General features: G+C 41.9%; 8 protein-coding genes across 18 annotated transcripts in view; 5 read left to right on the forward strand and 3 right to left on the reverse strand.

Moving 5' to 3' along the window:
- The first annotated feature begins 10943 nt into the window (after positions 1-10943).
- On the forward strand, positions 10944-18254 carry LOC122780092 (kidney mitochondrial carrier protein 1). The gene is made up of 9 exons (XM_044042880.1): positions 10944-11172; positions 11291-11438; positions 12994-13088; positions 13292-13377; positions 14202-14297; positions 14420-14544; positions 15134-15257; positions 15868-15948; positions 16475-18254. Exons 1-9 carry the CDS (start codon positions 11109-11111, stop codon positions 16514-16516), a joined length of 861 nt encoding a protein of 286 aa, XP_043898815.1. The 5' UTR covers positions 10944-11108; the 3' UTR covers positions 16517-18254.
- Positions 18255-40684: 22430 nt separating this feature from the next.
- Positions 40685-46313, forward strand: ednrba (endothelin receptor Ba). Its single transcript, XM_044046155.1, has 8 exons — positions 40685-40922; positions 41406-41884; positions 42699-42811; positions 43381-43585; positions 44015-44164; positions 44329-44462; positions 44541-44649; positions 45401-46313. The coding sequence occupies exons 2-8, from the start codon at positions 41441-41443 to the stop codon at positions 45533-45535; spliced, it is 1290 nt and encodes a 429-aa protein (XP_043902090.1). The 5' UTR covers positions 40685-40922; positions 41406-41440; the 3' UTR covers positions 45536-46313.
- A 3758-nt stretch (positions 46314-50071) lies between these two features.
- LOC122778068 (ETS-related transcription factor Elf-1-like) lies at positions 50072-64175 on the forward strand. 7 transcript variants are annotated; one of them, XM_044039653.1, is made up of 10 exons: positions 50072-50344; positions 52281-52348; positions 53572-53683; positions 53814-53983; positions 54156-54282; positions 58676-58783; positions 58971-59126; positions 59220-59294; positions 59975-60170; positions 61051-64175. In XM_044039653.1, exons 4-10 carry the CDS (start codon positions 53924-53926, stop codon positions 61676-61678), a joined length of 1350 nt encoding a protein of 449 aa, XP_043895588.1. In that variant the 5' UTR covers positions 50072-50344; positions 52281-52348; positions 53572-53683; positions 53814-53923; the 3' UTR covers positions 61679-64175. The 7 variants fall into 7 exon arrangements, with proteins under 7 accessions (XP_043895588.1, XP_043895603.1, XP_043895593.1 ...); XM_044039668.1 differs by having other exon boundaries at positions 53576-53683; XM_044039658.1 differs by having other exon boundaries at positions 52281-52336.
- A 3588-nt stretch (positions 64176-67763) lies between these two features.
- On the forward strand, positions 67764-88795 carry sugt1 (SGT1 homolog, MIS12 kinetochore complex assembly cochaperone). Of its 3 annotated transcripts, none has more exons than XM_044030976.1 (13): positions 67764-67890; positions 67993-68041; positions 69480-69570; positions 70229-70298; positions 70828-70898; positions 72028-72081; positions 74059-74087; positions 74274-74299; positions 74783-74879; positions 76588-76695; positions 84470-84560; positions 85368-85540; positions 87669-88795. In XM_044030976.1, the coding sequence occupies exons 1-13, from the start codon at positions 67877-67879 to the stop codon at positions 87768-87770; spliced, it is 975 nt and encodes a 324-aa protein (XP_043886911.1). In that variant the 5' UTR covers positions 67764-67876; the 3' UTR covers positions 87771-88795. The 3 variants fall into 3 exon arrangements, with proteins under 3 accessions (XP_043886911.1, XP_043886920.1, XP_043886929.1); XM_044030985.1 differs by having other exon boundaries at positions 74277-74299; XM_044030994.1 differs by having other exon boundaries at positions 67996-68041.
- A 1153-nt stretch (positions 88796-89948) lies between these two features.
- Positions 89949-97995, reverse strand: LOC122772754 (leukocyte cell-derived chemotaxin 1-like). Its single transcript, XM_044031005.1, has 7 exons — positions 97875-97995; positions 97345-97485; positions 96238-96378; positions 94859-94972; positions 92256-92406; positions 91494-91603; positions 89949-90850 (listed from the first exon to the last, which is right to left on the reverse strand). Exons 1-7 carry the CDS (start codon positions 97944-97946, stop codon positions 90626-90628), a joined length of 954 nt encoding a protein of 317 aa, XP_043886940.1. The 5' UTR covers positions 97947-97995; the 3' UTR covers positions 89949-90625.
- A 1173-nt stretch (positions 97996-99168) lies between these two features.
- Positions 99169-103239, reverse strand: LOC122767878 (protocadherin-8-like). The gene is made up of 3 exons (XM_044023462.1): positions 100557-103239; positions 100234-100459; positions 99169-100004 (listed from the first exon to the last, which is right to left on the reverse strand). Exons 1-3 carry the CDS (start codon positions 103017-103019, stop codon positions 99652-99654), a joined length of 3042 nt encoding a protein of 1013 aa, XP_043879397.1. The 5' UTR covers positions 103020-103239; the 3' UTR covers positions 99169-99651.
- Positions 103240-136337: 33098 nt separating this feature from the next.
- LOC122779183 (uncharacterized protein CXorf38 homolog) lies at positions 136338-141690 on the forward strand. Of its 3 annotated transcripts, XM_044041325.1 has the most exons (7): positions 136338-136587; positions 137129-137263; positions 137445-137567; positions 137702-137851; positions 137935-138123; positions 138205-138359; positions 140952-141690. In XM_044041325.1, the coding sequence occupies exons 1-6, from the start codon at positions 136381-136383 to the stop codon at positions 138313-138315; spliced, it is 915 nt and encodes a 304-aa protein (XP_043897260.1). In that variant the 5' UTR covers positions 136338-136380; the 3' UTR covers positions 138316-138359; positions 140952-141690. The 3 variants fall into 3 exon arrangements, with proteins under 3 accessions (XP_043897260.1, XP_043897251.1, XP_043897266.1); XM_044041316.1 differs by lacking the exon at positions 140952-141690 and having other exon boundaries at positions 138205-138943; XM_044041331.1 differs by lacking the exon at positions 140952-141690 and having other exon boundaries at positions 137935-138117; positions 138205-138943.
- A 62-nt stretch (positions 141691-141752) lies between these two features.
- The window catches only part of LOC122779174 (granulocyte-macrophage colony-stimulating factor receptor subunit alpha-like), a 4991-nt gene continuing 3065 nt past the window's right edge, over positions 141753-143678 (reverse strand). Inside the window, exons 8-10 of the mRNA XM_044041306.1 lie at positions 143560-143662; positions 142234-142315; positions 141753-142107 (exon numbers count right to left, since the gene is read on the reverse strand). Coding sequence (XP_043897241.1) covers positions 141988-142107; positions 142234-142315; positions 143560-143662 — 305 coding nt within the window. The 3' untranslated portion in view covers positions 141753-141987. The remainder of the gene's footprint in view (positions 142108-142233; positions 142316-143559; positions 143663-143678) is intronic.

Genomic DNA, 143678 nt, shown 5'->3' on the forward strand with positions numbered 1-143678 from the left:
AACCACTCACAGACACCCACAAACACACACACACACACACACATAATTAGACACATACTGATCATATAGAACACCCATATTGATGTGGAAATCTTATTCTCTGGAGAAACCGGCCGGTAAATACAGAATGAGCTGAACTGACACTAATGTTCTCAGACAGGCTCAGTGAGTCACTCTATTCAATACACAACACACACACACACATACACACAGAGATAGAGTTAATGGTTGACCAATAGTTAACAGTTTATGATGAATTATGTGAAATGTCACTCTTATATGTATCGCCTTGTAATTACTGATGTGCCATTTAAAAGACATAACCTTTGAAACGTTAAATGAAACACTGCTGTTTCTAAAATACACCCCCCAAGTTATCAGCTTCAACAAAAAAGGGGGTTAGTGCTGAGCCATTAAATGCAAGACAGAGGATTACCCACACACACACACACACACACACTACTGCATCTGGTTGAGGCTGATAAGAGGAATATTCTCTCCCTTAGGGAATCAAGTAAAAGGAAAACACAACGAAAGGAGACGTTGGGGGAGAGGGGTCGGCGCGCAGGGGGGAGGAGGCGCAAAGAAACAGTGGCTGTGTGACTGTATTTGAAGTGTGTACGTAAGCAGCGCCCCCGTCACTGCCACTGACATTAGGTCAGGCAGGTTTGTGTGTGTTTGTTACCTCTTACGGAGCTTTTGTGGCATAAACACTGACAGGGAACTGGCTAAAGTTAGAGGTAGGATGTAAATCGTGGGTAGGTTCACTCTGGGAACATTCTGGGAACTTAAGGAACATTCTATAAAGGTTGTTTAAAAGTAACCTTGGGGGAAAGTTCTGGGAACCTTTAGAGAATGTGCTCTAAAGGTTGTATGAATGGTGTAGAAAAGTAACTTTATTGGAACGTTCTAGGAACCTTTAGAGAACGTTCTTTAAAGGTTATATGAAGGTTGTGACAAAGTAACATTCTGGGAACCAAATGTGCCAAATGGGGGGCAACCTTTTGGGTTGCCATTTAGACATTGGGTTTAGAATTTATTATTTAAGACATATATCTTTTTTTTAAAAATGTAATCTCTGTGGTTGTCCTTCATTTGCCCTTCAAAAACAAACACAGCATCACAGCTCATGTCACCAATACATATTTGTGTCTGATTTGTGCACGGCTTCATTACGTAGGTCTGTGACGACTGTCAGCCCAGAGACGTCATCTCACCAAAAGCTATTCTCCTCTGCTTCCTCTCTGCATTCCTGTCAAGCTAATGCAAATTCAGGTCCCCTCTGATTGGGCGTAAAGCCTCAGCCTATCAGACGGCAAACGCTGTGACGGGAATTTACATAAATCTGCATGGCTAATGCATTGTGCAAATTGAGGGAGCGACACTGGGACTTCACTTTTTTTCCTCAGTGATGATATCACGCCGCATGTGACCTTAAACCGAAAATGTAACGGTCGAATAAACCTATGCGTTGGCTGAGTGGAAAACAAACTGCATTTGTTTGTGTAATTGCCCATGAGCAGAAAGAGAGGGATGGAGGAGGAGAGAATGTGTGTGTGTGAATAAACTAGTGAATAAACAGAGGAGATGGATGAGTCTATTAAAGCAGGGTCCTAATCCAGGCTATTAGGAAGCAGAGTAGTGTAGTGTGGGAGAAGTGGATACATACGTTGGGTTAATGGCTCTAAATACAGACCTAAGTGGAGCAAAAGACTGTTACAGATTATGATAATAAATGCACACAAGGGTGTTGCAAGGACTTACGGGCCCTCTGTGCTTGAAATGATTTCTTTTTTCTTTTAATTCAATTATGAATTGTCACGCAGACATCTACTGTAGGGGCAGGGAACGTGTCGGTGACGGAGAAACACAGCTCGACGCTGTCCCTGCTTGTCGCAGACATTGCTGCATTTGCCCTATTTATATTCTTGACATTCAGTTTTATTTGACACCATGAAACAGAACATTGTGTCAACAGTAAAAACTCAATGAGAAAAATGACAAATCCCCATGTTTCTCTTTGTCTTGCCTTCATAGATATTTCTACCGAGAAAAACAACAACAACACAGATCCATCTTTATTGGATTTGACTAACAAATCGATTCGCTTATTTGTACGTAATCATGTGAGGTTTATTGTAATGACTTTGCACAGCCTGGTGAATTCATAGAATGCTTTCAAATGTCTCTCGTGCCTCGAGGCCTTTCTGACTGTTCAGCATTCAGCACAGTGCTTTAAGAAAATGAAACATTTTCCCTGTAATCAACCGTTTTCTAAACTCGTCCGTACCTTGCAACAGAGAAGCACAACGCAAATATTTAGTTTGAACTATAGGACTATGATGGAACGTTACAGCTGCATTGTGAGACACTCACACTTAAAGATCCTCTTATCTTTGAAGATGTATTCATAAAGTCATCTCGCAATTCCACGTCCAAAGTGTTTAAAAAAAAAAAGTTGTATATTGGCTCACAACTGACTTTCAGTCATTGTAACGGAACCATGCACATCAGTGCTAAATTAAAGTTATAATCCTTGATATTTTGCTGAATTTAAACTCAAATTATTATACTATTCATGACTGACTTAATCACACAGTATCAATTTGAACTATTAATAATATTCTGTCTAGTTTTCATTCATTTCAATTAGAATTTGAATTACCTGCGCATGTTTTCAGCCGGGTTTTTATAGACACAGCTGTCAACTTTCATTGTTCATTCATTCATTTATTCAATCCCACCTGACATAGAGAGAAAGGCTGGGTAAACACTGGACAGGTCGCCAGTCCATCACAGGGCCACAAAGAGACAAACAATCATTCACATCCACTCTCACACTCACGGCCATTTTAGAGTGTCCAATTTGCCTATAATCTCCAAATCTGATGTTTTCAGACTGTTGGAGAAACACCCACACACACACACACACACACACACACAGGGAGAACATGCAAACCCCCTTTAATTCCTTTACTTCACTCATTTCATCCTCACACTTTCATGCTTTAAAACTTGGTTTCATTCATTATTGCAGGCTATATTTTTAGATTTCATACATGTCACTATGTGGCTGTGCACTTTGGCAGAGCACGTGAGGATTGAGAGGACGTTCTAATGTCAAGTGCGCGGACTCTGTCGAGGTCGCCGTCAGCAAACCTGCACCTGTGTAGTCAGACATTGGTAGAAGTCATTAGTGGAGGGTTAAAGTCCAACTCAACGGCCTTGGCAGAGTTCGTCTTTCATCTGAGTTTCTTACAGTTTCCCCCCATTTGACCATTTTAAGAGAATCTTCCTCTCACAAAGCAACCTTCCGCCTTCAGCTCTTAGGAGGCCGTGATAAATGGAGTCCTGCTGACAAGGCAGTAACCCTGAGGAGAGTGGACGGCTGGTGGACAACCAATAGTCTCAACCGAAGGTCATCGCACAAACACACAACAGAATCACACATGCAGTGTGACAGCAGGACAATTAACAACTATTGATTGATTGATTGATGGATTGATTGAATTTGCACTGATTTCCTGTGTTAATTCCTTATATGGTTTCAAAATAAGAACCCAAATACGCTTGAGAAAAAATATATATAAAAAAAGAAAAATAGGTCTGGATATTTATGCGTCACCATTATGTGGGTGTTGTGTCACTGAGGCTTGTGCCTCACACACAGCCTGGATCCAGATTGGAGGAGCGGGCAGGCCTCAGCTCACGTCCCGCCAATCAGAACCCAGTGTGTCACATTCATTGTTGAAGTGATGTTACCAGAGCTGGAGGGCGTGAGGAAGAGAGTGAGAGGGCCAAGGCATGGTAAACAACCACGACACACACACACACACACACTAACCATAGTAGACAAGCCTTCGCTTCCCATTAAGTTCAGTCCTGCCCTGAGGATGAGGTAAAAATACTTCACCACAAAAAAGGGGACAAAAACAACACCAGAGTGTGTGTGTGTGTGTGCAATGTATAAGTCTTTATTCTTTAACCTTGCATTAATTATCTTCTGCAAATAAAAAAATTTATAATGAAGCCATGAAAATGATACAAAAACAGTTAACTCTAATTACAGTTGTAATTAGAGTTGTAATCACACTGACAACAACAACAACAACAACAGCAACAACGGATGGGTACGAATACAAATTTCAGCCGACCATGAGTCCTTTTGCTTTCTGAAGGAAAGAGGAGATAGAGGACATGTAGGACATGTGTTGGTGTTTAAATCTCTCAGCATGAAAAGGCAGCGTTTGTCTTACACCCCCTGTAGTTTTCCATTTGCATCGCACCATCAGTATAAACCACTGCCTTCTGAATTAAGAGGAATAGTTTGATGTTTGCCAGAGGAGATAACACTATTAAGCTGTGTGATACATAAGCTAGAGCAGTTCGCTTAGCTTCAACAGGACAGACATATCCCCCCCCTCCCCCCCAAAAAACCCCAAACAAACCCATAAATAACAAGTGGGATATATATGATATATTTTGCAGTGACATCCATGAGACCACTGAAACCCCACTTATATGCAGCTACATCCAAACCACTTATGACCGGTGGGAGGATCAGTGAGCAAAGGTCTCACCTCTCAAAACACAAGGACCTACATGAACCATGTCCTAAACCAGAGGTCTCAAACATGTGGCCTATACTGTTCTTCCTTGATATGGTTCCATATAAAAAACAAATACTTAACACTTTATTTTGAAATTCTGGGAAATATTGTCACAAATATTGTTATATTCCAGTACCAGGCTAGCTTGCCATTATATAATTATAAAGATCATATCTCTCATCCCCACAAAACAGTTGCTTTTTCCAAAAAGAGTTGGACTATTTTTCACTTGACTGCCCCACACTGATCAGAGTATACTCAGTGGCCCCCAGGGCCGTTTGAGTTTGAGACACATGTCCTAGGCTGACCTGCGAGTGACGGTAATGAGTCCCTCGTAAGCACTGATTGTTTAGGGTGCACAGGTAATGAGGGGCCCCCCAGAGTCTAGGATCGCCCCTGTTTATTTTAACATGACAAATAGAGGCAAAAAGAAACAGCTAGCGTAGCTCTGTCTGCTAACACACAATACCAGTTCTAATCCTGGAAAAGTGTAATAGTATTTATTTTTATCCACAGTACAGTGATTTGTGTGTTCACAGTCATTGTGCTAAGCTAAGTAACATTGCTAGTAGCTGTAACGTCACATGAAGCAGCTACGCGAGTGATATTTTATCATGGTATTTAATTTCTACAAGTTAGTTGATATTTTTTTCCCCTTGTATGAGTTGAATATTGTGGTGTTTGTTGCGTGTAGCACAGGGTAGCAGCTACTGTAACTTGCTAACTGCCTCCACATAAATCCTGTGCAGAGTTGTCCTGTGACCATTTTGTCTCCTTCATTTACTGTCATATCTTTGTCTGCACCCACTCGTGTGAAACCCCAGTGGAGTGGAGTGATACGCAGTGACACTGGTTGCGATGTTCCTGCAGTCACTCATGAAGAGTACGACACATGTGCTCCATATTTAGCTGACACAATAACATTCAAGTGCTCCTCATGTCGGAGAGTAAAATACTCAAAGTGTGTGCGTGGTTTCATGTCATTTGTATCATTTTGATTTCTGATGCGGGGCAGATTTCCTCTTCGGAGCCTCAGTTTTAGTCACAGCTTCTTCCACAAAGATCTAACTAATGTTTCCGAAAGATCATCCCTATGTTTCAAGGCCTGTGACTGGAGAGAGCCTGTGCACACATGTGGGCTTCTCTGCTTTCTCATTTCCTTCTTAATAACACAGCTGTATTCTCCTTCCTCATCCAAACACAGATATATCCCCTCCTCTTCTATCCCAGGTTGCTTCTCGGGGCCCTTTTGACAAATCACCACATTAAATGTGGTCATTTCTAGGCGCACCACACTTCCCTCTGTTTATTGGTTTCAGATAAAACTGCAATATTTCCATTAATCTACTTCCGCTCGTCGGGGCTGTGTGTATCATCTGTCCGTGCACACAACACACACACACACCTCCTTTTGCTCCTTGGTCGTTAATAAAGTACTGATGGACACACTGAGATTACTGACCCGTAGCCAACCCATTAATCAAACAATGCAACTAGCATATGATCATAATAAATATCCTCTAGATGAATGTCATGCAGCCAAGAGAATAGTTCCACAACTTCCTATAGACGCGGGGACCAGAAGGACAAATTTGATATAAAGTAGATAAGATAAATCTGAGGTATTTCCAAAAGAAACACGTTCTCTGTGTAGAAATCTCTGTCCTGACGGGCAGAGCCACATACATTCAGAGAAGCATGCCATCCGTGCAGGTCCTGTCGACCGCCCGCAGGCTGATGTACAAGATCACAAATGTCATTCAAGCATATCTCTGTTTCCTAATTAGCTTCATAGACAGATAAAGACTTCCACTCATTGACCAGAGATGGTTTGGTCTAACATGTAAGTGGTGGTGTAACATATAAATGCTCGGGTCATCACCACAGACTGAGCTGTTATCTCAGCAAACTGCTTCTGCCTTGTCCAGGAAAATTAAAGGGTTATGGTCTGACCTCTAGTGGCAGTAAGGGGGAACTACAACAGAACGTGCATTTATCTATATACTTCAGAATTTTAAGTGATTTTCTTATTAATTTCGTATTTTATTTGTATCTAATTGCTGGTGATGGTAATATAAACTTTAATTGGTAGAGTTTCTTTCCTAGTTTGTCTGGTTACTTTTTTTAAATAATGAATTCCTGGCCATGGGTGTAAATAAACAAGCACCACCATTATTGCATGTCTCTTAAATTAACTTGTGCCCAGTTTTCCTTATATCCTTACGTACGTCAGTATATGCTGTCTAATGTGACTGGTGCATTTTAACACCTAATTGAAATATTCTCTATAATTCAAGGCACGTCCGTCTCTGTCCTTCCCTTTAGTTCTCATTGATTCCTTTGATGTAAAATGTGTCATCACATATGATGAAAGAAGCGCTATTATCTCAAGGAACGTATCTGTCTGTCTGTCTGTCGAGGTCAGACTGTCCGAAAATAAAATGTAATTTTATTTAATGCCAGCAGTTAGAGATAAACAGCAGCATTTTGCTGTTATTTGTTTGGAAAAGGGAACATTCATAAAACACTTTGCGGCTCCCTCTGCTGAGAGGCCTCCAGTTTCTTGTTACGTCTATTGCAAATAACAATTGGCTTGGTTCTTTTCTGGGTTACACAGATATTGCTTTTCAGTATTTCACCTATTCATTTCGTATGGCACTCATGTTTGTCTTTGTAGCACTGAAGCTCAGACTTAGCCGAATAAACCACTCAAAATTCAATGAAAGTGTTGATCAGCTTTTTTCTTTGTTCGGGTGCTTTTGTGTGGAGGACATTTTGGGGTAACAAGATGAAAAACACAATATTTATACTTTAGGAAAGTTCAAAAATGGTTTAAATTAGACCAAACACTTGAGGATGTTTAAAATGCTGATAGTTGTTTTGGTGTTGGTGTATTTAAAGATGTGGCATAGTAATGCAGGGAATGGATTCGTACGTCGACATATTCAATAAACAGTGTCTGTTGATGAATGACTATAGGGCTTATATTTGAGGTTAATATGTTGTAAAAGTTTTGTTCTTTCCATGTGAGGTCCTTAGTTTTGTAGACACAGGCAATATTTCCATGACATAACTGAAGTAGAAGCCGATGAGCAGTCACAATCTAATGTCCCTAATGTGTTTGTCATTATCTGTTCCTATCGCTCTACAGATGCAATTTAAACAAAGGGCAAAGCATGTCAGTGTAAACATGTTGCTTATTGATATTTATGCATGAACACACAGTGGCATATTGGCAAAACCATGTGTTCATTTAATGGCGTCACATTATAATAGCTTCTGGACATATTGTCGTTATAAACCGCAGACTTGATAGCTGTATGGTACAAAGTCCAATGTTAACGGGATGTGATATTACACTTGACGTCGCCATTAAGGCAAAATGACATATTGATTCAATGATTAAGTAAAGAGGCACCACACAGTCAGACTAAAAGTATGTGAAGTGTGTTGTTGTTGTTCACTTGTTTAGTCAACACACCACTTTTACATGCATGTTAAAGGTCAGAATTTAGTCAGATTAAGACAATAATTTTGTTTTCTTAATGTCACGTAAACATGTTAGTCCGACTAAAATCGATCTAGACTTACTCGGACTAACAAACCTAGATAATGCGGATAGTCCGGTTACTCCGGTATGTACACACTTAGTCCGACTGGAGTTGGACTTTCTGCGCAATGGATTGCGATCGTTGTCGTATTGTGGCAATAAGGAAACATCAGTTTATTCTCCTCCATGCTGTGGTGGGTAACGTTGGAGATGTTAATCAGCATTTGTCCATAGAATCACACTTACAGACTGGAGTTGAAACCTTCATTAATGATAAAGCTTGGAACTCCCATGGTGCACTGAGGCTTCTCTCTCAGTGCAACACAACAACTACTCTGCAAGTGTTTAATGCACTCATCACCATGTGAGTCTGGTCGTGCCAGAGATTTCTTTCTTTCTTCCTGTTCTCTCTGATGTGGTTGCTCAGTGTGTGAACTGTTGGGTTTCAGTTCTTCTCTCTGCCTTACTATGTAAAATGCCTTGAGGTACAGAATGTGGGTGATATATAAAACGGCCTCCAGTGACTTCAGAAAGAGCCTGGACGCACGCTGTCATACTCTGACCTAACCCTACTGTACCTCTTCAGCAGAGGGCATCACCATCTGACATGACAGCAAGTCACTGACCTCAGCAGTGTGTGTGTGTGTGTGTGTGTGTGTGTGTGTGTGAAGCATGCACAGTGACATCTGCACTACAGCTTTGTGTCCACGAGGCCCTCAGGCAGTTGCACACTGAACAAGGACCTTCCTCCGCATGACTGTGTTGAACATTTACAGACCAGGATCAATGATGTTCAGGGTCAGAACCTTCCTCTCACTCCTCTTGCCCTCTTTGGGTGCTGAGTGAAGATGACTGAAGTAGAATATTATCACTAGCACGCACTGTCACATCTCATCATAAAACAGCCATTCGTCGTGCTGGGGACACCAAAGGTCACAATGACATAGCAATCAGATAGGAAACAAAAAACAACAGTTCATATTAATGCTGTATTATTATTTCTATAGCCACATGATCAAATATTATTTATTATTAATGACACCTCCACCACCGCCTAATAATAATAATAATACTGATATTATCCTTTATCATTCACTTTGCATGTGAAATTATACTTAGTTAAATTTAGCTTACTGTTGATCAGATTTACACTGTTTAAAATAATCAATAGGAGTTGCTCTTGGTGAACTACAACACTGAGTGTATTTTTAGACCGCCACTCCGTTTACAGAGGCTGAAACATGTTTCCTGACCTCTGACCACTCTGAGGGGGGCAAAAATAGGTACAGTGCACTCTATTGCCAGGATTAGAAATCTCAATTACCAGTGAGTAGTAGTTCTTACAGTATATTATTTCATCTGTGAAGGACCATTTGTCTGTTTGTCTGTCTGTGAGCAGAATATAATTAAAAAAGTAAAGGAGGGATTTGATTACATGATCTACTGTTTGTTACAGCTCAAGGGAGAAACAATTTTGTGTCTATTAACACCTTAGTGGGGTCTTGGCAGTTAGTTTTAGTGGAGGTTTGCACTCTTTGTGTTTTTTCCTCATGGTATTTAATTCATTCAGAGCTTCCAGTAACATATTTATGTTCTAATGAAAAATGTGAAAGAAGTTCTATTTATCATGAAACAAAGGCACCACACTTATGTTATGTCTTATGTTTCATGTGTCCACAGAGTGTCTGGTTTATATTATGTATCGACTTGGTTCAAGTCATTTCATATTTACTATAAACACAAGTTTGTGTTGTGATTAATCACAAGCTATGTAGGATTTGTTAATTAACACTAGCCGTGGGGAAATCTCGACACCAAATACCCTACTGTTTATATTTGTATACTTTATAGACACCCAACCTCTTATTACTTAAGAAAATCATAAAATTGAAAAACAGGTCACACAGTGGGGCACGTGGCTACTACTGTTGCCTCACAGCGAGAAGATTGCTGGTTGTCCCTGCGATGGATTGGTGACGTGTCCAGGGTGTACCCCGCCTTTCGCCCTATTTCAGCTGGGATTGGCACCAGCAGCCCCCCGGTGACCCTAATGTGGAGAAAAAGGATGGGTGATGAAAAATTTAGTGGAATTCAGACAAAGGAGAGGCCCACATGGACAGACTTGGCAGTTGGGCTGGGAATGTATTTTAAGTTTTTGCATTCTTTTCATTGTTCACTGTAGAACATTTTTGAGCTGGAAAAAAATACAAATACAGATAAAGCACATTACCTAATAATGAATAATGGTGGAGTTCCATTTAACATCCTCAGTTTCAAGGTGCCTGCTATAGCTCACTGTCCCGATTATTTGACCTGAGCAGAGCCATTGTCAGTCATATCAGTACAGTAGTAGTAGATTTTACAGTTATACACATAAATATGGAAGAGGTTTACAGCCAAATGTAAAAAAAAAAAAAATAGAAAACGAGATTAAAGCGATTAAAGTCAGAATTCTGACTTCTTTCCTCAGAATTCTGGCTTTTTTATTTTTTACATTTTGTTTCCAAATTAAATCATATGCGGCCCTTATGTAAACTCAACTATGTCTATGGTGGAACATTATCATGTTTTTTTTTCTGGTTGCACTCATCTAATAGTTGTTTTTTGTGATACAATTTGCCAATTAAAGAAAAAAATAAAATACTATTCAACTTTCCTTTGAGCACAATGGGGTTCCCCTGTCTGGCTCAGTTGCTTAGCAACAGACAGTGGGTGGAGAGATGGAAGACAGTATGGCCAGGGGAGTGGATGGGGGCGGGGCTTCTTCTAAGAGCCGGCGGCAGGAGGAGGGGCGCGGAGGTGCTGTGCTGCTTCGTGTACTCACCGGTGCTAAACGCAGAAGCAGTAGGTTTGAGTACTATTTTCAGGCTTTGTGTCGACAAACGCTGCCCGCCGGTTTCTCCGGTACTTTCTCCAAACCCGCGACTCGGCACTGACGGCTGTAGGAGATGTCTAACGTCGACTGGAAGCCCTTTGTTTTCGGCGGGCTCGCTTCTATGACGGCCGAATGCGGTGGGTGATGCGTGGAGCGGCGTGGAGGCCACCGCCACCGGCGGCGGTTGAACTAACAGCGTGCGTGTGCATTACAGTCAGACACTAAAGTAGCATCTTGTGTTTCTTTGTGTGGCAGGTACTTTCCCCATCGACCTGGCCAAGACGCGTCTTCAAGTCCAAGGCCAAGTGGGCGACATCAAATACAGAGAGATCCGTTACAGAGGCATGCTGCACGCTATCGTACGGATAGGAAGAGAGGAGGGGCTGCGAGCGCTGTATTCAGGGTCAGTAAACTGGATTTATGTGAGGTTTCACTTAACTCCCTCTCGAATTTCCACTTAATACACATATAGTGTCCCAATATTGGGTTATATTTATTCTGTGCATTGCACGTTTTTTAAAAATAGACGCACTTCCTTGTTTGTTTTTTTCCACTTCCTTTATTGCACCAGCCACAGTCCTACCTCGTTTCACCTCCATCCTTCCTGTATTCTCATCAAGTAGGACTTTGTTTTGTCTCTGTCTCACTTTGGATATAACGACATAGTAATTCATTATCAGACAAGCACGTCTACATATCAATTACACACGTTATCCCCATTAACTTCCATTAAAAATAATGGAAGTTCATTTATATAGCACGTTTCAGATGCAAATCACTAAGTGCTGTGCACTCAAATAAAATACTACAGCAAGGGAAATAAGAATACATACTATGCACAGTTGTCATAAACCATACCCTAACCCAGAGTAAAAGCCTGTCCAAAAAGACAAGTCTTCAGCTTCTTCTTAAATGGGTCAACAGAGTCCATACAGCACAGGGACAAGGGATAAATAGATAGATAGATGCATACATACATACTTAATTGATCCCCCTTGGGGGAATTACACACTGTCCAGCAGCTCTTGACAGGTAAGTATAAAACAAAAAACAGATAAATAAATGTGCTTTCCATAACTGCAGGACTGCTGCCGGGAAAGAATGGTCTCTCCATGTTTTCAAACCTGTATGGGTGGATCATAAAGAGTCTTTGTTATAATTACCTTTTTTTGCAATTTGGAAATATAAGATGGGGCAGCCATGCAAAGCTCTAAAAGTTTTTTGTTTTTTTTCAAAAATATTCTTAAATCGATGCTCAATTCTGAAACAGGGGAAATGTGCCCCATTCACTTTGTCCAAGTTAAAAGCCTTCATGAATATATATGTTTGTATAAGTATATAATCACTTTTAAATAAAAAAAGTGTTAGCTTTGAAAAAAAAAAAAAAAGGTCTTGCTTTGTGAAGGCTGCCATCTTGCAACTAGAGTGTGAATTTTGCATTTTAATTTAATGTTGCTCCTCCATGCAAATGGAAAAAAATACATCTTTCTGGTTTGCAAATGCCACCGTAGTTCCCTAACATGCTTGGGAATGGACTTGGAAAACGTCTGGTGCACAAAATAGTGCTGATCCTAGTAAATCATGGGACCCTGCATCTATGATTTGATGATAACAGTTCATATTTGCTATGATTAAGATCGCAGACAATGTTGTTGTTACGGTAAACCTCCAGGAATCAGCACATACAGATTTATGGAGGTTGTGAAGTGTTTTTTTATTTGATTGTTCAATGTGGTGTTTAGAATAGTGGATCGACTCTTGTATGGTATAATGTTACAGTACTGGGGAATGCTGACAATTACCAAAGTAGAAAATAGCATCATTTGTCTGCTTGCCACAAATTATATAAGACAGTGAAGAAAATTGTTGCCCTGCCTCATCCTCTTGCCAATAAATTATGTGATCTCTCCAACCTGATTGTTCCTGGAAAATAAAGTATGTGTGTGTGTCTTTTGCAGGATCTCTCCTGCCATACTACGCCAGGCCTCCTATGGGACTATCAAAATTGGCACATACCAGAGTCTTAAGAGGTTGCTGGTTGACAGGCCAGAGGGTGAGTCCCTGTTTGCACATGCACACACAAATCAGACAGCTGTTCCTGTCCGCTCATTAGCACATGCACATTCCCCTCTAATGTCGTAGGGGAGACGTGTGTGTGTGTAAGTGAGACCTAGATAAATGTGTCTACTTTGTATTCATTCATACAGTCACTCACTGTTTAGAGCATGACATCAAATGCAGTCTCCCCCCTTTCAGATGAGACATTGCTGACGAATGTGCTGTGCGGCGTTCTCTCTGGTGTTGTCTCCTCTTCCATCGCCAACCCTACAGATGTGCTGAAGGTAGCGTTTTGCACACTGACTGAAGAACTGTGTTAGATGTTGTTGTTGTTGTTGTTGTTGTTTTTTTGTCCTGATGAAGCTGCAGTTGAAAGCAGTAGAGCAGGCCTGAGCGATTCTTGACACTGCGCTGAGGGGTACAAAAATGTCACACCTGCAAAGCATGGCTTGTTCTCTTGTCATATGCACAGCTGTAATGTACTAAGGAATCAAGTTTTTCACTTTCAAGCAGTCTAACTGGTATTTTGGTCAGCTGCCCAGTGGAGCCAAAGGCACCTCTGTTATCATGACCCCAACTTGTGGATTATTTATAGACCTAAGTTTGAAAAGCTTTGCATAGTGTTCTGTAAACGGCACTAGTGTTTGAATTTGTGTGTGCACACATGGTTATTTGCTCTTATTGCGATTTGCTTGACCTTTGATTGACACACCCTGTGAGGCGCACGGTGTGTATAAAACATATCCAGTAAGTAGTTGTGGGTTGACACATGCATTTTGTTTTTAAAATCACAAATGTGTCCTCGCTCTACCTGCCAAGTTACCACTGAGACGGATGACTTATCAAGGCCAATCTGTAAGCGGCAGCCGTTTTAATCGAGAGTAAGTGAAAACTGTGTGGCAGGATTCCTGGAAACAGGGGAATTGAAACTGCTTCAGGACACTGAGTGAGCATGCCGAAAGAATCTGTATTAACTTGTTTTTCTGCTGCAGTCCACACGGGGATTGAGTAAAACATGCCCCTACGTGTAAGTTCTGCACTGGCTTTGCATGCTTTCATATTCTCAAGTTCAAGTTTATGGATATTACGGTTGTCTCGTCTCACCTAGATTCGCATGCAGGCTCAGGGAAGTGTCATCCAAGGCAGTATGATGGGCAACTTTATCAACATCTACCAACAGGAGGGGACACGGGGCCTGTGGAAGGTACTGAGAGCTTGACAAATGGTTTAATAGTTTTGACTCATGGTGTTCAGAGAATTTAGGTATCACACACGCACCTATGTCGTCGTTCTACAGTCTTTCCCCTCTCTCTCTTTCCGCACCAGGGTGTCTCTCTAACAGCCCAGCGAGCAGCCATTGTAGTGGGAGTGGAGCTACCGGTTTATGACATCACTAAAAAGCATCTGATCCTGTCGGGTTACATGGGGGACACTGTGTACACACACTTCGTGTAAGTATGCTCAGTTCTTGTCTCTCTCTCTCTCTCTCTCTCTCGTGTGACCTTGTCAGAGGCAAATAAAGGTTAAAAAGGGCATGTGTGCTCACTGTTTGCAAAGACAATTAAATGTTTAATTTTTCAGGGTTATATTTGGGAATGGGTTTGTTGTAGTCATTCTCTGTTTGTTCAGTGTCTAAATTCAATTAAAGATGTAAGCTTAATGTACTTAGCTAACACAAATGTTTCTCTCTGTTCACAATCAGCATTAGCAGCAGGGAACTGTAAGACATTTGAGCAAATAGCCAGCAGTGAAAACAGCAGCTATATTACATTTGTATTTCAGCCAACAAAGGCGTACTTCCCTGTTTTTCACAGCAAATTTGGTTGATTTTGTGGTATTCCATCTGTGCTTTGAAATCTTTTCTGTCCAGTTTATCGCACAGGGGGTTAACTCATGTTAGCTCTGTGTTTATTAGGTTACTTACTTAGCCTTTTCTGCGTTTTTAACTGCTCCACTTACACGACCATTACATGAAATGTCTGTTAAAACACCGCGGACACAATTCAGCTCTAAAAGGAGTCTGCGCTGTGTTGTCTTCAGGTCCAGTTTCGTGTGCGGTCTGGCCGGAGCTCTGGCCTCAAACCCAGTTGACGTAGTTCGGACACGTATGATGAACCAGAGAGGAGGAGCTCTGTACCAGGGAACAGTGGACTGTTTACTGCAGGTCAGTCGAAAACCCATGACAGCAGAAACTCCCATCTGATTTGATTATGCAATTAAATGTTGTTTTTGAATGTTCACATAAAGTCCGGATGACATTTATCTGTGACTGACTGTTCTGATATTGTACTGCAGCAAAGATGATTCCGATTTCAGTATTAAACTCTGTTGTCATAATCCTAAACGTACGCGGGGCTCTAGAGTGTGACCAGTTTGGTCGGATATGTGACCAAAAATCTTTGGAGTGCGACAAAATATTTTCTTTCTGACAGCTACAAATTGATTCTGCCTTTTTTTTCCCCAACAAAATTTAAAAACAACATTTTGTTCCGATCATTCATCTCCCTGCAGCTCTCTCCTCCACATACACACACATTGTATCAAGTCTATATATTCTTTGTTTGTTATAATGATATTGTAGACAATTATATGGAAATCTTTTTTGTTGTTGAATTACTGCCCCGCCCATGAATGTATTTTGTTTAGATTTTTTTTTATTTTTCTTGCCTTGAGTGTGGATTCATTTTTAATATCACGTAGCAATTTCCAATTAAAAAGCACCCAGTTGGGACAATTATCAGATAAAGTGTTCAACGCATTTGTTTACTTTTCAGACATGGCGCTCTGAAGGCTTCATGGCCCTCTACAAGGGCTTCCTACCCAACTGGCTCCGCCTGGGACCGTGGAACATCATTGTATCCTTTAACCATCGCATTAGTGCACCAGTGTGTTTGCACATGACCCATGTTATGCAATGTACTCTGAGCTGAAGAAATGAGCAGGGAAAAGTAGTCATTTCTGTTATGCTCTCAGCGACGTGCATTTCAAGCCATGCTCGAGTAGTGGAGAGCTTAGTTTAATGCTGGCTAACGGTGTTATGCAACTCTGAGTGACCTGTCTCACTCGCCCTGGTTAGAGAGGAGGTCACTGGGGCCTACTGTGAGGGGAGGAAAGGTGTGGAGCGTGAACTGTATGAAAGGCTTTTCTGCCCCAAGACCCAGATCTCATTAAAGATGATTTTAGAAGGTGGAAAAAAAAGCACATACTCCTCATGATCCACACAGGCCTGAGAAATGTAGTGAGATTATTCACTTATTCCAGTAGGAGAGGCTAACGGGGACACAAGGAGATAGTAACAAGGGAGGCTTTGAGCCGAACTTCAGAAAGGGACAGAATTTCACACATTCTTCCAAAGTCTATGTTCCTTCACTCCGTGCCCAGTTCTTCCTCACTTACGAGCAGCTGAAGAAGATCAGCGTGTGACCGGTGGAACGACGGAGTCGAGCACAGATGAGCACATGCGCCGACACAAGCTCATGAGCTCAGAGGACCAAAATCAGTAATGGCTGGATGTGGATGGTTTCTTTAAGGAACTGCTGACGGGGGGTTCATGCTGACCCATGACTCCTGTGTGGGCCAAGCCAGTGGCAAATGTGGACGGGTCTGTGACACAAATGTTCATTTGCTGTTTTAGCTCATCCAAAAACTACATTAGGCTTCACCACTCATTTAAATTTGATGTCGGCCGCTCATATCTATGTCAGCTAATTGACTGAGATGTGTGAGTGTGCTACGTGAGTCACGGACAGTTGTGGATTTCAGTCACAGCTGTTTTGAAAGTGGCTCTGCTGTCACATTCAGTATTTAACACTGAAAGTGAGCTTTACATTGAGTGCCTTGGTTTGTGGTACAGGCTGTCGTAAAGGACTGAGAATGTCAGACAGCCACTCTAAATGACAGAGGTCATTCCCTTTTTGAAAAATGAACGTGTCCAACCGGGTCTTTGGGATCGTGTGTGGCCATTGTACGTCTCTGCAAACCATGTATGAATCGAAAATGCAATATGCATATACAGATGTGCATATCAAATCTGATCATTCTGCCTCGAATTACACTGGAAATAACCAGTTTCTGATTAGGTTTTGTATACGTTATGTTGGGATTAGACACCAACAGCACCTGGTTTGGCTCTGAAAAGATTTACTTTACACAATGAATGTAATGATTTTGTAATAGGGAAGTTATATTATGGTTATAGCATCTTATTTTCTTTAGTAATTAACAAGTAATCGCTTGGTAATAATGTAAAATGCCAGTGGCATATGAGGGAGAATCCTGTGAAGGTATTACGCATGGTGCACTTCACTAAACTATTACCTGGATGTTACTTTGTAATTTTATCTCCTTATTACCATTGTCATACGGCGGTAGTAGAAGCATATACAAACAAAAAACAACAACTTTATGTTACAAATGTGCACATTTCTCGTGGTTTGCAGAAAAGTAAAATGGCAATATTTGTGGGAGACAAGGGTGAAAATGTCTGCGTGCATGAGTTAACAAACCTGGATGGGGATCTTTTTTTATATATACATATATTTCTAAATTGAGATAAGGGCGGGCATGTGTGCGTGCGTGTGTGTGTGTGTGTAAAAAGTGAAATGACTTATTGTACTTTAACTCATTATGGAGTATTTACAGAGTAAAAAAAAGCCAAGGATACATTACTGTGTACTGAAATAAATCACTGTTACATAAGCAGTCTGAACGCCACTGTGGCTGCTCCGACGGGACGCACACTTCACAGGCCAGAATGTGCCGGAGTGTCCGTCATGCCAGTGGAGTCAAAGCGGTAAATATAACCTCTGGCAACTGAAGGGCGACACGCGGGCGTCTTCTGGGTCTCTTGTGTTATCATATTCTTTGCTGTAAAAAAAAAAACGTCATGTTCACACAGACGCATGACATAAGTCTGCTTCTTGAATCAAGCTTTGTTTATAGGCACTAAAATCACTGCACGTAATCCACAGTTAACTCCGGGCAGATTTTCCATTCACAGTAGTTTCTCGCTGGTTGCGTATATTTGAGCTTTTGTTGTTGAAGAATGTAAATGTTGGCTGGCTGTTACAGAATGTGTGCGCTGCCAATATACCTTTATCATACATTTGTGGTTAATGTAAACGCTGCTGTATTATTTGAAATAAAATGTGAAACACTCCAACCACCCACCCACCCGGTATGTCGGTGATGTGCCTTGTTTTGGCCACAGTGTGGTGCTGTTGAGCTTCTCTTCAAACACTTGTGCTGCTTTTGAATCTTCTCTTTAATTCCCAGTCCTCGACTGGAGGCCATGAATCTAGCACAGTTGTGTTGTTTGTGCCGGGCTTCTTTCAAACGCACACATGTTCATGCAGCAAACAATGGCTCATGAATTATTCACACAGATCTAAGATGTAATTGCTCTTTTATTTCTCTTGTAAATTCCCAGCTTCCCCTGATCAGAGCTGTTCTGGGGCGCTGATGGGAGCTCGAGGGAGAGCAGAGGGAAACACTGAAGTGAACTCTGCAGCTCCTGTTCGTGTTTGTGCCACCTTTTATTTTGGAAGTGTTGTTATGGGACTTGTATGAGAACTGCTATTGTTGTGTCTCTCTAATCTTAAGCCACCATGTTGCACTGCCGTGTTAGTGTTGTGACAAGCGTGTAGTTCCACTGAACCCCTCAGTTATAACTCTGCAGGTACATTACAGTTCAGGAACAACGGTATGGTAATAATATGCCAGTCATTTCACAGGAAGGAGATGATAATATGGTATTATACCATTTTATTTTTGTTTAAATGACCACATATAAGCTTGTTTAATAGTGTTAATAAGATTACAGTGTTTATGGATGTCAAACATGCGGCCCGCGGGCCAGAACTGGCCCACTAAACGGTCCAATCCGGATGAATTTGTGAGAAAGTCGCATTTGTTTCCCTTTTGATAAACGTTGTCATGAACTGACGACCTATAGTGATTCGAATTAACATTAGCTGTTACTTGGATATTATGGAAATAACACGGTATTACTGTAATGTTGTCTTTTCATTGCTGATTACATCCCAAAGAAGATGTTATGGGCCCTTTGCACAGCAGCCTCTTTAAATAACGATGTTACGACGACGTCCATGGCGATGATGGAGACGAGGGATCTGTATGCTGGTCTCAGCAGTGCAGTTACATGTGGACCTGACTTTGCAGCACCAGCTGGCGTCTATGTCAAGTCGGGGCACAAACACATCCCTCACTGTCCATAAGGCGAGAGGAAACCGAAGGGGGAATAAGAATAATGTGTGCCTTGTGCCAGGATTTGGCATCTCGACGCTGGCTTTGTTATAGCCTCCTGCTGCCTGGCATCACGTCCCTGGCACAGTCCTCTGGACCAGTGTGGCCACGGGGGATTCCAGCAGTCACAGACACGCTGCATTATGGGTATTATTTGCTGACTGGCCCAAGGGTGCAAGGAGGCTCGGCCGGCTCTCTTGTGTTCCAGGGATCAGAGTGAGCTTTTTTGTGTGAGGCTCCTCTCCAAACGCCCTCCTTTTTTTTTTTTTTTTTGTTCTTTCAGCCGTTTCAGATGAAAACATTGCAACGCACGGGAGAATTAATGGATAAATGGACGAGCGGATGGAAATGTAGACAAGGAGACAAATCTATCCTGCTCTGTTAGACCGTTTTGTAAATGGGACTTGTGCTGACAAAGAGAAAAAAAGATCACAGGCCTCAGTTGCCATTTCTTGTTGCTTTGTATTGTCATTGAGTTATGGGCTGAGGACAGTTGGGTTTTTTTAATGGTGCTTGCGTGTTTAGTTTGAGTGAAATGAATGTTTTTTTTCTCTCCTGGAAACGTATTGTTTACCAGCCACAGATTCTGCATAACATGAAAATACCTTGCTTAGGAAAGTGTCGTCTCCTGGAGAGAGAACGAAAAATGCAGCCCCTGCAATTTGAAATTGTGCCTGTGGTAAATATTTTTGATGAATCGTACAGCTGGGTCTGGTCTGAGAATAACAAGCTGACAAAGAAAGGGTTTTGAGCAAGGAGAGGTGATAAATCCTGCGCACGCGTTATGATGATGCCATTTAATTCTCAATGGTAAACAAAAAGGGTGTAGGCTTATTTACACACCTGGCCCTCTTACCTAACAAAATCAGAATTTTCACAACAACATGGTTCTGGCATTTTACCTCATTTTAAACTTTTACTCAATTATTCACTATTTTAACTTGAGTTTTGTGTGCGAGATAGAAAATGTGCACACAAACAGGAGCACACAGACGCACGTGATGCTTCCCCACTGCTGTGGTGTAGCACCCTCACACTGGTGGGGTTTTTATGTTGGCTGCCTGTCTGTCTCTCTGTCTATCATCCTTAATGAGAGGCACTGTGAGAAAAGTTGCCTCCAGTTGTTGTCTGTTACACCGCTAAACACGCTCGAGTGCTGGAGCCGACGATACATCACGACTGAAACTCCTCATCCAAACAAACAACCACTAAATCACACCACAGTTGACCTACATTTCTCACCATCGGAAGGAGGACTGGCTCCCGAGGGAGACGGGATCACAAGGATGATCCGCTGGAAATGCTGCGCGGTTGTTCCATTAAAGGGAGACTCTGCTGATTCTGAACCGGCGCGTTTTGATTTATTGCACTGATGTTGTATGAAGAGGAAAGTGGGCACTTTGTGTTTTCAGTCAGTCGCCAACCTGTTAGCAGCCGTCGCGTTCTACTAGCACAGTGTTGCCGTCGCCTGCATCTGTCTTGACATTAAACAATTCACTGTCTTTTGTGCAGCATGAGAACCTCGTCCAAAACGACAAGATCCATACAGAGAACAACATGTTACGAAATTCAAGCCTGACACAGGGCTTTACCGTTCCAAAGCGAACTGTACCATGATGGAAATACGGCTAGAGAAAGTCGTGTGAAGCTGACTTATGGTGCTTTTCCACTATATAGTTCTAGTATGGCTCTACTCGTTTTTTTTTGCTTTTCCATTAGCGACAGCCGATACTAAAATGTGACGTGGACAGACTGCCGGCCACTGATTGGTCGGAGAGTGTCATCACTGGAAGAGTCACGAGGGCAGCGTCCGACACAAGAATCAAACCGTACTGTAGGTCAGTTAAAAAGACGTAAAAATCCCTGAAAGCATGTGTTAATCACCAACATTTAGTAAGGACAATTTTCGAAAATCTCAATATTTAACTGAGGAGTCTGGTGTATTTAGCGACAGCACTGCTGAAAGCAGAATTCAGTACACCAAAGAGAACTGCTTTGCTCGCCACATATAAAATGACATTGCAGCAGTTTCATGCAGCCGTGCTAAGATGACTCCACCCACATCGAGTTGGTATAGTAATGGAAAAACGACCCAAACCAAGCCGTACCGAACCTTGCTAAAACTGTATAGTGGGAAAGTGCCGTCAATCAGCATTGTGTGAATTCGTTTGACGTTCATAGTTTTAAAAATATTACATACCACAGCTTTAAATGGTCATTTTGACGTTCTAATAGAGACTCAACCATGTTCTTGTTGAATGTGTTCACTTTTGTGTAATTCCCGAGTATAAACTCTGGGCAGCGCTCATGTGCTTTCTCTGCTCTACAGTCCTGACAAAGAGAAGTAAACACTCCATTTGCTTGTCCCCAACCGCTGCGCTCTATCTCTCCACAACCCGCTCAGTCTCAGCTCCCCACATTAATATCCTGGCGTCTTGATAAGGAGTAAATATTCAAATATTCAGCTGTATCATTTTCCTTGGATGCTGGATTTAAAATTCCCTGCCCTGAGGGCGAGGCATGCCAGCACGGCACGCACAGTCCATACACATGAACACACGTGCAGGGCCTCTGATGTTTGCTGCTGCTGCTGTCATTGCTCATTGACAACGGAGTTCAGTCCCACATACAAACCACTGTGTTGAGGGATGTGGAGATTGATATGGGAAGTGGTAGGAGAGAGAGGGAGAGGTGTGTATGTGTGTGTGTGTGTGTGTGTGTGGGGCAAACTGATAGAATGATATTTTCGATGAAGTCAGTGGGGGGTGAGAAGAAAACTTCACTGGAACTCGGCTGACGATGAAACTGAAGGTGAGCGCTTGAAGAAAGAGAATAGGAGATGACAAGAAGAGAAGGGATCAGTGGGAAGAGAAGAGAGGATGCAACACATGTCCTGATTCTCTGCTGTGCTCCAATTAGCTTCCATGTGAAAGCTCCAAGACACTGGTTGTCAACTGCTGTGCCAGAGACTCGAGACACAAACGGGCTGTGAGACAAAAGCTTATTGGTCCTGACGTCACATTTGACTTGTCTGAGAACTTGGCAAAAAGGGCGCGCGCGCGTGTGTGTGCGTGTGTGTGTAATGTCAGATGCCATAAAATATTACCCAGAGCAAATCTGCTCTCTGTCCAAATCTGAAAAATACCCTTGAGCCACATTTAAAGGGGTAGTTCAGGGTTTTTTCTTTTCTGATGGGGTTGAATGAAAAACTGACTAGAGTTAGTACAGTGTGAGATTCTGACAGTGCTATAACTTCAAGCAACAATATCAGAGTCTGATTTTGACGCATACTGCACCGAACTGCATCGTAGAGATACTGTATGGGAAAATGTGAAAGGGGAAGTCGCTCAGTTCTACTCATCAAGGTCACTTTGCTCGTCATGTGGAGTGTTATTTAGCTCATGAAAGCAGCTGAAAATGGCTCGGGAGGATTCAACGTCATAGTGATGTCATCGTGGTTATCTCATGTGTGTTTGACGTTCGACAGACACGAGGATTTACCAAGAGAGCAAACATTTCCGGGTATCCGTCATTAGTCATTAAAAACAGCTCGTACCACATAGATACAGTATGACAGAAAACGTGAGTGGTCTTGACACCTTGACTTTAAGAACATGGTTGTTAAGTACTGACACATAGTGCGGCCACATCACATGCAGATCACATGCATACAAACGCGGCAAAGCCTTGTAAAAAAACACACATAAACAGACAAAAATTACCTGATAATGATTCACTGATAAAGAGAAAGTGTCTGTGTTGCCTTTGTCTCAATAGGCATTATGGTTAAAGACGCAGTGTGTGACTTTTAAATATAAACACATTTTCCTTTACATTCAAACCGCTGTCGGATGAGATCAGGCAATGCTGATTTGGGCCACACGAGAGTCTCTCTGTGTTTTCTAGAAGTAGTTTTCTTGTCTGCGGCGACGTTCCCGAGTGATACGTGAAGGCACACGTGTAACAGTTACAGTTACACAAGTCAATTCTACTGCAAAAACAAACAACAGTAGGACTTCTGTTACCGAGTCCTGTTGTCGACAGGTTTTGGCGTGCGTACTTGTCATTACCGTAACTCCTAGACCTTTTGGGACATTCATTCAAAAACTATGGACTGGCGATCTGTCCAGGGTGTGAGATTGTGACAGCACCCCTGCGCGACCCTCATGTGGAGGATAAAGTAGAAGATGGATGGATGTATAGCGGAAAGCAGAAAAATAAACCTTTGCGGCCATATACTTGTCGTCACGCGAGCCTTCAGGACTCCCGCGGAACGACCGTCCAATCACAGACGAGATTCACCAGCGTGTCGCACGTTTGTGACGTCGGCTTCTCTGTACCGTAATTCCTAAACGGTTGAATAACTGCCCGATATTGAGAGTAAAGATAATCTTTGGAAAAAAGGGGCCGCAGCACTCACTCATTGAACACTTTTTGACAATTCTACAGCCACAAAATCCAAATAAATCATCAGTCATAAGAGGGTTAAAGGGTGTTGGAAACATTTTGCCTTGCATAAGATCACGATTCGACAGAATACTTAACCTTTATCTGCTTTCGGGATATTTCAAAGCAAAAATGTGAGCGTTAAATTGTGTATGTTTGGAGGAAGCAGAGGTCTGAATGCTCTGTTTGTGCCACTGTTTATTGCAAGATTGTTCACAGTGTGTGTTTTCAAAGGTTTGACCAGGAGTTCACTTCTCTGTGGAAAATTGGCCCTGCAGGAGAACACAGATCAATGATAACACACACACACACACACACGTTGTCATCTGTAATATTGACAAGCAGTTAAATGGTCTTGTTGCCTACACACACACACACACACACATAGAAGAAAGAGAGAGAGACACCGTGCACCTCTGTCCTATCTTGACTCAATAAGAGTCACATGTTCTCTGAAGGCATGAGGCTTCATATCACACAGTAATGTACCGAGGAAACAATAGCACCACTGTTGCTGTGAACTGTCGGAGGTGAGAGGCCTATCAGAGCTCTCGTCCTCCTTTATGCAACACACACACACACACACACACACTACACTTTGGCCCAATCAGCATCACTGCGGCAGGAAATTCCAAAGAAAATGACAAAATGTGATCACAGTGATCTGCCCTCTGATCGCTAATAACCTTATTCCACAATAGCTGTTATGAAAGACAACGGCGAAGAACTAGCAGCAATCACGCAAAACTAATAAACATTCATGATCATGTGACAACGGATGGAAATATCAGAGCTGCGCGGATTAATACGAAGAATTAAAAACTGATCTTGTCTTGCTTTTGTAAAGAAAAGAAAAGAAATAAAAATGGTGATTTACGACTGCCTCCGACACACACATCCACTCACACACACGCACACATATACATACACATACACATACACACGTACCACAAAGTTTGACCACAATTAAATTAAGTGAAACTGTTTTCCAATAAAAATAACAGCCCTCAAATACAGTCCATGCTGTTTGGCCTCTGCTCCTAGAGAGGAGCCGTTGTACTTTTGGTTCCTTTGGTTCCGTTTGTCCGTTGTTGACACACACACACACACACACACACACACACACACACACACACAGATCAGATACTCCATCACAAACACAGCATGTGATATGTTGATATTTGAGCTGCTGAAGCAAAGTTAAGGCCTATTTTTCTTATTAGGTTCACAGAAGCACCGTTGCATTTCTCTCTGCTGGTTTTCCTTTAATTCTTAGGTTGAGTCATTAAGTAAACCAACTGCGTTTACACCAAACATGAAGCCATTTATTTTTGTGGTCACTGAAGGGTATATTCTCACGTTACCTACACAAATGAAGCCTGGGAAGCTTATTTGGAAAAGTGTCAGACTCCAGGGTTTAAGGTGCTGAAACTGAGCTTTCATAAATAACAGGACAGGCTGCTTGTTACTCCTTTACTATCACTGATGGGCAGTGTCGTCATGTAACAAAGTAGAAATACTTCATTACTGTACTTAAGTACAAAATTCACCTATCTGTACTTTACTTTGTAATTTATGCTTCTAGCAACTTTTACTTTTACTCCACTACATTTCCTCTATGAGTAGGTTTGTTACACATTGGGGCAACGCATGGGCAAGTGGAAAGGGAACTTGACTTGTAACCAGAGGGTCGCTGGTTCAAATCCACCCAGCCAAAAAAAAGGTCTGGGGTACCCCTGAGCAAGGTACCCAACCCCCAAATGCTCCCCGGGTGCTACTCAGTGTGGCAGCCCACTCCTCCTAATTCTAGGATGGGTCAAAATGCAGAGAAATACTTTCCCTAAGGGGATTAATAAAAACTAACTTAACTTAATTACTACCAAATTAAAACAGAGTTGGTTATTTATATAGCACTTTTCTAGTCTGGTTAAGCACTGTATGTGTATGTGTTTTCAACAACATGCATACAAAAAAGGAAGTTGTAAAAATTCTGATATTAGGTGTCACAATGTGCTCCTGTCACGGTTTATACTGTGATTTCGCTCACAATTGCCTGCCTTCTTTAAAAAGTGGCTCCTCGTGTAGAAAGTTTGGGAAACACTGAGAAGCAACGCTGATGGTAGACGTGGGACTAAATCAAAACAGCAAATGTGTAAGCCAAGGAAAAAAAAGGCGTGGGAAAAAGCAGCCCCGCTCATATTTTAGTAATATCTGCTACTGCTACAGTTGCTTATATTATTTATAAAATTCTAAATTTAGAGAATAAAAAGAGACATGAGTTGACGTGCAACTCAGCAGCTGAACTGTTCCTGAAAGAATGAAAACAAACAAGGAAACAGAATAAAGGAAACAGAGGATGGGAGTCTATTAAGTTAAAAGAAAAGTCCCTCAGGGCGTATAACTGTATAGTAAAGGTCAGTGTTTATTTTTGCCCCTCCTTGAACTCCTGATACTATGTCGAGCAGTAAACTGATAATGATGGATACTCCTTCCCTGCATAGCTAAATCTGGTTTTCTCTCAGTTCACACGTAAAACAGGGAACGGATTCTGATGGTGTGGCAGAGCAATTTTAAAAGGAGTTTGATTATTGGCGGAATATATTTATGTATTATTTGTCTGTCGGTGATACTGAAACCCAGTCACCCACATTTTCCAACCCAAATTCCGTTACTTATTTGCCTATCTGCAGATATAACACATGCATATCAACGTGACAGTGTTTTAACAAGTGGTGGCGCTTTTGGATGAGATGAGGGTGATGAGAACCTCAGATTATGAATTACGTTGGGGTGAGGGTTAACACCTGGTTAGGGTTAAGAATAGATCATGGTTTTTCATTTTTTTTGCTCAAAGCGCCAACATTACCTCCGGAAAAAGATAATATCCCATGTCCAGGGTGCAAAAAAAAACACTCTGAGGAACCCTCATACTGTAACACACAACATGTGTAGCAAGTAAAAAAAAACACACTCACACTAATGTTTGTTCTTGACCTTGCTGAAGTCACTTTTTATAATATTGCTTAAGTAAAAGTCTTAAAGTTGAACTCAACAACTGTTTTACTAGCAATGCTGCAGTTTAAAGATTCAAGATTCAAGACTCAAGACTTGTTTATTTGTCACACGAGGTTGTACACGGTACATTTCCTGGAAATCAACATTGCGACACGCCTCCATTGTGCCGAAACAAGATAACAATTTAAATTCAAATAAAAATAGAAATAATAAAACAATAAAAAAAGTGTAGTATATTAGAATATAAAGAAAACTGTGCCTAAGAATAAAAAGAATAAGAATATAATTGTACACAAAACTGTATATTGTTTTATATACAAACCAAACTTGTGTGTCTTTTGACAATTTTTCAGCTTTGATGCTTGTGATGCAACAACCTGCACACAATATCCACACATTATTGGATGTGTAGATATTTATTCGTGTGTATACATACATGCATATGTACACCATGAAAACACACTGGTTTTAATGTTATGGCTGGTTTGTGTGTACTCACTGTTCGATTTTTACAATGTCATCCTGACACACATGCACAAGCACGCACGCACAAAAGCACAGTCAGTCGCACACAGACACACAGTCACTCCCAGAGGGAATGTAATGGGAGGCATGCATCGTCAATCTTTGTGTTAAGACTCCATTCCTGTGTTAACCTACTTACAGTGTGACTCCTCCCTCCATTCGGAGTAAAAACACTTTTTGTTTTTTTTATAGTTATATAATATATATATTATATAATTATATATATTATATATATATAGTTTTATAGGTTTATAGTTATGAACCAGACGAAATTCCTCATATTGTGTGAGCGTTACCTGGCAATAAACCCGATTCTCGTAAGAGAAATAAGTATGTGTTACTTAGTTTGTGCTACCGCGAGTTGATGCAACAATGATTAACCTCCAGTCAGTTCTGACAAAGACTATCTAAACACTGAGTCTCTGGTGGATCAATTTTCCCAGGCTCCTGCACAACATGCCCAAAAAGACCACACGCACACACAGTCCAGTAATTGACAGTAAAAGCAAGTGGTCAACTAAGCCTGAGCAGCGCTGAGGGTATTTAATATTTTTACTGAAGCATTAATGCCTTACATGAGTGTATAAAAAGCACAGAATTGTAACCAAATAACATTATGCAGTCTTGTATGAAGTACCTTAAAGGGATACCTGAGTAAAAGTACAAGTATCTTACAGAAAATGACTTTAGGAGAAGTTGAAGTCACTTTTCTTTATATTATTACTTATTATTATTATTATTATTATTATTATTATTATCATTATTATTATTATTATTATTATTATTATTATTATTATTATTAATAATAATAATAATAATAATAATAAGGAAAAGTCTTAAAGTATAAGACATTTACTGTACTTAAGTATCAAAAGTTATTTTCTGATATAAAATGTACTTATGTTTTAGAAGTAAATGTATTCAAAAAAACTGAGGAGTAAGGATTGAGCCATGGTGGCTCAGTGGTAGGGCGATTTGTCTTTCAGGTGGGTTCAATTCCTGACTCTGCTAAGTCTATGTGTGACCCTGAGCAAGACACTTAACCCCATGTTGCAGCGTGTGAATGGGTGAATGACAAAACTCTAGTGTAAAGCACTTCATCAAGACTAGAAAAGCTCTATATAAATACAGACCATTACCAACTCTTCTTCTTCTTCTTCTGGTTTTATTAGGTAGTAACGCGTAACAGAGATAGTTCGAGGAAATTTAGTGGAGTAATATAATATAAAAAACTAAAGTAAAGTACAGATATGTGAGTTTTGTACAAAGTATTTGTACTTTGTTACATTACAACACTGATTTTATGATTGTTGAATTCCCTCATCGTACATTTAAAGTTAAACAAACGTGGGGTATTATTGAAAAAAGAATTTGGTTGTAAACATGATTATGTTAATTACCTTTATTGCAACCCTTCTTGTCATTTATGTTTCTTTCAATGTTAAGCCTGATTGTTGTTTTCACATATTTTGCTCAACTTCCTCTGAAACACAGAAATGGATTTAAGGTCCAGTGTGTAAGAATTATTGACATCTAATGGTGAGACAGTAGATTGTATCTCCTCCACACACCCCTCCCTTTTCCCAAGCACATCAGAAAAAAACACAGTGGTTTTCCCATACCAAAGTTTCCACTTCAAAGGCTTAAAAAATAAAACACTTTTATTAAAAAAAAAATAATAATAATAATAATAATAATTATATGAACACACGCAAGGGAAGAATGTTCGATGTCTGCCTGTAAACCCTTACAGTTGTTTTTTCTTTTTCGTTTTTTCCCCAGATCACGGGAGGTTAAAACTATTCTCCTGCTCATTTTTATTCCCAATAGAGTGCAGGAGCACTCTCTTTTTTCTTTTATTTAAACAAACAGCTGCAATGCAGCTGTTTTTTCGCCACAGATCAATATCAGTGGCATGTTCCTGACACTTTATTCATTCAGCATGTTAAACGCTCTGAAAAGAAGTGCAGAATAGTTCTACAAAACCTGGTGCACAGCTCTCATGTGCAGATGTACACGTTTGAGTTGTGACTTGAATATGTACCTTTTTTTTTTTATTCTATAGCTCCAAGTTCACATACAGTATCATAGAAACACTTGAAGCAAAGCAAGTAGTAGAAGAAAACAACAATGTAAAAAACAAAACAACAAGTTTAAGGTTTGCTAAAAACATTTATTAATAATGGCTTTGCTGTATTTCAACATTGCATTGGAAATGACACTGAAATTTGCATCTCTGCCCAAAATGAAGAAGAAATCCGAGTGTTGATCTATGTTTTTCGTTCCAGAATCGTTTGACCCAGTGATGAATGCCGATTAAACACATTCCCACTGTTCTAAAACCCATTTCATCCCAGATAAAGACCTGTGAAGTGATGAATGCCGATTAAACACATTCCCAAGGTTCAAGGGTTTCACTGACAGCAGTTATAAGCTGTGAATGTGATTTAAGAGATGTCACCGATCATACGCTCTAGATCAGCGATGGCAGTGGAGGTATTTAACATGTCCTGTACTTTTAACCAAAGGTTCAAGGGTTTCACTGACAGCAGTTATAAGCAATGGATGTGAAGGAACACAAGTCGCTTGGAGTTCAAATTGTACCATGTCATAACAACACGTGCAAGTCAAATGAAGACAACCACCACTCACAAACTTTTAAGAGGCCACAGGCTATGAAAACATAGCTGATATAAGCTAAAATTATAAAAAAATAAATAATAATAATCCATTCACTACTGGAATACTGAGGATGCCCTTGAAAACAAGATGGTGCATCTCAAGGGGTGTATCCTCCATCCTCTAAAAATAAAAACTAGGTTTATTCATCAAACACAGCAAAGCAACATGAAGATGTTGACCTTTTTGCCATTTCATAAACAAATGAAAAAAGAATATGATTGTGAGTAATCCATTTTTAATAATTAATATTGAAACAGAAAGATCGGGAGTCTTTCATGAAAGACATCGTTTTTGTCCTTCCCCTCACACTCATCTTCACGACAGCCGTTCGTGAAGACAAATCATCTGAGAAACAATAAAGAGTTAAAAAAAAAAAAAAATCATGCCCCATATCGTAACATCTGTGATGATTTAGAAGTATTTAACACATGGTCTCAGAGAATTCTGGGAATTCCAGCTTTGAAACTCAGCAAAATCAATATGAAACATGTATGGAGACAGAAAGTCCAGAAAACTCCATAAAATCATAAATAAAAAGAAAAACTCACAATCTGTTTGTATTCATTCTATTGGTGCATGTGCTCACATAAAATGTCTTTCTTTTTTTTCTTCCCCCTCCTTTTTACAACACCATAAATACCATAAAGTGAAGAAAAACACGAGAGTGATGCTTGTGTACAGTGTGTTCAGTTTGTTAAAAGCCTAAAGACAGAAAGTGCAGAAAGTGAAAGTGAGTCCTTTTGTGGCATGTGAAATGCATTACGCTGCTCAGTCACAGCTCACACCATGTGAGAACTGTCATGCATTAAGATCCAGATGAATAATGTAACAATCCACTCAACCGCCACTTTATTGGGTACACCTGTATATACTGTAGATACATATATACATATTGGGGGAAAAAAGCTAATCAGCCAATCACATGGTCAATGGCAAAGTTCAAACCAAGCATCAAAACTTTGGATAGAAAGGTGATTTAAGTGACTTGGAATGTGGCACGGTGGTTAGTGCCAGATGGGCTGGTCTGAATATTTCAGAAACTGCTGATCTACTGGGATTTTCATGCACAGCCATCTCTAGAGTTTTTCGAGAGAAAAAACAAACGTTCTCAGGCAGCGGAGAATGACTGGACTGGTTTGTGATGATAGAAACGCAGCAGTAACTCTGTCGTATCGCCAAGATATGCAGAAAAACATAGTCAAACCTAGCAGATAGGTTACAGATACACAGCAGTCACTTTATTAGGTACAGATAACATCTTGAAAAGGGGCTTTTTCAGCTGTTTTTTTTACTCTGGACAGGAATAAACTGCTGAACTACTGGGGTGTTTGAGCAGTAGAATTCACTTCTGAAACTTTGTGTTTTCACTGTCTCCGACTTGTCTGCTTGTTAGGCGCCTCGCTTCATCAGCACGGCACGAGTCCACTACACTGAGAATCAACTTTGCCTACTTGCCAGATTTAAAAAACACGGTTTGCCCCAGCTTAAACAGTCGGATCCTTGTCGCCGTACAAACGACAACAAACTGCTGTGAGTCTGTTCTGTGACTTCCAAAGGTCATCAAGCAGACGTTCTTTCATGTGAATTATGTGAAACAGACCAGCACAGACAAACTACATTCATCCAACAAAAGCACGACATTTCAGATACACGCCACACTCTTCTCTTTGTCTTTCTGGGAGAAAATAACCACCCTTTCTGCCGATAAGCAGTTTGTGTTCAGTTCTGTTCACTTGAGATATTGAGGAAAGATCTCTAAACAGCAGATGCAAACTAATGAGGCGACAGTACTGATGTGAAGAGGACCATTATCACAGGAGGCCAATGGCAGGGAGCAAGACCAAAATGGCCTAAGGGGGGACTCAGGACACACACACACACACATTATGCAGACTCAATACAATACTGCACACGCACAATCACATGCAGTGCTGTTGCACCTTGATGACAACATAGCCAGAGGGCCGCTGCAGTTTAGTCATCCTCTGCATTTCACTGATGTCATGTTGTCACTGACATATGAACACAACCTCTCTGTTTTCTCTCAGCAGGTGGAAAAAAATTCAACTCTGAAGATGTTTAGAAGAGGCAAAGGACGGAGACCAGGGGCCACACGGCCTGAACAGACGGAGAAGGGGAGAATGAGCCGGAACAAAGGTGATGAGATAAGTACAATAGTGGGAAAAACTCCGTGGTGATGGCTGCACCAGAGTCCTAATGTGAAAGAGCCTTGTAATCACAATGTATAGTGGTCATTCAAGTTCAATCATTAGTCATATAAGCCATTTCAGACGTGCACTGAGCTCCCAAGGGTTCCCAAGATTGTACAGAGGAGCATCAAACTAGTCTTAGTCGGGCTAACATACCTGGATAATATGATTCACAGTCCGATTATTCCTGCATGTGTATCCATAGTCAGACTGGAGTCAGACTGGAGTCAGACTTGGCGTTCTGCGCATGCACAGACATTTCCCCCCCAGTCTTTGACCCGGAAGTAGAAGGAGACGATGTATATCCTGCAGTGCTGTTGCCGAGAATCATGCAGCGTCTTCCTTTGGACAACATGGCAACCACAAGAGCCATGCTCCATCTAATTTGTATCACTGTTAACATTAACAACAGATAGGAAACATAGAGAACCACAGCACAGTCCGTCTCACCGTCCGTCTGAATCGGTGTTCACGATTTCTTTTTCTGTGACGTAAAGGTCAACAGGAAACTGATCAAATACAAACTACCTTATAGAGAGATACAGTGCCACCTAGTGGAGGTGGAGTCCGACGTACACAACAAATACAATTTATTGGCTATACTCGGACTTGGCAAGTTGTCTGATTGCCTGTCTTAGTTGAACTATAGGCTTGGCTTGAATAAACTGTTTATAAACAACAAACTCTTGTGAATGTCCGGACACTATTCTCCAAACATTTACCAGAGTTCACATTTGAGAATGACTTTCTGATTCTGATTCTGATTCTGATTCTGATTCTTCTGATTCTGATTCTGATTCTGATTCTTCAGAGGTTAGTGAAGTACAGCCACGGTCACTGAAGGTGTTTGAATCATGTTGCAGTCGTAACCTAATGCATGTACTGTAGTCAAAGGAGCATTAGAAACATTAGAGTGTATTTTTCAAGCAGCTCATTTTCTTGCATCTTCATGCACAACGGTCTCTAGTGTTTATGCTCAATAGTGTGAAAAATAAATATCCCACAGTGAACAGAAATTGCCAAAGGAGAATGGCCAGACTTGTTGGAGCTAGACTAACTCAATTATTGCTCGAGTGCAGCAAACAGAAAAGAATGAACCTACAGCAGCTGAAGAAGCTAAGCTTCTCACCAACGCAGGACAGTTAACGACTGAAATGGCAGCCTGAACAGTTTTGAGCTGACTGCTGAGTCGGCAGCAAGTGGCTCCAAATTCAGCATCGACTGCATGAAATCCCCCGATCAATCAGCTTTGTGTAACAGACAGGCAATGGTGGTATAATGGTGCAGCCACATCTGAGACTCTCTGCACAAATCAATCATCATGTCAATTCCACAGCCTGTTTGAGTCACCGAGAAGACCACGTGAATCGTTTTACAGCCATCATTGACCATAAGAACAACTGCTAATGCACCAGTAAGTCGTCACAAAGCGATTTCACAAATTAGTGAGTGCAGTGAACTTGACCTCCCAGTTACAACATGTGAATCCGGCTTTAGGACATGGTGGGACAGGAGATCGGCAGCTGATAAATGTGAATTGATGTCACATAGTCATAGGCATGTCAACGTGGAACAGACTCTCAAAGGATGGTTCCCAACGCCATGTGGAATCCATCACTGAACTGAGGCTTTTCGGGAGCAAAGGACGAAAACTATCTACAATTTAAAGTCATTATTACCCACATTACATGGGCCTACCAGTTCAGAATCTCAGGCTGGGGCCAGTGTAAAGGAATTAGTGACACCTAATGGTGAGATTTCAAGTTGCAGCCATTCCTATTCCCATGTGTCGGGTAACTACACAAAGGCTGTTTGTGACGCGTTTGTCCATTTGGGCATTGGGTTGGTGTAGAAACATGGTGGTGCAAGATGGCTAGGGCTTTTGTTTAACACCCATTATATACTTGCACCAACACTATATTTATGATTAATATAATTAATTACTGCCTATAAACCCTCATGGATGTAACACACTGAGCCATTAAATGTGCATCTTCTCAGTTACTGGTGTGTGGGGTGTTTTTTTGTTTTGTTTGTTAGTTTCTTTTAACGCCCATTAACCAATCCGCCTGTTCAACTGCAACTACACACACACACACACACACCAAAATAACACCAGTCTGAGTCACATGCCTCAGTGAGCTGACAAAAGCGCTCTGTGTTGACCATTAAAGTTTCCTGGGTGACCAACCAATTATTATTTGTTTGTATTTTACAAATCATGTCAGAGCAGTTGGCTGAAATTTCACCACAAATGCTCTTGAAAAGGATCGGGGGTTATCCTGAAGTTACATATGATCGTTATGGGTAAATAATCTGCAGAAAGCATTGGTTGGACCTGTGGATTCCAACTTTTAGTCTCACTGAACATCTGGTGACACAGCTGGTGGAAACATGTGCTCCGTCTCTGCCTCGAAGATGGGAAACACACATTTGCTCGCCAACGAAACGCTTCTTTTATGATTATATGAAAGCATAATTATGCATATCGTGTCCTCGATTATTATCTTCCAGACTTTCATGTACCCTTTTTGTTTTTTGCCAGAATGACAAAGTGTCTGATGGGTTGAACAAATTAGGTCAAAAACAATTGATCTCAAACGACATTGAGTGAAACGAGCTGTGACACCCGAGAAACTCACGGAGCAAAAAAGTCTCCGAGAGTTTCCGCTCGTTATATGACCGGACAAAAATTATACTCAGAAAAAAAGAATTTCTGAGTATAATTGTGAGGGAGATCCACTAGAAGTTAAAGTCTTTTAACATTTAATGGATCTAATGAAGTGGCAACAAATTGCTTCCTAATTATCTCACCACTTAAGCCTCTTTCTTACTGGACAACAAGTCTTTAGTGTGAAGGGGAAAAGTCTGTGTTCATTCCTGAGTCAAATGACAGGTCACATTTTTATCAGCTCCAGAAGGCAGTGAAGCAGTTGTTCTGTGCCCCTAAGTGACGTTAAACCACAAAAACAGAGTCAAGTTTCAGCACCTTATCTCGTGCGGCCTATGAGCAGTGTGAACAATGCAAACCATGCAGTTACTACTGTATAGCCTCTGTGCCCTCTCTCTGAGATCGTGCCGCAAGCTGTGACTACGGCCCTGAAAGTAAGTTTTAAAAACATACTTGTACTCTCAGTTCTGAGGAGCGCCGACGTGTACTTTTTACTCATCTGCTCTACACTTAGCAGCCGCTGTTGATGCAAACAGACGATCCCCTACAACCAAGAACCTGTGCATGGGTTGTAGACTCTCGCACCACCACCATACACCCATGTTTTACTGCACAGCAAATATTATAAAACTATAACACCTCATTTGTTTCTAAATTATCTTATTTATCTTATTATAAAATATTGTAATAAAAAAAAAACAGTTACGTTGATTGGACTGACGGCACTGAGAAATGAGTTGCCTGGCAGATTTTTACAGTGTGGCTTCCTGTCTGTTACCTGATGGGATTATATGCTTGATGTAAGACACCAAAGCTCTGTAGCAAGCTTTTCCAGACTTCTCCTATGGCGCCTTTCCACTATACAGATCTAGCGTGACTCGGCACGGCCCGGCTCGACTACGCTGTTTTTGCCGATACTAAAATGTGACGTGGACAGACTGCCGGCCACTGGTTAGTCTGAGAGTGTCGTCACTGGAAGAGTCATGAGCGCAACAGGACTCAAACCGAACAATGCCGATCTGTGGATCAGTTAATAAGACTTTACAAATCCTGAAAACGGGCGACAATCTCCAACATTTAGCAAGGAAATGTCTCAAATCTTGTGTGTCTTTAGTGACAGCACTACTGAAAGCCGGCGATCGTGAGCGGAATTACAACCCGTACTGAACAATGCTTTTTAATCCACTGATTCTAATGTTTCAGTACACTGAAAACAACTGCTTTGCTCGACACTAGTTTGTTTGTGTCGTGTATAAAACGTCACAGCAGTTTTGTGCAGCCGTGCTATGACAAGCCAGGCCACATTGAAGAGCTTCTGTAATGGAAAACAATCAGAATCAGAATCAGAATCAGAAGAGCTTTATTGTCAAGTATGATTTGCACATACAAGGAATTTGTTCTGGTGTCATAGGTGCATAACAAGCATACAAAATTTTTAAAAAAAGTTAAGTGAAATAGTAAGAAGTTAAGTGAAACAGTAAGAAGTTAAGTGAAACAGTAAAAGTTAAGTGAAATAGTAAAACAGTAAAAAGTTAAGAGAAACAGTAACGTATATATACACAATATGTAAATGTTTTTTGTTTGTTTTTTTTGTTTTTTGTTTGTTTTTTTTAAAGATGAAAAAGAAAAAAAAGAGAGAAAAAGAGAAAAAAGATGAAAAAGAAGAAAAAAAAAGAAAAAGAGAAAAAGAAAAAGTACCTGATACCAACAGAATAGAGTACAGCCGTGCCGAGCCGAGTAGTGCTCGAACTGTGTAGTGGAAAAGCTCTTTATTGGTGGCTATCTGGAAGGATTTGCTTCAGACTCCAGCTTTAACTGACACGTTCTTGGTGCCTGCCGTAACTCCTCCCTCCTATGTCTTCATTAGCTGCGTCTCTCTGACCCTCTCTTGGTGCCTTTTATGGCGTATTTCCATCATTAGTCACCACAGCAGCACCGATTAATGTCCAGTTATATGTGAAACAACATTGGCAGGAAATGAAATGAGCTGTTTTTAGATCTTTGATAATATTTGTCAGCGTTAATCTGGATTAAGGAAGCAAACTCTCACTATCGGGTAACGTCAATGTTGATTTAAAGGCCCTTTTGAGACGTGGTATTAACATCCACCTCAGATAATCTGGTGACAATTGTACAGCTTAAAGCACAGGTGTGAATACAGGCAAAACACAAGGACAACAGGGTTTAGTTTCAGGGGTGGTCTGGAAACATTTGGCTGTATTGTTTTAGCAGTGTGTGAATACAGACGCTTCACAGGCCACACTGAAGGACCACCTACTTAGCTTAGTTTCCTAATGACCTGAAAGTAACACCTCTCAGTGTTTACATTTACACATTTGTCTTTGCCCTTCTAAAAAAACCTCATTTTTCCCCAGTTTTTAGTCAGACTGACACACGTTTGTTTGTTTTTCTAAAGTGATGTAAATGTGATCGTACATGATCCCATTTAATTGTCAACCATAGACTTTTTGCATGATCTTTGATTTTCTGAAGTCCTTAATCTTTGCCGCCCATTATTTAATTAATTAAAACACAGCAATGGGCACAATTCAGCTATAAAGCCGGTGTACTCAACCGCTAACGGAGAATGTTGGAAGAGTGTTGACTGAAACAGTGATGGATCCTCTCTTATTCAGGACAAGTCATCTATTTATCCTCGTCAAATCGGCCATATCTGTGGAGAATGTTCTGCTTTTGAATGGTGTGGGGAGGCTCTGCACACATTAACCAGCACTGGCAAATTATTAAGAAAAATAAAAGCAATAACATCAACAATGCTGAAAGGAATAAAGAAGCCTTTCTTTGCTATCAGTTGGATTTCTTGGGACATCAGTCACTGCAAGTAAAGAGCAGTCTTACTAAAGTGGAAGATTTACCATCTTTCAAAAACATGTTTTTTACCCACTGGTGATTCTTTGATGGGAGGCCATGAGTTACAGTATTTATTTCAAAAAAAAGTATTTGTTTTTCATGTCATGTAAGGAGCCTAATGTTAAAGAAATCATCACAAAGACTGACTGTATTCGTCACAGGCCAGTTACTGAGTCATAGAGAGTTTCACTGTTTGCTGCTCGTTGCCACAGGGGCTTGAACATGAGACGGAGCGCCGTCTCCGTCCTCACAAGGCTCACTTTACTGCTCCTCAAAGCTCAGTTGAGACACTGTGCTTGCCTCGCCGTCACATGACATTTCAAATTCGCAGGCATGATCACTGTGTCGCTGCGAGCCGGCATGCAAACAGACATGTCAAAGCGGGGCTAATGGCGCTAGAAGGAAGGCCATGACACATGTGAATCTCAAATATTACAGGGATAAATAAACTGACATTGAATTTTACAAGTGACAGCAACTAGCTGGTGGTAAATGATACTTTTTTTCCACATAAATATAAATGAAATGACGTAAGACAACCAAATATGGGAAATGATGTCGTTCTCCTTTTGGGACACAGTGTGAAACAATGGTCAGAAAAGACCGTGGAGATTTTTGTACGTGGACAGACATTAGTTTTATTTCCACAGGACCTTTAGAAGACTTTTAGAAGAAGTCAAGTTGAGTCCAAGTAAACAATGTAAGTTTGGAGGCCCTGTGTTCGTGATGTGGACAAACACGGGAAAAGGTCATGACAAAGCCCTACTTCAGAGGATGTTCCCACTCAGGCTGTCATTCAGCTCTCTGTGAGAGTTCATCATCCAATCAAGTCCTTTAGGACACTTAATACTGACCTTAGAAAACTGCTGTTTGACTGCCCCCATGACTTTGTTTTCATGAAAGTCAAGTATTGTTTTACTGTTGTAGCTGTTCAACGATAAGGTCATTTTAGCGGCCTCTAAATGTTACGTAATACTTGTATACAATAACTTCTGTGTCTGACTACATGTACATCACACAGTACATCTGGTACAAAGAAAATGTGTGGCGACAGGAAAGGTTTATGCTCCTTATAACGCAAATATTGTTGATATACTTTTTTAAGAAATGTTCCTAACTAACTAACATCTTTCAAAGGTCCAGTGTGTGCAGAAATTGAATCTATTACCCATAACTATGTTTATAACCATGCGATAACATTCATGTAATTGTCATTTTTGAATGTATAAACAAAACAGCAAAGGATTGTACCCCACATTTTGTCAGCTGATGAATGGATGAATCATGAATAATATCTTTCCAATCTCCAACAAATTTTGGAATAATTGCTTTAAGTCTGGGAATTAGGTCAAGAGCGTTGGTACGTGGTAACAACAACGACGTGCATTTCAGATCTGTAAAGCACATCGAGATAAGCATCTCTTTCCTATGAACCGACATATACAGAATATCACTTCAGCTGAACTACAGTATATACCTAATATAAGTTCTCAAGGCTCCACTCCGACGGTAATCTATCAATGCAGAAGCACATCTGGTTTTGATGGTTGCGTGGAATCGGACTTCTCAGAATGTCTGAGCCTCGCTGTGAGACACGGGGCCATCACAGGTGAGTGCTGTGGACACATGGCCAGTCATGTGAACTCATGACCACGTTCAATTTTCATCACGGCTGCTAAAATAAAGACAAAAAAAGACAACACTCACTTTCACGTACACTGCATTTCATTTCACATATGACGTTTCTTCACAGTGCAAAGAAGTGAAGTCGGTTTTTTATAATGTGATGCATTTGTTTATTGACTAATATGTCTGTAGAACCTTCCAGCAGGTGAAACTATTACTCGATATATTATTATATGTGATAGATATTATGATTATTTGCCATTAAAGCACTTTTTGTTATATGTTAACGTTCATTTTCATCTCTGTCGACTAATCATCAGAACCCGTACGGTTTGTCGGTTTACTGAGCTGAAGTGAGCAGTTTAGTAAACGTCTGGACAATGTCAGCACTCTAAAGATCATCAAATACACAAATGGATTACAGACGGTTCAGAGAAAACCCCAGATAACATTGTTACATAGTGATTATCAGGTGGGTCAACGTGGTACCAAACAAAAAACACATTCTGACAAAGTCCAAGTGTTTTGTTGTGTATGTAAATTACGGGAAATAGTGGCAACAGGGTTTGATTTGACCATTTACTTCCCCAAAGATAATCATAGTAGAGTAAAAGTTTTAATCTGACAAATACTGTCAAACGGGAATGCTTGCAGACATATGAATGGAGGCTAAGGAATATGAGAGTCTCGTGTAAAATACTGGAGTTAAAGTAATAGTATCAGAAAGCTGAAGTCACTTTTTATAATATCACTTAAGTAAAAGTCATTAAAGTTGTAAAGTAAAATGTTACTTGGCTCTGCTCGTCTATGTGTGTCCTTGAGCAAGGCTCTTGACCCCATGTTTAAGAAAAGCGAAGGCTTTATTCATATAGCGTATTTCATACACAAAGGCAACTCAATGTGCTTTACATAAAACAACATGCAGTAAGAATTGGAGACATAAAAATCAAAACAGTTGAATAAAAACAATTTAGAAATGAAAATAAAAACAAAAGATGTGTGAATGGCTGATTTTATATAACAAAGATAGTTAGAGGAAATGTGGTGGAGTAAAATTAAAAGTTGCTAGAAATTCAAATAACAAAGTAAAGTACGGATAAGTTGAATTTTACAGTGTTACATTACAATGCTGGAATATACTACATCAAAAAAAACACAATCATTGATTTATTGCACTTGGATTCAGACGACAAATCTTCAGAACATCCTGCCTGCCTGCCTTCCCCTGTCTTCCTCCACCCCCTTCTTTAAAGGGGGAAGGGTTGGAGGACCTGGGATCAACTTAGCAGACTCTTGATTCAGTTTCTCACCAACACTCAGCAGTCACTGCTGGAGAAGACTGGACTACCAGATGAGCCCACTGAGGATTTTGGACTGTAGATGTGGACGGGCTCCTGCTTTGACACCAGTGACAAAGAGGACTGCTGCAGTTTGAGATGACTGGACTGTTACAGCAGCAACAGCATCCTGTCCCCTTGGGAACTTTGACAGTTACCAGGGACATTTGATCAAAGAGGCGGTAAGTAAGAGTTTAAGCTATATTGACAAGGGGGGGTTCATTGATGGATGAGTGAGGGATCACTGAAAGTACAGCACCCTCCCTACAACTGGTGGTCAAATTAATGAAAACGTAACTATTAATAACTACGCCAGCTTCTTCCTAATTGTGCACCTCTGTGCACCGTCGTCCTATAAATCACGGTCAACCACGTAAAAGTTCAAAGAAAGTTGAAATAAAGATTAATAAATAAAAGCAATGACTTCCCCTTCCTGCTAATACATTTGTACAGTGTGTGATTAATGTTTGTAGAGGGAGGGTCTGCAGATATTATTGTGAGTTGATTCATTAGTGTTGAGCAGACAGGACAGCCAGGAGTTAAGACCACCTCATAAATCGTGGAGCTTTGTATAATTTATATGGTTACAGGAAAATTAAATTCCTGTTGTCACAGAACAGATCTGCAGACAGAAAACCTTCTTTGTAAACCTCTTTGTATTCCAGGCGCATTCACGGAGGATCAGCTGCAGCCCCGTTAAATGAAAGCCATATTTCTGACAAAGTCCAGGATGAAGACTCACCTCCTCCGCTGGGAGTTTCTCTTCTTGACAGCTCACATCCTTGTGGCCAGTGGACAACTGGAGCCAAAGAACCAAGTTCCCCAGGAACCACTTATTGTCACCCAGAGACTGGGCCTCGTAGAGAGGGATGTACAGGGTCCAGTGAGGCCCAACATCACGATGCCCCGTCGTCGGCTGCCTCCCATGTGCTCTGGACCCACGGAAATCAGAGACACCTTTAAGTACATCAACACAGTGGTGTCGTGCCTGGTGTTTGTCGTCGGTATCATCGGCAATTCCACTCTTCTGAGGATCATCTACAAGAATAAGTGCATGCGTAACGGGCCAAACATCCTGATCGCCAGCCTGGCCCTGGGAGACCTGCTGCACATCATTATTGGCATTCCCATTAACGTTTACAAGGTGAGTTCAGGTGCAGAAGATACCTGACTGAATACATCACATGCAGTGAAAATAGGTCTTTTTGTTATTTCCACTGTAAATCCTCAGTTTTTTAAAAATTGTTTGCAATACTCGTATTGCCTGGGCTGTCTGTGTAAAGGTGAAACATTCAAAAACATATTGTATTTTAACATTTTAAACACACACACACACTCATGAAAGAGGCTTCCAATCAGTTCTTACATGTTATTACTTTATTAGATCCTGAGCCTTGGTATATCCCCTGATGTCTCGGCTATGTTATTATCTATTAAGTCCAGTGTGGGTGTGTGTGCATATCTGGTTTTCCTTATGTTGTGGGGACCAAAATCTGTTTACACAGTCCCATTATTCACATTATTCTTCCTTATGGGGACAGAAATTAAGTCCCCATAATGTAAATGACTACATTTTAAAGTGAAGACATGTTTTAAAGTGAGGCTGCGGTCAGGGTTAGGTTAAGGTTAAGGGTCAGAGTTAGGATTAGGCCAGTAGTACTGAAGGTTAAGGTTAGAGTAAGTCTACAGGAAATGAATGTAAGTCGATGCAATGTCCTCTGAAGTCATGGACACCAGTGTGTTTATTTTGGTTAGGGGGCAAGTATGTTAAAACAACATACCAGTGGGCCTAAAGCAAACATGCAGTGTCTCATATTGGGCAGGTTAACCAGAGTAAAGTCGTTTGCTCCTGAGCTTTGACTTCAATCGTGAGCCCCGGTGCAAAAGACAAAGCACAACAGCACTCACTCATGATCCTGTGTCTGTCTGTCTGTCTGTCTGTCTGTCTGTCTTTCCAGCTCCTGGCAGAAGATTGGCCATTCGGTGTGACTCTGTGCAAAATGGTGCCGTTTGTCCAGAAAGCATCAGTGGGGATCACAGTGCTGAGTCTGTGCGCTTTGAGTATCGACAGGTAAATCAGTGGACACCCAGCTCACACTGACTTCACCACCGATTTATTCATTACTGACCGCTTTTAACTTGGATTAATGTCACAGAAATATCAGTGAAAGCAGATGCTCATGAAAACAGTCTATTCAAACATGTGAGCCCTGATGGAGACAAATGTGTTGGCTTTTAGATGTCCATCCATTCATAAAGATTTTATTCCTTTTTCTTCGCTGCCACTTATACTTTATGGACTTCCTCTTGAACGCTAAAGACTCAGTCATTATTGGGATTTTTGAATATGCTTAAATGTACATTTCAGCTTTGCAAGTTAGGATAAAAGATGTGTGATGACAGGTCTATTTAACCTTTTCCAGTCTAAAAAATACGTCTCATGTCTGTACTGTACATATGAACCCAAACACTGAACGCAGCAGTGCTATGTTATGGCTAATAATGAGCTTTTGCCTAACAGACATGAGAGATCTACATGACAACAATCTCAGCAGGGAAGGAAAAACATATTCCCCAAATCCACAAACAATCCCCATAACTAATAGTCCCAGGTTTGCAAACTGATTGTTGATCTTTCAGGTATCGCGCCGTGGCCTCGTGGAGCCGCATCAAAGGGATTGGAGTTCCGAAGTGGATGGCGATTGAGATCACACTCATCTGGATATTATCCATCGTCCTGGCTGTGCCAGAGGCAATAGCCTTTGATATGATCACCATGGACTACAAAGGAGAACACTTGAGGATCTGCTTGCTCCACCCCATGCAGAAGAGCGACTTTATGAAGGTGGGGATGAAACACGGACCCTCAGAGGCCCATCACTGTGGAGGGAAAACAGTGCACGTTGACACAGCTGTGCATGCTGAAAAAGTGCATGCACATACAGAGAGCGACTCACACTGACACATACAGGCTGCATACTTTACACCAAAACCACCTGCACAGATCGGGGTTAAATCAGGATTGAGGAAAATAATGCCAAAAAAATCAAATAAAAATAGAAATAAAACACTTTATCACTATATGTCTAACAGAACATACTGCAGCACTTTCAATTCCACTGAGGTACACTGATAAATGTGCTTCTGGATTCTGGAGTGAGACACACCCTTGAGTTTAACACGCTGGTCCATGTCACACAGCCAACATTTTACATAAGACCTACGTACAGATGCTATAGTGCATAACCCAGTGCTGTACTCACTCTCTCTGTAGTTTTACAAGTCAGCAAAGGACTGGTGGCTGTTCAGTGCATATTTCTGCTTACCATTGGTCTGCACTGCTATTTTCTACACCCTGATGACCTGTGAGATGCTGAGGAAGAAGAACGGAGTCCAGATCGCTCTTAGTGATCACCTCAAACAGGTTAATTATTATGTTATGTTTATTATTTATTTTTCTTTCTTTTTTTTTATCCCAGTTCTTCATTGCTGACTAAATACACAGATCGAGCAATAAATCTGAGTTCTCTGCCATTTAAGAGATTTTGTGGCCAGAATATCACTGTTCGTGTGTGTGTGTGTGTTCAGCGGAGGGAGGTGGCTAAGACTGTGTTCTGCCTGGTCCTGGTCTTTGCTCTCTGCTGGCTGCCGCTCCACCTTAGCCGCATTCTGAAGCTGACCATCTATGATGAGAAAGATCCAAACCGCTGCGAGCTGCTCAGGTATGGACGGAAACGCATTTCCCATAGGAGACAGTGAAGGAAATATCGATGACTGGTGTGTCTCTGTCCACCTTTTAGTTTCTTCTTGGTATTGGACTACATCGGGATCAACATGGCATCAGTGAACTCCTGCATCAACCCCATCGCCCTCTACATGGTCAGCAAGCGCTTCAAGAGCTGCTTCAGGGTACGGAAAGTGACATTTTTAAAGGTCCAGTGTGTAACATTTTAGAGCGTTTATTGGTAAATTGAAAATTTGCATATTCTATTTATATCACTTTCAGCAAGGGGCTTGCGTTACATAGGCCGCCATTTTGTTTCTATAGCAGCCAGGCGTGCATTTCTGGTTTTGAAGTGGAAGCTTACAACGCAAAAAGAAAAATTGTGGTTTTGTCAGAGAGAGAGAGAGAGAGAGGGACAGTAGTACAGAGTGTTTATATCCTTTCTTGGTCTGTAAGGCCACCGTAGTTTACGTGCTTTGGGGAGAAGTGAGTGAAAGAGTCCTCGGTTTGTTGCAATCTGCAGTTTTACCATTGTCAATGTTAAGATCATAAATATCAAACAGGCATTTCCACATGTGTGAAAGTACAATATAGAAAGATATAAACAATACGACTATAAAAAGTTAAAATAGAATGTACATTACAGACGGTTACCAGAATATATACACAATAGGCTTGATATTTACAGCATAAACTGGGGTTGAACATGAGATATTGTATATGTGAAGTATATTATATATATATGTGTTGCACGTGGGATGAGTAACCTGTAACGTTTGGTCTACTGAGAGCAGTGCTTGGATGAAACAGCAAGCCGGTGAATGTCACTGAAAAGCAACATTCTGTGCTTTCATGAGGGACTATGTGCCAATTCCTTGGCTCTTGCTTTTCTTTTCACCCCGGCCTGCTCCTCACAGTTTTCCCACTTTTTTCTAGTCCTGTCTTTGCTGCTGGTGCCTCCCGCCTGAGATGCTAATGGATGAGAAACAGTCGTGCATGAAGCTGAAAGTCACCGAACGAGCCTCTGAACAGAGTAATTCGCGCATGACCAACAAATCCACCACAGCCTGAGAAGACTGAAGCCCGGAAGTGAGAAAAGAGGACGACAACAACAACAACAACAACATCATCGAGATTGTAGTGAATGTGGGTGATGCTTGCTTCATCTTCAACATCAAATGACGTCTCCTTGAACTCCAAAGAGACATTCTTTTGGAAATCAGCCCCAATTTTAGCCTTAAACTCTGAACACATTTGATGATGGAGCACAGAAGACAGATGCATCGGTGCTGTTTTCTTGGATATCAAGAATAGTGCTAAGGTAACACCAGATGTTGAGAAAATAAAATAGGAGGTCAAAGGTGAGTGAGGAAAGACAGATCCTCAGACTCACGGCCTGGTAAGTGAATATTACTCTGAAGTTCAGCGTTGCATGGACTGTGTTTGAGTGTGATACTGCCTTATGTATTTCTCCCACACTCTGCAGCAGCTCAGAAAAAAAGCATAAAATCAATGTATAATATTGTTTTGTTTGTATGTTTTGTTTTCATCGTTGTATATACAGAAAAGAAAGTACTGAGCATTTGGCAGACTTTATTAATTGTCACGTTAGTTGCATTTCTACGTATGCCTCTGTGCCATTTTTCCCACTAGTTACTGAACTACTGACGCGGTGTATTTTAGGCTGTGAACATTCAGCTATTGTATTATACTGTTCATTAATGAGCCACTCCAAGAGGCTTTGTGCTATCTTAAGCTGACCTGTACCTCGGCTTATATGACGAGAGGTGGGTTTTCTATTTGCAGTAAAATGACAAATAAATAAATAAATATAACAAATGAGAAACCAGAGAGTCAGTTGTGTATTTTCTTTAACAAAAAAAAAGAAAAAAAAAAAGCTGCCTTTTTAGTCATCATCTGATTACAGTTTTAAGCTTTTGTGTGTGTGTGTGTGTGTGTGTTCATTTGTCTGTGTGGTTTTGATTTAAGTGTGACAGCAGGCAGCATCATGTGATGCTGAATGCTAATACAGAACATTACTGTGATCTCTTTATTTTTCACTCCCCAACACACACACACACACACAAACACAGAGGGCTCTGACCTGGCAACGTTCCTTGGGGCTAAACCAGTGTCACGCATGTCACATTAGACGTCAATGAAGCTCTCTGTCCTGTGATCTCTCACCACCCTGCCTTGCCTTGACTCATGTCTTCATCCATTTTCCTTGCTTTCACTCTGTTCTCAGCCTGTCTTGAGTCTTTACCTCTTCTCCGCACTCTATGCCCGTGTTGCCCCCTGCATTCCTGTCTCCCACTTCATCCCATAACCCCTCTGCCTCTTTTCTTCCAAATATGTTTCCAAACTACTTCAGTGTGGTTTGACATTTAATCAAAACCGGTGGCGTAAGCTGCTCTATCTGCAGAGGAATCACATTCAGTGTGTTCCTGCTTCTTTTTCTACTCCTTACAGTGATTCTACTGATGTATCTGCTCATGTACACTGCAATTAAACGTCTGCCAATATCATGAATGATTAATATTTGAATGTAAACACAGGCAAGATTCACTTTCAGTCATCTGTCCTCGTACAGATGAAACTGTTTCTGCCGAGGCTTCGACAAAATGAATGCAGGGCATCATAGAGCAGTAAAACTCACTCACAACGAACACTAAAAGCAACAGCGCGTTATTATACAGCGCTAATGTCGCTTTTTATTGCTACTAAGAGTGAGAAAATGAAGTTGAAACCCAAATCCTAAGGGGTTAATTAGACTAAGCGCCATGTTAAGTCATTAAAGTTTGGATAAACTCAAAGTGTTAGCTGGGGCTGAGAGCTTCCTTTTCATTTGACAAAACATTGTGGACTGAGGCGTACGTCCTTCTTAGTTCTCAGTTAGTTTGTTTATTTCGGTCACAGCTATTCACAAATAAATGAAGGTAGCACAAAAGAAATAGACTGAAAAGGTGTAGGCTGAAGCTCAAGCTCAAGCTTATTTTATACCTACCCTAGGTGCTAATGTTACCTGTCAGCGTGCGGTTTATAAAACAAAAACCCTTTGTTATCGCCACAAAAGAATCTTCTCATAACATACACACACACATACTGCACATGCACCACACGTGGTCCATTCTTGACTCCTGCCAGTTTTAGAAGTCAACAGAAAGTGCAATAGTGTAGCTGCAGCGGAGGATTGATCGATTTGCTCCGGGTCTCAGGGGTTAGGGTGTGAGCAGGCTTAGTCTGGCTCTCTCTTTCTCCAAATAATCCATCATCTCTTTTCCATCCCTCCGTCTACTCTCGGTTGAATATTTACTCTAAAGGTTCAGCAGGACTGCATCCAAAAGCAGCATTTGTATGAACATTATGTCCCTTACTTTATTTTTTTCTTACTGTAATCCTGAGTTGACCTGCATAGCATCATCTGAATAAACTGTGTGTGAGAGCACATGCGCAAATCATATAGGCGACCTTAGTTTATTGTGGCTTGTTAGCATGGGCAAAAGAGTTAAGTTTCTATTAACATTTGGGAAGAACTAAGAAAATATGCTTTCATTATGAGCACGAACGTGCATGTGTGTCTGCGTTCGGCCAAGGAATTTCTTCAAGGGGGGAAAAAAAATGAACTCAAGTCAAACGGAGACATAAATGCCGCCTGAGAACACACAAAACAAAGGTATGTGAGCTGGATTCTCTCCATCGGTGCATGTGATAGTGTGTCCACTGGCATGCATATGTGCACATGTAAGTTCTTGGTCTAATTTGGTCGCACACAACTGATCTCACACACAAAAGCACAGCTCATCACACCGACGTACAGATGTGCACAACCAAAGGAATCCATCAGACTGACAAACCACAGACTCTGGAACGCGTCTTTCATCTAGTCCTTCACCAGAGGACATTCAGACTTTGTGTCACAGTCCCACTCTTTGACATGCGTTTGGTTTTTTTGGTCACTTTGGCAATGTGAAGACACATCTATGTGGCCATGTAGTACAAGAAGAACTTCCATTTATCTTCCACAAACGCACATATGGTGCACAGGTTGTTTTTTGCTTTTTTTTTTGCTTGACATTGGAATTGATTGTTGAAAAATATAGCCACACAATAGTAATCATAGTTGTCCACAGTCCAAAGTGACATTTTTACCCTTTTCCAAATTCATTGTTCATCAGAAATATATTGACTAGTAAAAAAGCTAAGAAAACCACATACAATCATAACCACTTTATTAGGTACACTTGTTAACTGCGCTCTAACACGAATATGCTAGCAGCCAATCAGATGGCAGACAACTAGACCAAGTTCAAATTGAGCATTAGAATGAGGAAGAAAGGAGATTTAAATATCTTTGAACATGACAATCATCTCTAGTGTTTAGAATGGTCCAAAAAAAACATCTAGTGTATGTAATAAAGTGGCTGGGGAGAATTGTCCTGATATGTTAGTATAAAATACACAAGTACTGTATATGCTTACATTAAATTTAATTTAGTTTCATCCAGAACCATTTTGCTTGCACCACTTTCACGTGTACACTCCCCAATTCTTGCCGCGTCACACAGTATGCATCTGATTTATGTAGTTGTCTGACGGTGATAAAAGAGTAGCTTAGATTAAATAAACTGTACCTGGTTTTAGGCAGGGAATTTACATAAGCACATTTTGTTTATTTGCAGTTCTGGAGGCGTCAGAGCAGTTCAGATTGTTATGGATGATGTCACAACTGGTTGAAACTTGCTCAAACCTCACTCAGAAACTTCAGCGCGGTAGTTTCCCTGCAAAGAGATGCTCACTGTGAACAAAGCGCACTGTAAATAGAATGTATTCAAAACACACTGTGCACACTGTGTCTACATCACTCACAGATCACCGTGTGGTTCTGTGTGGTGTCGAAGACGCCCAGTTATGTACATGCACATTTAGTGTGTGCACATGTGATGGTTGTGCATGATGCGCAATGTGCAGAGAAGATTGTAGTTGTACAAGCCTTAGGCAGGAGGGCGCATGACAACGCTAATGACTTTCATGAAACAGTGGTGACATTGATCACACACAAGGATTCGTGAACAACAGTCTGCATGTACAGTCACATAAGCTCCTGTTCCATTTGTTGTTTATTAAAACAGAGAGAACCATGGAGTGCCAATGAGGGCTCGGATAGACCTGACCAGACCAGACCTTTTGCTGAGGGTGTTGGTGCAAGATTTTTCCACTAGGGTGCATCAGGTACTTGATAAAGCACAAATGTGGTTCACTTTAATTCGTCTGTCTGACAGCATTTTTGTCTTTTTGCCCTTTTGTGTGTCTGCTTTATTGAACCCGGATCTGTACTTACACTCTGCATTAACACATCATATTGAGACTCACAATACAAAGAGTCTTATCAGATTTATGACGATTTTGTTTGTTATTTGATGAGATTATCACATGCAGATACACTGGCCTTTCACCCTCATATAAAACCTGACTGTTAGTAGATAAGGTGCTTGGCTTTCTGCTGCTTTACATTGCAAATACACCCTTGTTTACATTTGCTCCACACTGACAATGGTCTCTATGGGTTACTTTGACTCACAACACAGGTAACCAATCAGATCTCACAGAGGGGGCAGTTCACTGGAAAAAGAAGAGGAAGCAAGAACTGACAAGGACTGAAAGAAAAAAAATCACCACAATCCACACTAATTTTAAGTCAGTGTGGCAATTTACCTGTTGACTGGAAACCTGCCTAAAGGAAGTGATCCCAGGTCAATTCTGACAGCAGCAAAAAGGTTTTGTTTTTACCAAATGGGATGAGAGCTATTTCCGTTTCTCACTGGGATCCTCCAGGCAGTTGTTGCTTTGCCACATGCAGATGCATGCTTTAAATACAAGGTAAGCCCAAAGCTTTATATTTTCTGTTTAATAATAAACCTGCTCTTCTTTCAAGTTAATAAAAAACCACTAAAGACAACAAAAGAAAATGCTGTTAGGTCTTCATGAGGCTTTGTGTTGTAAGACACGTGCTGAAAGGAAAGTGAAAGCATTTGGAAGTGTGGTGTGTGTGTGGGTGTGGGGGGACGACACACACACACACACACACACGCACACACACACACACACACACACACACAAACAACATATTTTAACTGTGTTCATTTAAACAAGTCTTGGTTACCCCAAGCAACAGGAGGAGCTTATCAGCGCCTGCCTCACTTTCCATACTGCTATCAGTAATTGGCCTAGTTCACACACAAACGCATGCACACACACACACACACACACACACACACACACACACAAACACACTCACTGCCCCTTTCTGTCAAACACACTCTTTCTATCTTGGTTTTTGAGTGTCAGTCTTGTACATGTACTCTCTCTCTCTCTCTCTCTCTCTCTCTCTCTCTCTCTCTCTCTCTCTCACACACACACACACACACAAGTGAACCGGGGAGTGGATGTTATGGGGGCTTATCAGTGTCCTCAGGGGCCTGGCAGCCACTTCACAGACTCACATCCCGGTGCCAAGGCCACAGAGACAAACCTATGTGACCAGATTGCTGATGAACAAAGCCTCTATACTCTCGACCGTTAGAGAGTGTTTTATAGAAGAAGCTGCTGGCTGTCGGGCAAACCAACAATGACCGCCAATGAATGTATGCACATGGCACAGTGGCATGCAGCAGCGGTTACCAGTCAAATAAAGAAAGGTGAAAAGAAAATAGTGCTGTTCTTTCAGGCTGGTTTGTGGGTTTTTATACAACATTTGCTGCCTCTAAAGTAAACATGACAGCCGTATAGCCTGATCTTGGGGTTAAGAAGCCATTATTTGAACTAACAGCTTGAGTATACTGTAGGTGACCAAAGAGAATAATGTATGTTCATTTATGATTTGCAGCAAAACATCTGGCAGTAATTTGAATATTTTCCCTGAGCCCAGGGTGATACCTTCAAATTGCTTGTTTTGTCCAACCAACAGCCCATAATTGAAAAGATACTGCCCTTTCATAGAAAGCTAATGTAACCAGTGGCAACTACTGTGGAGGAAAGAACAAGAACCCAGGCCATGGGTATCTTTGAAGGTGGTTTCTGTTTATTTTCAGGGAAGATGGAGTACAGAAGGTTTTCTAATCAATCATGTTGATTGGTTGAGCTCCTAATTGTGTAATTTGTAACTTATTAAATGCTTGCTCTAAAAGTAGCAAGTAAATTAACAAATGTGGTTGCAGAGACTAAAATTATAACAATTATAAAGGGTATAATGTTGTAAATAAAAACAACAATGTAATAATAATAATAATAGGCCTAAATAAATAAAACGGATTACAAGGAGAAACCTGAAAGTGAATGTAGAGGAACAGAAATTCAGTCTCAGATGTTCCTTCCTCATATATACATGACAAATCTATTATAAACATATTACTTATTACGTTTAATTGATGCTGTTACGCTAAGAATCATCACGGCAAATATTTGTCAGATCTATCGACTAATCTCTGAGTATTAAAGCTGGGGTCAGTAAGTCTTGAACAGCTATAGCAGTAGCTGGGTAAAGTAAAACTAAAGAGAGCACAAACCTCCACCAAGTCGTGCTGTGTCACTTCAGAATCAGAATCAGAATCAGAATCAGAAGAGCTTTATTGCCAAGTACGATTTGCACATACAAGGAATTTGTTCTGGTGTCATTGGCGCATAACAAGCATACAAAATTTTCACTCACACATGTGGTGATGTGTGTTTGCCCTCTGCACAAAGGCTCTGTGCCATTCTTTTTCTTTTTTTTTTACACGACTTGCTCACTAACTTCTGGCTTTCATCTCTGCTTCAGCGTCACTTGTGAAGATTCCCGTCACACTCTACGAGAGCAGGGCAGAGCACATGCAGGTGCGCAGAGCGGTGAGTGATGAATTACTGGTCGTGTTTATGGCAATGTTTTATTTTTCGCAGACAACTAAAACGGCCTATTTCTCGTCACTGACTTGAAAATGTTGCACCGCTTTTATTGGCTCACTCGTCTCCGTTTTACTCCGTGTCCTACGAGAGCCACGTGACCGCGCACACATCACAGGAAGTTGAAAATGAGAGGGCCATTGCTGGCAGAGATGTTGGCAGTGGTTTGGCACAGGAACTCAGGAAACGGTGCCTCCTAACTGAGCTGTGTTTCCTGTGTGATAACTGACCCGCAGCCTCGATCAGTCACACGCATATAAAGACAAAGACATGCCCTCACATTCTCCCTCTGTTTGACAGCTGGGGTATAAAAGGAAAAGCTATGAGAAAAACAACATTCTGAGGTTTTTCTCATTACTGAGGACTGATTGATTTAAAATATGGAATGAAAATGAGCTCATTAGAAGCAGCTGGTCCTCGGCGTGTTATTAGTTACACACAACATCTAAATGGGGGCAGATTGCGGCTGAAGATAAATGCAGGTGTGAACACAATGTTAACTATGACACTTTGTGTGGTCACTTTACTTTTCTCACTTCAACGTCAGAGTAACTCGGAGGATAAAAGCGGTGGAGCTGGAAGAAGAGCGGGGAAAGGACTGCAAATGATTAAATGAAATTAACAGTGAGGAGATGGTGGCCACAGGGCAGGAGAGGAGGAGGAGGAGGAAGAGGGAAACAAATGAGATGGAGAGACTGCGGGGGAGTAATGGAGAGGAGTTTGTTTTGTACTTCTGTTCTGAATGACCACTTCACTGTCATGTTGTAAGGAATGTGCACACAGTGGCCTTAAAAACCTTAAACATTGTGCAAAAACATAATGTTTCAGGCACAACACCAGCTGCCTCCCCCCACTCATACCACACACACACACACACACACACACAGAGAGAGGGGGAGACAGCAGAGCTCAGGCACACATTGCAGTGCAAACGCTTCCTTCCTGTTGCTGGTTTAGCCTCTTTTAGAAGCCAGATAAGAGCAAAAGAATGAGATCTATGAAAGAGGGAAGCAAACAGGGCTGTTCTCTCCGCTCTTCCGAACACGGTGACCACATTTCTCTGTTTAGATATCACACTATTTAATCACAAAGTTTCCCTTGCAGCAGGTGTGATGTGTGTGTGTTTTTCTGCCTCATGTCACACTCCTTTACTCTTGTTTCTCGTCCAGGCAGGTTCAACCAGACCACAGGTCTGACGGTTTAGCAGCAGACCCACTTCCTCATTGAGAGTTGAGGCAGAGCGAGCCAACATGAGTTTCCTGTGACGCATCTGTGTCTCTGGTCAGTTAGTTTACTCACATCACTCTGTTGCATTACCCTGTATGGAAACACACTGGCCTTGTCGTATCCTGGTGGAGGTTCTCTGGTAGATGCACACTAACGGTACATTCTCTACAAACACTGGACACAGGAACTACAACAGGCCTGCTCAGGTGTTGACTGTCTTCAGAGGAAAGCTGTGATGCCGTTTGTGTCCATATAGACTTGTGCCTCATCAGTGTGTGTCTGGAATATTCAGCCATGCTACAGCAGTCAGAGCTCATCTTTGACTTTGCCAGTGACCATGTCAACATGTCACAGGTGAGTCATTTATGTCTTTGTGTGGAGAATAAATTGTAATTTAATCTATTCTGATTACACGTTTGTGTTAAAACGCAGAAAGGTACATTTCTGACGAAACTGATTTAAAAAAAAAAAATAGTGTAATTAGGTGTAATCTCATCTAACCTCTCTGTGTGTGTGTGTGTTGTAGTTAGGGGTCTACTCAGATTACCCTGCAGTGATTGTGGAGCAGGTTCCCGATCCACACCTGCTCTCATATGCCGGTCTGGCATGTGAACAGTCACTGACCGAGGAGGATCACCAGCAGATGCTCAAAGGTTAGTACATCCATACATGCGCACACACATGCACACACACACACACACACACACACACTCATCTAACCTTTCTTCACCTGTCACATTCACATTTCATTACTGTAGCTCACCTGCTGGTGCTTCTTCAACTTCAGTTTGACCTCTGTTCTCTCTCTCTTCTCTATATATCTCTATTTAAAAAAAACTTTATATAAGTGTACACATACAGTATATACATATTACAGAACAATTATTTCAATTAGCAATGTGAGAACACTCGCTAGACAAGCATTATGGCAAACATTCAACACATGTGGTGCTTACTGTATAAGGGATATAATTTGTAATAATGAATTAATAAGGAATAATTGAATGGTTCAAGAAGAGGTTTAAAAAAAGAAACATGGTAAGTTCAAGTTCTTCAGTGTATAACATGAAAGTGAAAACCGCCCACCCGTTCTTTTCGTCAGAAAAATTACGGTGGCTTTCATGTATCATAAATATTATAGTTTTTTTTCATTTGTGTATCAAGTTAATCAAATCACACACTGTTCTGTCTGTTTGGGCTGCTGTAGAAACATGGTAACCTCCGTAAAGCAAGGCCTTTGCCTTAAGTATATTCACAAGGCTTATTGTAAGGCTACAAAAATTAACCTGTTTTTATTTTACAAACTATACACTAAAAGTAATAAATTAAATTTCTTCAAATAAACTCTCATAAATGTGTCCAGTTTGGACACTTATTGCAGAGTTCACCAAACAGAGGACTCTTCTCTTACCCCGTCCTTTCCCACATGTGTGTCAGGGAGGCCTTCACATAAACACACTTTTCACAACTCTTCTCCTTTCTTCCACTTTGTTACTCCATGCATCTGTTGTATGTGGACAAAGCCATTCTTTGTCTGCTTCGTAAGCTGCTGCTTCAAAACTCCAGTCGCATGTCTGTTTGGGCTGCTGTAGAAACATTCTCGGTGCAAGATGGAGCCTTCTGTAAAGCCAGACCCTTGCCTATTACGGTTGCCAACCGTTTTTGAAAGACAATATTGAACAGATAAGGGACACACTTTGCTCTTTATTTTTGATAATCAAGTCAGTGCAAAAAACCATGACAGAAAAATTACAGATCATTCCACTCATGAAGATTTGTATGAGAGATAAATGAAAAGAAAAGAAAGTCCTGCTGTCAATTCCTCTCCATCTGTCTGTCATTCAATTACTATCCAAAATTGAATTGGGTGAGATGTAAAGGTGAAATGGTAGATAAAAATCATATTTGTTTAATAGAAAGTTACAAACATAGAAATATTATTGAAAAATAACTAAACTATTTTTATTTTTCAATAATTGTACATTTGTGCAAACATACCTATGGGTAGTTAGTTCAATATATGCCAGAAATGCTGCTGAATTTTACTCACTGGACCTTTACGGTGAAAGGTGTCACAGCATTATTCTACATTTATGTGTGATTATTATAATGACAGTTCCTTGTGGAATATGTGGCTGGTCTATGAGTGGGATATGATTTTTTAGGAGTAATTTGCGTGATAACATTTTTTCCAATAATACTAATATACCAGTTATACCACTATAAAGGCAGCCTGGATCTGCGCATGCGCAGGCCGCTACTCTCGCACATGGACCACCCTCAGCAAAAATTCAGGAAGTGAACCAAAACATACCTACTAGTTTGTGCCTGGGAGTGAGACAGCCAGTGAGACTTATCACGATGTAGGCGAGGTCATTTGAGACTACAGAGTTCATGCTGTAACGTGTTCCTCGCCTGTTCTGGAGTTAAAAGTAAGTTCTGTAGCTTCATCACATTGTTGTGTTTTCCTCGATGTTGCTGTGGTTGTAAGGAGCAGCTGAATGTTGGGCATGGCGAGGCTCGGCGAGCTAACAGCAGCAGCAGTAGTGCAGCAGTAGCACTTGCGTACAGAGAGACTATTTACTCTTTCAAACAAACGCTTTGAGAGTGTAAACCACCTGCCGTTCCTCAGTAAATGTCGTTTTGACATGTTTCTACTTGTGTCTACATGTTTCCTCAGCGACGCTGAAGTGTCACAGTGCTAACAGCTGTTAGCTAGCATGTTTATTAGCTTGTCGCTCCACAGTCTGCACACACAACCAATACACTCACATTATGCTTCGCACCAATATGTGTGTGTTATAAAAAGGACCTTATAGCTGCCAGTGTTGCTTCTTATGGAGGATAAAACCAAGACAGAAATCAGCACTGACTCTCCCAAAGTGCACTTATTAGCTTATTAGGTGAAATAATATTAAAGTTTGTTTTGTGTAATGGAGAAATAGGTACGATTTTTGCTCGATCATATATTTGGGTCATTAAAGAGACACTTCAGCGAGGGGCGTTGCAACAGGGTAGCCAAACTGTCAGGGGCCCCACTTTAAAGCTGGGGACACACTACTCAACTTTCACAGTCGTTACCGATTTTGAAAAGACTTGGAGTTCACACCAACTGATTGATTACTGCAGATCATTTTATGACGACTGATAGACTGCGCATGATGAGCTATCACAGACTACAGGATTTGTCAAACCAACTGAACACATCACTCTCACGAGAGCGACCATGTCTATGAGAGCGACAGGGTAAAAACAAACATCGCCATAGTTGTTTTTATATTCCTTCTACTACCTGTCTTCTGATGCTATTTCCTGTGTCCCACCTACTCTTTTTCATTGGCTGTTGGCAACATGTGTTTGCAGTTGGGTCGGTAGTCGGTACTGTTTGACAATGGCTGAGGTTGGGTTAGTGGGTTTGGGTTTCTGACCCTCACACACTTAAGAGTGATTTCAACTGTTTCTTGTGTTCGAAGCTACGCATGTAACTATAACAAGTGTTCTCATCAGCCTTATATGAACATCTGTGGCCGGGAGGCTGCACCAAGGACACCATTAGCAGCAGCAGAAATGTTAGCTTTGCTAAATCAATCAAATCTGCTATCTCACATTTATAGACAAGTTGTATTTGAAAGTGCCCCATTGGGTTGCTAGTGTTACCCTTTTTACGCACAACCAGATTTTTAAAACTGCAAAAGAAGTTTAATTCCGTTTTTGCAAAATGTAGGAATGTGAGCCCACACATTTGAGTGTTTGTCTGCCATGCTGTAAAAATGAATAATGTCTGAGCTGGCTCAGTATCCCCTGACGTCAGCAGTTTGGTCGTCATTACAGCTGAATCACACGTTCAAGATGGAGACAATAAATGAAACACTTGATATCCACTCATAGACACTTGAACTAGTGATGCATGATGTTACTATATTGGTATCGGCAGATATTGGCTTTTTAAATGTATTATCGGATATCGACAAACACACCAAGATCTGCCGATATAACTGACTACAACAGTAGGCTAAATAGGCCGCTACTATCTTGACCTCCATGCTAGCACCCTCTACAACTATTATGTATTTACGTTTCTTTACTTTGCTCAATAAAGTAAATGTATAGCTACATCTGCTGCAACATGAGCAGGCAAACTATTATATTAATTTCACTACAGAAAAGACTATGAACTAAGCAGTTTGGCACAGGGAGAAACGTAACCCTGTTGTTATTATTAGCAGGTATTTGAACATGTATAGCACTGTAGGACCACTTGTAACATTAACATGAAGTTCCGGTGAGCAGGCCTGAAACTGAAGCACCTTAAAGGAATTCTGCCATTATCATATTGTCATTTTTTTTTGTGTTTTCCTTGCTGTTACTGTGTTCTCTTCATCCACAGTAGTGGGATATATTTTTTATGTACCATTAAGTTTCCATTGAATGAAGCCTCAGTCTGACACTCTGCATCTCCTCTTGTAACAATCTACAAAAATAATCCACAGGACTATTGGCAAACTTTAACTGCTTACTAAGTCCAACACAAACAATTTATAAAAATATCAGAATTAGAAGAGGAGCAAAAGAGAAGAAACTGAAAAAGAGAGAGTGAGGCCAAAAGCACTGTGTCGCTCTGCTCCTTCACTTGCCTGAGTAATAAGGAAGACGTGCACCCCAAGGTCCTTTTAGTTTCTAGTGACTATTAACAGACTCCGAAATTACAATTAAATTGACTTTTTTACTGGTGGTGGTTCACAACAAACACAAAACGATTCGACAAAATTATTCTGTGTTAATTACTATACCCAACAAAAATTGCAAATTAGATTCTACAATATTCTTTTACTTTTAGCACCACTAATTAGATTCCTTTTTTTCCATTTGTTTTTTCCCTTTCTTCATCTTGTTATGGATGTCAGCTAAACAAAAACTGTCAGTATTACCAATTAGAGACAATAACAGGCTTCATAACTCGAACTTAATATCAGGCCTCGTCTTCAGTGTTGAATAATTTAATTTAATAATTCTGCTCACTGAAGTGTTTTTGTCTGTGATCTGTAGTGGAGCTGTGTGAAAGTGGAGAAGAAGAGACCATGGAGACGCTCGTTGCTGCAGACTCGCTTCTTAACATGGACTGCCCTGACGGCCTCTCGATAGAGCAACATTACTGTAAGTGCGCACACACACACACACACACACACACACCTGTGTTCACACTGCACACTAACAGAGAGAAGATGTCTCATCGCCCCCTCCTCTTTTTGATAAGGACATGTTTGACTATAGGTTGTTATTTTTAGACATGTTGCTTACAGTGCTGCTCTCTCTCATTAAATCTGTTCACTCCCCCCTGCAGCCCAGACCTTCCTACCATCACTGGGTGATGTCATCACTGCTCCCGTTACCCAGGTGACTGTGTCAGCAGACGGGATTGTGGGACCTGTTGATCAGTCACAATGGCACTTGTTGCACACAAAGAAGCCTGCCTCACAGCTGCAATCCAAAAAGAGAAGTCAGTCCCTTTTTGTTAATGTATTCACTGGCTTTAGCTTGTGTGATCATGTTAAACAATTTAAAAAATCAAATGTATTCTTTGTCTATTTAGGTCGAAAACCTCGACTTCGAAGGGCAGAGTCTCCCACACCAGAAATTAAAGTGAAAAAAGACAAATACAACAAAGGTATAGTCACAAATTTTACACATGCACTTTATACTTAAATGTAACTGTTACATGTTGACATTACATGCCAAACAGGCTGCAGTGATACTTTAGGCACAGAGAAAAAACATCACTGCAAGTCTTATTCAGTGTCTCAAGCAAAAGGAGGCTGGTATTCATTTAGATCACTTATGCACTTAAAAATGAAGGAGAATAATACCAGAATATGTATGAACTACAAGTCACCATGAATGAGCACAATTTAAGATAACATGGCAAAGTGGCAAAGATGAATATTTAATTTAAAGAAAAGTTGGTCATCGAGTAATCCTTTATGTAAGTTATCAAGAAATAATACATAATATTCAAATGTTTCAGCCTCTGAAATGACAGGATTGTATGCATACTTTTACATTTCTTCAAATTTAGTCGGCAAAATGATTATTTGAATAATATAGTTAATATTTATTTGATTAATTTGGAAACAATAGTTGCATCTGTGTGAATGTGCTGTCGTTTCTAAATTATGATACAAGAACCATTAATATAAAAGTCACTAAATGTCTGCACAACAACACTGTAAAATAATATGGATCACAGGGGACTGAGCAGTCATCTTTACAACACCGCTTTCATAAAAGTAACTTTCCGTGTGGTTTCTTTGTCTTTGCGTTTCTGTGTTTCCTGTGTTTGTGTTTTAGGGGGAAACACACTGTACCTGTGGCAGTTCCTCATGGAGTTGCTGCAGGATCGGCAGGTCTGCCCCCGCTACATCAAGTGGACGAATCCCGATGCAGGCATCTTCAAGCTGGTCAACTCGAAAGCAGTGGCGAGACTCTGGGGCAAACACAAAAACAAGCCAGATATGAATTATGAGACAATGGGCAGAGCACTCAGGTGCATAACACTGAATATTCTTAGCCTTAATTGATGGTGATGATGATGAAAACAGACCCATTCCATTATGATCAGTTTAGATGTTAAACTGTGGACGACAGCGTTACACCTCTCAGTGCACAGCCTGCTGGAAACTATTAGAAGAAGAAGAAAGAGCATTTTATATGAGCATTTCTATGTGTGTATTATGTGAGTTTCACAAAGCAGCTCTTACAGTTTTATTTTTTGTGGAGAGCAACAAAAGAAAGTTTTACAGCTTTAAAAGATGCTTGCAACTACACCGTATACTACTTTTTCTGAAAACTAAAGTGTGCCGCTTTTAAATAAGCAAATGTTGATTACATTCAGGCTGTTGTCAAAAGGTTACACAATGCTGATTAACCTTATCAGCTCCACACAACTCTGTCTCTCAGAATAGCAGTTTGCATCATTCTATGACATTACCATACAGCGCAGAGGAAGTGATCGGTTTAATGTCAAGACAAATGGAGGCAACAGCAGCAGTACCTCAAACAAGTTTAAGTATGACTACAAACAAATAAGTACCTACAAAAGGTTCCAGAAGTGAATTCTGCTGCTCAAAAAATGCCACTGTGCTGCCACAGTATACACGAATGCTCCCTCAGTCAGGTCTGATAGTATTGCTCGACAGTCTGTTTTCAGATAGATGACTCAACATACCAATACTGTTGCATTGTTTCTGTTCTCAAAGACCAAACAGAAGCAGCATAATATCATCAACAGAAATCACCAGGTTACTCACTGCAGTTTTAAAATTTCACAATCTCAAATTTGGAAACAGGGCCTGAATAATTTGGTTATGTAATTCTAGTTATTTAAATATGATGTATGTTAATGTGGGATATTTGTTTCCATGTAGGTACTACTACCAGAGGGGGATCCTGAATAAGGTGGAAGGCCAGCGTCTCGTCTACCAGTTCACCTCTCTGCCTAAAGACATGGTTTATATCACAGATGGGGATGGCACCAAAGAAGAAGAAGATGAAGATGACCACACCAACAACAGCGGCAATGAAGACGCTGTGAGTGATGACTCGGACGACTGCACAATATCTTCGAGTGACCAATCAGTGGAGGAGGAAATCTCCCACCCACCACAAAAGAAGATGTCATCCATTAGTGCCGTCCAAACCCCAGTCAACCAGCGGACCAGGCTGGCCACCAGGCCTCCAGGCCAGCGTGACACTGTCCTGCGATCTGCCAGTGCCAGCCTCATTCAGGAGAAGCACTTACCAATTGTGTCCGCTGAGATGCTGCGGACCCTCCAGAACCTGGAGAAAGTCCAGTCCCTGCAGCCTGCGGGTCACGCTTCAGTCTTTAAAACAGCTCAGTTGCTGGGGAGCCTGTATGAGCAGCAGGCCGCTGCTGTGATGATTCAAGACAGAGAGAGTTCACCCAAGGCTCACGATAAAGATTCACACCAAGGTCATAAATCCTCTCAAGGAGAGACTCCTCAGCTGGTTCCTCTCACCACCTCTGACCAGTAGAACAGAGCTGTTCATCACCAAACACACACACACACACACACACACACATACACTCCACTCACTCAGGACCAGTCACAGAGCTGCACTTTGCTGTGGCATTGACTCCACACAAGGGCCTACATTTCAAAAGTGTCTAAAAGAGAAGTTATTTATTCAGGATATATATTTTTTTTTTTTTTTAAATACAGCGCTAACAAAGGTAATTCTAAATCCTTCCTTACTGACATTTGAGTTGAGAGGAAATTGGCATGAGCCACAATCTCACAACATTCAGCAGTTTGGTTAAGGCTACATCCAGGCTACTCCGTTTCCATTTTAAAACACGTCAATTCTGCTACACACTTATCTTAATTATCCCGTTGTTTCAGTGCCCCAAAAATGGAGAAGTATAAAAACACTGCAAACTAAGGGTTGCATTTTAGTATAAATGGGCAAAAACTTAACTTATCAGCTAAAAAAGAAAAGCGCCATACTGTCAGTTTTAGTTTCATCTCATCATCAGTCATTTTTATTACCTTTTACTTGATTTTTTGTTGATTTTCATTAGTAATACTTTCTGAAGCAAACAACTGCAGAGGCTGACTTCCTGTTTACACTGGCATACGCATGCCCAGTGAACCTGGATGGTCATCAGTATAGATGCAGATTTCTTCTTTAAATAAAAACACAATAGTATGGATGTAGCCTTAGCCCATATTCACTGTGGATACATGTGCAGCACATTATGGCTGCAGCAAGTCTCTCATTTCATTTAGCCACACATTTATAAGATTTCACAATACCCTTGGTTTGGAGTGAGCAGTGTGGCTCGTTTTGGGAGTAGACCTCTCATTTATTTTTTAAAGGAAGCTGCGTTCATGTCACAACAAGAACACAGTGAAAATATTTTTTCTTCAGTTTCAGCATCTATATTTGTTGCATATGTCACAAATACAGCATGTCCTGTTCTTATTTCATAGTACAGCAAAAGCACTCTAGTATTTCATTCCCCTGATTTGCTTTATTGTGAAATATTTGCAGCACCAATGGATGTGCAGCCTCTTATGAAGAGTCCTGGTATTTACTTAAGGAGTATTTAGAGTATTTAAAGGTTGTTTATGATTTTTTTTTTTCTTCAAAGGCAAACTCTGTATAATTGTATAACATAGCAGGAGCTCCACAGCAGCTCTGTGGCAGGTGAGCAGGAGAAACGCGACTGACAAATGCAGAACAGACTCGCACGAGAAGTAGCAAATCGGCATCGCTGTGGCCACACAATGCACACGCATCCACTGCGAAACCAGCCTTAATTTCCTGTTTATCTCGGCCTTCTATAATTCTCTTTATGTGTTAACTGTGCACAACACCAAAGACGGACATGCACTGGAATCCACCGCCTCCCCACACCTTCTGCAGATACACCTGCTGCTTGCACGTGGGCTCCATCACCCTGGAGCTAATTACCTAATCAGCACACTGTGTCCTGTTATGCCTTAATCTTTCGCTATTCTTACTTACTTTTTTTTTTAAACTATCACATGCTCAGTCATTCTTCTTCCTCGATGCACTAAAGTTTACCCCTGCTGTATGTTTCTTCTCTTAAGTGCCTGAAGATCTTAGACCCTCCTGCCCCTGCTTCCACTTTTCCTGGTAATCATGAGGTTGTTGAGGGAAAAACATTCCATATTATTGTATATCAATATTGTTTTGTTTTTTTAAAAAAAAAAAAAGATTACTGAATTGTGTTTGTATTGTTGAAAAAACAAGGGATCACTGTGATATGTCTAGAATAGGAATTTTAGCACTGCTGCTGTTTATAGTGGACCTGCCTTCTGTTGACAATCTATGACTTTTACTTCGCTACAGTGCCTCCTGTAGTGTGTATATTCTGTTTAGTAACAGCACATACAGTACAACATATAAGCGCTCATGTGGACTTCTAAGGCATATTTTTGTGTATCGTGTGTTAGATACTGTATCTTTGTGAATATGCTTGATTTTGTGCCTTATTGCCATTTTCTCTCTCAGGTTTGCATGCGTTTGTTTTGCTGCACAGATCCTGTACGCTATGCAAATTAGTTTAACAGCTATTCTTTTATAAAGAGGAAATGCAAAGTTTAGCATTTTTGGCTTCAGTTGATCTTATTTAGCCTCACAAATCCAGATTTGAAAGTTTAACTTGAAATGAAAACGACATGTGAGATGTAAGCTGTGTTCTGTGAGGCTAAACTTTGGTAGAGAATGTTTAGAATTGTGCCTTTTTTCCAAAGGAAATTCCGCTATGCAAAACTGTTTTCAATTCATTCCTTAGTAAAGCTTTTATTTTGAAATCCCTCTCACTTTGCTTTATCTGGAGGTGCCTTCATATTTTAAGTTTTACTGATATGAGTTTGTGAACTTGTAGAGGGAGAGGTGGCGTTTCTGTTGTTTTTCTTTTCTTTTCGTGTTTGCTTTCATGCAATCCTGAGGTGTTGAATAAGATAATGATCTATTATATGAAATAAACCTAATTCCATCACTCTCTGTGGAATTTATTATTCAACCACTATTCTCCCAGCATCAGAGTACTTTAGAGTCAGTTTATTGCTATTTTTTGATTCCATTGCAATGCATGTCAGAAATAGTTTGTATGACAACTGTAGTCAGTTGTGACCCTGAATATTGATATTTGTTCTGTAATGGGGGAAATGTTTCGCAGCAGGAAAATTGTAAAGGTGTGGAGCATAAGGAGAAAAAATTAAGGCAATATAAAATTGAGGATACTCTAAAGAGTAATTTCAATAACCATTATTATATTATTTTTTTTATTATAGGCTTAATCGACATTGTGGGAACTCATTTGACAAGGATTCAAATGTAACATACATTCATTTTTATTTACTTTTTAATAATTTCAACATATTAACAGTTCCAATAAGAGACTTTTTTGCTGACAACTGAAAGAGTGATAATAATGAAAGAAGTCAAGTATTTTCAATCATTCATTTTCTACCGCTTTATCCTCCATATGATGGTCATGGGGGGTGCTGGTGCCAATCCCAGCTGACAGGGCAATGGTTTGAAAAGAAAAATTCTTAACTATTGGAATGCAACAGGAGAAAATACCAGAGGCAAGAAGAACTGCAACTGGTTTATTCCTCTTTTGTTTGAAAGTGCCTCAATCACCTTCTTTTCAGACGTGCTGTACTTTCACTGTTTTCTTTTTTGAAAGTAATTTGATCCCAATAGAACAAGTGGTCACATTTCTGTTTTTGAATAAGATCAAAGAGTTCAAGCATTTCGGGCATCGCGTGAATGAAACATTGCCTTGTGTTTCCTCTCCATTGGCTCGACTGTCTTTAGGCAGGTGGAAGTCACTAGTTGCATGCACAATGGCATGGAAGTCAGGTGTGGCGAAAATGCAATATTGTCATAGTGCCCCAAGGCGAAACGTGGATTGTGCGAGCCAAAATTAAGTTGCACCAAATGTCTCCAAACTTGGTGGGAACTTTTTATAGCCTAAGACGAACAAAAAAGTTAATTGGGACCATGGCCTCAACTCAACAAGAAGTCGGCCATTTTGAATTTGGTGTCCATCTAGGCGATTTGCATGTTTCGTAAATGAGCAAACTGGTTTGAGCGTGATTATCGTAGGACATATGAATTAACAGAGGGAAAAATGTCACAGGCTTGAGATTTGTATGGTATATATCAAAAAATACAAAGGCACAACAATATAATTCAAAAGCCTTGTCATTGCAGATGATACAGGTAAGGTTCTAAAGTTGCAGAGGGTCTATCATCAGATCCTTCCCCCAGAGCCTTCCTCCTAATCCTCTTTCTCTTTTTCCCGTAATTGTCTCTGGTTGACCACTCAGGGAACTGCTGCTCATGGAAACGCTTCATTTCCTCAGCTGCATCAAAGTATCTGTCTTTTTCTAACTGTGACATTGACCTCCACCAAAGTCCAAGCTCAGTGTTGATCTCCGCGTTGTTTGTGATTCTCAGCTCGGCGACAACTTTTGGCCTTTGCTCCTTTAAGAAGAGCATGAAGGCATTTGGTGGCTTTTTAATGTAAGGCTGCTTATTGACCTGCTGCCTTTGACGTTTCTTTCTGGGGCGTTTCAGCGGAGGAGCCGCAGAGAAGACAGTGGGGAAGGCCAGTGGTGGAAGGCCATACACCACCTCTTCATTCACCACTCCCACTGGAACCATGTTCTCCCATATGTTGTCAGGCATCGACACCGTTTGCACATTCAGAGGACAAACCTGAGGCTCAAGCATGACAGAGGGTGGAGAAGACACAGGGTGGAGGAAACTACATGGCTCAGGTAGGGCAGTGGGAGGAGGAGGTGTGGGGTGGGGACAACGCCATGGTTTAGGTAGGACAGTGGGATGCGGAGGTTTGGGTTGGGGATAATTCCATCGCTCGGGTAGGACAGTGGGAAGAGGAGGTGTGGGGTAGGGATAACTCCATGGCTCAGGTAGGACAGTGGGTGGAAAAAGGGAAGGCAGAGGGTGCGGTTCAAACCACGCACTATTGGGAGGGGAAAATGAGGCTGGAGGCTGGAAATAATACCAATGCTCTGGCAGAGTGAGAGGAGATGAAGGCTGAGGGTTGAATGTGTCTTCCAGCAAGGCCTCCACAAACGTCTGGAGATCGTCAGGCTTGTCACTCCTCTCTATGCCATTTATGGTTGACTCGAGCTCTCCAATGAGGTCCATCGTTGTGATTAAGTGATTATGATTAATTGTTTTTACTAATTGTTGCTCTCTTCTCTTTGCCTTTCCTTATTATCCTTGGTGTGCTATATCCTCTATATCCTAAAATACCAATACTATTGAACGTATATTGCAGTAACAGATATTAAACATTCTAACGCATATGCATCTCACATACTTAGTACTAATCGAAATAATCACAATAATTGTCATAATCATCGTAATATCTTAAGTCCTGAAGTCCTTTTAAGTCCTTTTAAGTGATGATGCACTTTTATCTTGATGTGATGTCATCCAAATGGCTGAGACAGATTTTCTTTACGGAACCAAAGATTTGGAAGGACCTCAAGGACAGTATTACACCGCTCTGTGAACAGCCTGTTGGAAATTGTTAAAAGAAGAAACAAGTGTGCTTATAATAATGTCACCGAACAACCTAATAAAAATGTGGTGTCCCTGGGATGCGACCAGAAACCCCAAGCTGTGGAGGGCATCCAGGCAGCCCTGAGGGGTTGAAAAGATAATGCTCAATTATATTAAATAAACTTAATTCTATCATCGTCTGTGTGAAATTAATGTGTTTATTCAGCCACACTTGGTGTAAACAGAAGAGGACACAAGGGATAGGACAAGATGGAGGTAGATGAGCGCTGTGGCGACCCCTGAAGGCAGAAGCTGAAAGAAGTTAGTTTATTAGCGTCAGAGTACTTATACCTTAGAGTGCTCTTCTTAAGATTTTTGTGACGACCTGACATGGCTGTGTATGGTTTTTCCACATGCTACTGAGGCCCCTGTAATTAATTAATTAATTAACTGTTACATTGGCAATATCAATAGCAGAACATTGGCAGAGAAGATTTGGAAAGTCTTTTGTGGGCATAACTCTGCTGCTCATCCCATAAATGGCCATTTAAAAGGGAAATACATAGGCTTTCCAATGATTTTTGGAAAATGATGATTGCCAAGATGATTGCCAAGAAGGATTGTTACAACAAAGAAATAACAAATTTCCTTACTTTCTCTAAGTTTATATATATGTATATGTATGTATAAACTATATGTATATACATATATGTACGTATATATAGTAACCCCCAGCTGTCCTTTGTTGTAACTGTTGTATTTTTGTGATCTCTTACGTCCCCATGTTTTTGCTTGTCTGATTGCATTTTCGTTTTTTTATTCCTCGTGACATCATGGCTACAACCTGGTATGTTTTGAAATGTTATGAATAAAAAATGAATATGTTTATTAATATGCATGTCCCTTTATTTATACTTCAGGAATCACACAAAGATCAAAGGGCATCATCACTTAAAAGGACAAAGCTTGGCGTCCATAATGATATGCTTTCGCTGACACCTCCAGGCCGGTAGGCAGCGCTGTTGCAGTCGGCTGACTCAGTGTGACGCAGTCGGATGTTGACAGGGCCGCTGTTGCTCCTCTTTAGCTATCACGTTTCCACCTGTCTTCTTTTCTAGAACTTTCTCGTGACGGTCAACATCCACAGCAAACCTCATGGCAACTGAACGGCAAGTGAAACGAAACAACCAAACTAAGTAGTTTTAATATTTTGAATCAGTACATTTCTTTCCATTGTGGTACTTAATGGCTGCTCTCTTCTTTGGCTTTAGCAGTTTTCCGGATAGCTTCATTGACGAAGATCCTCAGAAAGCTCTAGAGGTAAACACAGCAACAACTACCACAAGTTATATTAGCACATGTGTGTGGACTCTTTGTGGTTGTCGCATTAATCTAAACTTCGTTTAATGAGTTGTTTTATTATGAAGGGAGTTGGTTTTGTTGTTTGTGGTGTGTCACGGGAGGTAGCACTTGTTTTAGAATTGTGTCTTGCCAGCAAAGTTAGCCACCGTTTCCTGATAGCGTGATTTAGGATATGATTAGCAAGATATTTTAATGTCAGTCACATTTTAAACAAAGCTTTGCTTTTGCTTGTTCCTTATTAAAGTGAAAAGACAGCGTTTCTATGACACAAGTAGTTACTACATTAGATGTCGATTTTTACCAGGTACAATGTCATATGGAAATGAGCAGTTACGCCGTTTTCTGACTGTATGTAAAGTTATGATTTTGAAGGGTCTCATTTAAAGTTAATTTACTAGAAATATGTGCAGTGTTCATATAGGTAGTAAGTTTGCAGTTAATTATTTAATATATTAATTCTTATTGATTATGTTTATTCACTTAGTGCCTACATAGTCACAAGGTGAAATGTATACATGTGAGTTACAATACAGTTAGAGTAACCTTGAAAGTAAGCTGCTGTTGATCTGAGTTTAGATCCTCCCTGCCTGTTATTGGTTAGTTTTAGCTGAAGACACACTACACCTTTCACAACTTTCACATTCGCTACAGATAGTGCAAAAACTTGGAGTTCACACTAACCGACGGGGTTCAGCAAATTTTTTCATGACGACTGAAAGACTTGGGATCATGCAAACTCTCGCGAGAGCAACCATGTCTACGAGAGTGACAGTTTCATCGCCAACATTGTTTTGATATTCCTGCTAGCTACTTCCTGTCTTCTTCGTCTTCTGACGCTATTTCCTGTATCCCACCCACTCTCTTTCATTGGCTGTTGGTAACATGTTTGCAGTTGGGTCGATTATCAGTACACACTAATTGATTGCGTCCAGAGTCGCCCCTCACACACTAACATATTTCTGTGCCAACTAGCCATGCTGACTGTCCCCAACTAGTGCTGACTGGTGCAGACTCTCCCAACTGTGAATTGTGGGTAAAATCAGCCAAAAAATCTTATAGTGTGCCCCCAGCTTTAGTGGCATGTGACAGGGAGCAAATTATGGTTGAGAATGAAGTAAAGGTTGTTCAAAAGTTAAGCTGTCTTTGTCTAGCTGTTACTTTTATTCAGAAGAGATCCACACCACCACATATTGAACCCTCACGTTACACTTGTTACACTTGTAACACTTGACTTCTTGCTCGGCTTCTCCCTTTAGGGGTTGCAACAATATATCCAAAACCACGCTTTCTTTTGAATGACTCATTACAAATTACTAATGACAACTACTACACTACACTCACAGGATTTCCTGAATAATACTTAACATTATTTTTCACTGTTTCTCTTTTCTTATAGGCACTTAATGAAGCTTTGCAACCAGACACAGACAATGCTGAGTGGTTATGCCAGCGTGCTTATGCCCACATCCTTCTGAAAAACTACATTTGTAAGTTGACATATTACTTATAAATGTATTTATTTTCTTGATTTCTCAAAATGTGAGTAAAGTTGTGTAGTGTCTTCACATAGTTCATATACAGTTTATTAACCTTAAAATTCTAGATTCCAGTTCTGAATAATGTTCAAATTAGTAAAATCCATTCAATCCATTGTTAGTTTGTATCCACTAGCGTTGCTTCATCATGGAAACCGATCACTTGTATGGATCGTGACAACATCATAACACTTCAAAACATCATTATCATTATTCAAAACTTGCCAAAGTCACTCGATTGGATGTCAGAACAAGCTAAAAGTAAAACCTGATTCAATCCATAAGTCTTAAATATGAGGTAAATTCACCACTGGATACAGGCATTATACTGAAAAGAGAGATCTTTAATTTTACAGAGACGTGAGTTTGAGCTGCAAATGTCTTGTCACTCAACTGGACTACTATGTTTTATGGCTGGTTAAGGCTAGGTGGTAAATGCATTAGCACAGGTGTCTTAACAGCCAAATTGTTTTAAATAAGATATATGGGTAATAGAATATATTCGAGTGGAGCAGGCCACGCAAAAGTGGTATTGAGACTCCTATTACAAAGCTTAGAGGAATATACAGCATATATACTGCATTAATAAAGTGTTTTCTTCTCTTAACAGGTGCGGTTGATGATGCCACAAAAGCACAACAGCTAAAACCCAGCCTTCCACTTGCTTTCATGCGAACAGGGTATGTATTTCAATGTTTTAATGAAAGTGGAGGCCAATTCCGTATACGCACTGTATATACTATAATGGCTCAGGTAAAGCTAGAGTAATGGTGTGTGATAGTTTCACACATTTACTCATACAATGGTAGCAGGCCTTTATTGACATTTGAAATCAAGTGGTGTCTGCTTTTCCTGTTAAGTAATTTTAGATTCTGTTCTTTATTCTATTTAGATTAATGTTATCTTGCAAACTGAAAGGAATTATTTAATGTTTTACTTTTGTTACACTTAACATTACAATTGTTACACATGTCTCAAAGTTGAATAAAGGAGGGAAGATCACACATGAGACTTAACTAAAATCTTATATTTCTTAATTTTATTTTAAGAAATGTAAAGATAATCAAAGTATCCACAAGCATGTGTCATGATGATGTGGTATGTAATGTGATGAAAATGATGATACAAAATGAATGTGAAAATAATTCACTTTTATATAGAATTGTCTGGTGCAAGTGTATGTAGCATGTTTTTCTGTCCCACTTGCAGAATAGCAGAGTACTATCTGAACCACTATAAATCAGCACATACAGCCTTCTCTCAGGGACACCAACTGGATGGTAAGTACAGCCTGTTGTGGCTTTGAGCACAAACCCTTTCAATTCATTAACAACCTCTGTTTCCAGCTGAAGCAGATGTTCATGATTCACACAGCATGTGTCCTTTGGCTTTAGCAGTAAAATACATATTGATTTGTTAACAATGAAACTTTATTTATTGCTTATACAATGGCTTTACAATTCTTTTTGTGGTAGGTACATTTTGTGTGTATTACAGGAGGTCTTACACATTTTAATGAGCAATTAAAACACTGCTAAATCGGTGCATACTATGCTGAATGTTAAGTTCTTGTAACATGGCATACCTCAATTCAGTGATAACATAACTGGCTCATACTGTACAGTATCCACTAGAACACTGGACAGTATACCGACTAGAACTTAGTTGACTTTGTTGTGTTATAAGTTACATTTTTGTTTCAGTGTTGATGTATTTTGTTATATTCTCTTCAAATAGAGCTGCAGTAAATCTTCAGAATTAGGACCGAGTTAGGACAAACTGCCACTTTTGTTTTTGATATCTGTTAGACAATTTTAACTTAATGTTCTCTGTGAACTTTAGCAAAAGTCAATTGAATTACTTGTCTCAACTTTGCAAACCTAATATGCCAATTTTGTAGGTAGAGTATTTTTTTTTAATTCTAAGATTTCTACAACATTTTTCAGTTATTTCCTTGTGTATTTAAGTGTTTTTCTCACATGTGTCACATGTTATTTATGCACATAAATAAAACAATAAAATAAAACATATCTAATGCTAACAAGAAAACTGTCAATGAAAAACATTACAGATGCCAACTGCTGTAAAATATCCAGAACAAATCAACATGCAGGCAGTGGACTGTGTTGTGCAATCAAATTAATGTTGAAGAAGAAAAGAAGAGGGCAAACAAAAGAATGCAGTCATGCGACATTAAAGATGCCTGCTTGTTTTACTTTTCCCACATAGTTGTGAACCATCCATTTCCTTCCAAATATGCTTTTGAAAAATTGAATTAAATTGGAAACTCCTGCTTTCTGAGCCATTTTATGACTTGATTAGCTTCACCAATGCTCTTAAATATTTTCACTGTGTTCTCTAGCAGTACACATTTCAATATTTTTATTAATTTATTTTCAATTTTCACAGTTTCTGACAAAACATTTGAGATTTGGATCAAGCGGTGTGAGGAGAAAATGGGTGGTAAGTTAAACATCTATATCTATGTTTTATAAGAAACCATGATGGGGCGTTGACCCACAATACTTTATTTTATTTATCTTTTTGGATGTTTCATATTAGTCCCGATGGTGGTTTTGCTGAAAAATATTTTATACTTTGAAGTCCACTTTCCAAGTTGCACAGTAACCTCAATTTTCATTTTAGTTCCCCATTAGTAAAACATTGTGCTAAGCAGCAGTCTTTTATCATACATGTATACAAGCACACATCCATGAACCTTGATGCAGTTTGTGCACACATTGGTAGGGTGTAGAGACAGAGCTGCCTTGTCCAATAAAAGATGAATGCTATGCCTAGATGGGGTGTTTCTGTTTGCTGTCTGGGCGCCCTGGATCATCTCAAGTGAACAAGAGCATGAGTTTTGACAAACACACTTCACACCTGCATGCACAAGTACTCCCAGGAGCTTTATGATTCTTCAGAGTCAACTTTACTGATGTTTAAAAGCCCCGGGTATGACCCAACCCCTTCATGAGCCAGCTCAAAGTCAGCACACACTCATGGCTGTACATTCTCTCTCTCTCTCTCTCTGTCTCTCTCTCTCTCTCTCTCTCTGTCTGTCTGTCTGTCTCTGTGTGTAATGAAGTCAGTGAATAATACATGATAGCATGTGAAAAACAGTGATCAGGCTTGCTTGGCCTCACAGGGCTTATAATGTGCGTGGATGGACAAGTAAACAATCTGGTGATAATCTGTTTTTGTCTGGAAAAATTTTGGCTTAAAACCATTGTGACAGGCTATTTTACAGTTAAGACTTAGTATCAGCATTTAGTTGAGATGTTACAGGGAAGGGGATAGGAATGTGTTATGGCCATGAGTACTATAGAAAGATGTGTTAGCATGGAAGCTAGAGATGTACCGAAAATTCGGCGACCGAAGCATATCGGCCGAAAATGGCCAAAAAAGGCATGTTCGGTTTTCTGTCCAAAGACCATTTTCACCTAAACAAAACGACCAAAAAACAACATGTTGTGATGACGCACTATTAAATGCTGGAAAGTCTCTTTTTGCGCAAAAGCGAAATTTGGCTGTAACAGCGCAGAGAAGTATGTGTGGGTGGTGCAGGGCATGTCTAAGTACAGTGAGACAGTGGTGAGGTGTGCAGTTGGAGTGACAGATGGGTTCAAGGTGAAGGTGGGATTACATCAAAGATGATCAGCTCTGAGCCCCTTCTTTGCAAATTGTGGTGGACAGGTTGACGGATGAGGTCAGGCAGGAGTCTCTGTGTACGATGATGTTTGCAGATGATATTGTAATCTGTAGTGAGAGTAGGGGACAGGTGGAAGAGAGCCTGGTGGGGTGGGGGTATGCACTGGCAAGAAGAGGAATAGAGGTTAGTAGGAGCAAGACTGAATACCTGGAGTAAACCATCCAAAGCAATGCACAGTGCGGGCAGAGTGGAGTGGGTGGAGACGAGTGTCAGGGGTGATGTGTGACAGAAGGATTACAGCAAAAGTGAAAGAGAAGGTCTACAAGACAGCAGTGAGTCCTGCTTTGATGTATAGCTTGGTCACAGTGGCTCTGTCTAAAAGACAGGAGTCAGAGCTGAAGGTGCTGATTTTCGTTGGGGGTGACCAGGATGGACAGGATTAGAAATAAGCCTATCTGAGGGACAACTCAGGTTGAATAGTTTGGAAATAAAATAAGAGAGGCAAGGTTGAGATGGTCACGTGCAGAGGAGGGAAGGTGATTATATTGGACAAAGAATGTTAAAGATGGAGCTACCAGGCAGGAGAGAAAAAGACTACAGAGAAGGTTCATGAATGTTGCGAAGGAGGACATAAGGACAGTTAATTTAAAATAGACACAGAGGATGAGGCGATATTGGGGGCAGATGATCAGCTGTGGCGATCCCTTAAGGGAGAAGCCGATAGAACAAGATGGGCAGGTATTGAATTCATACATTCAGTTTTTGTTCACTCTCTTTTTCCCCTCTAGATCAGACACAAGACAACAGCGTCAACAAGGTGAGTTTCTCTCTCTGGCCTCTGGGGGGCAATATTGCTCTCAGCATCAGCTGTGTGTATGCTTCTGCTTCAAAGAAGGAAGCCTTACTTAGCTTCTTTTGTCATGTTTTTACTAACCATTTTTCCATTCCTCTCACTTTACCTTCCTCTCTAATTGTCATCCCATCTTGATGTTGAATGACCCAGCAGACACCAGCAGTTCCAGCTGTCAAGTAAGTGTCTATAGTAAACATAAATATGTCTTATTTAAGCATCAGGGTTTTGTGTGTATGTTTATGTTGACAGCTACATATTTAACAAAGCACCAGTGCATCAAAACAGCCTCATTAGGTGTGAACATGTAAGAACAATGTGAATAGACAATACCTCTCAACAGTGGTTATTAGATTTTCTCTGGTTGTATGAAGTTGGCATCCATAATGTTTGTAATAATTGTAATAATACATCATAATAATGCACTTTAATAGTAATGAGTAAATAACAATAATAATAATAATAAAATCCAAATGTCATTGAATCAGTAGCACAAGGAATAGATTTTTCTTCACTCGAGAGGTGAAGTCCACTTGCTACTGATTTGTGGGCATATATGTGGATGAATGACGATCTAAAAAGACATCACGATGGAATGTTTTTTATATATATAGTTTTTTTACATGTTTAATCACTTCTGTGTGTGTGTGTCTTTCTCCCAGACATGACTGGTATCAAACTGAATCTCAAGTCATTGTCACGGTGATGGCCAAAAATGTACCCAAGGATGGTGTGTGTGTCAACTTCATGGAAAAAGAGGTACAAAAACACACTTGAAAACAGTATTGAAGTGGAGAGTTATTGTACTTCCACTCTTTCAGTATGTGTGTGTGTATGAGTGTGAGGGAGAGAGTGAGAGAGATGGGTTAGCTCTTGGGTGTTTCCTCAGGAGGGCCTATTAGATAGGTCTCATACACACACACACATACAGAACATACACACTCCCCATGGACCCAAATCTGCCTCCAGTGGTGCCTTGTTAACATTGCCCCCAAAGTACAGATCTTAGAACAATTTACCCTCCCCAGCTTTTCCAACCTCCTAATTGTCTGTAGATAAAAGACAGCTGATCTAGGATCAGCCATAGAGCCCTCCAGGGACAACCCTTCTTTCTTTTTCTCTTTTCCTTTCCGTCTTTCCATTTTCTTCGCCTCTCTGAGGGGTAACTGCAGGGCACCTCAGGGAAAAGCTTTGTCTCTCCTAATAGAATAACAAACGGAGTTTACCCCATTTCAGAAGAAATAGTTTGCTCACTCTGATTCACCCAGTCACTCGTTAAGCTGCTGCTGTGCTGCAAAGTACATATAAGTTCATATATTCTTCACAAGGTCAGTATATACAAAAGAAACTAAAGATGAAAGGCAGTGGTTCTACATATTTTTCTTGGTGACTGAGTATGCAGCAGCTGTATATTTAGAGACAGTGCAGAAATTCAATATTATTAATATATTATAATAATTGTATTATTATATATAACTAATAATATTAAGGCTTTGCCAAAAAAGCTGCTTCAGGTGACTTTCCAATCTTTTGAACTTGATGAACTCATTCTTGCATTAATTTAGTCCAAGGGTCCATTCAGACCTGGTATTAAGATCCTTCCTCAGTTTTGAGATCACGTGTGGTCATCTTTAAGTATAACACCATTCATACCTGGTATTAAAATGTGTCCTCGATGGATCTCCTGTGACCACCTAATCGGATCTAGCTTCCCTGCCCTTTATTGAAATACACACTGGTATAAACCGACTGTTTGCAAGAACGAAATGACATGTGCGCACGAGTGACAAAGAGAGGAAAATGGATAATAGAGGCTTGAAACGTACAAAGTTCTACTTGTTTGAAATGTGTTTTAACCATTAGAATAAAAAAAATATTACGGCAATCAGTGTTAATATTGTGGTGATCAGATCTGAGGACGCACTCAGATTAGGACAGATTAGGAGCGCTCAGACTTAAATTTACAGTCATCTACCTGTGATTTGATCACTCAGGGTGGCTGTTTAAGGTGATATATACAGTAGCAAACAGTGAAGATCACCTAAATATGTCAGTGCACTAATGCCCTGCACAACATACAGTGCGTGTTTACATTAGTACAGTGAGTACCAAGTGACGGTGTGAGGGTTTGGTCCACGTCCAAGCCCATGTCAAACGACACCCACCTCCCTCACACACACCCAGACACAGTGAGTGACAGGCTGTTAGAAACCCCCCCACCACCACCCCAATTCACCACACTGCTGCCGCCACTGATCACTGCGGCTGAAGGGGACAGGGCAAGGATATGGCTGGCTGTCACTCAACAATCATGTCAGATGATTATTCTCACAGACATGCTGATACATGCATCCCCTCCTCCCTCAATTGTCTGTTTTCAATTTTCAATTTATGGACTTTGAGAAGTTGAATTTATAGAAGGTAGTGAAGGATAATGACTAATAACTGGTGTCTTTGGTGTCCTTAGCTCAATGCCAGTATTCAGATATCATCAGGTGAGAACTACAACCTTCACCTGCACCTGCTGCACCCCATCATTCCGGAACAGAGCAACTTCAGGATCCTCACCACCAAGGTACCACACCCATCTCATTCAGACATCTTTATTAGAGCTCCACAGTTTAATGTGCCTTAGACATGTAAATATCAGTGGGGCCTCTACATTTCAGGAACAAGTTTTTTTTTATAGCCGCTAGTATAGGCTGTGAATCTCTGTTATTTTCTGTTCTTGGTTGGAGTAGCTGTAATTAAAGCAATTTCCTCCCCAAGATCAATAACTCTTATTCTGATTTTAGATTAAGGAATTACCCCTGGTTCACAAGTTAAAGTTCAAAAGTTCCGCGCTGCCGCTTTAATGGATGTTAATGGGTTGATAAAGCATTGCAATGCATGTTCTCTGATGTTGGGAGATTCGTAAATGCTCGACACTGTCCTCTCAACGGTCAAGGTAGCTATGAGTGTGTTCGTAGGTGACATGGGCACCAGCATCGTCATGAACACATACAAGGTTTTGGTGATTTGGGTGTGAAACCATATTATGTTCCTGACAGGAGAAAATCAGAACTCATGATTTTTTTTACCTACCAGTTTCTGACATACGTGATATATTAATGTTTACCCTTCAAATTGTGCATCTAAACAACATGAACAAAATGCAGGCAACAGTTATCTTCACGCAAGTTTTTGAAAGTAGCCATTAACTCGTAGAATCTTATTGTGAATCTGTGCAGCACTGTGTAGCCTTAACTATTAATCATGTCAGGAACTTTTTGTCACTATTAAACATATTAGTGGAGAAATGCAAGCACATATCTATTTCCCTGAGCTGCAGAGTATCAGATATCAAATAACAAAAGAAAGGCAAGGACAAAAGCATGCTGATGTGAGTTTAAGCAGCTCCCTGAAATTGTAACTGTTCGTTATTGGGGTTTACCACTCTGAGATTAACATCTTAATCTCAGTATTTCAAAGCTGTATGAAATAGGCTGCCACCACCTGTAATTCGCTAATGCTGTTAAAGTTTACTGGAGCCGGAGTAAAAGCGAGAAAATCCACTCTCGCTGTCTAAAGACCAGCTCCTGTTGGCTCAGTTCATCTGATCTACACATATGCGCAAATCCTCACTCCTACACACACACACACACACACTTTTATTATGGTTGTAGTTGCTTAAGTTCCTCAGCACTGTTTTAAATGATTATGTGCCTAATTAGTAGGTAGGGCACTTTTTACTAAAGACTAATTAGTGCATTAGAGAATGATGGCTAATGAGTGAGCTGGCTGAATGTGTGCAGGGTATTCAGGGTTTAGACCACTATCAGGTTTTTTGCCTGTTACTCAAGAGGCAGATTTATGTGTGAGTTGTGTTTTGTTTTTTAACCCTTTTAAGACCATCATGATAATCAGACCACTTGGATTTATTTTGATTTTATGGCTATAGAATTGTCAAAAAATTTTATATTAGTGAGTGCTTCTGCCCCTTTTCCAAGATAACTTTCACTTTCGATATCTGGCAGTTATTCAACCTTTCAGGAATACGGTACTGAGAAGCTAACGTCACAAACGTGTGGCGCTTGTCAATCTTGTCCATGATTGAACGGTCATTTCACCGACATATATGGGCGCAAATCTCTATTTATCTACTTTCTGGTATCCATCCATCCATCTTCTACAGCGTTATAAAGGCGGGCAACACGCCATAGTTTTTGAATTTTCTAGATATCACAAATGTTCTGTGGGTTGCGGTAATGAGAAGTATGCATACAAACTCCTTTTTGGTAACAGAAGGGTTAAAAAGACGGATTTGGGTTTTTTAGGCCACTGATGAGTACAACTTAAATCTCGGTTTCCTTCTTTGGGATCCTGTTTAACCTCAGAAATGTGTGTTCAGAGAGTGGTGCTTGATCTTGACAGTGTTTTGGGCAGAATATTTTCAGAAGCATCTGTAGATGTAACCCTTTTTCAAAAAAAATTATTAATTAGATGGTATTTTCCGTTAAAAATTGAACAAATCAATTTTGTCATTTTACACAGAGGGGGTTTAACCTGTTATTCATATTTAAATGAAGGGCAGTGTATTGATATTGTTTTGTTCCTGTGTAAAAGCTTCACTGCATTACATAGTCTGGTGAGATTTCTACAGAGGTTACACTCTGAATGAAAATATCGATTTAAAGAGTTTATGAATCAATATCAGATCTGTTAAATGAAGCGATCAGAAAATCTATTTTGTGTACCCAGCTCTGTTATTCAGTGTGGTGGGAATGTGGACAAGTTAACAGATTTTAGCACATGTCCAGATACCATGTGCTCTTTGAGGGCAGGGTAACTCCACTGGTTTCTCGAATTTTTTGATTAACATTCACAAGGAATAATATTGATTTCTTGGATATGACAGAGATTTTCTGAGAACTACTGCTATAGATTGTTCAAGAAACCTCTATCCTGGTACCTTATTAAAGACATTAACAGTGATGTTGATAGGTTTTCAATATAGTGAGTCCTGGGACCCACAGTTGTTGATTTATATGAGTCCCATCAGAGTGCATCAAGACTGAGAGGAGAGGCATCATTATACAATATTGGCTCTGACGCGACACCTCACCAGTTAGTCCACCTTGTGTCGTGTTCAACGGGCCCCCATGATGAAACTCTGCACATTGTATTGTTAAAATTAGGTAAATGGGCAGTTGTGTCAGACGTAGCACACGTAACTATCAACATCCCTTCATTAAGGTTTACATTAATAAATTGAGCTTAGGGCAGGTATATTAATATTCTATGCGGCAAGACTTTATTGACTATATCTAGATTGATTTTATGTGTTAAGATCGGACCACTTAAATGTAGACTGAATTTAATCAATAAATTAATAATTTAAATGCAGCCCTTCTCTTTTTATGTCATATTGAAACAAATGTATGATGTAAATGTGTCATATTTAGCCCAGAGGCAAATTTCCAAGAGTATTTATCGCAACTTTGAAAATCCCCAAACAAGCCAACACACAGCCTCACTGCCTGATTGCAGTAATAGTTATTTTAGTGTATTTTTCATTTTTGGCCCACGTTGTTCCAGAGCTATGAAAGAGAAATATAAGCCTGTATTGTGTGTATTTTATCTATTGGCTTCACTGTGCTGAGTAGAGACTGACCTGCACAGACACTGCCCCTTCTCTAAAAACACTCCGTCACTTTTCCATGGCAACAGCAGACACTGCATACCAGAGGTGCACGTGGGTTGCAGCTTAAACAAGGGCTCACTCTTAGAGAGACCACAGCTGAGGATGAAGTCTGAGACTCCCTCACATCTCTGCACACTCGCATGTTTTTCCTCTTCCTACCTCATTTACCTTCTTTGTATTTGTTTTATCATTTCTCTTCATACCCCCCACACAAACATACACACCCCCTCTGTCTTTTGTCTGTCTTGTGCTCAAACAAATACACACAGCTCTAGGATAACGAGAGAGAGAGAGAGAGCCCTCAGCCGCCCTCCACTTCCACAAAGACCTGACTGTTCCCTGGTCCACTAGGTTCCTTGGGTACGCATGGAGCACACATAACACGAAGCTCATAACTCGTTATTGGTAATTACTGCACTGAGAGGTTCAGAGCACAATAGCTCATATTTGTTAATAAACCAGCAAAATATTGGCACACACATACACACAAAGTAAAAAGCTACAACAAACTGAACAGCTCTTTCAGTGTGTGCCTCATTTATCTGGAGCTTTTTCATTTTTCTGAAGCCAAGGTCCCAGTGGGGAGAAAAAAAATATTCAAATGTACAACGGCATCAGCAAATCGAGTTTCTCCAGATTGGCATACATCCCTAATTAATGTGTTGGAGAAAAAAAAATGCATTGCCCTCGGAGCTGTTGATTCCTGACCAATGTCAGTCTGTCTGTCTCTGTAATAGCCTGCCCTGCACTCCCCGCTCTACAATGTTTACGCTTCATCTCCTCGCTGTCTTTAAAGACAACTTAGCAGAGGAAGGCTAAGCCGGGCATGAGCATGCACGCGCGTATACACCCATAGTAGCTAATCAGTAATCTTTCAACAACACACTTGTGCCATTTAGCCAAAGTATTTGCCGTGTATGTGTGTGCGTGAGAAGCACATTATCTTCACTGCGACCTCCTCCTGTCCTCCACCATGACAGACATTCCAACCGCAGGGGTCAATGGAACAACGGGGAGCCAATTACACACCAGTGTGTTTGATCAGAACAGACGGCTGACACACACACACTCAGAGCAATTTTTGAATCCGTGCTCATTCACTTCTGAACTCATCTCTTTTGGCAAATGGCTTTAATTTCCATGGCTGTCAACGTCTAAGAATGTTTATATTTATTTCATTTGAGCGTCTTTTTTCGACGAGTTTGTTTTGAAATCCACGGGGATCTAGAAAAGAGAGAGAAGATGCTGGGTGAGGAGTCGTGGCAGAGAGGTGGGGGGTGGTTGTTACAAACACACGTGACAAGCCACACAGGGACCTTTTTCCCCTCTGTAAATAGTGTGTGTGTGTGTGTGTGCGCACGCATGCATGAATGTGTGTGTTTCTGTGTTTGTTGTGCATATTTCAGACCCTGGGGTCCTGTGGGTGGTGGCCCCTGTGTGTGGCTCTTCTGTCACATCCCTTTACGAGCCATCGCTTCGCCTGTCATACACACAGAAACGCACAGAGAGAGAGAGAGACACACACACACACACACACACTGCGCCCGGTCTGCCATGTCTCTTAAAAGCCAGGAAACACAGATGTGGCAGCAGATTAATGTTGTATGGTCCAGGAGCATGCATCGAAGCACACACATACACTGTGACTCACACACAGGACCTTGGTTGAGTTCTGCTGCACTTTGCACTACAAAAACATTGGCAACAATTAATGGAACCTGCATCACTGAATGTTAATATTAACATGATAACAGTTAATTGTCCTGGTGTGCAGCTGTTGAGTCACTGGTCTTTACCATTATCCTTTTTAAGATGAGGAACAAAACCAATAGCAGAACAAGCGCATTGTTTGCTGTCTTGTCACATTTTATTTTAGAATTAGTAGTATTATGTGAAACTGTGTCAACATGGGCAACCAAACAACCAAATCATGTTGTATAAAAAATACTTTAGATCAATAGAAATTTCAGGCAGCTTAATTAGTATTGATGTAAAAGCCACATTAAGCTAAACTGCAATAAGCAGTATCTTTCAGGCATGTGTGGCAAAACAACCCTTTCATACCTGCTGAAGTTTTCACAGCATGAAAAACTGAAAATGGCTTAATTAGCCAACACTTTTAAAACATGCTACTTACATTTACTCTGTTTACTCTCTGTACTGTTTGCCAAGGTATTCATTTTTTCATACTTTTTCCCATGAGTGTGTGACTTCAGATAATGATGATGGCCATGGAGAAAAAACAATTAGATGTAGCAAACCCAAAACCTAAGACTTTACATCTTATTTCTATATGACCAAAAAAGCATTGCATTCTCACATTAAGAAGCTGAAACCAGGCAATGTTTGCTGCTCTTGCTTGAACTACAACCAACATGAAATCAGACATGGATGGACTAATCTACAGCTCTTCACTGTTTGTCACTGCTGTACGTGAAATGGAAGCTGCCAAATGTATCTGTAGCTGACTCTGAAATGTGAAATGATTTTAATCTATAATCAGTATAATCTTTTTATACCCAGTACACGCATCAAAGTTTTACACCCCAAAACACACTCTGGATTTTTACATAGTTAAAAAGCATAGGCTTTGTCTCCTTTTATAACATTGATTAAAGAACAAAATAGTTTGTAACACTGCACTGTTTCATTTCATTTCATGTGATGATTCAGCCTGCAGTGTTTCATACAAATCCTTCTGAAGTGCGTCTAGTCAGAAAATGAGCAGGAGGTAAAGGTTACCTGCTAGCTCAAAATAACTCCTCCACCTCATCTCCACAGGAGTGGACTTATGCGTTCCACCTCTGTAGCAGTGTTTGCACTGGTGGGTTAATTACCTCAAATCTAAACTGCTTTTCAATTCCTACCCTGTATGTACCTAATGCTCACAGCAGTGCACTGTAGATGTGTATGATACATTTTAAACACTATTTTATTGTGATATTTTCATGGCACGCTGTATTAATTCTTTGGAGTGTTGTATCGATATGGAAATATTCTTGACAGTGTTTTTCTGACAGTGGTTTTGTGTTGTGTTTAAGCCTCCAACCACTAGATGGCAGCAGGCTTTTGACCAGTTGACTCTCGTCCACTCTCCTTCCACTCCTCATACTATATAAAGAAAATGTTAATACTGTTTATTGAGAGATCCACTTAAAATACACCTTTTTGTCACAGTATATTCAGTGCAGCTTGCATCCATGACATTGCATTACTGCAATTTTCACTGTCACTATCACTGTCAAAGCTCCGCCCCCTACACTATACACTGTGGAACTCTGAATTGTGGTGTCACCTACTCTTGAGTTTTTTTCCTGACGTGCTCGCTAATCCCTCACTTTTGTCTCTTAAACGGTGAAAGGCTCTTCAACTTGTTGTAAAGACAGTAAGGGCTTTGAGGCAACATGAAAAAAAAGTCACTCAATCTAAATCAAATGAATAGTTTGTTTATTACAGTATTGCAGTGTCTACAGAAATCATTTGTTTTCTTCCTTTTTTTGTGATGGCTATTTGCATGGAAAGAGGCTTTCAGAAACAATTTATGGACTCCGGCTTTAACAAAGTAAGATTTTATTACGGCGCAGTCTCATTTGGTGCAAATAAAGAGACTTAAATGAAACACTCTTTTGAAGGATTTGGGCAGTAACCTGTATTCTCAGCAGAGATCTTCTATTTTTAGCACCTCGGTCCTTTGCAGATGAGCCAGAAAGTTAATTTCGGACACTGCACAGATGCCTCGCCACGCACAAGGACCTTTGTGGGGCAGAAAGCGCTGACACATACCAAAGTGATCTATCAGTGCACTGCCACTCGCACTAGCTCATCACCTCGCTTGGGAAGGTAGCAGCCAGTGATCATACTGTCTTATTCCCCTCAATCCGCTCTCCTCACTCGCGCGTCACTCTGTGCCAGTCAGCCTTTCTGCCTTCTCGTCTCTAACCTTGTCTACCTCTTGGTTCTGCTCTTCTCCTCTGGCACCCTCATAAATGAATCATCACATCACCCAGCAGAGCAGAAATGTTCCTTAATTGCACCGACATAACCAGCGCTGTCTTTCATATCAAACACACGCGCACACCCACCCCGTTAATGGGTGGCGGGTTGGGGGGGTTGGCACATAATGCTGTAGCTCGCGTGTATCACTGGTATGTGCCCTGTCAATGCAGCTCAGTGTTAAGAGTGTGCCCATGTCCTTCCTACACTCATTGTTTTCCTCCTCTCCCACGTTCTCCCAGTGTAATGATTTGGATCAGAAGCTGCTATGTGGAATTAGGATCCCTCTCCGCTCTCCTCCCCCCCTCCCCTCATTCCTGCTGTCTCTCACACTGCCCCTCTGGCTGACAGGCATCTCGTTAGTGCACTATGTCTGTCAGTGAGGTTTGAGATTGAGCTGTGCCCCCGCATATATCCCCGATATTTCTCTCTCTTTCTCTCTCCCTCTCTCTCCCTCAAACAGAGAGGCATTCACGGGCTGTTGATGGCAGCTTCTGAACAGACAATCGCTCTCTCTCCCTCTTTCTCTGGCCTCAATGATGATCTGATGTCCTGTTCTTTTAAGATGTCACTTTAATGGAAGTGTTATTTTTGTCCCTCACACCAAAGGCCGTTTTGTTAAACATTGTTCTCTCTGTTGCTCTCGTTCTTTCCTCCCCGTCTCATCTGTCAGGTGGAGATCAAGATGAAGAAGAGAGATGCCATCAGATGGGAGAAGCTGGAGGGAGAAGGACAGGAGTCCAACATCAAACACTTCAATCCCCGTCAGTACACAGCTTCTGTAGTTATGCACTTACCCTCAGCTCCCCTCCTTCCTGTGTGCTCATCACGTTGTCTCTCCTTTTATCATTTAACCTCTTCTTATTCCTCTCTCTCTCTGTGTCTCACTCTCTCCCTTCAAACATCAGTATAGCACCCATGTTTGCCTGTTTGGCAGCAAAATGTTAGGGGGCAATCGAGTCTTTCATTTGTCTGACTGCAAAAGTAGGCAGGGAGAGAGAGGGAAAGGTATGACGGCAAAATATGACTCATTTTTAGCCCACACACTCTATTACTGACAGGATTAATTACTTATATAAGTATGTGTGTAGTAGCAGTTTGTAGCCAACTATCCTCCTTGCAACCAATTTAACCTTTTTTTTAGGACACCCCGTTTATAAATGATCATATAACTTGGGCAATAGTTACATTTAATTATGATGTTTGACATTTGACGAGTGGAATCGTGTTTCTGTTTGTCCAAGCCTGGCCTGAATATGTCTACTGTGTGTGTGTGTAGTGCTGTATTTATGTAAATCTGTGTCTGGATTAAATTCCTCGCTCTCTATACATAAATAGGCATGGGACAATATGAGAATTGCGTGGCACAATTATCCTGTCCAAAGTAATTTCCGAGATTCAGAAGATTTTACTGCAAGAATTGTACAAATGTGCTTGTATTTTTGCTTAGATTGATAGACGGCAGTATGTCTGCACCAATAAAGATAAATGTCCAGGGAAACAGATGAGCTAATGTAACAAAAAGACTTTCAGGTAAACTGCGTGTGAACACTGTTGCTCTTCTCCATCAGACGAGTACCCATCATCGTCCCACTACACCTGCAAATGGGACCAGATGGTGGTGGACCTTAATGAGGAGGAGAAAAAAGAGAACCTTGAAGGAGATGCAGCCCTCAACAAGCTCTTCCAGCAGATCTACACTGACGGCTCAGATGAGGTCAAGAGAGCCATGAATAAGTCTTTTGTAAGTTTCAATCCCGACCTGTGTCTTGTTCGCCTGTGTTCATGTATCCATAGTAACCATGATGGTTATTTTGCAAGATGAAATTGACGAGTTTTGTCATTAACTCTGATATAGCAACACGTATTTGAGGTGTTTATTTTGTCTCGTCTCAAAGGAGATGTTTTTTATATATATATATATATATACACACACACATACACACACACACACACATCATGGGTAGTTTTTTGTACTGAGCACCTTTTTTTTTTTGAGAAAATAGAGAAACACAACAAAGCGAAATTTCACCTGAAGTAATTTGGGCAATTTTCTATGCTGGCTGGTCTGATTGTGTGAGCCAGTGTACCAGCTGTGCTGACATTAGCTGGAAGCAAGCGGGTAACAAGCGTGGTGACTGTGTCTGTGGGTGAGCATCTGTGTGTTTGTCTTCAGCTCAGCTCCTGAATAAACTCAGCACCTTCCAGAAATTCATTTCTAAACTTAGTTTTGAATTCTGTGTGAAGTCAGTAACAGGTCCCAATCTCTGCCGCACAGTTTGCCTCCACTTTCCTGAGTTTTGTTTTCTCTCTGCTTACTTTATTTGAATCAGCTCCTCGTCTGTTTATTTTGGTCTCGGTAAATAGACTCAACCATCGGAGTGAAATGACTGAATTGCAGCAGCCCTAATAGTAGCCCACGAATAAACCAGCCCTTTCACTTTTCTCATATTTCCCGGCAAATCAATACTCTAAACCAAGTCTCTCTTGTTCACAGCTACTGTGTGTTCAGCACATCCACTCGACTCACAACCGTATGCAGGTCCGGCAGGTTTGAGTGAATTTAAAAGAAAATATAGTGGGTTATCCGTAGCTTTGGTTTAGATACAACATCGCTGCCAAAAATCTTGTGGAGATCACTCCTCTGTATACCCTTTCCTCTCCCTGCTGACCAGAGCCGGCCATGTGCTGGAAGTGTATATACTGTACAGTACACTTGCACAGTGCAACTCGACAAAAATGCAGGTGCAATTTTTTTTTTTTTTTAAAGGTTAAGACGTTTGTGATCATTTCTTTTGCAAGAGTAAGAGTGTTCAAGTTTCTCTTTATTTTGTCTATTTATTTAACCTCTGGCCAATGTCCATAGGACAGGACACAGAGTGAGACCTGTACGGCTTTCACAACAGGTCGGGAACGTCACTTTCATCTGCACCTTCATCCTTTCGAGTTTAAACAGCCTTTCTTTTGCAATTGCAAGAGAGTTATTGTAGTTTTCCTCCAATTAAAGCCATAACCAAAGCAGTTTATATGCATTTGTGTGATCCACACAAAGTCTGGTCTGAAAGTATAACCGTACATGCAGTGTGGTCTAATTCAGCTCTAACTGATTGTCTAGTTAATGAGCTTCCGCGTGGAGCGTACTTGATTTATTCATGCGGAAGGATGTGTAGTGGTGTGTGATTGCAGCAGAATGTGGACTGATGATTGGGCTAAATCAGCATTCTTGTTTTGTAACCTGTGATCTCATGACACCAAACATAACAGTGCACTTGAAAACTGGTTAAAACGGAAGAAGATGACATTTGTGCTAAGTCGTTGTCTCTGCATTGACAATTAAAATGGAATTGTAGTCCAGATAAATCAACTTTGATGTTTTATACTCATGGGCAGTTGTTGCAGTGAAGTAATTAAAGCACCAGGCAAGTATTGGATTACAAAGCTGAGGTAGATGTTTATGTTCAAATATGTTATGATAAATGTACAGTATGTAATTACTGCTAAATCGCTCAGTTAAAACAACAAAGACTGAGTCGGATGGCTTCAGCAAGTAGCAATGATCAATCCCTTATTATCCTTTCTTTTACTTATTCTCTTTGCCAGATGGGACATGTTTAAGGAAAATTTGCAACATCATTATTCCATATCCACAACAATTAAGAGACTAATGTTCACCTGGTGTCCACAGTGTTTTTCACACTGGGGACCGTATTCTGACACGACACCAGCTGTGTGAAACCGTGACCATGACTTCTGCATATTTACAGTAGTGACCATACTGCAAAGGCTGTTGACACACAAGTTAACCGTTTCCTCTTAAGTGTAATGACAGACTGTTCCACTTTTTCCTCTCCTTGTCTCTCCTCCCTGTGCAGATGGAGTCGGGTGGTACGGTCCTGAGCACAAACTGGAAAGATGTGGCCAAGAAAACAGTGGAAATGAACCCACCAGATGATGTAGAGTTTGTGAAGTATTGAGCTTTCAACAACTCTACCTTCTACCCCATTTTAATTTGTTTTGCCTCATCTTTCTGCACACATGTCCACCTGGGAATATCCTGGGAAAATTTGGGAGTCTCTCTGGCTGTTTGAGTTCTCTCCGCTCTTAAGTCGTCGGTCTGGTGTTGTCAGCCCGCCTCAGTGCACGGACCTTTGGTCCCCTCGCGCTCACATGGCCTACTGTCTGCAAGAGCTTGCAACCAGATGGAAGGAGTCAGTTAATTTGAATAATCTGTTGAGCGGATTGATTTCCATTATCTGATTTTTAAAGGCCAATAGACTCTAAAGTGAAGAAAGGTCCGAGTTAAAATGAGACTGACGGACCTGAAAATGCTCCAGTTTATCCATCACATTCTTATTCTCCTTTGGCTCTCTTCGTCTTCTAAGAAAGATCCACATCTTTTATGATTCTCTTATCAGCACACATTAAGTAATACAATTAAAATCTTATTTAAAAGTGCATTGCATAACTATTTTTTTTGTTTGTTTTTTCCCTTGAGTGTTATATTCTGCATTTTGATGATTAGTATATAGTATGTCAGACCTGACTGAGGGAGCAGATGTGAGTATACAGTGACAGTGCAGGGGCAAGAAGTATTAATCCTGTCAAAAATGCTGATTGACTAGGTTTTTTGAGCAGTAAATTTCCCTTCTGAAGCCTTTTCAGGGAGTTTTTCCTTGTGCTTTCAGTCATACTTCAACCTCCGTCTCACTTTACTAACACAGTGTAGATGTTGCCTCCGTTTGTCTTGACATAAAAGGAATGTTTTTTAGCGTGGGGATGTCATCAGGCGACACAAGATCTAGCCACTGCTATACTGAGAAACACCGAGTCATGTGGCGCTGACAATGATTTCAATGTAACAGACATTTATTTAATTCTTCTCCTTACACACTGCAGTTTTAACTCATAACTATGAATTCATTTCTTGGCTGCTTTTTTCCAGTACACCCTGTAAAAATAAAATCAACAGCAATACGATTAAAAACTGACTTTCAGCCTCTCTTTTGTAATGACACCAATTTTGTTGTGATACATTTTCACTTCATCATGTAATTCCACCGCAATATGTAATTGTCTGCCGCCCTTCTGTTTTAAAAACCCTGACCTCGTCGTGCTGTGTGACGTGACAGCCAGTGGCTTTAGCACTTGTCGTTCTCACCGTGTGATTTAAGCTTCGGTGTAAATAAAAGATTTGTTGATGTGCTCACAAATTATGTCACCATTTATGATTTGTCGCCAGTCGTTAAGTGTTTCAGACAGGTTGGGAAATCTCACGAGGGAATCCATTAGGCACAAAAACAGTAGTACATCAGGATAGAGGGAGCCTTGCTCTGTGATTATGTGCTGGGAGGAATGAAATGTGGCATTAGTGATATCAGTGCAGGCAGCTGAGATACGGTTGACGGCTCGAGGATACGGTTTAAGAATTGTGGCTCGATTGATATCAGCTCTGAGAGCCCCAGAGTTGTTTGGTTAGCAGACAAGGAGGCCAAGCGATGATGTACAGTTGCAGGTTTGGGAGAGCAGCCCGTTGCCCTTGTTCTCCTACCCCACACACACACACACACACTCAGCAGCAGCAGCTGTAACTGTGAGGAGGCGTCCTGTCGAGGCAAGAGAGCATTAATATGGATCAGCCTCCTAACCGCATCATCAAGCCTCTCACACTGAGTTAAGTGTTAAATTCATCACACATCGTTTCATCTCTCGTGACGATCAGACGCCCATTTGTGACTCTGATGGAACTCACATCTTCACAACACTCGCACACACGCACACACACACGCACTCTCCCTCCACTATCCCTGAGACACACAAACACACCGCCCCCATCCTAACCCCCCTACCCCCGCCTGAGGCAGCTCTGTGACATCAAAAGGAGCTAAGCGTTTGCATCGTGGGTAAGATCTGGGAGCGTGACGGGCTACAGAGTCTTTAGTCTCATTAAAGAGTTCTAGAGCCACAACTCTCCACATTAAAGGACTCTGGAAACTTCTTTCTGCTCAAGCCTTTAGAGCGGCTACCAAATGTGACACTTCTCAAAAGTCAAACGTGAAAGAGAGGAGGAGGGGCCATTCCCTGATGCTATGTAAGAGCAATATGTATTTCCAGAGTAGGTTGGAATAAAAAATAAAACGAGTGATGCTTGAAAGTTTACTTAAAAAAAGTTTATTCAGTGATATTGCACTTTGAGACTGCTCTTCCTTTAATGCAGATAAAAATACACCTAGATGAGAGATTGTGCGAGGAAGCGCGTACAGCACGATGTTTTCACAAAGCTGCGAGGAAAGAGTTAAAATCACAGGAGTAATAATATCTCTCACTATAGTCATGGAAAGTCAAACAACACGCGCTATAAAGCCTTGCTATAGAGATTCTATGCACCCTATTTATTTATTTACATCAGATAGCAAAGGAAGGAGGGGGAAACATAAAAAGGTCAGCTACATAAATACAATCTCACTTGATTTCCCCACTGATGAATTAGTGACATTTTGATTTGACGATTCAGTGAAAACAGTCCAGTTTGAAGTTTCATATCATCACCAGATACTATATAATGTTCTCTTGACAGCCAACGAGCTGTACTTAAGATTATTTTTCTTTGAGAAAGAGAGACGAGACTTTTTATCTTGAGAGATCATGTGTCCTAGATTCTGCACCATGCGTTTATAATGTGTGGGCATAGTTACTGATGCTGTTCCTTGTCACAACAAGGTGTAAATGAGAAGCTAAACTTTCCCCTTCATCTCTCCCTTGGAACCCCATCCCTCCCTCCCGTCCTTCTTCAAATCCTGGACTCTACATCCTCCTCGTTGGGTGTGTGCTTCTACACGAGACCCATGATGCGTGCCACCCACCACTTGCAGGGCATGATGACTCTGCAAGCCACCCTGCACCCTCTGTAGTGGTACGGCCATGGGTGGTAGCCTCCCAGCGGCTCACAGATCCTCTGGCAGTGGGTGTAGCCGCGGCGACACTCGGCGCAGCACACGCCCTGGTGGTCCAGCATGGGGTCGATGTTCATGTTCTCCTGCTCGCCCTCGAGACCTCTCTGAAAGAAGATGAGAAGGTCAGACTGTGATGTGTCTGAATCCTGTCATGTGATGGCGTACGTCTTTTGGCAGCAGCGGAAGCCAGTTTCAAACCAATTAAACATGGATTTCTGACAGAGGCAGAATGGGGAGGAGGGGATGTTGTCAGATGTGGGTTTTTGTTGTCAAATATTTTCTTTTCAGCACACCGCTTGCTGTTTACCCCCCTTTGTGGTTGTCGGCAGCATGTTGCAGGGGTTGGGGGATGCGCATGGTGTGAAGGGAGAGGGATTAGTGGAAGTTGGGCCCAACATAGAGGGTGAGGTTGCAGGCTGTGTATAAATGGGAGTCTGTGTGCTCAGCAGGGCATAAGGGGCCACAGGAGAAGGAGGGGGGAGGTGTTGTGGAATTATTCATACAGCGTCAGTGCTGAAAGAAAAGCTTTGGACAGCCTCGCAGAGAAAAAGCATGCACAGAAAACACACCCGCTCAGATTTGCAGCGACAACGCCGTGACCCCGGCATCTGCTGCCGCTTGCACAGCTGTGAGAGTCTCTCTTTTCTTAGATGTCCCTCAGATCTGAGTGGACAGTTGTGAGCGTAGCAGGACATTAACACAACAGGAGAAGAAGAAGTGAAGTACATGTTGCTGTGTTTGACTCACATGATATGGGTTCTCTGGGTTGAACTCTGCCTCCACATCTTCCTCCGGCTCTGCGGCCCCAGCTGTCTGGCGGCGCTGGCGGGGGACGGCTCTCCTTTCCCTCTGTCCGCCTGCACACATCACAGTCTCACTATCTGACAGCAGACCAAATGTAGGCGCGGGAGAGGCACTAATGTGGCCCAGCTCCTGGTTGCACAGTCGTGTCTCAGACAACATTCTGAAGTCCTCAGATGTAGAATATAATTGTGTTTTGAGAACGTTTGACCTCCCCCCTGCATGCACAGAACTGTTTAGTCTTTGACTATGACAATACAAAAAGAGCTTTTTTTGCTCTTGCTTTTTTCTTCCTGACGCTTTAACATTTGCATAAATTGCAATTGCTTGACCCATGTCCTCTTTGTTTTATGTCTGTTTTGCTTTTCTTACTTTCACATCTTAAAACTGCAGTTAGTAGTTTTTGGTGATTCTTTACTTTAATGGTTTGCAGGGACCAACGGACACGTTTCTAAGTTGGACTGCATTCTAGCGTGACTGAGCATGATCTGAACAAAGGGATTTGTTGGACACAACGTGACTAGTTTCACCGTTAACTTCGGGACCTCCATATGGAGCTCGTCGTGCTAAAGTATCGTTGGAAGCGGCTCTCATCCGTACAGAGCTCCTGACGTTAACAGTGAAACTCGTCACCTTGTGTCCAGTGCTGCATGGTGTTGTGGAACCACACTGCACTTTCATCCACGAGCGGTCTGTCTGACGGCTTACTGGGTGAGTAGGTGGGGCGGAGCCAATAGATTGGCAGGTCTCCGCACAAGTCCTTGATCTTGGTGCTGAGGAAGGCGGAGTCTCTAATGGGGGGGCCGGCTGCAACCCAGATCAACTCGTCCTCAAACTTGGCCGGCATCACCTCGTCCTCCTTGACAAGGCAAAAAGGGTAAGAAGAGACGATCAGACGCCAGAAAAAAAAACATCTGGCGTGATTAGCATTTATGTATTTTATGACTACTCCTCCCCTTTAAATAGACCACACTCCTCAAATTCTGTAGGATTGTAATCTGCATTAATGTTGCACCGCTAATGGTCCAAATCAAGCAGTAAAAGAAGAAGCCCTTAAGGCTTTCATGTACAGATTCCCTGTGCACCAACTTTTAGCTTTACAGTATATACAATGTTGGGATTCATCAACGGGGGAAGGGGAGGAACTACATTTGTCCTAAATGTACAGGTTTCTGCCCTGCACAATGCCTAATGAGGTTTCCAGGGTAGAGACTGTGTAAACATATGTACTGTGTGACACGGCCCCACAGGTAAGTGGGGAATTCTGTGGGGATGATTTGGCCCAGAGGCATTTGTTCCCGGGGGCTGCACTCTGCAGTCGCCACAGATATGTTTAGGGTATGTTATCCTCCAAACCTTTCACAAATGCTGCTGCTGTTCTTTTTTTTCCCCAGCTCAAATGATTTGCTGAAGGGAAAAATAAAAGAGGGGGCTCTACTTCTCTACTGCTGACAGATAAGAGTTTATCTGACCCACTCTCTGTGGATGGGGAGTGTGTGTGCGCATGTGTGTGTGTGTGTGTGTGTGTTGCTTATCTAACCCAGATTTGCCATCACTCTAAATTATAGCAAATGACCAGCCTGCAGCAACCATTATAACAACATCTCCCTGTCCCCACACACACACACAAAGAGCCAAACGATCATTTATGAGGCAAAAAGAGGCAACAACACACACACAAAAGCACAGACGTGAAATAAATGATCGTTTACGAGACAGAGAGAGGCAATAAGAGCAGCCCTGCGTGATAATTAATTTTGCGATTGTTCGTGTGTGTGTGTTGTTGTTGTGTCAGTGTTTATGTGCATACACATTCATGAGGGCAATCGTGGTAATGTGGATTTATGTGGATTTATGTGGATGCGAGGCTTACGCAGAACTAAATTATTTTAATTATCAGACAGCCTCAATTGAACCATCACGGGTGTTTGTGAGTTGTGATACCAATCTGCACACATATGGTACTGTACATTATGTTGTGTGTGTGTGTGTGTGTTTGTTTTATATCATAGCGCAGACAACTGTTAAGTGGGAGATGGTTTCCCACACATGGGAATCACAAAGGTCTCCTCGGTTTATCATTGGTTTTGGTGATTCATGCTTCCACAGCACACATTAGTGTTATATCACAGCTGAGAGTTTATAGTGTAGAGCTGAAGCCCGGCAGAGAACACACGATGCTTTAAATCCAACTTTGACTATTTAAAACAGCACCATGCATTTTAAACGGCTTCAAAAATAATATTTGATGCATCACTGACTTGTAATAGGTAGAATTGTTTGTTCCCATTCTGCACCTGAACTTCTATCCTTACATTATATGTAGGTTTGGAGAGAGTGTAGAAACACTGCAAGAAGTCTTTTACTTATACCCCATTTCCACTGATCGAAACCTGTTTAATGACCAGGGTGAATATGTTTAATCGACATTCACTCCCTGGTCAAATGACTTTGCAATAAAGTAGTTTTAAGCTGCTTTGGCTCCAATCTTCATTAGTGGGAACACAAGACCCGGATGAACAAACTCATTTCTTCCTCATCTGCTTAATTTTTTTTTTGCAGCAATGTAAATTCCAGCATCATTTCAGAGACTCAGAATCAGGCCCAGCAAGTTCAAGAGTAATGCTGAACTGAGATCGGTTGAAAAGACATTAAAGTGATGATATCTGCTTTCATCATAGCGTTTTATCAAACCTGCTCCTGCACAGCTCTGGACCAGATTTGACGCACTATCTGCAATTATCTCCAAGTCCAATCCTGACCTGTCCAGAGCTGTTATCATTTGTGGTGTAACCCGGACTGCTTACCCGTGATTAAACATGCTTACATGAAACTACTCTATTTCAAATCCTCTGTATAAACCAACTATAGCTACTGTGGAACCTTATTCAAACGATAAATTGTGCAGAATCATTTGAATTCTTTAATTTAATAAATCAATTTTGATATTTAGTGCCGGTCCATTCAAATGGGGCGGCACGTGGGCCACATGCGGCCCATAACCAACTTCATAGTGGCCCAGCCTGTGGTTCCACCAGAAATAACGGAATAAATAACTAGAGGAACACTTTTCACTGTCCCTCAAAGATTCCTACATCAAGAAAAAAGTTCGAGAAAAGTTCTGAAAAATGTCAGGAGCATCATTCACCTTCTCACACACAGCCCCTGAAAACAGCCCCACAGTGAAAACACATGAAAGATATTTCATGTTCTTAAAACCACCCCCCGATCAATAGATGTTAAATTCCTGCAATGGAGAGGAGATATTAGTAGAGAACACACTTTCTCAGAAGAGAATAAATCAAACCCACCAGACTGAATGTCATCGATTCCTTGTTGAGAGTCTCCACGTCAGGAAGGCTCGCCTTCACCTCGGTCTTGATGAAGCACTTCTCTCCTCCTGAAAAGCGAATACCTGTGATCCCCTAGAGTGGTCAGAGGTACAACAACAATAAGCTGGACTTTATAACTGTTTTTCTGTGATCAGTTTCTTATTCTTCATATAAAGCACCATCAACAGTCGCAGAAATGAAACAAGAGAACAGAAAATCCTCACCCTCCAACCCCTAAATATCACATGATGATTGAAGCCATCCAAACAACACAACAAAGCACAGGGTACATACATTGGCCACTTTATTAGGTACACAGGAGCTTAATGTGGTAGTAACATGTGATTATTTGAGTTGCTGTTGCCTTATTTGTTATTTCAAACCATATCTGGCCATTTTTGTCTGACCTCTGGCTTTAATAAGACATTTTCCCCCAGAGAACTGCTGCTCACTGGACATTTTGTCTTTTTCTGACCATTCCCTGTAAACCCTACAGATGACTGTGCATCACAGTAGATGTGCAGTTTCTGTAAAACTCTAAGCAGTCTGACTGGCACCGACAACCATTCACAGTCATTTACATCAACCTTTCTTTTCTACTCTGAACTCTAGCAGGTCATTTTCACCATGTCTGTACGACTAAATGCACGGAGCTGCTGTCATGTGATTGGCTGATATTTAAAGTGGCCAGTGATTGTTTAACATAGACAGTAGGACACATTTTGACCGGCTCATAGTGGCTAGTGTAGTGTACAGTATCTCACAGACTGAGTGTGAAGTGATTTCTAATCGTCTTTCGGCAGCTCTGAGAGCAGCTAACAGGAGGCCGCCATCATTTCTAGTAAGAGGAGGAGGTGTCATTAAGTAAGAGGAAGCACTGCAGGTGAGGCTTCACTCTCCTCATAATGTTTGACGACTTGATGATTGTGATATTTACATTGTATCTGAGATTGAAGAATTGCACTCGCAGAGACGGTATGTGATTAAAGGTCGAGATTTTAATTGTTGAAAGGCCAAAATTGTAGCTTCACTAGTCTGGTTAGCTCTAATTAAAGGTCAGAGGTTTTTTATTTATTTATTTTTTAAATGAAAATTGGAGGGACAATGTATCCCATCACTGTTTGGTCCACAGGAGATAACATGTCTACTTATTAACTTCTCTGCAGCTGTGATGAGCCCATCTCTCTCCCCCTCTCTCTCTCTTTCTCTTTCTCTCTCTCTCTCAAGAGGCTCTTTCAAGGTTCAACAGATCTGATTTTCTCCTCTCCAACATGCTCAAAGCAAGAGAGCTGATGTCCATGTTGATGATGAAGCTGCTTTGATGTGACACAGCCGATACTCTTTACTGTTCAACTCACAATCTCAAAGTCGTGGACCTCCACGGCCTCGTCGGCCCCGCTGCCTGTGCTGAATCGCTCCATGTTTTTGGCCGTGTCGATTTCCATTGAACCCTCCTCCACTTTGCCATTGATGCTCATGGTGTAGTGGACATTGTAGACCTACACACACACACACAGAAGGTTTCAGACTGGCATGTAAGGTATGAGAGTCACCCCACCTCCCCAGCCTTCTCCCTTTCACTCTCTCTCCTCCAGTCTTACCTTGGACGTCTTCTCCTCACACATACAACCTCTCTATTCTTGATGTTTTTCTTTCAGTCACACACACACATACATGTTCATTCAGGCTTGTTTAAAAGAATAAATCCTCACACTGGCTGATGATGACCCTTCTACAGAGCCTTTTCATCTTGTCCTAATGGTATTTTCAGACTTCATATTGGAAAAGGAAAGAGCCAGAGAGCTGCATTTTGCCTCTCATGTCTTACACCTCTTGCCCCTGGAGCATCAGCCGGACCAGAGGCTCCTCACACACCACCACCACCACCCCCACCCCCACACACGCATACACAAGGACTCCATTCACTGACCTTTACCTCACACTGTACCATGTTATTTTACATGTTTTTCTGTTTACATATATTACAAAAAAGATCCAACTTTAATTCAAACTAATTAAAAAGTTGAATTAGTTTAAATAATAATAAAAATAAAAATAAATGCTAGACTTTTAGATTTAGATTTTCATACACTAGTGTGTTCAGAGGGACTGAATCTCATTTTTCATGCTTTTAAAAGACTTTAGCATAGCAAACACCTCAAAATAAGATGTTTCAAATTGGAAGTGGCTGCACTGATTTAAACCTGAATATCTTGGATAATGCCAGCAAATATACAGTCAAACCAGGAGACAGAACTGTTCTCGCTATGTGGTGAAGAGCACCTTTATGAACCATGGTCCAAGTTACCATCATTTAGGATAAGGGAAAGTGAAAACACATTGTATATAAGGCTAACACCCCATTCCTCCCTCTATTATCTTTGCTCTATGAAAACTAAACTACATACTGACACAAACATGAAGATAATAGGGATAATTATAATCAACAAAAATGTGCTTCTTACATGTTTTTCATTGTTGTTCCAGAAATAGAACGCTCCAACTGCTCCCAGAAGAAGCAGCAAGGCTCCAGCAATGAGCACAGCAAGTCCGGCCTTCAGGAGGCGGCCGGTGGCAGCAGGCTTGACCGCCACAGCCGAGTAGGCCTATATAGGTATGTGAGTTTAGATGCATCACTGCAGTATGACAACATGGCCATAAACAATATGCTTTAGATTATATAACCCGAGTACATGACAGTAGCCTAAGGTGATGTCCATGATTATGATAGAGAGGCAGTTACAGAGAAGGTCAGTGTGCAACTTTTGAAAAGGTAAAGAAATCAAAGGCACAATAGAGAAATTGACTGCGTGATTTGAAAAATGCCTATTTAGGATACATCAGAAACTACAGTGAAAACAGTCAGGAAACTGTATGCTCTTGTCACGATTTACACTTACAGTTAGTTTGTCTTTTACATGAATTGGGTCCCCCCATTAAAAAAATGTTGGTAAATGAATGAATTGAAGGTGTTACAGCATGAACAAACACTCACCGGCGGCATGAACTGCTGCAGGTCCTCAGGTCCCGCAGAGGCGATCGGTACTTTCTCTGAGCTCCCGGCCATGACTGGAGTCAAACACGCGAGGAAACCCCACTCCACTCCTCTCCACTAACACCCCCACTATCCCTTTTCCCCCTTTTCTCTGAGCAGTAGGAGGAGGAGGAGGAAGAGGAGGATGGTCACTCCTCCAGTTGCGTTTTTACGCGCCACTCGTTCCAAACGTCCATTCTAATCCTGTAAATACAGGTTTTGTGAATTATATAAATAAGTAATTCGGACCTCCAGCTGTTGATCAACTCTTTACGAGAAGTTATTCTCTCTTTCATTGAATCCCTTTCCATCATTTCCCTTTGAACATCACACGCAGGGCTGCTCGTGTACATGAGTGTGATCCCTGCTGTGATCCTTTTAATATTTTAATATTTAATATATCGGTAAGCTTTACGGCAACGTCTGTCAGTGAGCAGAGTGACATTGATTCAGTAAGTAATAATATGGTGGAAGGAGGGAGGGATGGAGGGAAGGAAGGAAGGGTGAGGCTGTCTCCTCGAATCACCCTCGCACACCTTCTCCCCCCTCTGCAGGTCAGAGGTGACTCAGGCGGAATGTCGCACCTTTCCTCTCCATCCGCCTCAAACACCGTGTACACCGTGACAGTGCTGCATCTTTACCTCCACCGTGTGTCTTCTGTCTCTCCGGGACACTTCGGCAAGTGTGTGTGTGTCCTGAATGTGTGATTATAGTAGAGGTGGAATTACGTAAGGAGCGCGCGCCGTGCGCATTTGGCACATAGACAGGAAAACATCCTGACAGGAGAAAGGAAGTTTTATTCTTAAGGACGTCACGTTCTTCAGCGCATTTCAACTGCTTGGCTGCTTATTAGACGTCCTTTTATGCATATGAGCTGTTTCTTGGGCACAAATTAGGTGGAAAACCCTGAGTACACGTCTTCAATTCCTTTTGTTGCGAATTGCACCTTTACATCCACACAGATGAAAATAATACCTCTGAAGGTTTTCGTCTGAGTGATTTGTTAGGAAACCTTGGCGTCTGCTCTGGCATCTCCCCAGCAGAATCATGTTCACAAAAGAGAGAAAGGGAAGAAAAAAAACTTATCTGACCTTCTTCACTGGTCTGCAAGGACAGAGGCTGAGTGCTGCAATAACAGCGACCCCTGTTGGCCTGTCCTGACTGATGTCCTGACTCCTCCAGAGCATTCACAAACAGCCTCCTCTCCCCTGAATAAACACTCATCACTCAGTTGCTCAGAACTGTATTTCAAACTTTTATTTTCTCTCAGAATATCGTGATGGCCATAATAATAATAATAATAATAATAATAATGATAATTAAAAAACAGAAATCTGTACAATGACTTATTATTGCATTCAAATAATTGCATCATCTTTGTACATCACAGGCCCTCGACCTCAACAGGGGCCATTTTAAATAGTCAGCATGCTTAAAGGTCAATAATTACAATTCATATATATATATATATATACACATCTTTGAATTTAATTCTTACTATTATAAAAAATAAAATCTCTGTTTATGTACAAAGCTTTGCATATGATACAGTTCATGTCCAACAAACTCATTTGATTGACTTCAAAATGTGGCTTTTGCAGTTAAACAAAGACACAAATATTCACATATAAACGTATTCAGTGTATATACATATATATATGCACACTTGTACATTACTCTCCTTGTCAATGATTCATAAATTAAATAAACTTTACATTGCTGTTGAGAGTGTGCTAGTTCAGGCCTCGTTGTTGGGGCAGTGTGTCGGGGTGGGGGTGTAAACAGGGATGGTTATGTCACTGATCTCCTGGGCCCTCACGGGCTGCGGTGACGAGACCATGACATAGTCGAACTCTCTGTGCAGCACCTTCTCGTACACGCTCTGCAGACCCAATGTTTTGGGGATCTGGGCCTGGTAGTAGTTGTCCCTGCGGTTGGGGTCCCGGGGCAGGGAGGCCGTCTTGGGGAGGCTGCTGAAGGAGGAGAGGGTCGGGGCCGGAGAAGGGGCCGCGTTGGCTCTCACTGCTGAGGGACTCCAGCAGCGGTCTGAGTGACCCAGGACCTTGCATTCACTGGTGCAAGCCCACAGAGCTGAGAGAGACGAGAGGAAACAGAAGTTAGAAAAGTGCCCTAATTTAAAACTCAACCATTCAATTTTATCACTAAGTATGTGCAGTATGTGTCATGTCCTGTGTACATGCACTAGTTTTGTTTTTATGTTAAATGAAGGCATTTAAGTGTGCAGCACTCCAGTCCATGTTCCTACATGTGACAAAGTATATTAAAACTATCCATTAATTTAAATATGTTGAGTATTTACCATTTTGGCCACCCATGGGAGGAACCACAGTGCCGTCTCTCTTCAGTCCAGCGTCTCCACTGACGTCACTGTCGCTGTCATTGAAGTCACTGTCCCCCTTTCCACTGTCTTTGCCACTAAAGGCCGGGTCTCTGGCAGAGATGGTGGTGTACGAGTTTCCCTTCCAGATGGTGATGGGTCTCACTGCCTCCTTTCCATTCCCATAACCGGGCAGAGTGGAGTATCCCTGCAAAAAACAGAGGAGAGAGGTGAATTTCTGCTGGATGAATACAAACACACACACTCAAACTCTCCCCACTTTAAGTTCCCAAAACGCTTCTCACCTCGTGTTTATTCCCACGCTGCTTGTTGTTGCTGTCAGAGTCGTACACACATGGCACCTCGCTGCCGTCCTCTGACGCCGAGCACAGGTCACTGCTCCCGGGGTGAGCTGAGGTGAAGCCCCCGGACTGGCTGCCGTAAGAGTGACCATCAAATGCTGTCCCTGCCGCGGCCCCGTGGAGAGGGATTAGTGGGTTGTCTGCCACGTGACTCCTGCTGCCACGCTCCAGTGTGCCCTTCTCCCCGTATGAGTCGCTGTCTTCTCCACCTTTGTCGTGCTTGCGCCGGTTGCAGGTGGTGGCGATGAGTATGATGGCGAGCAGCAGGAGCGTGCAGCTGCCCGCGAGGACGACAATAATGACCACGGACAGGTCCCACTGCGCGTGCACCTCGTCACCCCCGCCTGGTGACTGGTACACTGTCCTGTCGCTCAGCGGGGCGCCCGCCACGACGAGGAAGTGGAGCGTGGCCGTGGAGGTGAGAGCGGGTCTCCCGTTGTCACTCACTGTCACAGTCACAGTCAGGGTCTCGTCCACGTCGTGATTGAGAACCTGGTTCAGGTAGATTTCCCCGGTGGCTTTGTTTACTGAGAGCACGGAGGGTTCACCGGTGGCTAAACCGTAGGACAGATCCGAGTTCACGCCCTCGTCCGCGTCGCGCGCCTCCACCCGCGTAATGACGTAGCCGGTCGGTGCGTCCCGGGGCAGCAGGACCTCAGCGGAGCCGTTATAGAGAGGCGGGTGAGTGATGGCGGGTGCGTTATCGTTCTGGTCCACTATCCTCACATAGACGTTAGCGCTGCCGGACAGAGGCGGGGAGCCGCCGTCACTGGCCGTGATGCGCAGCTCCAGCTGCTTCATCACCTCATAGTTGAAGCTGCGGAGCGCGTACAGTGAGCCGCTGGCCGGGTCCAGTGACACGAAGGTCGAGATGGGGGAGCCCATTAAGTAGGTGTCCGCCAATTTGTAGCTGACCTTCCCGTTTGACCCCATGTCCATGTCCCGCGCCACTACCGTGGTGATGTACGCGCCTGGAGCGTTGTTCTCCACCACCGCCACCTCATACACCGGTTTACTGAACACTGGCGCGTTGTCATTCTCGTCCGTCAGCCTGATGGTGTACTGAGTGATGGTCCTGAAGGGCGGGGAGCCCAGATCTTCCGCCACCACTGTCAAGTTATATTCGGGGATCTTCTCCCGGTCTAAGGGGCTTGTGCTCACGATCATGAAGCTGTCCTCGTACGCCTGCTGCAGTTTGAAGTGGTCGTGTCCGTACAGTGTGCAGTGCACCTGTCCGTTTGCGCCAGAGTCTCTGTCCGAGGTGCTGACCAGCGCCACGAAACTCTCTCTGGCTGCCGCCTCAGTGATGTACGCTATCCCCGCCGTGATGGACGTCATGGGGGTGATGGAGATCTCCGGTGCGTTGTCGTTCACGTCCTGCACCTGCACTACTATTTTACAGATTGCCGGGCTCGGGTTCGGACCCAGATCGGTGGCCTGGACGTCAAACTCGTATGTCTTCTTACTTTCAAAGTCAATCGGGCTCTCCAGAGTGAGCCGCCCCGTCTTCCTGTCAACTCTGAAGAGTTGCCGTATTTCTTGGGGGACCTGGTGACCGAACCCGTACACCACCTCGCCGTTCAGACCCTCGTCCGGGTCCTCAGCGTTCAGGTCCAGTAGGAGCGAGCCCACGGGCGCGTCCTCGGGCAAGTCCACGGAGAAGCTACTCCTGTCAAACACCGGGCTGTTGTCGTTGTAGTCTTTCACCTTGATGTTGATGCGCGTGGTTCCGGTGCGGGACGGGTTCCCGCCGTCCATGGCCACAAGCTCCAGCGCGTAAGACGACTGCGTCTCCCGGTCCAGTTCCTTCATAAGCACCAGCTCCGCATATTTAACCCCGTCGGCTCTGCTGAGCACGTCGATTGAAAAGTGACTATTAACAGAGATCTGGTAGCTTTGGATGTAGTTCACACCAACGTCCTCATCCACGGCAAAGTCCAGTGGGATCCGCGTGCCCACCGCTGTGTTCTCGGAGATCTCCAGACTCGACTCTTTCCGTGGGAACTCGGGGGAGTTGTCGTTGATGTCCTTGACCTCCACCTCGACATGGATGAGTTTGAACTGCTCTTTGGAGAAGGTGACCACGTCGAAAGCGATGAGGCAGTGCAGGGTGTGTTTGCAGATCCGCTCCCGGTCTATCCTCTCTCCTATGGTCAGCTGCCCGTCGCTCTCCCTCAGACGGATGAAAGAGGAGTTGAACTGTTTCATCATCCTGAAATTGTTCCTGGAGCCTCCCGACAAGGAGGGAGAGGAGGAGATGTCCTTGGCCAAGTTTCCAATCACTGTCCCCGGCGCGTCTTCCTCAAATGTCTGATATTTAATCGTTTTTCCTTGTGTGACAGCAGAGATGCTTGTCAAAGAGACGCACACGAGCACCAGCAGCCCGTTCCACCCTGTTCCTCCCATCTTGACAGCTTCACTCCAAAAATAATGTGAAATTCAGCAAAGTGTCCGTAGTGAGTCCAATTTAAGGTCAAAACAACGCAACTGTCGACTCTTTGTTAGTATAAACCCTTTCTTAAATATTCCATTTGTCTTTGGTTGCGCACTGTACATGCGCTCAGCTCTCTGTTCTGGAGTTGTGCTGCTCTCAGCGCAAGAAGGGCTGCAGTGTCTGCAGGAGGGTTTATATGGGGAGGCATGCAAATGAGCCGCACTGTGGCCAATCCGGGCTTTGAGAGGGAAAAGGGAGAGACTTCTGAAAAAGCTCTAAAGCCCCGTTTAGAAATTCCTGAACTGTGCGGGGAAACTTGGCAGCGAGTGTGCGGGCTGAACGCGGGGTTTGATTTAATATAGCTTCAGTTTCCGTTGCTTGTTTATGTTCAACGAGTCTGCGCACCGGCACACGGGGGAGAGAGAGCTCACAGAGATGCGCAGTGTCCCTGAGATAGAGGACAAAGCATTTGAATACAAGTGTCTGTCCATATAGGCGCACCTTCTGTGCTCATAGATTTATCCCCACGCGCGTGTCCACGTGCAACCCACCCGTGTAAAACCAGTCACTGACAACTCCCAACTGTCCCACTGTATATGACCTCTCCACATCTGATGAGGGGAATAACTTCATGCAGGGAAAAAAACTACATTAACCCCCCCCCCTCCCCCCTTTTTTTGCTCCACAGTGTTCTGATCCACTCATGCACACAAATAAGATTTCATATCATATACTTTGATAATGCTGATACAGCTTATGCTGAGTAACTGCTGTGCCACGGATCCAAACAGAAGTGTGTTGTAACTGCACGGTGGTAATAATAGCATCAGCTCATTTTACTTTCATTAATACATTCCATAAATTTGCTTTGCCTTCTATTATTCATCCCCCGGTGTATTCCAGTAATTGTTTGCACATCGGATCATTTCTGAGTGAAAGATCCATATAAACATTGATTTTAGTCTCAGATCAGCTCACGAGATCTCTGTCTTGTGCGCGCGAGTGGGGATTTCTTTATTTTTTAAATTAAAGCCGGTGTAACGACCCGGTTTAACATGCGACTCTCCCTGGCCTCGTCTGCCTGAACAGACACGGTCACGCGCGCTCTCACGCACCCTTCCACGAAGCCGTTACAAATGGGATTTGGCTGGAAACGTATTTGGGGGGTTATCGGATTTCTAAAGTGAGATTATATCAAAGGCGTATATGAAGCCCTCGTTAGTAGCAGACGGGATAATGGCGTGGCAGGGTCTCCCTTTACAGCCGTCCACACCGGTATTGTGGCCCCTGAGCTGCAGTCCGTGGGGGCCCCATAACTCCCGCCGCCTCCACGCAGCCCTGTGCCTCATACTGCAGCATAATGAGCCAGAGCCACAGGCAGCCTTTGTGTCCCGGGCCCGACCACGACTCCTTTCATTACAGCGAGATGGGAGATGAATTGCCTGGACATCAGGGTCCCTGCTATTAAAATACATTTAGAAAACGACCGGGGCCCCGTCACGGCTCTTTAAGAGATTTTCTCATTCTGCACAGACTCTCCCTCTCTCTCTCTCTCCCTGCCTCTCATTCCTTATTCACCTCCCCACCACCACCACTCTCTACCATACACACACACTCAGCTTTTTCAGGGGCAACACTTGCATTAGAAGCTAATATCACTTGGCATGTTCTACAAAGAACCCATCTGCCACAGAAAGTCAAATAGGAGACACCTGAATGGGCAACAAGCAGCTTGCATAGTTATAGACACAGTCAGGCCTGTCCTGGGGGATAAGAGGCATCACTCTGTGAGTAATTACACACACCGAAAACAAAATTAACAGCTCTCATACACGGGTCATACAGAAACATGGCTGCCACTCTCCAACCAGTTAATGAAAAATAATATAGCTGGGGTTTGATTTAGAAAACGTCCATTTCCTAGTCCATGTTGTAATCTGGAATAAATGATGCAACTGTGATTCATTTGCTGGAGAAGACTGGTGAAAAAAAGACAATTCATTCATTCATTCATCCATTCATGCATTCATTCATTTATTCACTCAAACTACATGGAACAGGTAGGAGGTCTGCTGAGAGAGTGTGTTTCTCATGTATTAAATTGCTCAGAATCTGATGGTATTTAAAGAGCAATCAAAGGCAAATCTCACTGCACTGAGTCTCGTCTCGTGGATTAAAATCTCTGCACGTGCGTGTATGTGCGCGCGCGTGCAATCGAAAGAGGGACCCCATCCATCCATCCATTCATCCATGCACACACCTAAAGGAACTAAAAAAAAGAACTTATAATAATTCTTTCACGTGACCACCGTGTCAGACTCGGCCGTCTGCACGCGAGTTCAACAATAGTGGAATTAGAGTGAGTCTCCCAAATCCCAAATCCCTTCCATTGTTCACGAGACATATTAGCATTTTCTTTAACATATATAAAAACATCTTTGGAGGAGGAACCCCCTCCACCACCATCTCTTTCTCTTCGTCTTCTCTTCAGCATTGTGGTCCCATTTGCTCTAGTGATCGCCGGGTATTTGGAGTCTGAAGCTCGTCGCCCGGTCCCTGCCTCTTGTTGGGGGCTTAAGTCTTTGAGATGGAAATGGACTATTTGGTTTCTTTTGTCCAGCAGATAAACGCTGGAAGGAGAGGAGGGAGGGAGGGGGGGAGAGCAGGAGGGTGAGAAAGGGAGAGTTAGTGTGTGCGTGTCTAAGATGATCGATCAGAGCACAGAAGCCTCTTCATCCTCCTCCTCCAAACCCACCACCACCACTGCTAACCTTTGCCTAACTCGCGTGCCATCACGCGCACACAGTCCTAATTGGTTCCCCGCACTAATTATCCAATTATCGCCTCTTCACCAGAGGAGCCGCACTCTGCCCATAATGGCCTCATCCTCCACTCACTATTGATGGAAATGATTAGGAGTGAATGGGCCCCATCACTGATTGAGTGAGAGCTTCACTTGAGAAAGTTGTGTCACGGCCTCTGCTGCACTTCACACGCATGAGGGCGAGATTGCGCTCATTCGACCTGTATTATTCTGACACTCTGGTCCAAATTGAGACATGATGAAGGAGCGCACAGGTTAATTAGGGCGCCTTTGTGCTGCGCCTCTTACATAAGTACAATAACAACAATAAAAAAAATAAGCCTGAGCTGAGGCTCTAACACAGATAGAGTTTGTTGTAATAAGTGTCTGTGCGCGTTATTCAAGGCAAACAGCATCACTGATAATATGGGTCTCAGCAGGTCACGCTTTCTTCAGGTCTACTAATTATCACCTACAGGAAAGTATATAGTTGCTCTCCACTGTCACCTTCACTTACACTGGCACATAGTGTGTCATATTCACGTTACTGTTATAGAAGAGCAAACCATAAAACAATTCATATCTATGGAAGTTTTATTTTATATACTGGAATCTGCAATTAATCGATTCCCACAATAGTCGATCAATTTAGTAATCACTTATCGACAACTTAATGATCAGTGTGATTGCATGCAGGCTGTTGAGGTCACATTTTGATTCAAACTTATCTTTACAATGACATTTTCACCACGCATGTGAACTTTTTCATAACTTTAAAGAGTGTTTTTGAGTCTTAAAGTTAGTAGGTAAAACTAGGTCAAGGCAGAGTCTAGATAGAAATTTATAAAATTTAGATATCTTTAGATTAGAAATAGTGTTTATCTTAGGTCTTTTGGTTGAAGATTAGTGCACATTTTCACACATGTCTCAAGTTTTAAAAACCAAAGTCATTAAACTGATTTACTTGTTTAATTCAAGTCCAGTATCAACACACTCAGAGCTCCACTTTCAATACGGAAGTGCAAATTAATACTAGACCCCTTTTGTGGTTTTACTGCCCTCTAATGTTAAAGAGTGACACTAAAATGTATGCAATTTTTTTTAGTGTTTTGTTTGAATCAATCGTCCCTTTTTCCATCTTAGGAACTTTTCTCATTTTGCCGGGATTTTGAAAAACCTCAGCGTGTTTCCACTGAAATTAGGGAAAAACTTTCCCTCAACCCCAAACTTTCCTCCGAAAGAAGTGCCTATACTAGCGACTGGGGATTACCAGGAACTTTAGCTTCAGCTCAGAGTGATAGGTGAAAACTATTTTGAAGCTTGATTTGCACAAAGCAAACACGTCTTCTTTCTTTTTTAGTAAAATGAAATGGGTTTCGGGAAACAGACCCAGCGTAGCGATCAGCCGCTGTGTTAAATGTTCTGTCATCAGCAACACTCTGATTGTGACAAGAACTTTGAGGTGCAGTGGAAACGCAAACCTCACAGATTACTGGGAATTATTTTGCCCAGCTAAATAAATCCCTGGTAATAAAAAAAGGGGGCTACTGGTAGGGCCCCCCTCCAAATCAAATTCAGCTTAGAGCCCCATTAAGGCTTGGGCCAGCCCTGGGTCGATGTAGGTTTGGTCATTTAGATGATGGTTAAGGAATGTGTTGTATCTCTTAGTGTTCTCACTAAGAACGCTGTGTGATAACGATTAACAATGCTAATAAATCCCATTCTTAATGGTTTCTCTCTCTCTGAAATCCTTTTTCTTCACACCCCATCCTGAGCTCTAATAACAGTTGCTTTTAGTTGTGCCAAAATCCAGACTAAGAACTCTGGGCGGCCTTTTGCCTTTTCTAATTTTTAGAACGATTTACCCAGGCAAATGACATGTGAACACCACCATTGAACATTTTAAATCACTTTTACCACTTTCACCTCTTCTTCTTGGCCTTCACTTCAGGACAAGAATACTCAGCCCGTACACTTCTATCTTGATTTTTACAATTTTATTATTTTACTTGATCTACTTTTTATTGAGTTCATGTTTCATACCTTTTTGCCGTGCCTTTAACTCTTTGGTCAACCCTGGATGTTTTTAAAGAAATGAAGTTGATTTGACTTGACAGTCTACAAATGAACATGCGACAGAAATGAATGCGCGTATGTGAAGTCAAAGAACTATAACTTATGTTGTATAAGTGAGGTTACAAAGTCAACTGCTGGACACGTGGGTGCACTCCTCTGTCCTGCCAATAATACCAGTTTAATGACAGCAGCGACAGGCAGAGAGCTGCGGTGGCTCAGGCCTGAATGGAGCATCATGCATAGACTGGCACCAGACTGATAACGTCCAGTAACGTTAAACACAGTCATTCAGCTTCTCTCTTAGTTAACTTCTGCTCCGATCCATCACCTTCCAGCCCATCTGTCGCTGATTGCTGCAACACTTTGAATAAATTCCTCCCTGACGAACAAAACGGTTAACATCTCATGAATACAGCTTTTTACACCCTCATACAGATTGTGGGGAAACTTTAGGGCCAGTGGAGTAACTAGTGTAAAGAAATCTGTCCGCGGTCACTCCCTCCCCGCTTCCACTTCATTACCAGTATTGTGCTCGGGAGCGCGCAATCTGTGCGGCCGTCTCCGCCCGGCCCCGCCAGCTTTCTAATGAGTTTCCAATGATGATTTAAAGGCTCGCACGGTCCTTTCGCCCCTGCAGAACACAACTCCTCCCACCTCCCCGTCCCCATTCTCCCTTTCACTGCTTTTGAGTCTCAACAGCTTTTGTCTCGAGCTGTGTCCATCACTGCTTTTTCTGGAGCGGGTTCCAGAGGAGGTCAGCAGGAGGAGCGCACATAAACATTCTCACATCAGGCCAGAATAAAGGAGTAATGTGTGCTGGGAGAATTTAAAAGCTTGTGGTTAGTGAGAACAGGTTTTCTCCAAGTGCCTCATTTCCTCTCAAGATAAACTTCTTTTTTGTTTAAATTATTATTAAACCACAGACACTGAGGAATAGAGAAAGACTAAACTAAATCAATATGTAAGTAAAATCTTATGAAACAACAACAAATTACAGACACAGTAACCACAACTAATAATGAAAACATCACCATCTTCAATACTTTGGAGTAAGTGCATGGCATTTATCACTTTCCCAACAATTTAAATAACATTAACCAACAATAAAGAAAAGAAAAAGAAACAAATCAACATTGTTTTAAATGGACATGACACAGAGACATATGTAAATATATGAACTAAAATATTATAAAGAGAAATTGTCTACAACTTTTGTCACTTAGGAATGAAGAGCTTCAGGGTGAAATAAACAATAAGGTAAATAGTTCCAGTATTATCACACAAAACGGTTAAAATTTAATAAAGTTAACACATGTTAATTTAATAGGTTTGGGGCTGTGTGTGTGCGTGTGCATACCTGATGGTTGCACTGTGCCAGAATGTGTGTCCTGTGGAAGAACAGATGGGGTGGATGAGTTAAGAGAAGCATGGAGGGAGGGAGGGAGTGAAACGGCTGACGTGTGGGTATCATTCATGTGAAGTTATGTCTCCCCCTTTGTTTTTTCCTCCTCCTGCATTTAGAAGTATAGGCACCAGCATGCAGATGAGCTGCACGTGATGTGCTGGTGTCGATGTATCCAGAAGTATGTTGGTAGCCATAAGTGTCTGTGGTAATCCATCAATCAATGGGACATTGTCTGAGGCTTATAGGGATCTATAGAGAGGACTTTTACACTTAACTTCCTCGTGCTGACAAATTAGGATGGAGAAATAGCAGATGCACAACGCAGCATTACTGCAACCACCCCCCCAAAAATAAAAAAGACGAATACACAGCTAAGCTGTGAGCACTGGGACAGTGTTTATGTAAGAGAATTAAAAGTAACACTTTGTAACTTCTGAACAGCTGCTCCGGAAACAGATCAGCTCCACTGAACACAGTTATATGGAGCTGACAAGTGTGAGACAGTGCAAAAATCAACACTGAATAAGTTGTGTTCACACATTTTCTTTAATAGCTGTACGGCGACGTCTTCTGTGCTGTAGTGAGAGACATGCGGGGTGCTTCAAAAAAAAAAAACCCTTCTCTCCTCAAAATAAATTCATTTGCAATTCAAACAAAGTCAGTTTTTACAGTCATTACGTTTGCATGTCAACATGTTAGTCTGACTGAGGTTGTGCTACACTGGGTTTTTCAGTGTCACACTAACACACCCAGATATTGTGATTCAAGCACTCAGCGAACCTGGAAGCAACACAGAAGACAACAAGGCAAAGCTCAGGCCGCTACATTTTATACTCTGTCCGGTTAAACAATGGGTTTAGTAGGTGGAGGTGACTATGCATAGTGTTTCTTAATCATATTGATTCTTTCATCCACATAGAAAGGGTAATTTTTTCGAAAGCTTTTTTCCAAACGCCACCCTTGTACGGGAAAGCGATGACGTTAGTCCCACCTTTCTCTTGCACTGGCATTCACTGTTCCTATCTTCATCGTCATTGTCATTATCATCCTCACACTCTTGTGTTTGGGGATTGTTTGACAGTTTGACTAGTTTCAATGAAAAGTGACAAAAGTCAGCCTGAAAAGACGCTAGCCATCACAAGAGCACGTCCTGTCCTCACTGTGAGTTCAGACGGTGTTTACTTTATTAATAACCTTTCTTTTATTTATTTATTTATTTCCCCTGGCTTGGTTCATTCCGTCTCGCTGTATGTGATTATATAGATTGTAATGTGTATAATGTCTTCTTCTCTGTTTCTGGTACAGCGCCTTTTGTGGGGTTTCATGTGGACGGAAAGGTCTACAGGAAACCTTTTCAAAATGACAAAGAAAAAGATAGTTACTAACAAGCTGAACCTAGTCAAGTGGAGGCAGACACATTTGTGTAAATACATGGATTCCTCACTATTGCTTGTGTGCTGGGACAGAAGTCCAACTGAATGGTTGTGAACTTAACTGTGCAGAAAAAAAAACGTAGTGTTGGCTCATAACATTTTCATCTAATGATGCATTTCATTATCACAGATAAAGATTGCAGTAAATGTCTGTAGTTTGCAATGGTTTCCATCATGAATAAAAACATTTCTTGAGGCTTATTAGCTCTTTAACTTTAAGCAATAACCCACTAACCTACTTTGTAGACTCTATGAGTCACACAAGACGATCGCCGAGTGCAGCAGCCAAGGTGGAAACGCTTCTAAAGTTGCATGTTTGTTAGGCAACAGAACTCCCACTCTCTCTCTCTCTATCTTACTTTGTAATTCTTCTCATCTATTCACCCACTTTTCTTTTTTCTCTACCTCTCTACCATTCCTCTGCTTCTACGTCTCGCTGCTTCAAGTCCCTGCAGCGCTATTTGGAGCAGGCACAGACCTATATTAATGTGACTAAAGAGGATTGTACAGGTAACACAGGTCCAGCTGCAGCAATGCAGCTCCTCTATCACACCACATTAAGGCTCCCTGTTTATGGAGTCATTCTCAATAAACAATACTATATAATTCTCTTTGAACATTACAGCACATGCCTCACATAAAACAAAAGCAAAGGGAAAACCACGCACGCACGCGCGCACACACGTAGGCAGGCTGGCTGCACACAGCCACAGTATTATGTGATCAGTGTGTCTTCTCTGCATGTGCCAGCAAGACTTTAAAGGGAAGGCATTGTTTTCCCTAGTGAGTAAACACACCACCGAGGACAAGTAATCATATTCATCTACATGCACCAAAAAGCTTCTCACCAAAACAAAAAAAAAAGATATATCTCTTCGCTCACTATAGAGCTAATCAATATTTAAGTAACCCAGCCTTGATTGTTCATGCAGGCCAGGAGAGGGCTAATGAGGCGAAACTGCAGAACAACAATGTGCTCACCAAAGTAGGCTTTGACAACAAAATTATCTGACACATTTTCTGGATTACCGGCCGCACGGGTGGTGCAGTGGTTTGTACTCTTGCCTTATAGCAAGAAGACCTGGGTCGGAACAATGTGAGAGTAAATGGTTGTTTGTCTCTATGTGGCTCTATGATGGACTGGCGATCTGTCCAGGTGTACCCCACCTGTCGCCCTATGTTGGCTGAGATTGGCACAGCTAAAGCGGGTGGAGAATGGATGGATGGATCTCCTGGATCAGTCCACTCAGCCAACAAAGAGATGAGAAGTGCTTGCTTCTGATCTGTGCTCACATGCCGTTTGTTGTCATCGCTCTGTAGACAGAATAAATGACTGTGTTTGTGTAGCCTCATCATGGCTATCATGAGTAAGGAATGTTACTAACAGGACCAGGCCAGAGTGTCCAAGAGCTGTGTTTTCACCAAGTGGCACAGCGCAGGTCAGATCACATGGTACGCTTTGGGCGAGCAAACCCCGATCTGGCTTGCATCGCCACCACTGAGTGTGTAGGCCAGATGGTGAGAGCTACATTGGCTACGCTAACAGGGTGACATCATGCCAGTGTGTGGCCCAGTGTAGGCCGCCAAATTCACCAATTCAAACGTAGAAGTAGAACACAAAGGCTGCACGCTGGTATTGTTTTGTCTCTCGTCATAAAATATTTAAAGACGGCACATTTTGTGTCGTCCATTCCATTCCATTCTGTAAACCAAACAGCAGACACAAGTGTGTCCACAGTAACGCCGCCGTTTAGGGGAAGGATCACTGTGCTGGAAGGTTACCAAAGACATCAAGAGTGAACATGCGTAGTCTTCTGGTTTGCTGGATGAGGCTTATTTTCCCATAGACTACGTCTCACTTGCTTTGTAACATCAGTAAAACATTTTCCTGTGGGGTTAATGGTCTGAATCACTGCTTTTTTAATAGCACATGATGTCAATTTGTAAATGATGGTACAGCACGTATGAGTAGACCCTGTTGGGACTGAGAGCTGGTGTCATGGTTGCAGGTCTTCAAGATTTTGGGTCTTCCTGCGTACACATGTTTGATGGTGGACATAACTGACGCATGGTGCTGGAGGACATCAGTGGTTAGCAGTGCTAGTCACGGTGAACTTCAGAGTTAGTTGCTAGTTAGTTAGTTTAAAATGAGAACAGCCTTGTCTGAGTGTGAAGCTGAGTGGCCGGTGCCTGCGCTGTAATAGCTGAATGACACGATTTGATTGGCCAGTGCTCGTGACTTTCATTGATTTGTCGACAATTCTTCTGCCGCATGCAAAGCAAAGCAAAGCAGTGGGTCCACAGTGTAGTTCAGCAACACGTGACGTCGCCACATTCAAAATGAATGAGCAGCAATTTATTTAAAGCCTCCACCATGCACGTGTCAGTGCAGTGTAGCAGTTTCACTAAGGGACTGTACAAAAGTTAATAATGGATGGTATGTGTATTAAATAGTAACAAATCCATTTTCATGCAAGGTTTATTTTACCATTATGCAGAGACAGTCCTTCAGTTTAAATGTCTACACATGTGTATGTTTGTGTAACATGTGTTTTATTCAGTTTTCTTGGCGGCTTACATTATTTGTTCAATTTAAAAATGCATAGTGGTTTGCACTTTTGCCTTTGCAAGCAAGAAGAAGACCCGGGTCAGAACAAGGGCCTTTCTGCATAGAGTTTGCATCTTCTCCCTGTGTGTGCTTGGGCTTTCTCCGAGTTGACCAGTTTCCAAAAACATGCAATATGGGGATTAGGTCAATTGGACACCCAAAATTGACCATAGTTGTGAGAGTGAGTGTTTTTTGTCTCTCTGTGTCCCTGTGAGGCACCGGCGATCTGTCCAGGGTGGGTGCCTTTCGCCCTATGTCAGCTGAGATTGGCACAGAACCCCCTGTGACCCTCATGTGTAGGATAAAGCGGGATAGAATGGATGGATGGATTTAAACTGGTACACCATTGTAGTGGTTAGCACTCTTGCGTTTGCAGCAAGAAGACCCAGCTGGGTTCACGACCCGATTAGAACGAGGGCCTTTATCTTTCTTTCTAGAGTTTGCATGTTCTCCCCATGTGTGCGTGGGTTTTCTCTGGGTTCTGGTTTCCTCCCACAGTCCAAAAACATGCAGATTTATGGATTAGGCCAATTGGACTCTCTTTGTCTTTATGTGTCCCTGTGACTGCTGACCTGTCCAGGGTGTACGTGACCTTTCGGCCTACGTCAGCTGGGACTGGCACCAGCGACCCTCATCTGGAGCGGTAGAAGATGAATGAATGGTACACTATTATATCAACTGTAACAACAGTAAGAGTATTGTGTTCTGCTGGTGTTGCTCTCATCAACAAAATTACTTTTGTGCAGTCAAATGTCAAATCTTTGTTCCCAGAACTGTGATCCACGCAGACACGCCAGACTTTTACTCCACACCAGTGTCATAAAATGCTCAAATAAAAGGTGTTATGCATGTTACTATGACTGTGGCTCCAAGTTATGAAAGGCAGTTAGCGTGATGTGGTTCTCCAGTGCCATCAAAGAGGGGGGAGCGGTGTAAACACAAAGATCCTTGCAAGCAGACAAACACACAGCAGGCAACGTCCAATTATCTTCACTTACAATAAATGAGGAATAGTCAAATTAGTGTTGGCTCTAGAAACCATCTACAAAGACAGGAGTATGAAAAGCAGAGGGAAAACATCTTCACTCATGATGCCTCGTAGACCCTAGACACGAAATCAAATGTAGGCTATTTCATAAAACTACAACCCCGTGTCATCAAAGCTCTCCCCGTGGAGGCGTTATTCTTGATCGCTCCTCCTTTCTAAGCGTCCTATTTCTCCACACTCGTCTCGCGTCACCGAGAGGGAAAAACCCTGCGCTTGATTCATCTTAACAATCTGTGTGTCACTGGGAAACAAGAAGAAAAAAAAAATTGGGTGAAACTTAAAAAAAAAATTTTTTGCAGGCTTTGTTGCCAGAGAACAGAAGGCTGACAAAGTTTTATAGAGGCAGCCATGAAGTTCTGCCTCATTAGATAGAATAGCTGTTCTATATTCAGGGTCTCTGTGGGCTAACAAATGCAAAGAGTGGGCCAAACTCGGTTTGTTCCGCCAGAGCCACGGCCTTTTTGTCTGTGTTTGGTGGGTGGGGTTGGCAGAGCTGTGAGTGGGACCTTCAAAACCTGTATTTCACTGCAGCTGGGCCGAAAGAGACATATGTGATAGACTCCACGAGGAACCTTGTGGGATTTCATGTTGCACATCTTATCCTTTAATATTTAATCTTCCCAGTTACATCAGACTGACATGAAGTGCAGGTGCACATGTCACATTGTTTTCCCACAGAGTAGCACAGAAGAAACCAGAATACATCAGCTGGAGACTGCCATCAAAAACAATGACTGAACCGGTATTTTTGTATTTTGTATTTTGTAACACTGGTTGTCATCTTGTTTGTTTGGGGATACTTTGTGATGGTGTTATTTGCTTAGGTTGTTCTACATTGCTGTGCATGTCAAATTACTGCAAACAAATCCAATTCATGGCTTTTTGAAAAAGTGTCAGAGCTGCTGGGTAAACTGATCAACTTTATGATATTAGACATTTCCTTCAGGAGCTGGTGGAGACCAAAGCGGAGACGATGTTGATTTCAATACATCAGGCGTGGAACGACGCAAAAACTACACAAAATTAATATTGATGTGGAAATGGTGACGTCAGCTTCATGAGTTCATTGTAGATGGTGCCTTTGCTGCATTTACTGCTTGTTTGAGCACAAAAATGGCAAGAAGAGTTAATATTGGTTAAAAAAAACACCATGTAAATAAATAAATATTGCAGACATATTTTATCTCAAAATTGACTGTATTATATTTGTCCTTTAGATGCTGGACTTCATTGATTGGCACTGTAATTTGTCGATTTGCAAAGTGTGGAGCAATTTCTATATCATGTTGATTATTGTTTTTGACATGTTTGCACCAAATCTAGAGGACAGAGACTCTTAAGTGTGTCTTTTAAATCTGCTGGCTGACTCCGAGGACACATCACTGAGTTGTCTCCAAAAAAGTAAAAGAAAAAAGCTTTGAGGATTATAAGAAAACCATCTCGGAGTTGCTGTTGCATGTCTGTGTCCTAGATTCAGCTTGATTCTCCTTTGATTACACCCAGAAAGCCCCTCACACACACACACACACACACACACACAACATGAGCCAGGATAATGGGGGGGATACATTTGCACCATGTCATTATTTTCATTTTATTCTGCAATCATTTATTATAGGCAGCATTTCATTGGTTACTTAATAGGCTTACTCTTTATTCACGTTGGCACTCATTAGGGGCTAATAATGCAAATGTTACACAGGCTATTAAGGCTGTTTAGCAGGCGTGTGTGTGTGTGTGTGTGAGAGAGAGAGAGAGAGAGAGAGACGACGTGCAGGGTATTTGTTGGGCAGATGGACTCAGCTCCGGGGCTGCCCTCACCCCTGACCCGCCTACAGCTGTCCCAAAACGCAGCCTGGGCCTCAGCACGGAGCGGCCGGAAAATCGGTAACACGCCGGAACCGACTTGTCAATACGCAGGACAATTAGGCGCGTTTGAGCGCCACTTCTGGCTGCGCAGCGGCGCTCGTTGCTGCGTGAAACACGCAGCGATTACAGCGCAGATGAAAGAGGAAAGGGGGCCATGCGGTGCCTTTCTGTGAAGCCCGGGTTGACCGATGGTTCTCGCATGAATGGGGCTCTGGTGGTCATACATAAATTTAGAGGTTAAGTGAGCCATCAGGAACAAATGTTTGCATTTATTAACTAAGGATAATAGCTCCCAGCAGTGAAGCACAGCCTGTGTTTTCTCTTTGGCCTGAATTCTTAAGCGCATTTAGAATTACCTTCACTCTCTGTGTATTAGCTGTGCCAGTGAAGTCCAAACCAACCTAAATCAAGTCTAAAGAATCCATACACTCACTCTGAGTTTGAATTATTAATACACATTATAAGCAGAGTTTCGCACCCAAGCGGCCTGTTAAATACTAATGACATTGCGCTATTAAAACACACAGATTGCTCAAAATGAAGAAAGAAATAATAATAATATTACTAAGCAGAGACTTCATTGAAGACACTAGAGAATGAAACGGTCACGAGGCTCGTTAAACTGAACAAACATTCCCATTCACATGTGAGGAGGAGGAGGAGGAGGAGGAAGAGGCTTCCCGCAGGAATGCATGAGGCAGGTGTAAATTTAAACTGTTAATGAGGCGCATCAAAAGCATCAAAGTCGCGCCGTGCTGAGCCATTCTACCATTTAGTCCACATACGAGACAAAAGTCACCAGAGAGTGTTTTCCTCGCTAAACGGTGCAGAATGAGTCCGAGCAGCAGGGGTTACATTGAGGCCTTAAAACCCCCGCGGACTACACCAGGCTGACCGGCCAAAGCCTCACAGTTCACACCCTAACGAGACAGATGAAACGGCCTCTATTGGCTGGAGAGCAGCGTATGATCTGCACAAACATGTCTGTGAGTGCATTCATTCATTCATTCATTCATTCATTCATCCATCCATTCATTCATTCATTCAGAAGAGAAATAAATGTAGAAGAAATTCCCTGTCTGATGACTTTGTAAGTCATAGTTATACCTAAATATCTCATAACATTACTCATACATCCGATTTATGACAATCTGCTCATTATCAATAAGAAAAATGTTCATTCTAACGAAATCAGGGGACTTTAAAGGGATAGTTCAACTTTTTTAGTGTGGTTACATGAGGTACTAACATGTAAAACATATTTAAACTTTCATTTCATTTCATGTTGTTCATTCATTTCATTTTGAACAGTGAGAATGTGTTAATTCCTGGATTAAATTACTCTGTACCACTGTTTTATATCAGTTCCAGCTCTGATCAGCATTGATTGGACCCAGGTGGGCCACACCGTTGTTTTAGTGGTTAGCCTTTGCAGCAAGAAGACCCTGAGAAGACCCAGAGTTTGCATGTTCTCCCCGTGTGTGTGGGGGTTTTCTCCGGGTTCTCCGCTTCCCTCCCACAGTCCAAAAACATGCAGATTTGGGGATGAAGCAAATTGGATCTTCTAAATTGACCATGTGTGTGAGAGGAGATGGTTGTTTGTCTCTCTGTGGCCCTGTGATGGACTGGCGACCTGTCCAGGGTGCACTCCACACTGGCGACGCCCACGACCGTCATAGTTTTTTAAAATTTTCTAGATATCACAAACGGTCCATGTTGTGTTGTTGAGAACTCGCTACACTATAGCTATACTACTGTGTCTTCATTTGGAAAAAGTATTTTCAGATTAAACACAACATGCTTCTTCTCGATGAGTGATTCAGCTCATTGGACACGCACGTGTCCAATATGTGCTCCGTTTGTGTCTCGGCCCAAACTTCCAACCGAGAGATAAGGCAAACTGAATATTTGCTCTTCGCTATTCAACAAACCAAAGACACAAAAGGTTAATTGCTGAACTTTAAAGGTGCTGCAGTGAGTTTTTTTTTTCCTTTGGTCAGAGCCAGACCATCTGTTTCGCCGTTTTCACTCAGTGCCTTTACATTCATGTTAAAAGTCAGATTGTAGTCGGGCTAAGACAATAATTTGGTTTTCTTGATGTCAAGTAAGCTTGTTAGTCCAACTAAAATCAAGCTAGTCTTAGTCAGACTAATGTAATGCGATTCATACTCCTCCATTCATATGCTTAGTCGGACTGGAGTCGGACTTGACGTTCTGTGAATGCACCAGAGTTCCGTCCCCGGTCTTTGGCCCAGAAGTAGAAGGACACAACGTATAAATTGTAGTACTGATGGTGGATATCATACTGCAGCGGCAACACAGCAAACAACACAGCATTGGCTACATTTCACCTTAGTTCCACATTCACATTGACTTTCAATATCAATCAATGTTAAATACAAACAGCTTTCTGTCAAATCCAGAGCCTGTTTGTCTGTTTTATGGTAATAAACTGGTTTAACACCTCAAGCCTCTGCTTTGATAGAGTGCAAAAGATACGAACCTTCTGGAATAATTGATTATCTTTCCATCTGAATAAAAATGTACATCATCTATCACCTCTGGAGCAGAGAAAATATGTTGTTATCTTTTCCGATTACCAGAGTGACCTTTTCCTCTGTTTTCCGACGTCAACGTGAACTCGTATAAACAAAGAACTTTTCTATCTTGTTTCTGGCATTGAAAAGCAGGCGTGAATGTTCACGATTACTCTGCATATTGTCCTAAGGCATATGAGCAAAATATGTGAATGATGAAATCCAGAAGGATTCCCTTTGGTAGACAAATTCCTATAAAGCCTTTGCACCTCAGCGGGCATGTAGGGGTGGGCTCTGGGAAATTGATGTTCATGTCTCTGTGCTTGTGTGTGCGCATACATATATATATATATATATATATATATATATCCCCAAGGACTAATGAGAGGCTTGCATGTGCGTTTGCATGCCTGCTGTAGGTGGTTACACATGTGCGTGTCTGTTAAATAAAAGACACGTTATGCAAATGAGCACATGCGACCAACTTGAAAGATAACGGCGCCTCATGCAGTTTTACTGTTCAGTGAGACTAACAAGGCACAGTGCACCATCAGGGCTGAGCAACAGTGATCACAGCCATCAGACAAGTCAAGTCAAGGGGGCAACACAGGGGGCGCTGCTGTGCCTGAAGTGGGTACAGGATTGGCATTGGTCAGTGTGTTTTATAGATATAGATATAATTTTAATTTGTTTAATGTTACATGCCAAAATGACAAAAACGTTCTTGCAGAGCTGCAGCTGCTCCTTATTATGTTTTTTTATTAAATGTGCCTCTGTACGCACAACAACATGTCAGGACTCTTCAGTATGGAGCCATACGTCTGTTGGTTCGGCAGATATTTCACAATAGAAGCCTTGTTGAATAAAAACAAACGCAGCTAGAAGAAATGCGAGAGCGCTTTTATTTTGAAATGGGCACCGGCCGCGTTGTGTTTGTGACACATATGACTCTAAAAGCAGCACACCTGCTGTTCGCCGGCTGTAGTGAGGCTTCTAATCACACTCTTCGGTCGTCAGTAGAGTGAGAGAGAGTTAGCATTTTGTGGCATTTGCAACTACGAGAAATGGCTGCAATGCAAAGCGTCCATTTGAGGATTGGTTACCTCATCTGGAAGTGAATCAAAGTGATCCCACTGTGATGCTCCCCAATTTCAACTTTTATTGTTTTGATCAAGAGAAAGACACCGGGCGGCAAAAATGACATACTGTGCCTTTAAGTTGAGCTACAGTTGTAGCTATGCTGTTTCATACATTGCAGTGGGGAATTGGATTATTGAATGAACTGTGTATACCTACGCTATACTAGATGGCGATACACCCCCCTGTGTTGGGCAATTTCAGGTTGACAGACCAAAACCCCTTTATCTGGCAGCTTGTTGTTAGCATTTCATGTCCTTTTCTACCATATATTCACTTTGAAATGATTCATTAAGATGCAGTGGTCCGGATGTTGCCACGTTTTTCTCGTTGTTGTCCTCTTCCTTTGTGTACAAGCTTATTTTATTTCTGGTTCAAAGCCAGACGGCATGAACTAGTTACGTTTGAGTCCAGTTGATCCCACACAAGCAGACTTCCAGTCTCACTATGTGGCACGTTCTTTGTTTACATGGCTATCTAAAAGCCCTGTTTTAGTCAGAGTCTCAGTTTCTGTAGATTTGCATGTCTCACTTTGCGAAGGTCACAGCAAAACAACACATAGGACATGAAAAAAGATCAGACACAAAAGAACAACATATAACATACACGGCTTTGTTTTGTTTAAAGTGGAGATGGTTGAAGGTATTAGGCTTCTGCTGAAGCGGGCTTTATTGCATTTCATACTTTTGAATCTCCTTTGTGATGGTAGGATACCATAATGTACTGATGAGTGATCGCAACCGTTCCATAGAGGAATCTATGGGTTTTACGAGGCAACACAGAGGACGCTGCTGTGCCGCAGGTGGGGAGTGTTTGAGGATTGGCATCAGTCAAGTCTGTGGCCCATTTCTGGCCTTCAGTGACTTGACAGGTGATTCGATATGTGTGTGACACACTGGCATGCATGGCAGCCTGCCGTTCACGTGGATAGTGCAGGGGATTACAAACAAGGCGGGGCCGTCCATCTCAGTCTCCTGTCCTCTCCTCATCTGGCTTGTCACTCATTCCTCATCCACGGGACTGTGAAGGTTGCGCCTCCAACGTGTGGCCTACTTTCCTGCGTTCACGCTGAATGGAGATGAGCTCAACTTATTTCTTTGTGAACATCTGTCTGATTTTAATTAACATCACAGTCATTGTGATGCGCTCTCCTTATATCTTACAGCAGCAAGTTCCCACATTTGCCTTCTGTGTGTGTGTGTGTGTGTGTGTGTGTGTGTGAGAGAGAGAGAAGAGACAAAAGGATAGAGTGACAGAGACAGTGAACTGAAATCCATAATTTAACCACATGCCCAAGAGCAGCACAGCAGCACTGATTTCAACACGCTTCTCTCAGTTCTCACTTGAGCAAGTGTTGCTGTGGGTGTAAACACACACACACACACACACGATCATTCACACACTCACAAAGTCACTGTATTTTTAATTGTTGTTCCTGCTGTCTCCACCTCCCAACATATAGCATCATGGTGAGTTCAGTGTTTGTGCGGCGCAGCAGCACTCTCCCATTCTTTCAGCCCGTGTGTTTGTCATACTGCACGCAGATTATATTTATAGCATATACTCTGTCAGACAGTGTAGTGCATTTGTTAGTTAGTGTGTGTGTGTGTGTGTGTGTGTTCATTTGGAAATAATAACATTGACAACTGCTGAGACAGAGGGGCAGAGAGAGGGAGAGGGACTCATTTTAAGCATGTATCCACTAACGAGCTGTATTGTGCTCCAGGCAATGTGTATGATGGCTTGAAGCCACTGTGTGTGTGTGTGTGTGTGTGTATGTGTGTGCGTGCGCCCACTTATTGACAGCTGAGAGATATTAACAGTCTCTCTCTCTTTTTAATTGTTATATACTCTCTTCTCCCTTCCTTTTCTGCTTTCCTCACCTCCTGTCTCCCCTCCACTTGTTTCCCTCCATCCTCTCTTCTCTCCTCCAACATTTTTCCACTCTTAGAGGTTTAGGTTTTGTTCTATTACGGCCTAAACTCTCCTCCATGTCGTTGTTTAGAGTGTAATGCATTATCCATCTCCATTCCACTTTGTTCACTCCACTTCACTTCGAGTAGCTGCTGCTTATGAGCAACACACCCTCACACTGACACGCCTGCACACACAAACAGACGCGCACATACAGCTCCACGATCCCATTAGCTTTAATATTTCAGCAGCATCATAGCATTCGCCAGCGGTCTTGTCACCGGCTGCTCCCCAGGGACACAGATCTTAGATCAGCACCAGTTGTCTTCACCCTCCAACAACACCACCAGGACATGGAAAGCACTCAGCTGACCTAAGAGCCGAGGCCTGAACCGTGCCCAGCGTTCCCAGGAGTCTCCTCCTCCTCACTCCTCCCTCCTCACCCTCTCGTCTTCCCCGCCATCTCCGCCGCTGCTGTCATCTCAAGGGAGGAGTAGGAAGGGGGGCGGGGAGCGGGGGACGTGGGGAGTGTGGAAGAATGCAGAGGCAGGTCCATGGAGGGAGAAGGAATGAAAATAAGACGAGCAGATGAGGGAGAGACGCAGCGAGAGGTTATGTGGGTGGGCTATGGGGTGCTGATTAGGCCTTTGGTTTGAAGTGCTCAGCGTCTTATCCCACACACACACACACACACAGGTTTGTGTAGCTATCCTTTTAAGTACTCTGCATTGACTTCCATTCATTTGAACAGCCTGAACGAAACCTTAACCATAACCAGTTAAACAAACCCTAACCTAACCACAATTTAAATTAAGGAGGTTCTGCCTCAGGTTGTGGTCTCCATGAGGACGACTGGTCCTGACAAGGTCAGTGTTTGTTCCAGAAAAGGTCCTGAAGAGGTGACAAATACAAGTACACACACACACACACACACACACACGTTGTTTCAAAGTGTCCTTATAAGTGATTCACAGTTACAAAGACATTAAAAGTGAGGACGGTTCATCTCGTTTAGGCATTCTGTTAGAAATTGTCTGAGCTTTGAAGGTGGAATATTTCCCTTTTGTTCTGAAATTCATGCCTGTGATAAATTGGATGGAGCGGTCCCCTGCATGATAGTATGATAGAGTGTGTGTGTGTGTGTCGTGTGCCTGTAGCAGTGTTTTATCTGCCTCTCTCTGTCTGTCCATCTGTCTGTGACGAATAAAGGTTGAATGACACCCCTCTCTTATTACCGGGCAGAAATTTGTCTCTTTGCTCACCTGAGGCATAAAAAAAACCCTCACATCATCACAGCACATGGGGCTCTATTGTACTTACCCGACACAATGGTCCATCTCTGTGCCGTTCATTTCGCCAGGGCCTCACCCCTCAGTGGCTACATAGAGGCCTTGAAAGAGCGAGGACACAGATCCAGACGCGCAAACACAGACCCAAACAGCATAAGCTATGTCCTGGGAGATATAACTCATGCATGATCACTAAATGGCAACATTTGTTATCTCCACAACAATGCAGCCAGGGGAGCTGAATCTTTTATGGGTCCCTTGGCCCCCACACACACAAACACACAGAAATGGCTGCCACACGTTGGAGCTCACAGGTCATCCTCTTGTGAATAAACCTAAAGAGGACGCATCGAGGCATAAACAACCGTGCAAAAGCTCCTGCTTCAAATCGCAAAAACCTTCATCAAACATTAAAACAGTGGTGGGCGTGCGCGCGTCTACGCTGCTCACGCACCTTCACACACACTCAAACTTTTACACAAATCTATCCCTATTGTCTTGCAATGAAACATTGAGTTTCTTGTTCTCCGCGCTCATCTTCCATTCACATGGACTGAATTCACTTCATGTCTTGTCTGCCGCCGCCACCTCGATCAGTATCTTCCTCATTCCTGGGGCATAAACTTCTGACCTAGTGAACAGAGCCTCACAAACATGTGCTCTGCCAATACACCAATCCTAACAAAGCACTATGTCAGTGGTTTTGCATTTTTTATTGAGTCGTCTCTGACATTAGAAACCTTTTATTACCGCTGACTTAATGTTGCAAGTTATCAGACAAACATTTCAGGCAGCTACTAAATAACCCAGTAATTTCCCTTCAGTATGAAAATCCACTCGAGTTTTGTGTGTTATTGCTTTTCCATTACCTGATACCTGGTGCTTTTTTTTAAGTACCTGCTCTGGCGAGCTGAATCGATCCTAAAATGTGACGCCAACAGTCTGCCGTCCACTGATTGGTCAGAGAGTGTTGTCACTGGAAGAGTAGATCAGCAATGACAGTTAATTAATTATTAAAAAAGCACTTCAAGTCCTGCAGCTGATGATGTGACACACATCGCTGTGACATTTCTCAGCGTGTAATGTCCCCGAGTGATAGAAATCATGACAAACTGTGTATACATTCCCCACTGAAATGAACGGGGTGTGGTCATAAAATTGATCAACACTCAGCCCTCTTTGGAGCCACAGGGACTCATCATACTTTGTCGCAGACACCAAGTTGCAAGTACATTCAAAATGTCTCCAAGTTTTTTATTTGGCATTATATTTAAAAGTGAAACACGCTAAAGAAAAGAATCACAGAGCAACACTGTGAACAATAGCTGGGTGGAGAGTGGAGGGAGGTTGAGTGAGTGTGTGTATACACACACACACACACAACTTAAATCATCATTGGAAAATCATTAGAAATCTGGCAAAGTAGAGGGGCACAGATTGAGGGACAAACCCCCCATTCAAGCGCACACAAAGACCGTCCTGCACACCCACACCAACGCACTCACAGAGAGGCAGCCGGGTGGAAGGGAAGTGGGGCGGTTCCAACGAATACACTGCTGCACACACACACACACACACACACACACAAACTGCTCCAACCTCACAAACAACCTTCCATACTTCCCACCCCGCCTCCCTGCCCACATCCATCCACATTTATTGCTCCTTCTGTGTGAATGTCTTTGAGTTTCATTCACATGTCAGCCACTGTGTCTGTGTGTGCGTGTGTGTGTGTGTGTGTGTGTGTGTGCAGACAGGAGTGTCTATGGGTTTGTCACTGTGAATGAGTGCTCCATTAGTGATTCATTTGTGTGTAGTTAACCATTGTGGAGAGAAGGCAACATTTTATTTGTCTGAACCCAACCCCGACCATATGGCAACACCTTCGCCTGCTCGCTCACTCGTCTTCTTCCTCCACTCCCCTCCACCTTCTCAGATTCTCCCTCTGGACTTAACACCTCCTCTTCTCTGCCTCCCTTTCTCAATACTTTCCCTTTTCACTCACACAGGCCATTTGTTCGTCCCCTTTCTTCTTCTTGTTCCTGGACAAAGTTGCCTGCTTTCTTCCTGCAGTGGACTTTTAGAAAGCTATCATGCCTGTGTGCACATCTCCGTGTGTGTGTGTGTGTGTGTGTGTGTGTGTGTCCTCTAGGTCGATGAGGACAGACCTCTTTGGCTGTCAGCTACAATCAGCCCTCACGTGTGCCAGTAATGTTGTGTATTGTCTGAACACATCACTGGGGGGAGCATTTGCCATGTCCATTAGAGTTCAAAGCAATTTATCACAATCTCCACCACTTCCTCTGCCCTATGTCTCCCATCATCCCTTAACTCCCTCCACCGTCTTCAAATTCTGTCACTTTTTCGTCCTGCTCCCGTCCTCTTTCCACTCAAAATCCATGCCTCTCCTGCTTGAAACAACATTTTTTTAAAAAATGACCTTAATTGGTAAGGCTTTAATTCGTTGGCAGAGGCAGGATGCTCAAATGTTCAAACTATGATAAAAAAAAAGAAATTCAGCAACTGTGTGAGTGTGATTATGTTTTGTATGCTCCTGTCTCTCTGCCTCTGTCTGTCACACTTGCTAATGCACGATGCCCTTGACATCTTGAGTGTGATTTGTGACAAGCTGAAGCTCCTGAAGGCTTTGAGCACACGCGTCCAAGTGTATGCGCCAGTGTCACTGTGTGTGTGTGTGTGTGTGTGTGTGACAGCAGCCACCCTGGGGCATGATAACTTTAGATGGCGAGTTTAAATATTAAACTGTCCTTAACAACTGACAGGTCTCTAGCAGCCGCTCAACATGCGTGTGTGAGCTCTGTTCCGCAAACACTCGCCCACACATGTTCCTGCCTTGACAGTAAGTAGCTTTCCTCAGCGAACATGGCTGTGATGTACGCGAGTGCAGATTGTGAACGTGCCTCAGTGTGTCTGATTGTGTAGATTTGTGTGTGTGTGTGTGTGTGTGTGTGTGTACACATATGCAACACAAGGTTGGATCTGGACTTGTTTTTAATCAGTGGGATTTTGCAAATGGCCTCGGGCTTCTCCCAGGGACTAATTAGTGATGTGACTTCAGCATAATAAATAAACATGCGCATGTACACGCACACACTCATATGCAGCATCAAAACACAAAAAAAAAAAAAAAACAGAGAAGAGAGTTGGAGGAGAGTCTGGATTTACAGATCAGATGAAGAAAGCCGCATTTACAAGGCAAGTAAACAAATGTGCTGATGCTGTGCCTCCACACTGCTTTCTGACTCCAGCCCTGTCCCCCCCCCCATTTCTCTCCTTTTCCTCTTTACTGTGTATTGTTGAGTTTTCACTTTCTGTCACACACACACACACACACACAGAGAGAGAGAGAGAGGGAGAGAGAGAGAGAGAGATTCCACAATTTAATGTGTTGACAGCCTGTGCCCAAGTGAGAGCAGAAGGTTGACGGCCTAAGAGAATTCCTCAGGCTTTTCCAGACTGCACCTTAATGCACAAACACACACACACACACACTCTCTCTCTCTCTCTCTGTCTCTCTCACTCACTCTCATACACACACACACACACACATTCTGGCTGTGTAAACCAGAGAGATTAGCAGCTCATTACCATACCACGGGGGGCTTACACACAAGGGACTGTGGCATGTGTGTGTGTGTGTGTGTGTGTGAAGGTGTGTGCCTCCGCCTCTGAGCATTGTCTCCTGGTCATAACAACAACTGTTCCATTATGCGCGTGTGCTGCGTGTGTGTGTGCGTGCGTGCGTGCACCATAATGAAAGTACTTTTAATCAGGAGAAAAGATAAAAAACAGTGGCCAGACAGAATCACAGAATATGTTTTCGTTGCAGAGACAATTATCAGATTAAACAAATTCTCCTCGTTAAGCAGCTAATCCATCTATCCAGTCAGCAGCAGGACAGAGGCGCCAACACCTGCTCCCCAGCAGCGACCTCAGACAGATGTGGGGATGATCCACTTTCAGATTCGGAGGCAGGATTGTTTCCGCCTTTTGAAGTCCTGTGTTTGGCATGAGATGAGGAACACAACCCAGTTTACAAAATTCCTCTTTAATTTTCGAAAGTTGACATTCCAAGCAAATGTCTGATACCTTTTCCTGCCATAAAATCAATCTTTGATGCTGATTAGATTCATGAAGTTAAATGCTCTGTATTTATATAGTGCTTTTCTAGTCTTGATGACCACTCAAAGCTGCTTTACACTACAGTTTTTGCCCATTTACACATCTTTCATACCTATTCCCATGTGGGGTTAAGTGTCTCGCCCAAGGACACATCGGCATACAGACTCGTGGAGCCGAGAATCAAACCCACAACCTTCAAGGTGAACGACAACTCACTCTACCACTGAGCTACAGTTGCCCCGACTGTATCCGACTGATCAGAACAGTGAGGGAGAGGAAGACGTTATTTAGGGTGATGACAGCAAATGATGGCTCAGATGCCACACACATTTGTGAAGTAATTATCTGGTACAATGCTGCAGTTATGGAGGAGCAGATCTGCCGTGAAGTCTTACAGTTAAAAACCAGTACCACAGATGACCTGGGGTTGTTTCCCGTGAATTATTAACAATTAAATGCCCGATCCTGTTTGCTCATTGTTGACTGGGCACTCTAAATTGACCCCAGCCACTCGGAACCACATCCAGTGTACTCCTAGTGCCGGTCCCAAGCCCAGATAAATGGGAGGGTTGCGTCAGAAAGGCCGTCCAGGATAAAAATCTCTGTCAAATCAAATATGCAGATCATCTGCTGTGGCAACACCCTAGAGAGGGAGAAGTCGAAAGAAAGAACAAAACTGAAGGAAAGATTCTTGGTATCTGACACACAGCAGCTACATGCTACGGTATGAACAAAGATTTCACAAGGAGTCTTTTAAAATGACTACGTTGCGTCTCTGCTGCCACCGAAAACAGAGATGGAGAGGGGTTGAGAATGATGAGAGAGACAAGGCGAGAGCAACGATGGTGTGAGAAAAGAGGGAGTGAAAAGGAGGAGGATGAAGGAGAGAGAGAGGGGATTGAGTGCTCTTTGCATGAAGTGAATAGGAGGTCAGTTGCATGAAAGAAGAAGCTCTTGGAGGGATGAGAGTAAAGAAACAAGAGAACTCAGGAGTGGAGTAGAGAGCATGGCGCTGACTCAATATGTTTACAAGTCAGCTAATCGAATTATTGCGTTATTCCAACTTAATCTGGATTTTAAAATACGTGGAAATAATAAACATGTACAGTTGGGAGTCAAATTAGTATTGGATATATATTCCCCTAAACCCACACTGGGACCCTGGGTGCTCCTCGGATGGAGGGAGACAACCGCAAGATAAACATGTGACCTGGAGACAGAATGTACGCTCTGTCAATTTAAACAATTGAATATTTTTGAAGTAAACAGGGAATAGAAAAGAATCTGAGACACGTGTGCTCGTATACTGGGGCACGAACATAATTTAAAGGCGTAGCTGTGCATGGAAATGAAGTGAGTGAGCGAGGTGTCACATATAGTACAACATACAATAGGCACTGATGAGCTATTAAGCAAGAAAAGCAAGAAAAGCGTCACCTCACAGACTCATTTCTATCACCATGTAAAATCAGACCTGTCTTGTCTCCAAGTAACATCACTCCTCGTCGTTCCTGCTCAGTTACCAGTAGACCATCAATTAACACGTCGGCCAAAACCTGAGCCTTTCCCTCTCTAACCTTCACTGCTCTGTCCTCATCCTGTTCCACACTGTGCTGCTAATCTGGTTAACTAGAGCTGTCTCTGAAATGAACAAAAGCCTCACAATAATCTACTTCCCACTTAGCACTAATTAAGAGATTATTGACCTCACATGTTAATATTATAATCACAGGGTTTTTAGCAAAAATGATCAAGTGGAAACAAAAACATTAGGATGGTGAAGAATCAGACTGTGGTGTAATGTTGAAGGTTGTGTGTGTGAGAGAGAAAAGAGCTCACTCAGATAAGATGTGCAGATACACCACAGGAAGAATCGTGAGCTCTCTCTCTCTCTCTCTCTCCCTCTTTCTCTCCCTCTCTCTCTCTTTCTCTCCTACACACACACACACACACACACGCACACATGCACTCCACCTTAAGCCTTTTACTGTCCAGAATGTCAGCAGGCATCTCCAGCACAGTGGCCTGTCACACAAAGTGAGAGCGAGAAAGCACAAGTGTGTGTGTGTGTGTGTGTGTGTGTGTCTGTGTGTGTCTGAGTGTACATTTGAAGTGGTGTGTGTCTGTGTGAGAGCGAGAGTGAGAGAGAGGGAGACAGGGAAAGAAGCTGAGGGATGGAGACGTGCAGGAGGGAGGGGTGTCCTTGAACGAGGACAGAGGTGTTCAGCTGAATCTAATGTGACAGAGGAAACAACTGGATCACACACTCGCATACAGACCAACACACACTACAGTCGCATCAGTAACGTTCCTCTCGAGGAGGAAAAAATAAAAAAAACATTTGTTGGGATGAATTCACATGAATCCACAATAAATCCCTTTGTCCCGTAGAGCTCTTCTCACACACACACACACACACACACACACAGCAGCCTTTTATATCTCCAGTAAAGGAATAAGGGAGTGAAAGCAGGACCAGAGTCCCAGCCTGGGTCTCTGTTCTGGGCCTCAGCATCATTATCATCAGCAGCGGGCCCTCTCACATGCACCAGCACAAGATCAAAGGAAAGCCTCTCAATCTTCTCCCCTCAGTGAGGCAGCGCAGAGCTGCTCTATAACTGGCATCTTGGTCCTGCGATAATCCTCACATTGATCTGCTTCGTACAGTTCAGTCAGCGCCAAAGCTTCTGGGTTTGGGGGGGTTAAAGATGCCGAGGAATGTCTGTCAGAGTTTGCAGCACTGGGTGCCAGATTTTATTAAGCCATAAGCCGGGAAAGCTGCACTTTACAGTGTCCTTTTTATTGAAGCAACTTGTTTTCAAGGTGCTCTGCACATGAGGTAATGTTAATGTTTTATGAGGGCTTCTAGCATTTGCATAGATTCCACCCAGATCATCATTTAGGCTTTTATTATGAATACAAAAATAGGCTGTGTGTTTAGCACAAGCAATTAAAAAGCATATCCGCTGCAACATGTAGGTACTGGATAGAGGGGCAAATTAATTCACCTTATTCTCCCGTTCCTTCCTTTGCTTTGAAGTCCATGAGGGGGAGTTTAGACTGGAAGGCATAAGCAGAGGGTGGAGGGTGAGGATGAATACAGGGAACAATAGACCAGAGAGCCATTACCTCAGCTCTGCCAGTGGGTCTCCCGCTGCTCAACGTCTCCATCTACTGGGGACTTGACCAACTGCAAGCCCCTCCTGCATTGTTCTGCTGTCTGCCTTTGCTGAGCTGACAACACGGGGTAGCAGGGACGTTTCTTGGGACTTATGGGGCCCCAGGCAGAGGGAACCTGGGGGCCCTTCACTGATTATAGATTACAGGGAACATTTTCCTGATGAACGGTTCAATCGCTTCTTGCAGGTCTTGTCAATTTTGTGAATTATGTTCCCATTTAGAGCAAAATAGATGATAAAGCACAGCATAAACATGTAAGTGGACACCAGATTGATTAACAATCTTCCTGTATCCGGGTTGCGGGGGGTAGCAGCCTTGGCAAGGAAGCCCAGACCGCCCCCCCTCGGCCACACCACTTCCACCAGCTCCTTTGGGGGGATCCTAAGGTGTCCCCAGGCCGGCTGAGAGATACAGTCCCTCCAGTCTGTCCTGGATCAGCCCGAGGTCTCCTCGAGGAAGTACATTCCCAAAACACCTCCCCAGGGAGGCGTCCAAGAGGCGTCCTATCCAGGTGATGCCGAAACCACCTCAGCTGGCTCCTCCCGACGTGGAGGAGCGGCAGTTCTAATCCGACCCCGCCCCGAATGTTCAAGCTCATACAGACATTATTCCAACCAAGTTGTCATTGCAGTTTCATGTAAGTACTGTATCGTCTCACAAAAACTCTCATGATTGTGGACTAATGTAATTCTTGAGGTCCCAAGTAGGTCCTGCCTTGCCTTTGTGGCTGCTATAAGCCTGCATCATAATGTAGTGATAATAGTGTTTTTGCAGAAAGTTGTTATTGTTCTGCCAAAAGAAGGTTGTTGTTGGCTGTGGCTTCATCGTTTTCTTATACTTGCATCGTCATTTGTCTTTTCACATGACTCTGGTAGGGTAACCCAGTCAGTGGGTGTGTATTTATAAGTCCCATATTCAGGCTTTAAAAAAACGGGTTTCTTTAGTCTTCGTATGTGTTGTTGAGTCAAAGGTATTATTCATTTTATATCGCATTTGTAGTAGAAATATAAAGTAGCAGTAACTGTGCAGAAGTCACAAAATCTTTTTGCTCATAAAAACGAGCCAAGTGAACTTTGAACTGTGACGTATTTCCAAATTTCACAAATTCAATCTGATTTTGAACATTTTGAGTACTTTATATAGTTGATGAATATACTGTAAGTTTTAATATAGTGATGGGGAACTCACTACTCTTTTTTGCTTTTATTAGAATATCTTTATTCTTTTATAGGCATTATCTATTTCTATTCTTGCTTTTACTTATTTTAGAGGCAAAGAGAGGCACGTGTTAATGCTGGGTCTAAGAAATGAAGAGGTAGAGACTGAACAACAATGTAGCTTTCTTTGTAGAGGCGTGTGCTTTGGTCAGCGTTTATGTATTTATGTTATAACTGTGTGGACGTGTAGGACAAGGTCTATTGTGGTTTGTTTTTTTCACTTTGTGGGTTCTTGCCTTCAGCACACTGTTTTTCCAAGCTTGGCAAAAGCATTGATAAGCAAACACACCGTGCATTCACACACACACACACACACACACACACACACACACACTGCAGTGTGAAATTGGGTCAGCAGTGGCGAGTGGGCTTTAATGCTGCTCACATACGCTCTCTAAAACTGATCTGCATATTCATGTGGGTGGCTATCAAAATTGCACACACACATGCACGGTTACGTGTACACACATAAGTAATAGTATGTACACAATTGCCTAAACTTATCGTCCCACACACACATGCCCACGTGCAGACACACAAAGCTGCGAGAAAAGCCTGGATATTGTTGATATTTAAAATATCAGGAGCCTACAGGAGGCATTGATGTCACACACAATAACATAATGTGATGATTGTAATTGTGGGGCTAAAAATGAGCTTCACTGTGCCTTTCACTTCTTGTCCTCCTACAGCTGCCTCTCTCTCTCTCTCTCTCTCTCTCCCACTGGCAAAACAAGTGACCATCTTTGAGAGCAAAGTGGAAGTCGGCCGCCTCGCCGACCAACCCTCATTACCTGCAAACCTATGAGCGATTCCTGACATTGTCAAAATCTTTGCACGAGTGCTCTCTCAACACACTTCTCCACCGCTCACACGTCTCAGAAATTAGGAGCACTGAGCTCAGAAGAGAGTTAGAGACAGACAGACAGAAAGACAGACAGGTGGAGTGAAAGACAGATGTTAAAGAGGTAAGGGGGAGCAGAGGAAGAAAAGGGGAGGGGGAGATGGAGAGAAGCTAAGGAAAATGAGTGGTCTCTCCCTGAGGATATACTTGTCAAAAACTCCTACTTTGCGTTTCTGACTTTCTCAGCGGTGAACAACAGTTTCCTCTGACAAAGCATTTTCCTGCTTATTTGCAGACGGAGGAAGGAGACGGGGCTCAAGTTGGAATGTGAGAAACTGAAAGGATGCAACAAAGGATTCAGAGCCAGTAAGCAGATAGCTGTGAAGCCCGCTAGGGGCCGAGTAGAGTAGAGGAGGGGAAAGGTAGAGGGAAAGGGGTGGAGGTGGAGGAGGAGGAGGAGGAGGAGGTGCGGGCTGGATGTGCCTTTTGAAGAGAGGGATGGTAGGGGAAAGAGAAAGGAGGAAATGGAGAGAATGAGACTGGTGTGTGTGTGTGTGTGCGTCCGTGCGTGTGTGTGTTTGGGGACCCGCACACTGAGGCCTGAGCATGTGGTTTATTTCAGAATACTAATGTCTCTTTGATCTCCTTTGCTTAAAAAAAAACACCCTGCTGCGATTGTGGGCACACACACACACACACACACACACACACACGCAAATCCATATATGTATTTATCTGCATACCTATGAGCATGCACACACACACACACACGCACACACATTAATTTGCTTGTTTCCCCGTGACACAACAGAGTCACTGGTGAACAAGGCTAATTTACACACGCACATGTTTGCGCTTCATTCATAGTGAGGACACTCATAGACAACTAGCCCCTTACCCTAACCTTAACCATCACAACTAAGTGCCTAACCCTTAACCTAACCCTAACCTTTACCCAATTCTAACCCCCAAACACCCCTTTAAAGAAGTGAGGACCAGCCAAAATGTCCTCACTTCATATGGTCTATATGATTTTTGGTCCTCACAAAGCACAAATAAAAGAACACACACACACGCACTGCTTTGACTTCCATTCATTTGGAAAACAAAACAAACAAAGTGTTATCTCTAACCTTAACCATAAACAGTTAATGCCAAACTCTAATGTTAACCTAACCACAATTTGAGCATAACATAATCGGCTCCTCAGAAATTAGGCTCTGACTCATTAGAACCAGATTTTGGTCTCCATGAGGACTACTGGTCCCGACTAGGTCAGTGTTTACACCAGAAAAAGGTCCCAAAGAGGCGACAAATACAAGAACACACACACTTGCTCACTCACTCCAGGGTGTCTAATCTACTTTAACTATCGTCCTCAGAGATCCAATTACAAAGATAGAGGGATATTTGTTTTTCTCTGTGCATCCTAAAAGACTAATTAAATTTTCATGTGAAGATGGAATTATTTGATACAACATAAATGTCTTTTCATTTTCATAATATTTTCATTTCACATGTAATGTAATACGTATTAAATGGGAATCTCTTTTTTTTTGCATATTTCAGCTGCATGTCTAGCCTCGAACAGCAGACATTTCGGTCATATTAACAAAAAAAGAGAACGATGACTTAACTCTGCTCACTTTTCAGCTGCACTGTCCTGCACTGGACAGAAGAGAATCAATAAAAGAGCTTAAACAAACACAGGCAATTAAATACAGTGAATCTTTTACATTTTCCTGGGTTTTTTGTTTGTCTTGCACATCTTGGACTTAACCTAAAAAGACTTTAGTAAAACTATATAAAGTACCACGTCATCATCATATAAAGGTACAGTTCAGGCTTTTACGAAATGAGGTACTAATACATAGTTGGTGTGGAAAAGTACATTTATTCGCATTACTGTAATTGAGTAGGTTTTTAAAAAAACATTAATTTTACTTTTAGTTCAATACTGTACTTTGTTGCATTTAAAATCACATCCGTTACTGAGTAAAAAATGTTGCTGTGACAGGCAGACGATGAGGACAGGTGAATGATGAGTACAGACGAATGATGAGGACAGGTGAACAATGTGTACAGGTGAACAATGTGTACAGGCGAATGATGAGGACAGGTGAACTGACAGGTGAGATGAGACAATGATGAGGACAGGTGGATGAGGACAGGTGATCAATGAGTACAGAAGGTGACAATGTGTACAGGTGAACAATGTGTACAGGCGACAGGTGGCGATGAGGACAGGTGATCAATGAGTACAGGCGAATGATGAGGACAGAGCGTACAATGATGAGGACAGGTGAGCGATGCGTGCAGGTGAATGATGAGGACAGACGAATGATGGCGACAGGTGGCGTGAGGACAGATGAATGATGAGGACAGGTGAACAATGAGTACAGACGAATGATGAGGACAGATGAACGATGAGTACAGACGAATGATGAGGACAGGTGAACAATGAGGACAAACGAATGATGAGGACAGACGAATGACCTTTGACCCATTTTGACGGATTCAGTTTGTTTACATATTTTATTTTGTCAGCACTTTAATTAAAAGCAATTCATGTGAGATTTGTGTCCCATTGTCCCTTTTGCACGACACAAGAAAGAACTCCAACCTTGTTAAAGGTTAAGGTTAAAAAAGTAACTAAGTCACTTTTACTCTGAGCAAAGCATTTGACAGTAGATTTTGAAAATGTCTAATTTGATATAGGTATTAGTGAGATCTATTATGTTACGAGGGAGATTAACAAAAAAAGAGCTGCACAAAAAGAAGCGCAAGTGGGAAGAGTCTCTGTGGAGGAGGGTTTTTTTTTCATGCGAGGCTGAAGCCCGAGATCTCCTCACTTCAACAGGAGGATCACAAAGAGGATTTCCGCTTTCCTACAGCAGCACACTGCTCCACCACAAAGGACCCATACCAGTCTAAAGGCAATACTGATAAAAAAAAAAAGTGTGTGTGCGTGTGTGTGTGTGTGTGTGTGGAAGGAGTTTCTCTCTCGCTAAGCAGTGAGAAAAGTTGGCTGTGGAAGAGGAATCCCACTCTCCTCCGGCAACGTCCTCCACCACAGAAGACCCACGTCTGTCTAAAGATAAAACTGATGAGCTGCAAAAACAAGGAGAACAAGCGGAAAGGAAAGAGAGAGAGAGAGAGAGATAGAGAGAGAGAGAGGGAGAGTGCATGGAGGATGTGTTTTTTTTTGTGCAAGTTAGAAGAACAAGATTCATCAGATCAAGGAAAGGAATCAAATCCACAGAAGACACATGTCAGCGTTATTGCGTTTTCTTTATCCAGAAACAAATGTTACTCCCAGTTGACTTTTATTTGACCTTGCCATGACCAACATAGCAGAGATGTTGACAGACACATCTCTTCAGTGGCTGTGTCTGAGGACTGTAAATACAGCCCACTTTTAGTGCTACCCCAAACCAATCCCTTAATCCATAAACCATAATGAGTAAGTGAGGGGTGAGCAAGACCACGTGTGGTATTTCATCTTATTTAATTTAATTTAGTTTTATTTTATTTTATTACACATCTTCTTAATGTATTCCATTGTATCCTTTGTTTTTTTGGGAAAATATTCTTTTAAAGGTATTATTTGTTTTGAATATGTGTCTAATGTGTTTTTGAAGAGTTATCTCATTGTCATATTTGATGAATAAGGTTTAAAAAAGTAAGTCGTTTAATTATAGGCCGACAGCGCCATCTTGTGGCCTTGGTTATTTGTGCTGAGTGGGTGGAGCTAAGGAACCGGATCATGTTGGTACATGCGCGCTCTGGTAGTTTCATTGTTATTGTTTAGAGGAAGTAAAGCAGCCGAGATGGTGAGTGAGGAGCTGGTGGCTCGTCTGAACGACGGTGGCTACAAAAACTGGCTGAAAGCTGGAAGATGTCTGCTCATCCTGAAGGGAGGTCTTCATCCTGTCACCAGCAAACACATGAGAGCTTTCCACAGAGATCTGCTCCTCCACAACCCTGTGCTGCAGACACAGTGTCACACTGCTGCATGTAGACCCAGAGGGAATAAGGTGAGAGTCCAGATTCAAGTGGTCCACATCACCTTCACCTGTAAAATCTGATTTGGATCATTTAAGAAAAAAAGCAGAACTGGATAAAAACATGTTCCATTTAACTGTGATACTTCAAAGTCAAAGTTTTCTGGTTTTTCAGCTTCTTAAATGTGACTATTTTTCCGGTTTCTTTGCTTCTTATGACAAAGGAATCATTAAAACTGAGTCATTTTGTCAGAGGTGGAAAGAGTACTGACATATTCTACTCAAGTAAAAGTAGCCTACCACTATTTTGATAACATTTGATTAAAGTATGTAGTTTCATGTATTTCATGTAGTTGACATGAAAACAAGACATCGAAATAAGAGACAATTTTAAAAGACAAAGAGAGTCAGGGTTAAATTACATTAAAAACTGCTCTCTTTTTTTACAGAGTTACACATTACTTTGGTTGGTGTAGTCGTTGAACTGGTCATGGTTAGGGGTAAGGGGATAATGCTTTGTTTTGGCTGTACAAATGAGCTGTGTGTGTGTGTGTGTGTGTGTGTGTGTGTGTAGTTTTCCATGGCATGCAGGGTGTGCACTGAGTGGCAGACAGTCATCCTGAGACACCACAGACATCCAGGGGCTTCTGTCAACTGGGACAACTGTGTCCCTCCACAGTGGAGGACAGACTACTGGGAAGTGGCCAAGGTAACTGCACACACACATACACACACACCTCATGTGATTTCCCATGAGGTGTGTGTCACTGAAGTAAATGATTACTTTAACTCACCATAGTTCATAACCTGAGCAATGTTAATGTTTGTTATCATTTTTATAATAATCTCTCCCCCTCTCTCTCCCTCTCTCCCTCTCTCCCTCTCTGTAGGCCTACATGCCTCGAGGTCAGGGGAAAGTGAAGGGAGCGGATCAGTGCGATGCTTCTGCTCTGCTCAATCTCATCAATTTCTGCGACTGTTTCCATTCTGTGGATACAAAATATGTGAGAGAGGTAAAAAAAAGAAAGAAAAAAAAAGACAACACATTGGTTAAAATGAGAATTCAAATAAATCTGAAGTGAAGGTTTGACACATGGGTTTATGTTTCAGACGATTTACAAGATATTTTGTGTGTGTGTGTTACCAGGTGATCCGGTACAGGAATGAGTTAATGCATTCATGTGAGCTGCATGTGAAGGATGAATGGATGAAACATTACCGGATGACTCTGAAACGCTTCATACAGCAATTCAGCCACGTGCCACAGATGGAAAGAGTTGGACGAGACATAGATGAGGTGAGCGTATGTGCGTGTGTGTGTTGATGCTGTTGAAACATGTCCAGTGCTGTTACACATACATGTGTGTATTTTGTGTACAGATGCTGACAGTTGATTTGTCAGTGTGCGTCTCCGGCTTGGACAAAGTGGACTCAATACAGTTTGATGCTGTCCACGAAGGGGCGAGCAGCACTGACTTAATCGGCCAATGGGAAGCTGAGTTGCTACGAGAAAAGCTGCAGGAGTTGCTGCATGATGACGACGATGACGATGAGAATATGAAGGCAAGGGTGTGTGTCGAGCAAACAACAGTCCATATACACATAATAAACCAAACTAAATGTGTCACTCGCTCTCTGTGTCTCTGTCAGGACTCTGAGCCGCTGAAGAGGCTGAGTGGTTTCTTGCAGGCCAACAGAGACTTGGGTGCAAGGTTTTCTGCAGAGCTTCAGACCATCAACTCCCTGCAGGACAGAAAATAACAAAGACGAGGTGAACGGAGGACAAGGAGAGTATTGAACACTGTGTATGTTTTTTATTTTAATTTATATTTTGACAATCGTTTTAAAACAGTATTTCAGAGTATTCAGCATCTTCAATGTGAATATTTTCCCGTGTCTTTGCTACATATGACAAAGAAATCATTAAAACTGAATCATTTTGGTTTGTGGACAAAACAAGACATTTCCAGGTTTGGTAAAACACTGATTTACATTTTTCAACATTTTCTAACCAAACAAGTACTCGATTTGTCGAGGAAATAATAGCTTATATAAATAATCATTAGTTGCAACCCTATGTGTGTGTGTGAGAGTGTTACCTCTTTGGACCAGAAGTCCTCATGGAGGCAGAACCTCATTTCTGAGGAACTGGTTAAGTTAAGGGAAATGGAAGGAAATGAAGATCGAGGTTTTAGGTGCAGATTGTTGGTTTGTTTATATAGTATTTTTTAAAATGTAAAATTAAACATGGCATTCCATTGATTCTTATCCAAAGACTTTTGAATCAAATGTAACCAAAGGCTCATGATGAATTAAGATTATATTATATTGTACTAAACTGTATCACGGTAAATAAATAAATGGTTTATGGTCTGAGTGAGTAGAGGAAGCAAGCGATGCCATGATTCATTTGTGTTAATGAACCAAAGATTCTGTGATTGGTGGTGTTGCAGTCTACAGTTTGACTGGTAACAAACATCAGTCAGACTGTGCTGATTAAACCTTTTCAAAGCTTCATGTTTAAAATATGGATTACATAATCCTCTTTCTCAATAAGGGCCTGTCTACCGTTCAAGTTTAAATTGGTACCAGTGCTTTTAATTTACTCCTCTCTGTAATAACAAGAACTATTGTTTACGTTTTAAACAGCTGTCAGGACAAACAACCCGTTATGCCAACGACAATCCGTTTTGGGTCCAGTTTTTTTCACACTGGCTGAGCTGTGTGTTTGTGTTCATAGTCATTATCAAGCCAGCAGTGATCACGTTTGGGCCCGGCTGGCAGCTGGCATCATTTTTGGAGCCGAGCCGCGTTGTAGCTCACAGCTCACAGAGGCAGAGCATTTCATGATTGTGTGTGTGGCACATGCAGCCGGACAGCAGCTCCTTCAAATGTCACGTAATGTACTCTGTTCAATACCAATTTTATGAAATATGTTTAACATATTTAAAATGGCTCCTTACTTTCTTGTCGTATCCCTGCCTTTAAACCAGGGGTGTCAAACAAACAGCCCGCAGGCCAGAACGGGTCCAACCTAGGGTCCAATCCGGCCCGCAGGAGGAATTTGTAAAAATGTTAAAATATTGTTGAAATTGCACTTGTTTTTCTCAAGAAATTTCAGGGTTTTTTTTTATACATTTTGTTACAAGATGCTTAATTAAATGTAAGACAAAGGGGAACATTTGGCGATATTGTTGTGTATTATGCTGCTATTCGACTAGTCCGGCCCACTTGACATCAAATTGTGTTGTATGTGAACATACAACCCCTGAACTAAAATGAGTTTGATGCCCCTGCTCTACACCCTCCATAAATCCCATGTACCACATACTCATACTCATAGCTCAGTGCTGCATAAATATGGTGTCCTTCCACCACCAGGGGGCAGTAAAACCTCTAGTTTTTGTCCCTTCCTCAAACCAGTGTGAGTGTTGGAGTGTTGATCCTAATAGGGTTTTTTTTTCGTTTTTTTTATAGAATTTATTGGAAACCACAGTTTTGGTTTCAGTTTCCAGTGACACTATGGTGGCCTGGAAGTGCAAACCAGTATTACAAAACTTGAAGCAAATTTACATTTTATGTAAAACACTTTTACAAATACATAAACAAATGAACAAAGTTAAAACAAATTTACAAAATGCGAAACATTTTTACAAATCCTGAAACAAATTTTCGAAAGTTAAAACAAATTTATAAATACCACAGTCCATTTGTCACATTGCTATTGGAGAAAAACATCCTGGGATAATTATTGAAAATACTAAATGAATGTAGTTTTAAAGGTGTGTTATTCTGCCATGCATGTTTACATCTTCTACCGCTTTATCCTCCATGTGAGGGTTGCGAGGGCGCTGGTGCCAATCCCAGCTGACATAGGGCTAAAGGCAGGGTACATCCTGGCCAGGTCTCCAGTCCACCACAAAGCCACACACTCTCACTGTCAATTTGCCTAATCCCCAAATCTGCATGTAATCTATGACCCGTAACCTAAAGTAGAAATAAATAGCTTATTCTAAGGCTACAGAAGTGAGTATACACTTATACACGCATACTTATGGGAAGAGTAGTGCATTTCTGTCTGACGATAAGCATGAAACTGACCCAGATCACAACACTCACACATACAACACAAAGCGATGTCCCTGTTTCTGATTCACTACCTGGTTTTGGTGCTAAATTGTAAAATGTTAATTTGTCGTTCTTTTGATTTGGTTTCTCTTGTTTTTCTGTTTTCAAACGTCGTGTTTTTTGTGTCTTGGCCAGTGACCTATGACTTGGTTCACAAAGTGGCACAGACACATCACTCAATTTGTGTTTTCATGTGGGAGGAAATGTGTGTTTTGGTGACACATGAACTACTTATTGAACTCTAACCCAGTCTCAACTGTTTCCTCCAGAGTTTGCCTACATGGAAATGAGCAGCAGCAGCAGCAGCAGCAGCAGCAGCAGCTCTGTTTGTTGAAGCTGTGGCACCAGACACACCTGAAGTTCGGTAATCAGGTGGACAAACTGAAGACTGACAGAAACATGGGGAACATCACACGACAAGGATCTGGATTATATCTGTTGTATTATTATCATTATTATTATTGTTATCATTTTTAAAATCAATCCATAGTTGAGTCATCTCATGCATTGACCCGAATCAACATCATCTTATATGTGGGTGCACACTTTGAACTGTTCAGCCTTGTTTTTCAACATCATCTTATCCTATCACTCACTCTTTGAATGCACCTTCGAGGGCCCTGTCATCCACTAACACTCGCAGCTCTTGTTTCCAATTTAATTTCGCTTTAGGTTGTTTTTTTGTTTTTTTTTTGAGTCACCCTGCCAGACTCAAACACAGAGTTTCTCAGAGATCCTTCCTCCCAGCTGCTGAACCCTGAACAACAGTTACCTCACGTTGCACATTTAAATCCGAGCTTGTCATTGTAATTTCAGCTGAATTTTCAGAGAGATTTCAACACACTCTGAGTAAAATGCTGTGCAAAGCACAGTTAACTGTGTGCTGTAGCTTTAAGGTTAATCCTGATTGCATTCTTTCATTATATTGTGATCGAGTTCTCTTTTAACGACTGGTCTGATGCTCATTTTCACAATTTCATAAACATTTTATACGTACAGTTTATGAGAACACTGAGACACACTGCACATATAAAGGATGAATAAATGAATGACATTTTGAAAAGAGCAAATAACAATGTATCACTCCACTTTATTTCATGTGCAAGAAACACATTTCCAAGAAGCACTAGATTCACAGTTCAGGCAAAGAGAAGGGCGATTCATCAAAGCTGTTTTCGAACAGCGCGTGATTGAACTAAATCCTCTTTCTTTTTTTAAATGTCTGAACATTGACAAAAAACATTTCCGATACAAAGACACACACACACACACACACACAGAGTCAGACATTCCCTCTGCAGAGGTTCACAGATTAGAATGTGTCCTGGTCATGTTCATGCTTTTAAAAGTCTCTGGGTTCTCCTCTGCGACTTCCACCTTCGTGATCTCCTCCTCGGTCTTGGATGGCAGGGCCGGGTAGGGGAACTGGAACCACAAGACACAAAGGAGCAAAACGCCGTCACCTTTTGTTTATGAGGATTTGTGGTCGGGTGCGCGGGTGATTTTATGGCCTGTGTGTATGTGTGTGTGACAGAATGGGTGTGTACTTACACTGAATGTGTCACTTTTTTCCAGGAAATGCATGTACTTGGACGGGGGGCGTGGAATCGGAGGAAACAGAAGAGTAGAAAGCCTGAAACAGACACGCAGACTTCATCTTAAGGAAGTAGATGTAGAGGGAGCTCTGTGTATGAAGTGCTGTGAGTGTGTATTATGTGCCACAGTGAACTGTTTTTAGCCTTGTTTCCACCAATGAGGCGAATAACTAACAATGTAGTTCGGCCTGTGTGGTTTGGAACGCGACACCCTGCCTGATCTGACTTGTGTTTCCACTGCAGAGTGTGTAGGCCCCATTATGTAAATGATACATGTATTTATGCCCCATCATAACATCCTTCCAGCACGACACAGTATAGCTCGCCAGTAAATCCCTCAAAGAAGAAGAATGCTGCACAGTAAACTACAACTGAGTATTAGGGCCAAAATGACATATTTTTAATATTATGAGAACAAAGTCGTACTCTTTTGAGAATAAACTCATAATTATTATGATGATCTGCTGCAACCTGTGTCAAGATGAGGAATGCGGAGAAGTTACATTTTCATTTCGGCTGCACAAAAAAGAAATACTTTGAAAAGATTGTGAAAGAAACAAGAGTCGTGCAGACTTGGAGGAAATCACCTCTTCTGTGGAGGAGGAAATGACTATTATTATTATTATAGTCCTTTTATCTCATAATATTATGACTTTTTAATATCACAACGTTTTTCTCATATTACAACTTTTTTTCTCAAAATATTATGACCATGTTCTTGTAATGTTACGACTTTTATCCTGAATATATTGACCTTTTTAATATTACGACCTTTTTTCTAATAATATCACAACTTTTTTCCCCATAACATTATGACCAGTTGTAATGTTACAACTTTTTTCTCATAATATTAAAATTTTTGTCTCGTAATATTACAACTTTTTCTAATCGTATTACAACTTTTTTTCTGATCATATTATGACCATGCTCTTGTAATGTTATGATTTTTATCTGGTATTATGACTTTTAAATATTACGACTCTCTTCTTCTTGCCATGTTGTTTTTATATCACAAAACGATGATGAGCTTTGTTTGAGAGAAGGCTTCGAGCTGCACAGAAAAAGCATCATTCCCTATACTGTCACGTCTAAGTGACGATTCTTTGTCAGTGTTTCCTGCTCCACCCTGCAGGAGTTGGACCACTGAGGTCAGTATTCCAGCAGGGGGCCAAAAACTGGGGCAGTGGTTATTTTGTTTGACAATAGAAAACATGAATAATTGTGTGACATACTGAGTCGCACTTTTGTGTTTGTTGGACATGTGGCTAAAAAGAAGCCTCACCTTTGCTGTCGCATCAACAACAGCACGGCCAGGAGGATCATGGGTATACCAAACGACAATGTGACCATCAACAGAATGTTGAGTCTGCATGGTTGTTCCACCGCTGCAGAGACACACAC

Source organism: Solea senegalensis, linkage group LG1 (genome assembly GCF_019176455.1).
Source record: "Solea senegalensis isolate Sse05_10M linkage group LG1, IFAPA_SoseM_1, whole genome shotgun sequence".
Taxonomy (NCBI): domain Eukaryota; kingdom Metazoa; phylum Chordata; class Actinopteri; order Pleuronectiformes; family Soleidae; genus Solea; species Solea senegalensis.

What these genes read in the sequence shown, in the direction of transcription:
- LOC122780092 (XM_044042880.1), top strand. Translation starts at nt 11,109, where the DNA reads ATGTCTAACGTCGACTGGAAGCCCTTTGTTTTCGGCGGGCTCGCTTCT. An exon ending in CTGCGAGCGCTGTATTCAGG is followed by an intron (nt 11,439 to 12,993) that starts GTCAGTAAACTG and finishes TGTCTTTTGCAG; the next exon opens with GATCTCTCCTGCCATACTAC. An exon ending in TGGGACCGTGGAACATCATT is followed by an intron (nt 15,949 to 16,474) that starts GTATCCTTTAAC and finishes CTCCGTGCCCAG; the next exon opens with TTCTTCCTCACTTACGAGCA.
- ednrba (XM_044046155.1), top strand. Translation starts at nt 41,441, where the DNA reads ATGAAAGCCATATTTCTGACAAAGTCCAGGATGAAGACTCACCTCCTC. An exon ending in TTCCCATTAACGTTTACAAG is followed by an intron (nt 41,885 to 42,698) that starts GTGAGTTCAGGT and finishes CTGTCTTTCCAG; the next exon opens with CTCCTGGCAGAAGATTGGCC. An exon ending in AGAAGAGCGACTTTATGAAG is followed by an intron (nt 43,586 to 44,014) that starts GTGGGGATGAAA and finishes CTCTCTCTGTAG; the next exon opens with TTTTACAAGTCAGCAAAGGA.
- LOC122778068 (XM_044039653.1), top strand. Translation starts at nt 53,924, where the DNA reads ATGCTACAGCAGTCAGAGCTCATCTTTGACTTTGCCAGTGACCATGTC. An exon ending in GCTGCAATCCAAAAAGAGAA is followed by an intron (nt 59,127 to 59,219) that starts GTCAGTCCCTTT and finishes TTGTCTATTTAG; the next exon opens with GTCGAAAACCTCGACTTCGA. An exon ending in ACAATGGGCAGAGCACTCAG is followed by an intron (nt 60,171 to 61,050) that starts GTGCATAACACT and finishes GTTTCCATGTAG; the next exon opens with GTACTACTACCAGAGGGGGA.
- sugt1 (XM_044030976.1), top strand. An exon ending in CATCAAACACTTCAATCCCC is followed by an intron (nt 84,561 to 85,367) that starts GTCAGTACACAG and finishes CTTCTCCATCAG; the next exon opens with ACGAGTACCCATCATCGTCC. An exon ending in GAGCCATGAATAAGTCTTTT is followed by an intron (nt 85,541 to 87,668) that starts GTAAGTTTCAAT and finishes CTCCCTGTGCAG; the next exon opens with ATGGAGTCGGGTGGTACGGT.
- LOC122772754 (XM_044031005.1), bottom strand. Translation starts at nt 97,946, where the DNA reads ATGGCCGGGAGCTCAGAGAAAGTACCGATCGCCTCTGCGGGACCTGAG. An exon ending in CCGCCCCACCTACTCACCCA is followed by an intron (nt 91,604 to 92,255) that starts GTAAGCCGTCAG and finishes TGATGTGTGCAG; the next exon opens with GCGGACAGAGGGAAAGGAGA. An exon ending in ACCCAGAGAACCCATATCAT is followed by an intron (nt 90,851 to 91,493) that starts GTGAGTCAAACA and finishes ATCTTCTTTCAG; the next exon opens with AGAGGTCTCGAGGGCGAGCA.
- LOC122767878 (XM_044023462.1), bottom strand. Translation starts at nt 103,019, where the DNA reads ATGGGAGGAACAGGGTGGAACGGGCTGCTGGTGCTCGTGTGCGTCTCT. An exon ending in AGCGTGGGAATAAACACGAG is followed by an intron (nt 100,460 to 100,556) that starts GTGAGAAGCGTT and finishes TGTTTTTTGCAG; the next exon opens with GGATACTCCACTCTGCCCGG. An exon ending in TCCCATGGGTGGCCAAAATG is followed by an intron (nt 100,005 to 100,233) that starts GTAAATACTCAA and finishes CGTCTCTCTCAG; the next exon opens with CTCTGTGGGCTTGCACCAGT.
- LOC122779183 (XM_044041325.1), top strand. Translation starts at nt 136,381, where the DNA reads ATGGTGAGTGAGGAGCTGGTGGCTCGTCTGAACGACGGTGGCTACAAA. An exon ending in ATACAAAATATGTGAGAGAG is followed by an intron (nt 137,568 to 137,701) that starts GTAAAAAAAAGA and finishes GTGTGTTACCAG; the next exon opens with GTGATCCGGTACAGGAATGA. An exon ending in TTGGACGAGACATAGATGAG is followed by an intron (nt 137,852 to 137,934) that starts GTGAGCGTATGT and finishes TTTTGTGTACAG; the next exon opens with ATGCTGACAGTTGATTTGTC.